Here is a 144179-nt window from a genome sequence, read left to right on the forward strand (position 1 = left end):
ATAAAAGAGAAGAGAGGCGCCTCTAAGTGTAGCAATATGGCTACATTTAATGAAGGCACAACATTCATCAACTCACATGGTTGATGATTAAAACAGGCACATCTAAGTATGCAGGCATCCGGGGTAAAGCTGTCCACATACTCCACAGACCATCCTCCGCACCGCCACCGTCATTGACATCATCCCTTCTACGCTGTGCTCCACAAGTGCTTCAAGCCTCGCTTTCAAATAGCTCTACTGCAGGGTAGTCTTCTTGGTCACCATTGCAGACTGACAGCCGTGTGGAGGACGGTCTATGTGGACAGCTTTACCCCAGATGCCTGCATACTTCCATGTGCCCATGGGCGTCCGCTGAAATTTTTTCAGGGGGGGGGGGCACTTCGGCAGCGATACACAGTCGCATTTAACCCTTTCTTCGACCGCTAGCGGGGGTTAAACATGTTCACCCCCATGTTAAAAATGTAAAAACACCCCACTGTGCCCCCTGCATCTTTCAATATCTCTTTGTCACTACTGTGTACCCCCTCTCCACAACTGTATCACTGGACCCCTTTACATTACACAGCACCCTGCATCACTGGACCCCTTTACATTACACAGCACTCTGCACCTCTGGATCCCTTTACATTACACAGCACCCTGCACCTCTGGATCCCTTTACATTACACAGCACCCTGCATCACCGGACCCCTTTACATTACACAGCACCCTGCAACTCTGGATCCCTTTACATTACACAGCACCCTGCACCTCTGGACCCTTTACATTACACAGCACCCTGCATCACCGGACCCCTTTACATTATACAGCACCCTGCACCTCTGGATCCCTTTATATTACACAGCACCCTGCACCTCTGGACCCTTTACATTACACAGCACCCTGCACCTCTGGACCCCTTTACATTACACTGCACCCCTTTACATTACACAGCACCCTGCACCTCTGGACCCTTTACATTACACAGCACTCTGCATCACTGGACTCTTTACATTACACAGCACCCTGCACCTCTGGACCCCTTTACATTACACAGCACCCTGTACTTCTGGACCCTTTACATTACGCAGCACCCTGCATCACTGGACCCCTTTACATTATACAGCACTCTGTACCTCTGTACCCTTTACATTACACAGCACCCTGCACCTCTGGACCCCTTTACATTACACTGCACCTCTTTACATTACAAAGCACCCTGCACCTCTGGACCCTTTACATTACACAGCACCCTGCACCTCTGGACCCCTTTACATTACACAGCACCCTGCATCACTGGACCCCTTTACATTACACAGCACCCTGCACCTCTGGACCCTTTACATTACACAGCACCCTGCACCTCTGGACCCCTTTACATTACACAGCACCATGCATCACTGGACCCTTTATATTACACAGCACCCTGCACCACTGGACCCCTTTACATTACACAGCACCTTGCACTGTGCAAAACATAAATACCATGAATAAATGAGTTACCATGACCAGTGCAGGACATTTACCCCCTCCCCCCTCCATGCTGCATATTAAAAAGAATCACAGAAAGCCAGCACTGTTAATCTTCAGACTGCATGCATGCAGTCTGAAGATTATTAACTGTGAATGTGATGACTGTCTGTGATTTTTTTAATATGCAGCATGGGGGAGGGGGTAAATGTTCTGCACTGGTCATGGTAACTCATGTATTAATGTCTTGCTCAGTGCAGAACATTAATACATGAGTTACTAAGACCAGTGCAACTGTGCAGGACATTTACTCCCCTCCCCCCGCCGCCATGCTGAGTATTAAAAAATTCACTGACAGTCATCACTGGTACTCCTAGCCCGCCACCTTTGTTGCTGCCGGTGATCTGCCATATGAAAAGGGTGGCTGCAAGGGCCCCCTGCAGCACAGGGCCCAGTTGCGGCCGCGACTGCTGCGCCCCCAATGGTTACAACCCTGAACAACATACAAAGCCATTCACAATTCTGGACCAAGGTACATCACCAAACTTTTCTCCAAATATCAACCAAACCATCCTCTCTGCTCCTCTCAAGACCTCCTGCTCTCTAGCTCACTTGTCTCTTCCTCCCATGCTCATGTCCAGGACTTTTTCAAAGCCTCTGGATCTCTCTATCTCAGTCTGCCTGGCTATCTCCTACTCTGGCTGCTTTTAGGTGATCCCTGAAAACTCTCCAACGAGATCCCCCCCCCAGTTATAACCTGTTGTACCACTTGCCCCATCCTGTTAGATTTAAACTCTTACGAGCAGGACCTCTATTAAACCTCTTGTATTTTATTGTATTGTAACTGTACTGTTTCCCTTGTCATTGTAAAGCAGTAAAGCGCTGTGCAAACTGTTGGCACTATATACATCCTGTATAATAATAATAATATTGAGAAGTTTTGCACTTAATGTTTTCCATGGCAAATAGCTCAGGTCTGGTTTGTTTGTCCCAGCACCAAACTTATATTCATAGCAGGTTTTGCACTTAATGTTTCCATAGTGGAAAATAGTTTTTACAGAGATGGCTTGCCTTTTCCAGCACCAAACCATCCTCTTTCCACAGCACGGGTGCAGATTCAGATGACTCTTCAAGGTCCTTTCTAGCCAGCTTGGCGGGGTTACTCACTGACCAACTTGGCACAGAATCAGATGATTCAGCTTGGCAGCTTGATGTGTATTCAGATGAGTCCCCAGGGGCTTTTCCAATACCCTGTTGGCCAGCTTGGTGCAGATTCAGATAAATCCCAAGGAATTTCCAAATGCCCACCCTGGCCAGCTTGGCGGGGTCACTCACCAGCCAGCTTGGCAGTGAATCAGATAAATCTAAGGGCTTTTTCAATGCCCTCCCCAGCCAGCTTACATTGTCATATAGTGGTGTTACGATGTCATGCAGTGATTTTTACAATGTCACATTTTGCAAATGTGTGCAACGAAACCTCTGTTTTTAACGCACACTGTTAGACAGGTGAATTTGGTTGGTTGCTGATTGGTCGGTAAGTTTGAGCCTGGATATTCCATGTTTTTACAATGTCACATAGTTCTGTTTACAATATCATATAGTAATGCTTACAATGTTATATAGCTGTGTTTACAATGTCATCAGCGCTGGTGCAAGGATTTTTGACACCCTAGGTGAAACCTCATTTTGCTGCTGCCCCACCCCTGGCTCCACCCCATTTGCCCTGCCCATGTATACTCTACCTATTTAATTAAGCGCCCATCAAATGCAGCCCACCAGCGCCCATTAAAAGCAGCCTCACCAGCACCCATCAATGAATGTTTGCTTGCTTCCATGCTTGGCGCTCACAGTTCACCTAGCTGTGTTAGAATAATTAAGAATAAAATAAAGAAAATTAATATTCACTGTTCTAACAACCGAACTGCCTCTATGCCAATCAGGTGCTCGGGTCTGTTATCCGTCACCTGATTGGCTGAAATGACAGGTGATGTGATTGTATGCCTACCAGGCGTCCAATCACCTATAGTAGAGGAGGGGAGGAGAGGAGGGGAGAAGACCCATGCCGTGGAGTACACCTGCTCCCTCACCAAGACAGTGCCGGGCAGATGGTGAGCGGGCGGGGGGATCACAGTGGTGGCATTCAATGGGCACAGTGGCAGCATTTGATGTTCACAGTGGCTGTATTTGAAGGGCACAGTGGGAGCATTTGATGTGCACATTGGCAGCATTTAATGGGTACAGTGGCAGCATTCGATGGGCACAGTGGGAGCATTTGACGTTCACAGTGGCTGTATTTGAAGGGCACAGTGGGAGCATTTGATGGGCACAGTGGCAGCATTTAATGGGTACAGTGGCAGCATTCGATGGGCACAGTGGGAGCATATGTTGGACATAGTGGCTGCAATTGATGGGCACAGTGAGGCTGCAATTGATGTTTTTTTTTTCAGAATTCTTCAGTTTGCTTGCACTCCCCCTAAAAAAATTGGGCACCAGCTGCCACTGTCATATAGTGATATTACAATGACATAGGCCTAGTACACACGAGAGGATTTATCCGCGCATACGGTCCACCGGACCATTTCCGCGGATAAATCCTCTCGAGGATATCCGCGGATTTGGATCCGATGGAGTGTACTCACCATCGGATCGAAATCCCATCGCGATGACGTGTCGCGCCGTCGCCGCGATGATGACGCGGCGACGTGCGCGACGCTGTCATATAAGGAATTCCACGCATGCGTCGAATCATTACGACGCATGCGGGGGATCCATTCGGACGGATTGATCCGGTGAGTCTGTACAGACGAGCGGATCAATCCGTTGGGATGGATTCAAGCGGATAGATTTTAAAGCATGTCTTCAAATTTTTATCCGCTTGAAATCCATCCCAGGGGATAAAAATCCGCGGAAACAGATCCGCTGGATTGTACACACCAGGGGATCTATCCGCTGGAGCCGGTCCGCAGATCAATTCCAGCGGATGGATCCTCTCGTGTGTACGGGGCCAATACTGTATAGGGATGTTTACAATGTCATATGGTTATGTTTACAATGTCATATAGGGACGTTTACAATGTCATATATGGATGTTTACAATATCATATGGTTATGTTTACAATGTCATATAGGGTTGTTTACAATATCATATGGTAATGTTTACAATGTCATATAGGGATGTTTACAATGTCATATGGTTATGTTTACAATGCTATATAGGGATGTTTGCAATGATATTAGCACTAGTGATGTTTCCATTGTTGTGTAGTTGGGATGTTTCCAATGTGATATGTGTAGTAGAGTATAATTGGCCATTGGGTGTTTATAATGAAGAGGATACGATTGAAGGAGATGACTCCACCCTTCTGAGATTAGTGATAGATGAGGGTGTCAGTGGACGATCGGTGTGTCCCCGGATCTCTTTGTTCCATTGTGTGTAGCCCCCTCTCTCGGTCTCTGGTGGGAGGGAGCCCGGAGATCACATCCATAGTATTAGCGCTGACAGGAGGATGCAGCCTGTACACAGCAGCCATCCCTGAGCGAGGCGTCCATAGAGGAGAGGAGAGGAGCGGAGAGAGGGGAGAGCCGGAGGAGGTAGCGGGTTGGGAGATGATGATGGCGGAGGTGAAGTGCGCCTCGGGGGCCACCAATGGACTGGTGGTGAACGCTGAGTTGGAGGTGAAGAAGCTGCAGGAACTGGTGAGGAAGCTGGAGAAACAGAACGAGCAGCTCCGGAACAGAGCCAGCGCCGTCAGTAATTGCACCGCCAGCCCGCACCTGCTGCAGCCTCCTCCCGCAATGCATCAGCCCTGCCTGCTCACCCGACCCTCCGCACTCTGCCTGCCCAGCCCTATACCCACTCTACTCTGCGGGAGCCTCTACCCATCAGACCCGTCCCTGGGATACTACAACAGCAGGCTGGCCTGCCAGTCCCCTGGGAACACCATCCTAGATGAAGTGGACATCCTGGACCTGGAGGACAGCTATGAAGACGAGGATAGCTGGTAATCATGGAGAGGAGAGGGGGGACCATCTAATCATGGATGGATGGGTGAGGGGTGCTGCCATTGTCTACCAGCACTGCTCCCCTTGGACATGCTGGGAGGGAACAGGTTGGCTGGACTCAGGAGATGCATGTCTTGAATGCTGATCACTGGGTTTCCAACATCAGGAGAGGGGGCCTTCCACAATAACAGGGGATGCTTCTCATTTACTGGGAGGTGATGGTTCTGTTGGACTGGGAGGACCGGGATGAGGATGACGGACTGGGAGGACCGGGATGAGGGTGACGGACTGGGAGGACCGGGATGAGGGTGACGGACTGGGAGGACCGGGATGAGGGTGACGGACTGGGAGGACCGGGATGAGGGTGACGGACTGGGAGGACCGGGATGAGGGTGACGGACTGGGAGGACCGGGATGAGGGTGACGGACTGGGAGGACCGGGATGAGGATGACGGACTGGGAGGACCGGGATGAGGATGACGGACTGGGAGGACCGGGATGAGGATGACGGACTGGGAGGACCGGGATGAGGGTGACGGACTGGGAGGACCGGGATGAGGGTGACGGACTGGGAGGACCGGGATGAGGGTGACGGACTGGGAGGACCGGGATGAGGGTGACGGACTGGGAGGACCGGGATGAGGGTGACGGACTGGGAGGACCGGGATGAGGATGACGGACTGGGAGGACCGGGATGAGGATGACGGACTGGGAGGACCGGGATGAGGATGACGGACTGGGCTGAGGGTGACGGACCGGGATGAGAATGACGGTTCTGACTTACTGGGAGTATCTGGATGAGGATGACGGTTCTGACGTACTGGGAGGACCGGGATGATGATGACTGACTGGGAGGACCAAGATGAGGGTGACGGACTGGGATGAGAATGACGGTTCTGACTTACTGGGATGAGGATGACGGTTCTGACGTACTAGGATGACGGTTCTGACGTACTGGGAGGAGGATGACGGTTCTGACATACTGGGAGGAGGATGACGGTTCTGACATACTGGGAGGACCGGGATGAGCATGACGTACTGGAAGGACTAGGATGAGGATGACGGTTCTGACATACTGGGAGGACTGGTATAGATTGGTTGACTTTCCCATGTACTGGGAAGTGTTAATTCTGATTTGACATCAAAATGTCAATCAACACATCACAGTCCAGACTGGGAAGTTTTGATTGACAATCCAATGTACCAGTAAGACTGGGATGTTTTGATTGACATTTTGATGTACTGGTAGGACTGGTATGTGATGGTTCTAATGTGCTAGTTGGACTGGGATTTTTTTGATTGACATTCTGATGCTACTGGTAGCACATGGATGCAGTGATTGGCCATTCTGATGCTACTGGTAGCACATGGATGCAGTGATTGGCCATTATGATGCACTGGTAGGACTGAGCTGTCATTACCAATATGAAAGGCCTTGATTAGCCCAAGAGGATTTAGTCTGTCATTGCTCAGATATTGGCAGCAGACGTGCAATCTGTTCCAGGCAATAGGATTTGGAATATCCTTGAGCGTTGGCTGGATTTATTTGCTTTTCCTTTAATCCTCACGTATTTAAGGCTGTGAACCTGTCATGAGGGTGTCGCGTCTTTGTCGCCTTATGTACAGGTTTATTTATTTTTAATTTTTTTGAATGGCCCAGCGTCATCAGTTTGTGTGGCATGTTGCGTCGGATTGGCGGGTAGAGACTGTGGGTGTTTTGTTTTGTATCACGCCACCTCTATGGTCCAATGCAGTGTACCCTCCTGTATGGTACTATGGGATACACTGCTTTCTATTCTACAACATAGTCTGTGCTCCGTGCCATGCAGTATTCTTTTCAGCCGCTTTTCCTCATATCCATGTGTGGAGAGCAGGAATGTTTTTCCAGATTTCTGATGAAATGGGTGTGCTTTTATAAAAAAATAACCCACAAATAGAGAAAAAATACAGGGGGTTACTATAAAATGCTGCTTGTCTTGACTGTAGTGCAGATTTGCTTCATTCTCTGATCTGCATGTCAGCAGTTCTGGATGTGTATATATAGTCCAATTCTGTGTCATTGAGGTTAGAGGGTCAGCCTGGTAGCCAGGCAACTAGCATTGTTTTAGGAGGTCACCTATGCCAACCCCTTATTTCTTTGTGCACAGGCTGTTTAAACTGTGCAATGGGCATTCTGATGACTAGAGCTGGAACAGTGGCATAGACTAAGGACAACATAGGCTTTATTTGGGGATTTAGTGAAGCTGGATTCACCCCTCCTTGTTTTTAGGTGCATGCATATTCCATCGGGGTAAATAGAAATGCATAAAACCACACGTTGTAACACGTTGTGCTCTTAGCATTGCTCTTCAATATGCATAAAAATGCACATCAACGTGGGTTCCAGTATGCTTTTACTTGCATTGACATGCTTTTTCCTTGGCTTTCAGTGGAAATGCATGTGTGTTAAAACGCGTAGGTGTTTTCCAATTTCTGGAAAATCGGTACTGGTAATATAAACATTACTGACTCTTCTTCTTCTTCTCTTTTTTTTTTTTTTTTTTTTTTTTTTTTTTTTTTGTGATAATTAAGCTTAAAGGAAACCTGTACTGAAAATCATATATTGGCTGCTATTGCAAAACTCTCCATTTGATTACCTGGTTGTCATGCTGCTCTAATTGCATAAAGCAGAATTCTAGCCAAAATTTAAAATCTTAAAACAAATTGCTCTTTAAGCCCTGGTTCACATTGCAGCGATTTTGGCATGCGATTTTACACATGCCAAATAAGAGTCTATTGCCGGAAATGGCACCGTCTGAATCAGTGCATTTGCCGGTGCCACACCGATTCCCAAAAGTCGTTTCTGCACTACTTTTGGCGACTTCAGGTGCGATTTCAATAGACGTGTGCAGAAACCCGCACAGATGTCTCTGAAATCGCCCCCAAAGTCGAGACTTACATGCAGGGATTAAATTGTGCGAGTTCAGTTGAACTTGCACGATTTCATTCCCACTGTCAGTGTGAACCTAGGCTAAAAGATTAGGAAAAATATTTATCTTCAATGTAGAGATTTTCCTTCACAGTACATGTTTGTCCTCAGTCTGATGGCTAGCAATATTAAACCCACTTCTTCCTGAACCTAGGTTGTCTTGGATTTGCTCCCAGCCTGTGACTGGATAGTGAAGGGAGAAGCAGCATAGTGATGAGCTAATCTGTCTGTCACTCTGCTTTCTCCTCCTATCAGAATGCTCCTTGTCAACACATGAACTGATTTTTTTTTTCTCCTTGTACTGCTTCTTTCTCTCAGTCCAGCCCTGTTGTACAGGGACTGCAAGAGATTGAAAACGGGTCATATTCAGGTACTTTGCTTTAAAGAGGAAGTAAACTACTCTATTTTATTTATTTTTAAAACACCCTGCATAGCATACTAGCTCATTATGAAGTACTTACCTGAGATTGAAGCCCCCACAGCGGTGCTTGGTCACCTCCTCCATCTGCGCCATCTCTCCACAAGTGACTTCTGCATATCACCGCACTGGCACTGTGACTAGCCGGAGCCGCGTTGACGTCACTAACAGGATGATCACCGTTGGTAATGGCACGCTCAGTGCGCCTGCACGCTGTTGTCTACGGCGCATGCACCGTAGACATCGGCGCCTTCTTTTGCAAATATCTCCTAAAACGTGGAGGCAGGGGTGCATTTAGGTTTTGTGCCGCCCTAGGCCTGGTAAAACTCGCGCACCCCTACATTATATGATGCACCCCTTCCTTTTTAAGACCTGCCCTGTCATTTTCATGGGAGGACAGGATGGGATGAGGACAGGATGGGATGAGGACAGGATGGGATGAGGACAGGATGGGATGAGGACAGGATGGGATGAGGACAGGATGGGATGAGGACAGGATGGGATGAGGACAGGATGGGATGAGGACAGGATGGGATGAGGACAGGGTGGGATGAGGACAGGGGGGACAGGGTGGGATGAGGACAGGGGGGACAGGGTGGGATGAGGACAGGGGGGACAGGGTGGGATGAGGACAGGGGGGACAGGGTGGGATGAGGACAGGGGGGACAGGGTGGGATGAGGACAGGGGGGACAGGGTGGGATGAGGACAGGGGGGACAGGGTGGGATGAGGACAGGGGGGACAGGGTGGGATGAGGACAGGGGGGACAGGGTGGGATGAGGACAGGGGGGACAGGGTGGGATGGGGACAGGGTGGGATGAGGACAGGGGGGACAGGGTGGGATGAGGACAGGGGGGACAGGGTGGGATGAGCACAGGGGGACAGGATGGGATTTTCCCGCCCCCCGCAAAGTGCCGCCCTAGGCCTGGGCCTTGTCGGCCTAGGCCATAATGCATCACTGCGTGGAGGTTTAGGAGATATTTACCTACAGGTAAGCCTTAATCTAGGCGTGCCTGTAGGTAAAAGTGGTCTGTAAGGGTTTACAACCACTTTAATACATCAGCAAATGTTGTATTTAAATTCATGATTAGATCTACAGTACATTATTTTTGTCTTTTTACCTGCAAGTGTTCAGCTTTAGGCCAGGTTCACACCTATGCGAATTGAGTGCGGCTTAAACCACATCCAATTCGCAGAACATTTTAAAATACATTGTTTTCAATGAGGCTGGTTCACATGTGTGATGCATTCGCACTGCGCAATGCCGCCAAACCGTGTGAGTCTTTTAGGCATTGCGGTGCGGCTCAGGTGCGAATTCAAGCCCATTATCTTCTATGGGTACGCAGCTGATTCGCACATGTGTTCAGTTCTCTTCAGGAATTTCTCTCATTCAGCTCAATACACTTCTCCCCCACTCTCCTCTCACCCGTAACTTCTCCCAGGTCTCCAAATTCGCATCTAAAATGTTGCTAATCTGCTGAACACTTCTCTTATCTCTCTGCAGAGATAAGAGAGCTGAAATTCGCACCGCACTAGTGTGATTTTGGCCTAAAAGCGGAGCTCCAGTCATATTTATGGAAATTAATCAGCAGCTACAAAAACTGTATCTTCTGACTTTTAATAGATATACACTCACCTGTCCCAGTATCCAGCGCTGTGCCGGCATCCTAAAGAGGAAGTAAACCCTGATGGATTTTACTTTACATCTATGTTTCCCTGCAAAGTAGGGTTGTCCCGATGCCACTTTTTTAGGACCGAGTACAAGTACCGATACTTTTTTTCATGTACTCGCCGATACCGAATACCGATACTTTTTTTTTTTTTTTTTTTTTTTTTAAATGCCATGTGGCAGTTTGACTGATGGGGACAGATAAATGGCAGGATCTGGGTCTAGCACATAAGTGGCCACAGACTCGTTCTTCCACAATGTTTAGTGTTGTGGAAAGGAAACAAGGGCCTACATCAGGGCTCATAATTTCAAGTCCTGAGCTACTAGCTCAGAGGCTATGGTAATAACCTCCAGCATTGATGCCAGTGGATGCATTAAAAAACCCCAGCACTGGTGCCAGACACAATAATAACGCCCAACGCAGGTATCGGAGGACACATAAATAACCCCTGGCATTGATGTCAGTGGACATCATATTCTCCCCCAACACTGGTATCAGACGACACATTAATAACTCAGAGCATTGAAGTCAGTGGACGCATTAATAAGGGCTAGCACAGGTGTCAGTATTAATATCCCCCTCTCCTACATTGGTGGTTAGTGGCATTAAAATATAACCCCCTTCCATGATCCCCAATGTGTGGGGAGGGTATTAACTTTCACTGACATTACCACATGCAGAAGGGGGTGGTGAGTTAAAGTTTCACTGCCATGGGGACCAATACAACGTGGGTGGAGGATGAGGAGGTTAAAGCGGAGGTTCACCCAAAAAATACATTTTTAACATTGCATTCAGCCGAGTTGTCATAATGACAATCGGCTGTGTTTTTTTTTATTTTATTTTTTTATCCCATACATACCATATTTTCACCGCCGCTTCCGGGTATGTCTTCTGCGGGACTGGGCATTCCTAATTGATTGACAGGCTTCCGACTGTCGCATACTGCGCGTCACGAGTTGCTGAAAGAAGCCGAACGTCAGTGCGCAGGCGCCGTATAGAGCCGCACCGACGTTCGGCTTCTTTCGGCAACTCGTAACGCGCTGTATGCGACGGTCGGAAGCCTGTGAATCAGATAGGAACGCCCAGTCCCGCAGAAGACATACCCAGAAGCGGCGGTGAAAATACGGTATGTATGGGGATAAAATTAAAAAAAAAACAGCCGATTGTCATTATGACAACTCGACTGAATGTAATGTTAAAAAAAAATATATATATATATATATATATATATAATATTTTTTTTTTTTTGGGTGAACCCCCGCTTTAACATTCACTGCCATAAAGACCAATGCATGTGGGGGGGTTAACTTTCACTACCACTGACCCAACCCCGCCCCCCCCCCAACATCCCCCACCTGCATTGATGGACATTCTAATGCTAACCCCATCCTCAATTTCAGCCTGTTCCAGTCACATTGCCCTCACGCTATGGTGCTGGACAGGGAGCCAGAGCAATGAAACAAGTAGTTAGCTGAGCTTACCTCAGCACACACTGGCCCAGATTCAGGTAGATCCGAGCAATATTTGCGTGGGCAAAGAGCAAATATTTTTCTCTGCGCACACGCAAATATTGCGTTTTGCCCGCGATTCACGGAGCAGTTGCTCCGTAAATTGCGCGGGCAATATGCTAAACGGCCGGGCGTAAGGCTGCCTAATGTAAATGATCCCGCCGGGGGCGGGAATCATTTAAATTAGGCGCGCTCCCGCGCCGAGCGAACAGCGCATGCTCCGTCGGGGAAACTTTCCCGACGTGCATTGCGGCAAATGACGTCGCCAGGACGTCATTTGCTTCTAAGTGAACGTGAATGGCGTCCAGCGCCATTCACGGTTCACTTACGTAAACGACGTGAAATTTAAATATCACGAGCGGGAAGCGCAGCTATACTTTAGCATTGGTTGCCCCTGCTATTAGCAGGAGCAGCCTTATGCTAAAGTCGCCGTACGGAAACTCCGTACCTTGCGTGCGCAGGGCCCGCGCGACTTTTGTGAATCGGTGGTAGTATGCAATTTGCATACTATACGCCGATCACAATGACCGCGCCCCCTAGCGGACAACGCAAGAATGCAGCCTGGGATGTGAAGGCATAAGGAGGCTTATGTCTGTCACATCCTAGGCTGCAGTCGGTGTAACGAGGTTCCTGAATCAGGAGCACTCGTTACACCGGAGCAAGTAAGCCCTTGCGCCGCGCAACCTATGGTTGCGCGGGCGCAAGTGCTTCTTGAATCTGGCCCATTCTGTCCTGAGTGCGGGTGGGCGGTTCAGGCAGATGGACGGGCGGGTCAGCAGGCAGACTATTCAGGCAGGTGGGCGGGATCTCAGAAGATTACATACCTTCCCCATCCCACAGAACAAGCAGCCAGAGCCTGAAACTGACAGTCTCGAAGCTGGAGGGAGGGGGAGCAAAATCCTCCCTCCACCAGCCATCGGAGCCTGCACTGTGTGGTGCTTGTGCTCGGAACTATAGCAGTGATGGCGGCATTACTCCAGCTGGGCGTTTCAAGGCTGGGCTACATGACAGGTGTGGAACGAATTGATGCTCCTCAACACTGCTCCGATCCGCCTACTGACGCTGCCCGCTCCGCCCACTCAAGCCACACACCAATCCAATCCACCTACTGACTCTGCCCGATCCGGCCCGAAGAGGAAGTATCGGGTCAGACATCAGGTGCATTTGTGCGAGTACAAGTACTCGCACAAATGCTTAGTATCGGTCCCAATACCAGTATCGGTATCGGGACAACCCTACTGCAAAGGTAAAGCATAATGGGCTACTATGCATCACATCGTAACCCATTATGTGTCGCTTACCTGAAACCAAAGCCTGTGATGTCCCCGCTGGCTGGAAGCATCCATTTTCAGCCCTCTTCCTTCCGGGGCCGCAAACTCCCGGCTCTGTGACTGGCCGGAGTCATGTGACATCGCGCTGGGGAGACACCAGTCACGGCATGGCCCCATCTAGTAACTGCACAGCGTGCCCTTTCCGAAGTGCGCATGTGTTGAATACCTCAGTGCATGCGCAGAAGACATCGCTGTACGGCAATTGTAAATATCTCCTAAACTGTGTAGGTTTAGGAGATATTTGCAGCACCTACAGGTGAAGCCTCGTACACACACTCAGCAAGAAAACTGCTGGCAGAGCTTTCTTGCCGAGTAAACCGAGCGTGTGTACGAGGCTTTCAGATTTCTCGTCAAGAAAACTGCCTAAAATCTCGATGAGAAAAATAGAGAACATGTTCTCTATTTTCTCGTTGTGATTCTCGGCAGTGTTTTCCTGCCGAGAAACTCGAGAGTGTGTATACTTGCCTGTCGCAGTGGAAACCCGTGCATGCTCGAAATGACTTTGACGCATGCACGGTAGCTTCCTAGTTCCCTGTAGTTCCCATTAGGCCATGATGTAGCAAGAATGAATGTGCACCGCAAACCAGGAAGTCAGTGAGAATAACGATTCAGGAGTGACTGAGGTGAATAAAACGGCTCGATTTCAACAGGTATCAAACTAGTTATAATGCAAAACATTACTTTTGACTTTATTAGCTACTGTCAGACTTTTATTTAAGAGGAAAATATTTTTGTCTTTACAACCCCTTAAGTACCCCATCCCCTTCGCAGACAGTGTCACATCTGATCTACTGTTGCTACACTGGGCATCTAGGACACCTCGGAAATGATTCCTATATGGGTGGAGGTTGGATACCAAATGCCCACGATGTAGGGATCTAAAGGGAGATCTAATTCATATGATGTGGAGATATCTGTAAAATAAATACAGTAGCTGGAACGACTCTTGATTTTAGACCCAAAAATGCGTATATTGGGCTATATGGATGAGGATAATAACGTGGGGTAGAATAAAGGCAATAATTGGGTGCCTTTTTCGGGCACAGAAACTGTTAATGAGGTGGTTGGTGGTAAACCCACCAACCTGTGCAGAATGATGCCGCGTATACACGATCATTTTTCGGCATGGGAAAAAAAAGACGTTTTAAAAAAAAAAATGTAATTTAAAATGATCGTGTGTGGGCTTCACATCATTTTTTGGGTTCGAGTGACAACATTTTTTTTCAAACATGCTGCATTTTTTTTAACAACGTTTTAAACTATGTCGTTTTTTGGGTTGTAAAAAACGGTTGTGTGTGGGCTAAAACGATGTTAAAAACCCACGCATGCTCAGAAGCAAGTTATGAGACGGGAGCGCTCGTTCTGGTAAAACAACCATTCATAATGGAGTAAGCACATTCATCACGCTGTAACAGACAGAAAAGCGTGAATCGTCTTTTACTAACAGGAAATCGGCTAAAGCAGCCCAAAGGGTGGCGTCATCCGCATGGAACTTCCCCTTTATAGTGCTGTCGTATGTGTTATGTCACTGTGCTTTGCTAGAGCATTTTTTAAATGGTGTGTGTAGGCAAGGCCGTTTTAATGATGAAGTTGGAAAAAAATACTTTTTTTTTTTTTTTTTTTTTTTTTTTTTCCTTCCTTCCCGAAAAACGTTGTTTTTTTTTTTATGCCGAAAAATGACCGTGTACGTGGCATAAGACAATGAGGTTAATACAATAGGGCAGTGTTTCTCAACTCCAGTGCTCAAGGTGCCCCAACAGGTTTTCAGGATTTCCCTCAGATGAAACAGTTGTGGTAATTACTAAGGCAGTGAATCTGATTTAAATCACCTGTGCAAAATAAAAAGCCTGAAAACGTGACCTGTTGGGGCGCTTGAGGACTGGAGTTGAGAAACCCTGCAATAAGGAAAGATTTATGTGTGGGTTTTTTTAATTCAGAAGTTTTTTTTTTTTTTTATCTTGATGCATTAAGATAAAACACCTTCTGTGTGCAGCAGCCTCCCTTGATTCTTACCTGAGGTCCATTTAGATCCAGCGATGTTACACGAGAGACTCGGCGAGAGAGACTCGGCGAGAGAGAGAGAGAAATCCAGGAGCACAGAGGAGGATTGGAGCTGCTCTGTGCAAATCCACTTCACAATGCAGGTAAGTATAACATGTTTGTTATTTTTAACGGGAAAAAAAAAATATGCATCCAATTTGCATAGGTGTGAACCCAGCCTAAAGCAGAAATAAAGGCAAAAGGGCAGGTTTTATTGCAACGTCATGGAGAGTTTATTGACTGTAGAAAAAAACATCTCCTGCCAAAAACAGCTGCTGTAAAAACGTCCAGTGTGCATGAGGCCTTAATGTTAAAATTGGAGTTTTGGTTTTTGGTCCATATACTTTAAAAACTGCTGCTTTCTCCATCCTTGGTGCTTTCTCCATAAGGATGAACAGTACCATCTATAAATGCACCCACTGCATGCCATGGAAGGAGAGGTCTGAATGGGCCTTTATTCCTGTTATGTAATCTCGTCCGTCATCACCCAGACATTCCTGCAAACTGTTAAATTGCTCATGGTCATATTCAATGGCATTGTAACATCTATTGTTGTGTTTCTTCTGTGATTCCTACCGGGCTAAAGGGAGTCTGAGAAGAACTTGCTACTTTTTAATTAAATACATTTATGTGTGTTAGAAAAAGATTGTAGCATGGTATGTGTAAATATTTGGGAAGTTTGTTTCCTTTCCTCTTCTATAGTCTTTTAGAAACTGTAGTTTATTTTACAAATTCATTTTGTTGACCTGAGCAGCCTACTTTTTTCATTGAGGTGTTTTTTTTTTTTTTTTTGCAATGCTGCACATTCATGCTATTGATGCTTTTCCTGAGAAAGCCTTTTCTCTAAGTGGGTCAAGAAGTGGGAACAACATTCATTGTGAACAAGGCCTGCAGATTAGCTTCACTTTCAGGGCATGTGACCAACTGCACTTGTAGAAAACAAGAAAACCTTTTTGTTTTTAAACTCCATACTATATAGACCGTGCTTGCTTCCACTATATTTATTTATTTATTTATTTATTTATTTATTTAGTTTGAACCCAGGCAGTGAATAGTTGTTTTAAAAAAAAAAAAAAAAAATGACCCTACAGTATAAAAAGTGCTGTGTAAATTAATGGTGCTATATAAGTATGTGAAATTAAATACATTTAAAAGGTGTTTTATTTATTACTACAGGCAACGTTGAACTGGATGAACTAGTATCCTTTTCAACCCGATGAACTATGTAACTTACTATCCAATGTACGCAGTACATCACATTTGCCCTCAAGAAGGTTACATTCTGAGGTCCCCATCTTGCATGCATACACACGTTCTAGGGCCAATTTGGATAGGGGTCTAATAACCTACCGGCATGTCTTTGGAATGTGGTAGAAGATGCATGCAGGTAGAATCCTTACTGGGATGAAAAGCTAAAGAGCTAACCACTAAGGCCCCTTTCACACGGACGGATAGAATGGGGCTTTTAGCTGCGGATTTTTCTAGTTTTCTACCGCAGTTAAAAGCACACAATGCTTTCCTATGGCTCCATTCACACACAGCGTTTAGCTGCAATTTCCTTACATGCAGTTTGGTGCAAATAGAATTTAATGCATCCAGGAGCGATTTAGCGCAGCTATATGCACATATCCGCAGATAATCGCAGTCTTTTGTGTCAACTGCAGATAGCAGCGTAAGAAAAAAAAAAAAAACAGGAAGCACATCATAATCAAAAAAATAAAGTGTTGCTATGGGAATGACTACCGCAGCTAAACGTGGCCGCACGTAAATGTAGGTAATCGCAATGTACAAATGCAGCTAATCGCAGTGCCTGGAGCCTTGAATTTCACAGAACATTTACATGCTTTTAACTGCGGCAAAACAGCCGTCCGTATGGAAGGTGCAGACTTACTGCTCCATGATCCAACACCAACTTTCTTCTGGATTAAATGATGTTCAGCTTGTCATTCAACCCACTTTCTGTAAGCCCTGGGTGCACCGCAGGGCCAAATGTAGCCTCATGTTGGTTTGCAGTAAAAAATGGGAGGTCAGCAGGGCAATGTACAGGGGGTCAGCAGGACCGAGGATAACTTTTTCAGTTTGTACAGCAGTGTACAGAGGCTATTAGTTTGTAGGCTGAAGGACTGGGCAGCAGGGCAGTGTACAGGGTGTTTGTAGGGCAAGGTGGGCAGCAGGGTAGGGGTCAGTTGAGCCAAGAAACAGGGGCCACTGCTAGCAGGGCAGAGGTCACTGCTGGCAGAGCAGAAGGCAGGGGTCACTTCTAGGAGAGCTTCTCCCATCCCTGCACTTCACACAGTCTGGGCAAAGGCAGTAGACCTCCACTACACATTGCTTACACACAACCACTATATGCACAATGTGTAGCTGCTATGTTGCAGTTCTTACCTGTAAAATTCTCTGGAATTGGAACGTCTGTGCAGCTGCAGTAACCAGCTATACACTGCATGGATCATGGCTGTGTTAAGGAATGTGATGCCAGCTATGTGTAGTGTGCTGAGGAGCTCTGCTGCCTATGTGCAGGGATGGGAGAAGGAGCTCAGCGGCCGGGCACAGCATCCAGGGTGAAAGGGGGGGTTGGCTTCTACAAATAGAGCTCTCATAATTCATTGACATGTCCTCCAGTTTTCAAACTGAGAGCCTGTACAGAGGTATTGGCTAAAAGCTGGTGGTGTGGAAGTAAAAAAAAAAGTGTTTGGGTAACCGACGCTTTAATTTCTGTTTTATTCTAATCCACAGTTTAGCAACAATTTGGGAAAGAGTGGAACAGCACTAAGAGCCAATCAAATGTCCTGGCAAGTAACATTCTGTCAGGAGGAGAGAGCCATGACCTCATCAATCTATTGTTGCTTCCTCAATGTCTCATCCAGTGGTTAGCAACTTGAAAAATATAGCCCATTTCAAGTGTAGCCCCCAACAATTGGAGAAGTCTGCACAAATGAATAGGCTGCAATGGACCACCACGTTTGAGAATCTCAGTCCTGCTTCATATTTTGCAGCATACCACAATGTACACGGAGGAGATGGTGCGCGTTTAAGAAAAAAAGGGGAAAAAAATCCCCATTACACAGTGGTGTCGGAGGACACAATCCAAACTTCCAGCATTGATGTAAATGCCTAACGCATTAAGTATTGTTGGCAGTCCTAACCCCCAGCATTGGGGTCAGTGGATACAAAAATAACTAGTACCCTCTCACTTGGGGTCAGTAACAGTGATATTTGAATTCCCCCTTGTTGGTTGGGTGGCAGTGTCTTTAATCCCGCTTGACAGGTGCAGTTCTTTATTTTTTGTATGCCAGCTAAGTGCTCTCCAGATGTTGGGTTTACAGATAATGTATTGCGCAGCAGATAATATTGCCTTTTTTTTTTTTTTTTTTTTTTAATTCCTTCTTCTAGTTGGGCCTCCTTGGGTGAAAAGTCGCTTGCAACAACAAAGGTGATAAGGGTGCAGCCAACTACTTCAAGTGAATCTGCCACAAAATTAAAATATGGGGGGGGGGGGGGTTATTTACAAAAAGCAAATCCACTTTGCACTACAAGTGAAAACTACACTGGAAGTGCAGTCGCTGTAAATCTGAGGGGTAGATCTGAAATGAGGGGAAGCTCTGCTGATTTTATCATCCAATCATTTGCAAGCTAAAATGCGGTTTATTTTCCTTTGAAAAAAAAATTTCCATTGAAATTTCCAGTGCACTTTGCACTTGTAGTGCAAAGTGGATTTGCCTTTCGTAAATAACCCTCATGGTGTCTAGTGTTCTCTGTAACAGACACCGCACAGGCATTGGGGTCAAACGTGCTGGTACAATTCAACTGCCCCCAGGTATCTGTGCATGGCTGCAAATCCCTGAACATGAATAGTTGCATTAATGTATGGAAAAAGGGAGGCATGGGTTTTCTATACGATTGTTGTCTCCCCCACCCCCCTTTCTCAGATGGGTCTCAGCTGGTGGTATCTGTTGATGTTTGGAGTACTCCTAGGAGTATTGACTCCATAATATCTGCTTTTGTAATGTTTGTCAACACCCAAGTGAGCTAAAAAAAATGAAGCCTGTCCTACAGATAATGGGACACCTTGTAAGGAGTTGGGGCATCACTTAAAGTGGAACTAAACCCACCGATTCAAGGCGTACCAAGAATGATTAATCATACATGCTAGTGCTTTAAATCAAGCTGTTAAATCATCAAATGGCTGGTGTCTTAACCGATCACATGTGCAGCACCATGGCAACTGCAGATCAAACAGAGGCTAAAATGGCAGCTTCCTTGGCCGTAAAGGATAGGAGGGTTTAGTTCAGGGGTTGACAAATTTGCTTGGAATCTAGGAGCCAGCTAAAAAAGTTAGGAGCCAGAAAACGCGCCTTGTCCCGACGAGCTTGCGCGCAGGAGCGAACACACACATACGTGAGCAGCGCCCGCATATGTAAACGGTGTTTAAACCACACATGTGAGGTATCGCCGCAATTGGTAGAGCGAGAGCAATAATTCTATCCCTAGACCTCCTCTGTAACTCAAAACATGCAACCTGTAGATTTTTTTTTTAAACGTTGCCTATGAAGATTTTAAAGGGTAAAAGTTTGTCTGCATTCCACGAGCGGACGCAATTTTAAAGCGTGACATGTTGGGTATGAATTTACTCGGCGTAACATTATCTTTCATAATATAAAAAAAAAAATGGGGATAACTTTACGGTTTTATTTTTTAATTCAAAAAAGTGCGCTTGTAAGACCGCTGCGCAAATACGGCGTGACAGAAAGTATTGCAACAATCTCCATTTTATTCTCTAAGGTGTTAGGATAACAAATATATATAATGTTTGGGGGTTCTAATTAGAGGGAAGAAGATGGCAGTGAAAATAGTGAAAAATTACATTAGAATTGCTGTTTAACTTGTAATACCAACGGCCACCACCAGATGGCGCCAGCTTACACATCCGGTGGTGATAACTTGTAATACCAACGGCTCACCACCAGATGGAGCCAGCTCACAAGCCCCCCCTTCCAAGCCAGGACCCTATTTTTAGTCGCCATGGCGACCTGGCGCCCGGGATTTGTCGAGCCCTGGTTTAGTTCCACATTAAAGCTGAATTCTGGGATAAGCAAATATTATTTAAATACAAGAGGCATGTATGTTTGTACTTGACTGTGCTGTGCATATTTCATTCAGATCTGAATCCAGCATGAAACCTTTTTTTTTTCCTTTGTGCAAAAGCTTTCTATAATTTAAGTCCTATCACTGATGCTCTCTCCCCTTGTGCATGATGACTGGTCTTGTCTCCTCCTAACCTCCTGCCCACAACCTTTAGTAGGTGGACCTGCTGGGTCCCTCCCACAGTTCTGCACCTTGCACAGGCTGGTGCAGCACAATGATGACGTCACTACTACTTTTACAAGGTAACCACCTGGATTTGCAGAGACATTTGGTGAACATAAAGTACATTTTATTTCTTTTGTGGCTTTCAAGGAATATTATTAGATGAACATTTTTGTGCCTGGAGTTCAGTTTACACCCTGGTTTAGGGAGTTAAAGCTGCAAACTCAGACTTTCCCCCAAACTGGTCATAGATATTAGTACATTGATGGATGTGTTACGTTTTTATGTTAAGTGAGACAGAACTTCTAAACCCTTTTAGCAGGGGGGCACAATGTACAAAACCTTGGGTATTCAGTAATGAGGCAACGGAAAGGATGATGGCCTTCAAATCTGGACTTTAAAGAATACTATAGCTTTTGTCAGCTTTTTTTTTTTCAATGTGATTTTATTTATTTTTTTACACTTTCTCATAGTGTCCAGTCTTAAAAATTCTGCTTCCTTTTCTTTCTAGGGGCCACATGAGAAGTGAGTTCTACTTAAAGGGGTTGTAAAGGTTCGTCTTTTATTTTCTAAATTGGTTTCTTTTAAGCTAGTGCAATGTTGGTTTACTTACATTTTCCTTCGATTTTCCTTCTAAATGCTTTTTTTTTCTTTGTCTGAATTTCTCACTTCCTGTTTCTCCTCAGTAAGCTTTCCACCATCATCCGAGCAGTGGAAAGTCAGTCAGAACAGCTTACTGAGGAGGAACAGGAAGTGAGAAATTCAGACAAAGAAAACAAAAAAAAACATTTTAGAAGAGAAATCGAAGGAAAAGGTAAGTGAACCAACAATGCACTAGCTTAAAGTAACCTATTTAGAAAATTTAAAAAACAAACCTTTACAACCCCTTTAATGAAGTATAAAGCATGTCCAACATTTGACCCTAAGAAAAAAATAAAAAATAAATATATATGTATGTATATCAACCCAGGCATGTATGCCTTTTTAAAGGTTCTAGGCTTTTAATCTGACTTGATATTTTTTATTTTCTCTAGGCTTTATGTGTCTCCTCCTAAGAAGCAGAGGTCATTTGAGTCCAGCCTTAGCCCAATGGAGTGGTGTAGGCAGGTTCTGGACAATCCATCTCCTGAAATAGAAGCTGCAAAACGTTCTCTCTGCTTCCGACTTGAACAAGGTAAACTATATAACGTTGACGTGTGTTATGTTTACTCCGCCTTTGTAGATATATATATATATATATATATATATATATATATATATATATATATATATAATATATATATATAATTTTTTTTTTTTTTCTGATCGCCCTGCTTGTCTAACATAATGTGTATATATTGTGTGTACAAGCACCTATGAAGCATAGCAGGTAGGGGTAAAGTGTGCATCAGGTTTTAATGTATAAAATGATAGAACAAAAAGGTAATCAACTGTGGATAAACAAATCAGAATTGTCATTTAGTCTCTGAATAAATACTTCATGGGGCGTTTATGGGAATGCTGGGCTGGATGTTCTGGTTCCTTCTAGCTAAACATTGTTGCCATTGTTTATCTGATTTCTGGGTAGATGTGGTCAGGGCACTCCTTGTCTGGTTAAAGCCAAAAAGCACAGAAGAGGACCGCACTGAATATGCATGTTGTTATGGAAGGTTTAAAGGGAACCTGTCATGTCTGTCTGATTTTATTGCTGGCTGTGTCACCCTTAGGATGTTTTCCTTTTCTGCTGTGTACTTTCTCTTGCATAGGAAGTGAGGGGAAATCATCCTAATGAGAACAAGTTAACAGAAGTTCTAAATCTTTCCAAGTCTGGTAAAAATGGTTTTATTGCTGCATGCATTTCTATTGGAGAGATTTATTTCCTGCCTAAGTGACTAATCACTTGGACAGTGATCAAAGGAAGCCCTCCCTTTATGTGGACATAGCAATAAAAATTAAGAGCCGCTCTACGCCTTCCTAGTCTGCCAAAAAATAGTTTTTTGCTGAAGTTTCAGTTCAAATATTTCTTTCTGGCCCATGTTTAAGAGGTGTTTTGTTGGTTTTGTAGCTTAGGTTGCAAGCCTATAACCAAAGGGGGAAAAAAAAAATAATCTGGTTGTTTAGGTAAATGAGGAAGTATGTTTTGTAGCATCATTGTTTGACAAACGATGTTCTATTAGTGCCGGTGTTCTGGCGATGAGTGTTCCCCCCCCCCCCCCCCCCTGGCGGATTATGCCCCCGTACTGCGCAGGCGCGGCGCTTGCCTCCGAAAATAGCCGAACATTCAGCACCTGCGTGGACCTGGCTGTATGTGGCCACTCGCTCGGCCTCCTGGCTCTTTTTTTTTTAACATCCTCCATGTCCACGAGGATGGTAAGGAATGAGCCTGGATGTCAGAAGTGTGCGCAGGCGCTGTCTAGGGCTACATGTTCGGCAATTTTCAGAGGCAAGCGCCGCGCCTGCGCAGCACGGGGGTAATCCGCCAGGGGACCTTTTTCGGCAAGACACCGGTTCACACAGGGGCAATTCGACTTACAGCGCGACTTTGCAAAGTGATTTGGAGGTGACTTTGAGCAACTTGCAACTATTAAACTATTTTCTTTTCCTGTAAAGTTGCTTTAGTTAAGATGAAGATCCGACTTTGAAGGCAACTTTCTATTGAAATCGATGGGTACAAGTTGCCTAGAAGTCGCCTTGAAGTAGTACAGGAACCTTTTCTGAAGTTGGAGTGACTTCAGTAGTGTACATTAACACGGCTCTCATTCACTATAATGGAATTTCTAATGTCAATCGACTTGAGGTCTGACAAGCCGGATCCCAAGTCGCTGTTGTGTGAACCAGCACTTAGGAATGCAATTTGTGTATAAAACTGATGTCAGAACATTGGTGATGGTAAAAGTATAACAGGGAATTGGCCTTTTGGTGCACAGTAGCAAGAGATTTTTTTTCCTGCTCTATTTAGCTACTTGCTTGTCCCCTCTTCAACTTGAACTTTAATGACTGGCTCAAACCATATGTCCAAATCCAAAGTTTTCATTTGTACATGTAGCACCCTTGTCCTAAACAGGGCTGCTAATACATTTAGCTGTGGTAGCTAGCCTGGCTAATTTGTAGTCTTTTTGATTCATGGGTTTCCATTGGCTGTGGTTTCTCCCTTTTTGTCAATAGGGGGCACTGTTACCTTTTTTGGCATTAGTAAGATGGGCTACAGTGAAATCAGATTATGAATATACACATTTTTCTTAGCCAATCAGTAGGAGTTATTCTGGTCCCTGAGAATGTTGGGAGATGGTATTTATTTGGAGGAAGTCGGATGATCTGGGTCTTTTCCACCCAGACTGCGGTCTGGGTGGGTGTGTGAGGAACAGTTGCTGCTGGGTAGGGCTGAAGCCTGAGGCCTAGCCACGTACTCAAGGTTTTGCAAGGGAGAGCGTGCTTACTACCTGGAAGCATAAGGGAAACGATGGAAACCTGAGATGAAGTACCAGAGGTTACTCTTGCATGGACCGCGGGAACCGTGGAAAGCCTGGGAAAGCGTCAAGATTGAATCATCCATAGCATTTCTTCACCTTCTTGTGAGTTCCCTTGTAGCATAAGATGTCTCCTATAGCAATTGAAAAGTACAGATTGCTGGTTCCAGCTTGAAGGCTCTCATGTACTGCTGTAGTCTACCTCCCTTTTTTTTTTTTTTTCTACATTTTTGTCTAAGGAGTTTGCCGGAATGACAGTCTGCTGTTGTATTTCACTAAGGATGTCCTGTGCCCTACCCCTCTCTCCCACATTTTTCCTGTTGTGAGAAATAAACTTCTTTGTTCAAGCATAAAAGTGACTGGTGCCCATATTTCTACCTTGTACACCTCCAACCATGCCTAGTAACCTGCACGCTGAGGAGGAATGTCGGCCCTTCCTGTCTCTGGGGGTCACCACCAGGCCTCTGGAGGTTAAAAGGGGGGGGGGGCGCTACATATATAGATTGTGCTTTAAACATAGAAACAGTATAAAACATCATTTGGCAGTGGGTGGGAATTTTTCCAAAATTTCATTTTTGTCGGATAGGATTTTGGTATTTAAAGCGGATTTCCATCCAGAAATGAACTTCTGCTGACTGTGCCAACATTGCGGGCTCCCTGGACAGTTAAGTGTCTATAAAATGGTGTAGCTGCTGACTTTGAAAAAAAAAAATCCTATGTGGAACTTTGCTTTAAGATCTTGTTTGGCTTGGTAAACCAACTGTTTATTAGTAGCTATCTGCAACCTCCTGCTCCATTGTGTAGCCTATGAATGTCATACCTGACAATAGTAAACTACTAAGGGACATTAAAGATGTCATGGAAAGATTGCTCTCCTACATGCACCTCACACTTCCATAACTGGAAATCCTTTGTAAGTAACAGTATGAGGTTGCATGGGTAGGAGCATAAAATGCCTTTTCACGGCACGCCGTATCTAAGGAGAACTAATTAGTAAGACAGAAATTGGAGTGCTGAGTTGTTAATCTGGGATTATGTCATTGATGTGACTCCATAAAAGTGTAATGTGGCTGCTAGTTGAATAACAAAAAACCCTTCTATAGATTCTAATGCCGCATACACACCATCACTTTATGTGATGAAAAAAAACGTAATTTTTCTGTGAAGTAAAAAACGAAGTTGCCTACACACCATCGTTTTTCTCACAATGTTCTAGCAAAGCGAGGTTACGTTCACCACGTTTTTCCATTGAAGCTCGCTTCATAACTAGCTTCTGGGCATGCACGGGTGTAAAAACGTCGTTTTAAAAGACGTTTTTTGCTACACACGGTCAATTTCTGTGAAGTAAAAAACGACGTTTTGAAAAACGCCACACAAAATTGAAGCATGCTTCAATTTTTTTTTTTGTCATTTTTCAGAAGACATAAAACGACGTTTTCCCCCACACATGGTCATTTAAAGTGACGTTTTTAAAAATGTTTTTTTTCATCACATAAAGTGATGGTGTGTACGCGGCATAAGGGTAGAGCAGCTTATACAGTGCCTTGAAAAAGTATTCACACCCCTTTTAAAATGTTCCACATTTTGTCATGTTACAACCAAAAACATAGATGTATTTTATTGCGATTTACACACACACAGAGCTCCCGGGGCCAGATCCACAAAAACCTGACGTAACTTAAAAAATCCAATTTAAGTTACACTGCCTTAAAGTTTCTACCTAAGTGCCTGATCCACAAAGCACTTATCTAGAAATTTCAGGCTGTGTAACTAAAATTCCGCCGGCGCAAGGCGTTCCTATTCAAATGGGGCGAGTCCCATTTAAATGAGGTGCGCTCCCGCGCCGGCCGTACTGCGCATGCGCGTCGGCCGTACTGCGCATGCGCGAAGTTACGTTACGCCGAGTTTTGAGGATCGCGACGGCTTAAAGTTGCGTCGGGGAAAAAAAAAATGACAGCGGCATGCATTCCTGAGGGAGAACTCCATGCCAATTTTCAAAGAAAAAACCGGCATGGGTTCCCCCCCCAGGAGCATACCAGGTCCTTAGGTCTGGCATGGGTTGTAAGGAGACCCCCCCACGCCGAAAAATTGACGTAGGGGGTCCCCCTACAATCCATACCAGACCCGTATCCAAAGCACGGTACCCGGCCGGCCAGGAAGGGAGTGGGGACGAGCGAGCGCCCCCCCCCCTCCTGAGCCGTGCCAGGCCGCGTGCCCTCAACATGGGGGGGTTGGGTGCTCTGGGGCAGGGGGGCGCACTGCGGGCCCCCCCACCCCAGAGCACCCTGTCCCCATGTTGATGAGGACAGGACCTCTTCCCGACAACCCTTGCCATTGGTTGTCGGGGTCTGCGGGCGGAGGCTTATCGGAATCTGGGAGTCCCCTTTAATAAGGGGGCCCCCAGATACCGGCCCCCCACCCTAAGTGAATGGATATGGGGTACATCGTACCCCTACCCATTCACCTGGAGGCAAAAAGTTAAAGTTAATAAACACACAACACAAGGCTTTTTAAAATATTTTATTATTCTGCTCCGGACGCCCCCCCTGTCTTCGTTATTAGCTCAATTACCAGGGGGGGCGTCTTCTTCCGCTCTCCGGGGGTCTTCTTCCGCTCTCCGGGGGTCTTCTCCGCTCTCCGGGGGTCTTCTCCGCTCTCCGGGGGTCTTCTCCGGACTCCGGGGGGGCTTCTCCGGACTCCGGGGGGCTTCTTCCATCTTCTCCCCTCTTCCGCTCTTGACTCGGCGAACCCCGGTTCTTCTGCAGCTCTCCGGTGCCTTCTTCTTCAGCGCTGGCTGCCTGCTATGTTTGTGTGTTAGCTCGATTTCAAACAGGCAGCCGGCGCGGTCTTCTGTGGCGTCAGGGTCTTCTGTTCTTCCGATGTTGCCTCGTCGCCTGTTGTCGCTGTAATGATGGAAGCGCGCCTTGCAGCCCATTTATATAGGCATCGCCGTCCCATCATGCTCCGGTAGGTACCCACGTGGGTAGGCACCCACCACGTGGGTACCTGCCGGAGCATGATGGGACGGTGATGCCTATATAAATGTGATGCAAGGCGCGCTTCCATCATTACAGCGACAACAGGCGACGAGGCAACATCGGAAGAACAGAAGACCAGAAGAGAAGATGACGCCACAGAAGACCGCGCCGGCTGCCTGTTTGAAATTGAGCTAACACACAAACATAGCAGGCAGCCAGCGCTGAAGAAGAAGGCACCGGAGAGCTGCAGAAGAACCGGGGTTCGCCGAGTCAAGAGCGGAAGAGGGGAGAAGATGGAAGAAGCCCCCCGGAGTCCGGAGAAGCCCCCCCCCGGAGAGCGGAAGAAGAAACCCCCCCCCCAGAGAGCGGAAGAAGACCCCCGGAGAGCGGAAGAAGACCCCCGGAGAGCGGAAGAAGAAGCCCCCCCTGGTAATTGAGCTAATAACGAAGACAGGGGGGGCGTCCGGAGCAGAATAATAAAATATTTTAAAAAGCCTTGTGTTGTGTGTTTATTAACTTTAACTTTTTGCCTCCAGGTGAATGGGTAGGGGTACGATGTACCCCATATCCATTCACTTAGGGTGGGGGGCCGGTATCTGGGGGCCCCCTTATTAAAGGGGACTCCCAGATTCCGATAAGCCTCCGCCCGCAGACCCCGACAACCAATGGCAAGGGTTGTCGGGAAGAGGTCCTGTCCTCATCAACATGGGGACAGGGTGCTCTGGGGTGGGGGGGCCCGCAGTGCGCCCCCCTGCCCCAGAGCACCCAACCCCCCCATGTTGAGGGCACGCGGCCTGGCACGGCTCAGGAGGGGGGGGGGGGGCGCTCGCTCGTCCCCACTCCCTTCCTGGCCGGCCGGGTACCGTGCTTTGGATACGGGTCTGGTATGGATTGTAGGGGGACCCCCTACGTCAATTTTTCGGCGTAGGGGGGGTCCCCTTACAACCCATACCAGACCTAAGGGCCTGGTATGCTCCTGGGGGGGAACCCATGCCGGTTTTGTTTTTTACAAATTGACGTGGAGTTCTCCCTCGGGAAAGCATACCAAATGCCGTCGCTGCAATGGGCCTTTACAAGGTGTGACTAACTTTACACTTTGTAAAACGAGCCCTAATTTTACACTTGCAAAATAACACTTACGGCGCAAAAAGGAAGCTAGAAAGCTTTGTGGATCGCCTTAAGTGCTAATTTGCATACTAGCAACGGCATTTCGACTCGAAATGCCCCCAGCGGCGGATGCGGTACTGCATCCTAAAATTAGACAGTGTAAATCAATTACACATGCCGGATCTTCTGTGTAACTTTGGAAAAAGCCTTTTGAGGATCGTTTCCAAAGTTACACACAGACTGAACAGCACTTAAGTCGGAGTATCTCTTTTGAGGATCTGGCCCCCGGTTCTTGCTCTGTAACGAGTGATCGCGGGTGTCCGGCGGTGATCGTGCCTGCCGGGCACGCACGTCGGCACCAGGGGCTGAAATCGCGTTATTACGTGATTTCCAGCAGCCGAGCCGACCTGCCGCCGTAAAACTGCGGTGGCTGGTCGGCTAGTGGTTAAAGTCCGGTTCCAACTTGAACGGGGGGATTGACACCAACAGCTCATTAAAATAAAAAGTCGCTCGGCACCTAAATTCACTCCCATCGCTACTTCCTGCACTCGCACTGTACTCTTGATTGAATGATGCCCATCATCATTCTGTCCAGTTGGGGTTCGCTCAGGACATCAAGGCTCTGTCCCCTTCCTGGACTTGCCAGAGAGCTACAAATACTGCAGCTGCTGACTTTTAAAAAAATGGACACTTGCCTGTCCAGTGCGCCCGCAATGTCAGCAGCCGAGGCAGAGCAATCACTTGTCTCTCGGCTGCCCCCGCCACCATCCTCTGTGAGGGAATCAGGAAGTGAAGCGTTGCAGCTTCACTGCCCGGTTCCCTACTGCGCATGCGCGATTAGCGTGGCCGTCCTTACTGGTCCCTGCTCTCTATTGGGACCAGTGTGTTTCCCAGGAGACAGCTGGGGGGGGGGGGGAGTGGTGTGACTCCCACGGGAGTTTATGCCCGGAGTGGGTGCAAGTACCTGTTTCAGACAGGTATCTGCTTCCCCCCCCCCCCCTGAAAGGCGCCAAATGTGACACCGGAGGGAGGGTTCCAAAAAGCAGAAATTACTTTTTTGGGTGGAACTCCGCTTTTAAAGAATTGTTAAAGGGCTCATTGTCAAAGATCTCGGCGGTAGTGAAAAAAAACCTTACAGCTAATCCTACAATATTTGATAGTCCTGGGGTTCACTGTGTCTTTTAGTGACCTAGGGATCAGCAGGAGAAACCGCAATGCACAGCTAGGGACTAAAGCTGGCCGTAGGTGGATTGAAATTTGTCCAGTTTAGCAGGGACTGGATGAATTTTGAACCATCTATGGCCGTTCCCACTAGACAGAAGCTGATCTAACAATAGACTACTGTCTAACAGGAATTTTGGAAAATTATCATTCGTTCAGCTGTTTTAATGCTGATGAGTGTGTTTTGGCACCCGCTGTCAGAGTGCAGTAGCACAGTGGGGAGCAGTCCTCCATCCACCTCACTTGTGTGGATGGAGTAATTTATTATTATTTTTTTTTTTCTTTATCAGCCTGCTGATTAATAAAAAGACCTATCTTTGGGCAGCCTAAGAAATGGATACTGGAGCTGTTGGATTCCACAGGATTTTTACCTGGAGGTTTGTCTTTCCTACTGAAGGGATTGTTGGCACTGATGGCAATGGAGTTGCTGCTTGCGCTGACTCATATCTGTAAGAAGAATTCTGTATGTCCTTACGGGGAAGTGCTTGTGAACTGCATATTGAAGAACATAGAAACATTATATGTAAATATGGACACGTCAGCAAGAAAATTTTAAAGCGGAACTTCAGTAATTTTTTCAACTTTCTATCTATTAAATCTTCTGCCCTTGTTTAACTTTAGATAGTATATAAAAAAAAATTCTGCCAGTACATGCCTTATACAGCCCACTTCTTGTTTCTTGTCTGGTCATTAGCCTAGACGTATGACATCATGCACAGCTCTTTCTTACTCTTGTGAGAGTTTGAATGGAAGGGAGGGGGGATGAGTCATAAGAGGGCCAACGAGAGCTGTAGGTGTGCCTCTGTGTAAATCCAGGAAGTGAAAAGGCAGCAGCTTCAGCTGCCCACAGTTAAAATGGTTGCAGTCAGTGGAGAGAGATTTCTGCAGTTTATTTGGCAAGTACAGAATCATAGTGTATATATAAAATAATATTCAAAGTGGTTGGTAAACTTCAGGTGTGTGTGTGTGCGTCCTTCTTCTTTTTTTTTTTTTTTTTTTTTTAATTAGTCATGTAAAATTGCATTTTGGTAAGGGAATCTCTACTGGAGTCTTTCGTCCTATATTTGTCACCAGCTGGCATTTAGATTTGTCCTTCTGCCATGGATTCCATTTCAATGCCAGTTGGGGGTCTAATAGCAGAGCGCTAGGCTGGTCATGGAGATAGTCATGGGCTAGTACAGAGGTATTGAATAAGGAGACCAAACAACAATTTGATACAACATTTTTATTTAACTTTGGTAAAATTGGCCACGGTGTCATCCATAAAATGTGGGGGCGGGGTTACAAAAATTTTCTCAATAAATAAATTAAATTACAAAAGGCCAAATTGGCTAAACTTAAAACTTTAAAATCAAATTAATTTCTGTCCATCCAGCAAAAGCTGGACGACTACTCCCCCCATACAGATGACCCCATGACTTATTATGACAAACTGACAGGTAAGGGTGGGCGGGCGGGCGATGCTGCTTGTCAGGAGATGTGACTGAGCAAATCGCCTCAGCCTCTCCCTTATATAGGCTCGTCCAGTGCGGGTTTTACCTCACGCGAACGGACCTATCAGAGAAGGGGGCTGCCGCAGCTGACCAATCAGAGGCTGTTACTACCCCAGAGCGCGGCAGCCCACTTCTCCCTCTGCTCTATCCCATGCAGGCTCAGCATACTGCCGTAGCCTCACATGGGCTAGTACAGAGGTATTGAATAAGGAGACCAAACAACAATTTGATACAACATTTTTATTTAACTTTGGTAAAATTGGCCACGGTGTCATCCATAAAATGTGGGGGCGGGGTTACAAAAATTTTCTCAATAAATAAATTAAATTACAAAAGGCCAAATTGGCTAAACTTAAAACTTTAAAATCAAATTAATTTCTGTCCATCCAGCAAAAGCTGGACGACTACTCCCCACCGGCCGGGGCCAACCGCGAAGCTGTTGGCCGAGGCCCCCCCACCACCGTGGCTGATTCGATCATGGACTGGATACCCATATTAAAAATGTCCAGGCCAATGCCTGACAGATGAATTTGGTCAACCCGAAACAACCCAGGCAAAAAACCCTCTAACTCGGAATGACGAAAGGAAGAGCCACCAATTGAAGGCATAAAACTATGAATCGTCCTATTTAGCCGTCTGCGGATTCTATCCACGTAGAAAAGGGTGCCGTGCGGCGACCATAACAGCCTGGGAACCATCTCAGAATATACTAACACTGAACCTGGGAACATTTGAGTTATGGAATAGAGATCCCTTTTCATTTCACATAACAAGTCCCATGTGTTGAATTTACCCAAGTCATTAGCCCCCACGTGGATAACTATCACTTGGGGTTGAGGCCAGACAGAAGACAAATAAGCTAGGTGGTCTTTTAAATTGCGCCACCGCATACCTCTAACACCTGACCATAAAATTAAAAATAAATCAGGATCAAGCCCCAGGTTAGCAGAGTATGATCTGGATCCGGAGTGCTTGTAAGCCCAGAACACGTAGGAGTGACCTATGACCCAAGCGATATTCCTGGATAAATCTGAAAGAGAATCATAAAGTTAGAAGACTGGGACGAACATATAACTTATATCTATTGCTGCCCCACCTGCCCACTTTTTTAACCTTACTCTCTGAAAAACCTATAGAATCAGCTGTGGTGGCAGCGCCAATTCGGAAAGAATGGGAAGAAAATTGGTACCCAGATAAATTCAAGCGCTTCAAACAGGAGGCCAAAACAGCTGAGAACTGGTACCTAGTTAGAGAGGACAAGTCTTCATGAATAAAAAAGGAATCGTTACTCAATGGTCTGACCAAAAGATAATTACGAACATGAAACACGGGACAGATAGCCTCATTAGGAGAACTGGATAAAGAAAACCACTGGCCAACCTGAGAGGACTTTGATCTGGACAAAAACAGACGGACAGAACCGACGTCAAACTGAACATGAGAAAAACGGAGAAATGAAAAAGCGTTTCTATTTGCTGCAGTAAACTCACCTAACCGAAGGGCTCCAAAGAATGCTATAGAGAAAGCAGCCTTAAAAAGCAAAGATTCGAAATTGGATGAGCAGACATCTTGAAGGATCTGAAGAAGATCGATCAAAATGGGGATAGATATGGGACGCCTATTATCTAAAGAGGGCCTAGACTTTTTGAGGCCCTTCAAAACCTGAGTGACCTGAAAGAAAGAGGTAAGAGCAGGAAGGCCTGCAAACTTAAGGAAAAAAGAAACTCCAGCCAATATTTTACCTATGGAAGCCGGGGACAGATTAGACTGAATGAGAAAGGACAAAAAAGACAAAGCCACGTAAGAAGACACATCTAGTGGATCCAAACCCAATGGTTGACAGAGCACCATTTGTGCCATGAAAGCCTATAATCCCTCCAGGTGTTTTCCGCTACTGAAGCCTTGAGATTCCGGAATATTATTCCCAAATTAAGCCCCAGAGGAAGTCTGGGCAAGGGGTGCCATGTTGATCCGCTGATGGCGCCAACTCTCGGAATCTCTTGAACTGTGAACGAGATAAAGAATCTGCTATGTTATTTTCTTTACCTGCAATATGCTCAGCTCTCAACCATATATTACAGTTCATACAATGAAGTACAAGGAAACGCAATAACCTCAGAACGGGATCAGACTTAGAGGACAGAGTATTGATGGCAAAAAAGACACCTTTATTATCCGTATGAACTAAGATTCTACGATTCCTAAAGATGTCTTCCCACACAACCACCGACACAATCACTGGAAAGAGCTCCAACAGAACTAGATTTTGAAGTATCTCCTTCTGGAGCCAATCAGGGTGCCAGGACTGGGCGCACCAGCGCCCATCCAAGAAAGCCCCGAACCCAGCAGAGCCAGCTGCATCGGTGAAGAATTCCAACTGAGAACTATTAATAAAGTCCATTTGCCAGGCCGAGGAACCATTAAACTCATTTAAAAAAGCATCCCAAATTCTTAGATCATCCTTGATGCTTTTTGAAATTCGGAAATGAGCGTAAGGGTTCACCATACCTTTTATGGCTAACGAGAACCTGCGCGAAAATACCCTCGCCATAGGGATGACTCTGGCTGCAAAAGCAAAAAGACCCAGCAAAGATTGTGCCTCCTTTAAGCACACCTTCTTACTGACAAGAAAGGTTGCAATCATAGACTTCATTTTATGTATCTTCTGTTGTGGCAATCTGAATTCCATTCGTTCGGAGTCAACCGTGATCCCCAAAAATTCAATAACTGTCGTGGGAAAAACTGTTTTCTCCTGGGCCAGAGGCACGCCAAAGTCATGACAAACGTCAAAGAAAACCTGTAAAGCTTCCATACACACTGATGACCCCCGGGGACCTAAAAACAAGAAGTCATCTAGATAATGTAGGATAAGGCCATGAGGGATAACGACTGACACGACCCAATGTAAGAAGGAGGAAAAAGCCTCGAAATAAAAGCATGACATAGAAAACCCCATTGGCATGCATTTATCAAAATAATATTTATTCAAAAATTGAAAACCCAAAGAATTGAAGCCTTGTGGATGCACGGGAAGAAGGCGGAAAGCCGACTTAATATCAGCCTTTGCTAGCACAGCCCCTTGCCCTGCTTGCCTCAAAAGACACAAAGCCTCATCAAATGAGGCGTAGCAGACTGGAGCCTCCACAGAGGCAACTTCGTCATTGAGTGACGAATGCGGTGGGTAAGATAGGTGGTGGATCAGTCTGAACGCACCCAGCTCTTTCTTGGGTACGATGCCCAAAGGGGACAACCGGAAATTAGAGAATGGCGGGTCATTAAAGGGGCCAGCCACCCTACCCTCAGACAATTCTTTGCAAATTTTCTCAAGCACTAAGTTAGAGTGCATGGATACCGATAGTAAATTTTTAACTGGTGTACACCCTGAACCAGTAAAGGATGGCACTAAGAAACCATTGGCAAAACCTTCAGTTAGCAGAGCCGCCATCCTGTGGTCTGGATAGCGCTCGAGCCATGGGCGCATTCTTGCCAGGCTCACCGGAGTCGGGGCCTTTCCCATGTGTGTCCTTGGGTCCTGAATGAGAGGAACTAGCGGCAGCTTTACGAAAACATCTGCTCGCCGCGTGAGTACCGCCACAATAAGAACACTCATGTTTGTATCTACAATTCAATAAGAATTTACATTGACCCTCATTGAATGCAAAGCATACACCCTTCCTGACTGGACTCTGACCATTTGAAGCGGGGCGAGGGGTGAACTGGGGCCTAGGTGGCAGCATAAGGTTTAACCATAAACCAACGTCCTTAGCCCCCCAATGCAGCGATGGGTGCACAGCTAGTTTTTGACGGAAATTCTCGTCATATGAGAACCATGCGGAGCCGCCAAAGTGGCGAAAGGCCTCCGCAATAATATCCAGGTGTTGGAATAAACCTGAGCACTTCCCCGGGAAGCGTTCTCCCATAACTGCTGAATAGATACAGAACGCTTGCAGCCAGTTTTGAAATGTCTTAGGAACCGCTCTCCTCCTATCTTCCTCTGTTCTTTCGCTGGACTGCCTGTCAGATTTAGCCAAAAACTCCTTAGAAGCAGGGAGAAGTGATAATATATCGAGATATTCACCCCTCCAAATTCTTTCTTTGACTGACTTAGACAGATGAAAACCCAGCGGGGATAAACTGCAAGGGAGGGGTTCCTTAAAGGAAGACTCGCTGACCATAGCAGCCGAGGATCTGAGGGGTAAAGTATTATTAACAGCAGGACACCTCACACTCGATCTGACAGTAACATCCTTATTTAGCAGAGAGGGATGACCAGCCTCATGCCACACCACACCAACCTCCTCCATATCAATAGCATTATCGCTATTTCCAGCACCAGTCTCCTGTGCACTCTGACTTACTGTGCATGCCTGAGTACTCAGACTCTCACCTGGTTGCACATACATATTTACATTTTGTGAGGTAAAATCCGCATCATGTATACCTTTGAACTGCTGCACAATGACAGACAAAGATTCAATTAGACTAGAAAATGCAGATAACTGGTTAACATTACTGAAAACAACTTCAGGTAAAACATGCTCACCCAAGTCCCCAGGAGGGGGGGAAGAGGCAGCGCTGCTCCCTTGCTGGCAAGAAGCACCTCTTGTTGCAGCTCCCTCAGCTTGAGGAGCTAAATTATTGGTCTTACATTTCTTTTTCCTTCCAGGCTGTTTCCTGGGGGCGCCCACGCTCATCTCTGGTACTGCAGCTGGGCTGACAGATAAAACAGAGCCACTCTCCTCAGACAGGCAACGCTTCAGCCACTCTTCACCTCCCCTGCTCTCCGCCTTCTCTAGGAGTCTACATAAGAGCTCCTCACGGCTGTCCTGCACAGCGCGCTTCATCCTGAGAGAGAGGGAGAGGCGGGCGATGCTGCTTGTCAGGAGATGTGACTGAGCAAATCGCCTCAGCCTCTCCCTTATATAGGCTCGTCCAGTGCGGGTTTTACCTCACGCGAACGGACCTATCAGAGAAGGGGGCTGCCGCAGCTGACCAATCAGAGGCTGTTACTACCCCAGAGCGCGGCAGCCCACTTCTCCCTCTGCTCTATCCCATGCAGGCTCAGCATACTGCCGTAGCCTCACATTCTCTTCCGAATTTCTATGCCCTGTGACTGGCTCCTGAATGAATTATACTACAGGCATCAACTCTCGCTAAGGGGGGGGGGGAGCATAAAAAATGACACATTACCTAAATTCTTCAGATCCCACCAGTCACTACAGGATTAAAAATAACCGTAGCATTGCTGAAGTTGTTGCCAGAATGTGTGTATGTTATTATTTAGCTTTTAGCCAGTGATGTCTTAATATAAGGAAAGGAGACAAAGATGTGCTGGTAAGAGGATGAAGTATGTTCTTGGCATGCTTTACTGGTTTGTGTGAGAAAAATCGCTTTGCTCTTAGGATTCACCTGAATAGTCCAGCGCTTCCCTAATGACTGTCATCTTGTTTCTGTCTCAGCTGAGGCTCTGCTCAGTTTATAACCATATTCTGGAGCCATGCTTCACTGCACACCAGAAGATGAGATCTAGAGAACACATGCAGGGCATTACTTTAAAGGAACAGGAAACCCAAACTTCAAGATGCTTGAATGGAAGTAATTGCTTATAATTTTTATATAGTGTGGGGGGGGGGGGGGGCAACTATTTGATCCCCTGCAGAACTTTGCCCACTTACCACGAAATGAAGATTTTTTTTTTTATAGGTATTTTAAATAAAGACAGAATATCGCCCAAAAATCCTGAAAAAACCCCCACAAATGTTATAAATTGAGTTGCAGTTCAGTGAGTAAAATAAGTGATTGATCACCAAGCAAAACAGGACTTGGTGGAGAAACCCTTGTCAGCAAGCACAGAGGACATTTCTTGTAGTTGGTTTGCACACACCTCAGGAGGGACCTTGGTCCAATTTTTATTTTATTTTAATTTTTTTATAGATCTTCTTTAAACCCTTAAGGTTTCTTGGCTGTCGCATGGCAACTTGAAGTTTTCGGCTCCCTCCATAGATTTTTCTATAGGATTAAGGTCTGGAGACAGGCTAGGTCACTTCATGGCCTTTTAATGTACTACTTTATTGAGCCACTCCTTTGCCTGGGCAGTATGTTTTGGGTCATTGTCATGCTGGAAGACCCATCCACGACCCATCTTTAGCCTAGGTTCACACTAAATGCAGTGCGAATTTGCTGTGGTTTTGGCACCTCATCTAAATCGTAACGATCCATGCAAACCAATTGCGGAGTGCATGTTAATGACATGCCGCAATGGATTTGCAAAACGCTGTACGATTTGCAGAATCTGATCACATGGGTGTCATTGTCATGCTGGAAGATCCATCCACTCCGTGTTTGACTGTAAGGATTGTGTTCTTATGGTCATAGTCAGAATTTTTCTTCCTCCAAACACAGCAAGTCGAGTCTCGTCTGACCACATTCAGATGTTCGTTGGCAAATAATTTTCGCGTGAATGTGTCTGAAAAAGCAAAAATACAGTTATTTGTAAATGTAGAGCAGAAGTTGAGAGATGTTTGACATTATTGTTAAAACTGAACTCCAGGCAAGGTATACAGTGCTCAAATTCTTATTAATATACAGTATTTAGCGCCAACAGTTAGTGCATCACTTTACAATATAAAGGCAGACATTACAGTTGAAATACAAGAAGGGTTAGGAGGACCCTGCTCATAAGAGCTTACAGTCCAATTAGGATTGGGCAAGTGGTACAAAAGGTAATAACTGTGAGGGATGAGCTGATGGAAGAATTCAAAATGCAGTTAGGTGGAGCCAGGATAGGTTTCCCTAAATCATTTTTTTTTTTCAGGGATCCCATAAAGGTGCACAGAGTAGGACGTAGCCAGGCAGCTTGAGGTAGAGAGTTCTAGAGGATGGGAGAAGTCCAGGAGGTGAGTATCAGAGGAGAAGACTAGGGTGCTAGTGTGCAGGAGGTCTTGAAACTGACGAGGATCAGAGGAACGAAAGGGGGTGTTGGCGAGGAGTGTAAAGATGGAAGAATACAAGGTAAAGGGTGTTACCATCAGAGTGAGTTGAGGGGTGTGTGTGTGTGTGTGTGTGTGTGTGTGTGTGTGTGTGTGTGTGCGTCCATTGTCTGGGGTCAAAAGATAAATCAAAGTTGCAATGTAGCCAGGCTGTTAAAGCGGTTGTAAACCTGCATAAACTTTTTTTTTTTTTTTTTTTTTTTTTTAAACCTGCAAGGCAAAAGGCATAGTCGGCTAGTATGCACCGCATACTAGCCGATTATGAAATACTTACCTCGGAACAAGGTGACCACCACTTACCTGGTCCACGCCGAGCAGGATGTCGTCTTGCTCCGGCGTGTCTTCGGGGTATCGCCGCTCCAGCGCTGTGATTGGCTGGAGCAGCGATGACGTCACTCCCGCGCGTGGGAGATTTAAAATCGGCAGGGTCCGGCGATTGCCGGTCCTTTCGCCGTGGATTCCCCCCTGCGCATGCGCCGCCCGCATTGCGAGGGGAATATCTCCTAAACCGTGCAGGTTTAGGAGATATTCTCCTTACCTACAGGTAAGCCTTGTTATAGGCTTACCTGTAGGTAAAAGTCAAAATAGTGGGTTTACAACCACTTTAAGATTGATGGGAGTGTTAAAGTCCCCCAAAAATGATGGGTCTTTCAGAGAAGAAAAACCCAAGTACCCCAAGTCTTCAAGGAAGCGTGATGCTGGGTCAGGAGGCGGATAAATCGCTGCACTCCTCAGAGAAATTGGAGGCACCAGATGAAAAACATTTTATGTAATCTGCAGGCCTAAAACATTTTTTTTAGGCATGTGTGCAAAAACTAATTTGCAAATATGGCTCTGGCAGCAAAAGGGGGTTAACGGTGGTTTTGTTAATGGAACTTTTATGTTTTTTTTTTTTTTTTTTTTTTTTTTTTTGCAGAACTGCTTTATATTGAGTATAAACAAAATACAAATGACAGATTTGATGAGGTTTATTATCTTCCTTGTTATCACTTTAAAACCAGTTTGGGATCTGTTGCAAAGACTTGCTTTCATGTTTTAATCGCTTTGTTATACAAGTCATGAAGACTGCTTAGTTTTGGTTGTGCCATGTGGGATTTATGTGGGTAAGATGGTGGTTTTTACACTGGCATACTTTCAAATCTGAACAATAAAGCTATCGGAAAGCATGCTGTTTTGTCTCAGGGAAATCATTTGAGATGATGTACTTCATCTAAAAATGCACTCATCTCTTTCATCTTCAGTATCTGTAATCCCTACAGGATGAAGCATAAAAAAAACTTCTGTGATGACTTGTGGTGATAAAGTGTTAATCTAGTTATCTCTGTGGCTTTGATGAAACACCTGCTGTACTTGCATATTGCTTTCTCCTTCCATTATTTTAAATGCATGCTAACCATCGCAAATTAATTGTGACCATTAATTACAAAGTGCTTTAACAATTTCCATTGTACACTACCAAGGCTGTCTTTGATCAAGCAAGAATGTTTAATACAAGTATTTAAGCTGGCCCAAAGTGGATGACATTTACATGCCTGGAGCACCATGTAGTCTAAACCAGGTGTCCTTCAAATTTCTAAACAAAGGGCCAGTTTACTGTCCTTCAGACTTCAGGGGGGCTAGCGGGAATGGAAAGTTTCCTGGCATCAGTGGCAGTAAACGCCACATTTTGGTATTGGTGGGAGGAATAGTGTGCCATCATTGGTGTCAGTGGGAGAAATGAAGCCCCATTGTTAGTTGGCAAAATGGTGTCCTGTGTCAGTGGGAGGAATATTTCCCCAAGGACCTCAATTGGCCCCGGGCCGCAGTTTGGAGACCACTGGTCTAAACATTGTCTTTAAAATTATACATTATTTTTTTTTGTTTTATCTTTTGCTGCATCTCGGTGCTGCTACTGTCCGAGCCAGCTCTTATCTATGTCAATGCATTTAAGTGATGGCTGCATAGAATTTATCAGGGAGGGTTTCTTTACAGTTGGCAGCATTGGACCATTCAGAATTAGAAGTAAGGGCTTTCTGAATTTATTGCAAGCGCATGGTATTCTTGTGGTGTAAGGAATATTGTGTGCCATCTGTTTAGAAGCGCACACGTTGTTCAAGTGTCTGGTCAGAGATTAAAGTATAACTAAAGGTAAAAGCTTTTCTTTAGTTTTGAAAAGGGTGCAGAGGAATTAAAATGCTTGTCAGTTCTTATTGCTGTCTGTACCCCTGTTCAGGAGAATCACTCTGTCTCCGGTTTACCATCATTGAAAGTAAAAGAAAATCCCAAATTTTGGGTTGTCCCCAGAAAAGTAATGGAGGGGAAATCTTCCAATGATGACACTAGTGTCTGATGACCTGGGGGTCTCCAAGGAATTCCCTTTTTTTTAAGGACTTCCTCTCACTTCCTGTATGGGACAGGAAGTGAAGGGAAATCTAAATGGGACACAGATGATAAAATCTGACAGGGGTTATAACCCTCCCTCACTCTATCCAAAATTAAATACTTTTAATATATTTTCAGTGATCCATTGTGGGTGTGGATAGCATATACAATGGGTAAAATAATTATTTGATCCTCGGCATATTTTGTAAGTTTGCCCACTTAAAAAGTATTAGACCCTTAATGTCTTTGTATCATAGATCTATTTTAAATGATGGAGGCAGAAAATCACCCAAAAATCCATAAAAAAAACATATGATACAAATGTTATAAATGGAGTTGCAGTTCAGTGAGTAAAATCCAGTATTTTGATCCCCTACCAACCAACAATTCTGGCTCCCACAGACTGGCTAAAGCATGGGTCTTCAAACTATGGCCCTCCAGTTGTTCAGGAACTACAATTCCCATCATGCCTAGTCATGTCTGTGAATGTCAGTTTTGCAATGCCTCATGGGATGTGTAGTTTGAGGATCCCTGGGCTAAAGTATGTGCTCATTTGGTACACAGGTTAGTCCTGTCAATCTTAAGAAGGTGCATCTAACAACTCATTCTGTGGACAGGAGTCTTTTATACACATCTTCCATTCAAACCTCATCATCATCCCTGCAATACCAAAGGATGTCAGTGGCAAGATTGAAGACCTGCACAAGGTTGGAATGAGCTACAAGACCATTAGCAAGAAGCTTGGTGAGGAGACCACTATTGGTGCGATTATTCGCAAATGGAAGAAATCCAAAATAACTATCAATAAGAATCCTTCTGGAACTCCATGCAAGATTTCGCCTCATGGGGTAAGGATGATCATGAGAAAAGTGAGGGATAAACTCAGGATCTTGTGAATGATCTCGAGGCAGTTGGGCCCACAGTCACCAAACAATTGGAAATCCCATACGCCGCAATGGATTGAAATCCTGCAGTGCCTGCAAGGTCCCCCTTAAGAGGGCACTTGTACAGGCCCATCTGAAGTTTGCCAAGGAACATCTAAATGATTCCAAAAAGGATTGGGAGAAAGTGCTGTGGTCAGATAAGACCAGAATTGAGCTCTATGGCATTAACTCAACTCCATGTTTTAAGGAAGAAAAATGCTGACTATGACCCTAAGAACACCATCCCTACAGTCAAGTCCATAGGGGGAAACGTGCTTTGGGGCTATTTATCTGCCAAAGGTACAGGCTGACTTTGCCGTAATGAGGGGCCAGTGAACGGGGCCATGTATTGTAGCATCTCATCCAAGATTTTTTTTTTCCCCTCAGCCAGAACACTGAAGATGGGTAGTGGATGGGTCTTCCAGCATGGCAATGGACCACAACATACTGCTAAGGCAACACAGGAGTGTATCAAGAAGAAGCACATTAAGGTCATGGAGTGGCCTAGCCAGTCCTCAGACCCTAATCCTATAGAAAATGTATGGATGGGAGATCTGTAAAGAAGAGTGTACCAAAATCCGTCCGGAGATGTGTTCAAACCTGGTACAAGAAACGTCTTACTTCTGTGCTTTCCAACAAGGGTTTATCCACCAAGTACTTGGTATGGGGATCAAATACTTATTTTACTCGCTGAACTGCAACTTCATTTATAACATTTTGTATCTTCTTTCTTTCTTCTTTTTTTTTTTTTTTTTTTTATGGATTTTTGGTTGATATTCTGTCTCTATCATTTAAAATACACCTATGATAAAAAGGATAGACCGTTCATTGCTTTGCAAGTGGGCAAAACTACAAAATCTGCAGGGAATCACATTTTATTTTTCTCCACTGTAATTGAATGCATATCATTTTGATCCTAAATAAGGCCTGTACTGAAAAAAAAAAAATAGTTTGCATTTGCTGACTTGGTTCCAAAAATGCTACCAGTAAAAGCTGCTTGCTTGTTTAGGACAGTGACTCCAGTGAGTATTGTAGCCATTTGATTAGATGTCAGACAGCAAACTGGCAGTTCTGTGAAAGGGGGGTCAGTAGAAGCGGCAGGAATATTTCTCTCAATAGAGGCAGTAGGCCAATTGGAGACGTGAAATGCAAATTAAAACCCATTTTGTTGTAACAATGGTGTAGCAAAATCTGAATTTTACTTGGTCTCTGTATTAAAAGGATGGGGATATTCTAGTAGTATTGTTCAATGTGCAGTAACTTTCCATAACTGAAATCCTGTAGCCACACAACCTTTTGGTGTCTAAAAGCTACTTTAAACTGGTCTTCCTGGGTTATAATATAGGTATATTAAGCTTCTATGCGATGGCTGTATTTCTAATGAGTTTGAAAAGAAACTGAGATACAGGGGAAGAACCACCTTTTTTGCCTCCCAGGCCTTTATTGAATAGTGCATCTAATCATTGTATAGCATTTTTATACATTTCTCACAAAATTGAACCTCCCTGTTTTAAACTTGTGATATTGAGGCTCTATTCAAGACTTTTGAACGGGTTTGAAATGGTGTCAATTTAATACAGGCAGCAGTAAAAAACAAATTTTCTAGTATAACCGAGAGATTTCAATGTACAGTATGGCTTTTTGTAAACTCCCTGAGAACCAAAACTAGCTTGTAACAGAATACGCCACCTGATTTGCCATTGTCTCTCTGCAACATCTTTTCAGAGCTCTTGTTTAGGCCTCCAGCACTCTGTGGTGCCACATCTTTCCTGAGATTTGATTACATGTCCCGCAAGTTCTGTGAGATAGTTTCCATTTACACTTTAATTGAGGCCCGGACATTTTAGGCTGAGCTGCTTGGGTGGGGGGGCGCAGCGGTGATTCGTGGCTGCGGTTAATGATGGGATGTGGGGTTCCAGCACCTTGCACCTCTGGACCCCTTTACACAGCCCCCCCACATGTGGGCCGCCGTAGCCCACCGGGCATATGCCCTATGGCCAGTCCGGGCCTGCTTAAAGTAGGTGAGAATACACAGCTTAGTCGGCAAAAGACCTAATAAGATTTATTGTGAAATTCTACCTTGAATCAGAACTATTTTCTGCAGCACACAAAGCCAAAGTTCAACAAAATCGGAACAAGGGACCTAACTTGCAGACAATAGGATGTGCCCTTGTGCTGATGCCTCTTCTGTTAAAATCTTCCTTGCATGACCCCCCCCCCAACCCAACACCGTTGACGGAATCTTATGGTGCTGTGGAGGTTAAAAGAACATGGGGGATGTCACAGGCTCTTATCAAGTGTGCCTGCTAATTTCCACCCATTCATAGAAGATGTAGTACAATTTCTATGAATGGAGGATGGGCAGACAAGCAATAGGTCAGCCTCTTCCATTCATATAGCATGCTTCACTCATAGAAACTGTAGTTTGGCTTGGATGGTAACGCGTAAGAGGGGCTGTAGCTATTTGTATTGTCAGTGCTGATTCACAAGCCTGTAGCTTTTCAATCGGCACCAAATTACACCTAGCCCTGACCACTGCATTCTGGATTGATGACACTACCTCGGTTGCTGAAACCCTCCCTGTGAGCTGCTGTGTCTTGGAGGAGCGTGTGACACACAAATTTTTAAGGAAGATTAGCTCAGTCAAGAGGAGGAGGGGGGGGGGAGGTCTCGTCATGCTACAGGCAGTCTCCCTAAGTTACAAACATCTGACTTGCATATGACTCGTGCTTTAAAAATGGAGGGAGACAGGAAGTGAAAGGAAATCTACTCCTAGAAAGGGAGACTCGTTCCTCCTGTGATTCCACAGCAAATCAAAAAAATGTACCTGTTCCAACTTGCATACAAATTCAACGTTAAAGTAATGGTACACTATTTTTTTTAATATAAATCTTCTCTCTGCAAATGTCATAATGTGCTAGTATGAAACTATACATCACATACCTGGTCTTCTTTCTAGGTTGGTAGGCAGCCACCATTTGCTTGGCTGCGATGACATCACTCCTGTGCATTCACACAGGAGTCATTAGAGCAGCCTGGGTCTGCTTATTCTAAGGTATGCCACTAGGGCCCATTTAATTGCTAAAGCCAGCTAATACTTTCCTGGTTCACTTGCTGGTGGAGCCTGGCCTATAATGGCCTCATTGTAAAATCTCTAGGATGAGGTTTTTTCCTTTTTCATTCTTATGCACATGATCATTTGGCCTAAATGCTGGTGTACTGAGCTCCTCATGCAACAATTGCCTTCAGTGTTAACATTTTGTACTTCCTTGGATAAGTACATCAAGGTTGATTTATATATGTCCAGGATTTCCATGTTTCTGCCTCCTCAGCACTATCTGTGATTTTTGAAATGGGTGATCGGCGTTACCAATTTATCACCCACCCCCTTTTTGGCATTTCCACAGCCCCTTGGGGTTTTAACACTGTGCTTGATTTAAAAAAAAAAAAAAAAAAAAATTTGCTTGGAGGATTCATGTTCTGGGGTACCTAGACGATATCTTGTTAAATGACCAGTTCTCCCTTTTCCTGTTATCCAATATCCAGAAGACTGTGCAGACTCTGCAGAGCTTTGGTTAGATCTTCAATTTAAGGTAGTCATCACTGGACCCATCTTGCAGAATGTAGTACCTAGGCTTGATGTTGGGCACGGTCCTGTCCAGGATCTTCTAAGATGGGACAAGCTATACTCCCTCCGCTCTCATGCAAATGCCCTCAGGATCCAGAGGAGCTTCTTCTTTTGTGCCTGCATGAGGGTCTTGGGTGTCAGTTTCCTGCTTCAAGACTTTGCCATACACCCATTCTTGCTCCATACCATGTAGGACAAACTAAATTAGACAGATGGATTGCCCATCTGTTTGACAACCCAGGTCAGATTTTCTTTTAAAAAGGGTTTTATTATTATTATTAAATCAAACCGATATGCTCAACAATTAGATGGTTACATTGCATGTTCAACAACAACAGATCAGAATTTTTTTTTTTTTTTTTTTTTTAAAAAGGATGCGAAAGGTCTGCAAATTTCAAGGACGGCATCGCGTAGCAGCAAAGAGCCAAATGTCACTATCCAAAGTTCCTTGGGAATTGGGAGTATGCTGCATAGTGCATAAGAACGAAAATGTCCAAACGACGCCAAATTCCGCTAAACGCAAAACCCTGCAGTCAATATATCTGCATATAGAGAAAAATGCAATACAAAAATATAGAAATGTTATCACCGTAAACATCCCAACCAGGACAACACTTGGCGGACAATTTATTTAGGAAGTAAATATGGAAAATGAAACTAAAGGTGGAAAGAGATGAGGAAAAGGAAAATAAGCCAGAAATAAGAAATTAGGCAGGTTAGTGGCGTGCAGGCAGTTTTTTTTTTTTTGTGTGTGTGTGTGTGTGTATATATGTATGTATGTGATATATATATATACACACACACACACCTGTGCTCAAAAGTTTGCATACTCTGGTAGAAATTGTAAAAAATGTTGGCATTAAAGGGGTTGTAAATGTAAAAAAATCCTTTTGATTTTGCTTTTAAATGTCCCTATTTCTTCTGAGAAATCCTCACTTCCACAGTAATGCAAGGCTTTCTCCCTGGTGTGGAGAAAGCCTCTTGAGGGGGGGAGGGGGCGAGCAGGAGTGTCAGGACGCCCACTAACACACGGCTCCTTTCTCTATCTGCAAAGTAGAGAGTGTCCTGACTTGCCTGCTCGCTCCCTCAAGAGGCTTTCTCCACACCAGGGAGAAAGCCTTGCATTACGGTGTGTAGTTACAGACAGAAGAACAGGAAGTGAGGATTTCTCAGAAGAAATAAGGACATTTAAAAGCAAAATCGAAGCATGAGATTAAGTGAAGGAGGACTGCACTGAGGTAAAGGAAGCTATTTAGGGGGGAAAAAATGTACCTTTACAACCCCTTTAATTTCACTTGGTGCATCCATGTGAGAGCTAACAAACACATTGACTATTTATACTAATTGTGATTTTAAAAAGCCACAAATGTGGGAAATTAACCTTTTATTTGCAATTTCTGAGTTACTGGCTGTTGCACATATTTGGGAAAGAACTTGGGACAAATTGTTGGCTTCTGTGGTAGTAGTGCTACATTTGTTTCTAGAAGTACAGTACCAAACACAGGTCCTTCTCCCTCTGTTCTTATGATCTCTATTGCTTGTTTCAGAACTGAGCCTAGCTGAAAGTGGGGTTCTATACAGGGATGTCTCTTTTTTTATATGCTAGTGTCCAGGTAGCTGCATACTGTATAATCCATGGTAAAGACTGAAGTTTCTTTGCCTCGTCTTTTTTAAAGAGAGGAGGGGGGGGGGGACTTTTTTTTTTTTTCATTATAAAGCCGTGTGCATCACATAGTAACTGGATTTGATATTTTAGACACGCATACTGGAGCATTTAGTTGTACTCCTAAATGAGGCCCATGTTATGTGTACCAATATTGATAATTGAAATTGTTATTGTTCATTAGTGTAAATTTAATATATATTATACCTTGTGGCTATAGAAACAGAAGTTCATTCACATAAAGCCAGGAGTTCCTAACTTGAGGTATACATACTATTTATGAGGTCCAAATGATGAAGGTATTGGACTGGATCTCTGAATAGTTAGTGTTGCTAAAAGCAGACTATATCTGGTCTCCCACAGTACACAGAACATGGAAATGCAATTATTTTAGTAAATATAAACTGCCAAATAGCTTTTTACTCCTCAGCCGTGTAAAGCAGTCTTGTTGTGTTTATCGGTTAATGTAGGAGGAGTATTTTTAATATTTCAATGAGCTGTCTGATGAGGCTGCAGGGCTCCTAACCCTCTGTCTGGACAGTGCTGATTGGCAGTGTGCTAATCAAATGCACTCTCCCAAGAAAACAACCTCTCTAGCAATTCTGAGCATGTGCAGCTTGACTCCAAAGGCTCCGTCTTATCCAGACTTGTCCAGGGGGGCAGTGCAGGGAGGGGAGGATCTGTGTAGATCAAGTAGCCTTTTAACACAATGCAGATGAATAACCCCTCCGGTTCCACAGTGAGTATAACGAGCATGCTTTACTGAACATAGACTGATTTTACTGTTGTGGGTTTAGTAACTCTTTAAAAAATTCAGATTATGAGTGACAATGTTTGTTACTGTACCTTCTAAGTTCTGATTAGACAAAACGGTAAAAATCAAAGTGACGTTTTTATTTTTATTTTTTTCAGTTCAAAGCTATCCATATGTAAAGTAAAACCAAACTATCGACCTCCTTCCTTTTTAAGGCATATGGGTATCTAGTAGGCCTGCTGATAACTATTGCTATGACACTTTTTGCTAAAAATGTAGTAGGTACTTTGGATTGGGCCTTCAAAGCATCACCGATCGGATATATTTTTTTATTTTTTGTAGTGACACCTAACAGATGTTAATGAGCGTAAATACAGTCCTGTCAGGACACGGATGGATGTAGTCCTCTGACATTGACTTTGAGCCTGAGTATTGAAGTTCCACCCAAAACTGATATTTTTTATGGATGTTGGGTTGAATCCCGCACCAAATGCTGAGACACCAATGGTGCAATTCCCCTTCATCATTTGGCTTTATTGTGACTGGGGTTTATGATTGAAAGCAAGATTTGCCAGAATATACGCAAAACTGAAATATTGGTTTTTGGGTGAAGTTGACCTTCAATTACTGTTGGCCTGAACCGTGCTTGTTATGGTTTCAAAATAAATACTAATCAGTCATTTCTGTTCCTTTTTATGTTTAGCTGGTCGCTGGAGGAGTCTCTTTTCCACTCCTGTTTCCATGTCTTTTCCATATAGTCCAGTTGCGAGACTCACTCCATATTTCAACGGTGTTAATTCTCCCAGCATCCTTAAAACCCCAACTAAAGCAATACTAACACCAGAAAAGACAGGTAAACCTACAACCTATTCTATTTTGCACTGAAAATGTTGTGGGTTTTTTCTCCCTTTTCACAGTGTAATTTGCTTCCTCTATATCAGTGGTTCTCAACCTTCTAGTGCCGTGACCTCTTGATAAAATTTCCCAAGTTGTGGGGACCCCTAACAGTAAAATTATTTTCATAGCGTGGGTTGAAAGCACCCAAGGCAAGACAAGTAATTCTCGCCCCTAACCGACGGACATTTAGCTCTCCCTGAGTGCCTTCCACTCGTACAGTATTAAAACCCCTTATAGTACATTTTTGGGTGTACTACTCTTTCTTTTTGCTCTCCTTTCTTTCCCTTTCATCTCTCTCTATCCTAATTCCTTGTTTTTTTCCCCCATCCCTCCCCCTAACTGTCTTTCTTGCTCTCTTTATTTCCTTTCTCTCCCTTTTTCTTTGTTCCTCCCCCTCTTATCATCTCCCTTCCCGAGAGAACAGTGTGGGCTTTAGGAACAGTCCAGGATTTGGTGACCCCTGGCAAATCATCATTTGACCCCCGAGGGGGTCCCGACCCCCAGGTTGAGAACCACTGCTCTATATACTGTGTTTTTTATTTTGCTATTGATGTTTTTTTGTTGCTGTACTTCTTTTTTGCTGTTATTTTAAAGGCTGGAATGGATGTTTGGCAATGTTTTAAGATGTGTTGGTTTCCTTTTTATAAGTATACACCACAGCTGATTTATTTACAATTTTTCCTTATACCAAATGAAATATGTGACGTTAATTAGTGTTAATCCAGTTTTAATTCTGTGCACAATGCTGTAAAACATCAAACGTTTAGATGTGGGTGCTTGTGGAATGCATACTTTCACAAATAGATCTTACCATGTGCTAGTTACAAATTATGTTCACATTTGTTTCCCATATGAATTGAAATTAATTGCATTCAGTATTGCGCCCCCCCCCCCCCCTCATTTAGGACTTCCTGTAGATTATACAGCCAATTTAGCTGCTTTTGAAGCAGCATGTACTGTCCACATCCCTCGTCTTTAAAGGAGAAGTATAACCTAAAGCTATTTTGGCTATACTTATCCTATGTATCACAGTAGTGCAGTTAGTTCTGCACTCCTGTGATCTATTTTCAGCTGACAGCAGGCTGAAGCTCTAAAGATTTCGACCATATAATCGGGATCGATGAGTATCTCCCTTTTAAAAACGGACTAAGGGCTCATGCACACTTGAGCTACTTTTACGTGTGTGTGTGTTTGTTTTTTTTTTGTTTTTTTTTTATGCTTTTTAAACGCTCCTACATGTACATGCACACTAAGGGCCAGATTCTGAAAGGACTTACGACGGCGCAGTGCCATGTAAGTCCTAATCCGGCCCGGCGTATCTATGCACCTGATTCTTGGAATCAGTTACGCATAGATATCCATTAGATCCGACAGGCGTAAGTCTCTAACGCCGTCGGATCTTAACTGCATTTTTTTGTTGACCGCTAGGTGGCGCTTCCGTCGAATTCCGTGTCGAGTATGCAAATTGGCTAGATACGCGAATTCCCGAATGTACGCGCTGCCGACGCAGTAAAGTTACGACGTTTACGTTAGGCTTTTCCCGGCGTATAGTTGCCCCTGCTATATGAGGCATAAGTGCGGCGTACCAATGTTAAGTATAGCCGTCGTTCTCGTGTCGAAATTTTAAAAAGTTACGTCTTTTGCGTAAGTCGTCAGTGAATGGGGCTGGACATCATTTACGTTCACGTCTAAACCAATGACGTCCTTGCGGCGTACTTTGGAGCAATGCACACTGGGATATTCCACGGACGGCGCATGCGCCGTTCTGCAAAAACGTCAATCACGACGGGTCACAGTAGTTTTACATAAAACACGCCCCCCTGATCCAAATTTGAATTAGGCGGGCTTACGCCGGCCGATTTACGCTACGCCGCCGCAACTTACGGAGCAAGTGCTTTGAGAATACAGCACTTGCCCGTCTAAGTTGCGGAGGCGTAACGTAAATCAGATACGTTACGCCCGGCCAAAGATACGCCGCTGAATGAGAATCTGGCCCTAGGAATTTACAGAAGTTTGGAGTCTGCCCCAAAGTCATGTTCAGGAGAGGAACTTTTTGAGCATAAACACACATTGATGCTGGCCAGAATAAATTAACAATCCAATCGTGCCAGGCTTTTACTAAATTTTTCTGCTGCTAAACTACTTTAATAGAAAAGGCAAGACTAGTGTGTATGTGGCCTAAATCTGTCTTCAGTCGATTGCAATAATGGGGAAATGGCATCAAAATATTTCTGAACATGACTTTCATTCAGTCTGTTCTTTACTGACCAGAAATTAATTTGACTTGGTCAAACCTACCTTACACTAGACTGCTGCTTTTCAGTATGGATGATAAAACTGCTGCAGGAAAATGTGCTTGTATTTAAGAAAAGAGTTTTAGGACCTGGCCCGAAGGGACCTAATCGCAACTAGGGCCATTAGAATTTTTTTTTCTTTTTTTTTTTTCTAATGCTCTAGCTTGTGGTGGTAACGCATATTTATTGCATATCATTTAATGATGATCTTGGTTTTTCAGGTTACAATTTGAAGATCTCCCCTTTGAGCCCACAGTCTTCAATAGACAGTGAACTTAGCACTTCTGAAGTGGAAGATGACTCAATTGCTATGGGATACAAATTGCAAGACCTCACTGACGTTCAGATCATGGCACGATTACAAGAAGAAAGTAAGCTCATTTGAATTGTTAGATGGTGTTATAGTAGATACGAAGTGTTTTTAAAGCCAAACTCAAGTAGAACCAAAACGACTCCCTTGCAGCAGGGCTGTTTCTGTACTGCAAGAATTAACTACCTGTATATTTTAGCTGCCTGATCCCTGCTTACCTGGCTGACGGCTTTCCCCCATGCTCCATTGGTGGACTGTCCCCGGTGTCCTATTAATCCTGTGCAGGTCTATGGATCCTGCCTGTCTTGATGACATCAGAAGACCATACATGGTGTCCCTGGGTACAGTTTAGTTGCCCAGGTTTTAAACAAACATACTGAATATGGTGCTGTCATATTTGTGTAGCACTATACAGCAATCCTTAACAAAACCTAACACAGCAAGAAGCAAAAGGCATACAAGTACAGCCTTCTAGCCAACAGGAAGTGATACTAAATGGGGGATGAAAAAAAAAATTGGAGTGGAGTTAAAAGTAAGAAGTGATCCTACTAGTAAAAACAGACGTCAAGGTATGCACAGTGGATAAATCTGTAAAGTGGTAGGGCTAGTTAAAGAATAGGTAATGTGACGGGTGTTGCTAAAGAGGGTGTATTCATGGTTTTATGAGTTTTTTTTTTGTTTGTTTGTATTCCTGTTAGGGCTTTACAGACATTATCGAAATGGCCGGAATTTCAATTGCTCGTGAGGGACAGCTTTTAGGTGATCTACAAGCACCAGCTAATAAAATTGTATTCAAAGCCAAAATCTTGTATTCGGGTATGGAAGGGGAAGAACCTTTGGAGTTACAAGGGAAATCCTGCAGTTGGGACATCTGTATCATGGACAACTGATCAAGTGGACATTTTGGAGAGGTTTCTCCTAATGTGACAGGGAAGAAAAAAAAACCTGATGTAAAAGTATATGTAAAGCCTCATTTTGTAAAACAAAACTGACCATTCGCTCTCCCCTCACTCAGATGGGAGAGGATAGAGGGTCAATCTGCTCCTTCTCTTTCCACCCCTCTCCTCTTGTGTGCACTGCAGGAAGTGTGAAGCTAAGCAGCTGAACTTGATCATTCAGCTTCTGGGTTTCACACTTCCCACGGTATACATACAGGGGGAGAGGGGTGGGAGGAGGAGCTGCCGATTGACTCTCCTGTCTGTGCGAGGGAGGAGAGAGGGAACTGTCTGTGCAGGTTCTAGGCTGTATGAGAGATGCTCTCAGCTCAGAGTCCTGCTGAGAAGGCACTTATGAGCACTGATAGATGACAATGATGGGCATCATTGAGCACTGATAGGTGGCACTGATAATCGGGGAACTGATCATCAGTACCCTGACAGTCTTGGCAGTTAACGGCTCTCCTTTCCTCACACAAACGCTGTGTGGGAGAAAAGGACTGCTGATATCCATCAAGTTTTATGTGATCCCCTGATTACATGGTAAAGGGCCTCCTGAGATTGACCCTTTACCATGATCTGCTGTGTCCAAAGCAGTCAGAGTGAGCTGGATGCGTGCTCTAGGGGGCATGCAGGAGGCAGGGTTCTGGGAGGATGTCCATGGACAGCCTGTGACTAGGAGGGGAGGGGGGTTCAGGGGGGGCCCTTCATGTTTTCTTGCACTGGGGCTCTGAAGGTTTTAGTTGCGCCTCTGCTGTACAGGGAAGGGTGGTGTCAGAACATGTCTGATCATTGGAGGAATCGGACCTGCCAAGCTACAAAATTGGCTGTGCTGTGATGCCTTGTGTGGTAATTTTTGATGGGAAAATAGAGGGCCTAGCAGGAACATCAGGTATTTCACACAAAGGAAACAATACAAAGAAAATCACTTTTTTTTACAAGTACACGTTATAGCAAGTACATATCAGAATATGAAATGTTGGGTTTACATACTCTTTAACTTCCCCTGTTTTGCACACACAGCAGCAGAAACATAACATTATTTTTAAAGATTTAGATAGTTGGATCCACTGTCATTTTGACTTTAGGTGCTCTTTAGTGAGCTGGTAAGTGGACATGGTAGATTCTCATCATAACAAGTGTTTTTAAGCCCTGGTTCACACTAAAGAGATTTCTAATGAGTGGGAACAAACTGCATGACAAGTGAAATAACATCAGTTTCTATGGATCCCATTCACATACATGCAGTGTGACTGCGATTCGACTTGGCCAATGTTGTGTGAGCTTGGTGCAATTTTGTGGTCTATAGATGTCAGGGGACTTGCATTAAAATTGCATCTGCATTCTTTTTTTTGATCCGTTTGTTAGGAACTGGCACCCGCTGGTGTCCTAACAACCAGTGAGTCATCCCTGCTGTCGGCGCCAGGGATGAATCCTCGGTTATTCGGGAGAAGACACCAGCCAGCTTTCTAACAATGATGTGTCATCCCTGCTGTCAGGTTGATGAGCACAAGTGCCTCTTCCCCCCCCCCCCCCCCCCACAACCCTTGCACAGTGGTTGTGGAGTGCAGGGGGTAGCTTATCAGAATCTGGAAGCTCCCTTTAACCACTTCCCATCTGGGCTAATTCTAACATTTCGCCCCTACATTACTTGGAACCCCCAAACATTGTATATATTTTACCAGAGACCCAATAGAATAAAATGGTGGGTGATGCAATTGTCATAAGGTATTTCTGCAGGGGTTTTTCAAGTGCATGTTTTTCTGGGGGGAACATATCTATTTTTATGAATAAAAAAACCCACTAAAGTTGGTGTGTGTTAGTATGTATGTATATTATACATTATATTATATACAAATATATATATATATATATATAATGAGAGATAATATTATAAAAAAAAATTTTTTCAAATATAATGTGAAAGATGATGTTACGCAGAGTAAATAAATACCCAACATGTCATGCTGCTTTCAGTAGTAATTGAGTTGCTAATTAGACACTTAATTCACTTATGTATGAAAGAATCGCTGGCTGAAAAAATTTGATACAGGGGTGATGCCTGTAGGTGCAGGAATCATCCCGGTATAACCACTGAAACCTAAGGACATCCTACAGACGACGTGGTTAAGAAGGAGGCCCCACTGTATCTTCCCCCCCCCCCCCAATGTGAGTACCCCTACTCATTCACCATTTTTTTTTTTTTTAAATGTCCCCCAATGTAAATGCATTGTCAATCACGACCTGGGGGGGAGCCGAATACGGACACTTGAATAACAGCTCCGCTTCCCCCTCCCACCGCTAAGTAAACAAAGTCACCCGATGACCCCACCCTCATGACTTCACTCAGATTCTGCCCAATGACATCACAAAGACATGGCCACCCGGTGATGGCACGACCCCCTGTGATGACACATGCCACCCCCTGAGACCCTGCGTGACATCAGTTGTGGACATGTGGCCTGGTATACTTCAGGGTTCGCGTGGGCTTTCTTTTGTCCCCTTTTCTGGCCTGCCAGGCTGCATGCTTGGATAAGGGTCTGGTATAAACTTTAGGGACCCCACCCTTTTTTTGTATTTTAATTTTTTTTTGGTATGGGGTTCTTTTTTTAAATCGGTCCCCCCTCCCCGGCAGAAGGGATGACTCATCATTGTTTGAAACCCAGGCCCCTGCCACCACACTACTTCAAGCATCAGACAGACCTAGTGAGACATCTCTGGGTCTCCAGAGGTGATTGAACAACTTTTTTAATAGTATGTTGATCCTTTGGTTGAATATGAGAAGGTATTATATGGATCCAGTACTTCAGCTACTCTAAGGCAAGTCAAATGTTTGTTTTTTGTTTTTCAGTAAATTTAGAATTTTTTTGGACAAATTTTATTTGCGTCAGTCCCCGTTGGGAGTTTTTCATTTTCTTGCTTATGTGACACTAGTGTGAGAAATTGATCAGAAACAAATGGTTTTATTTTGCAGGCCTTAGGCAAGATTTTGCATCTACCTCTGCTTGCAGTTCAGTATCACGGCATCGCTCTAGCCTTTCGCTATACTCTGGAAAGAGGGCACCATGTGCCAACAGTGACCAGGAATCTGATCGTTACAGTGTTGAAGATGATGATGAAGACTTTGACCTCTTACCACCACCTCAGCCTCGACTTAGTCGCTGCTCCCCACTTCAGAGAGGAATTCCTCATTCGCAGACTTTCTCTAGTATTCGGGAGTGCAGGAGGAGTCCAAGTTCCCAGTATCTTAATTCAAATGGATATCAGCAATATAATTTTTCATCTCCACCTCAGACATCTGAACAAATGCAAAACAGAACGAATGCAGGTAAAGTGATTTCTTTGTAGTAAAAAATATATTTGCGCTTATCCTAAATTAAGTGATGTGTATATACTGAGGGTGCTGCTACTGATGGCAGTAATGGCCAGAAATGCTATAGATAATAATAATGTTGGAAGGTACAAAAGCACTACCCAAACAAAAAAGTATCAAAAAGTGAATACATAAAATTGTATATGATAAAAAAAACATAATATAGATGTCAATAAAAAATAATTGCAAAAGAAAAAGTGTTATTCCAAAAAAGTTACTCCAGTGTTCAGGATCAAACAGGTTAAATTAATGTTCACTCAATGTGTTCTGCTTCAAATGAAATCAAAGCCGCTTACCAGATCTTTTGGACCTCAGATTATAGAGATCTATTACACCCATACAAGGGAATACAGCATAGAAAAACCCTCCTGGTTGTCCTCTGCACACTACACCTTCTCAATGGGATATGGCTGTTTGGATGAAGGATATTTCTTGGATACGAATCATCTGTCTCCAGATCATCTTGGGAAAGAGGGGAATAATGGAAGGAAAATACTTCATGGTGTAGTACTTCTTCATATAAGGATTTATTAAAAAAGATGTAGCACTCACATTCAAGAAAGTGGTAAAACTCGCATAGGTAACACAGCTGTGGCTCTTGCCAACAAGCTGATGGTGGTGGCGTCGATGGAATGCTGCTTCACCCAACGCGTTTTCCCCATAAGAGTCATCAGCTGGGACCGGACCCAGCTGATGCCTCTTATGAGCAAACAGCCATATCCCATTGAGGAGGTGTAGTATGCAGAGGACTACCAGGAGGGTGTTTTCTATGCTGGATTCCCTTGTATGAGTGTAATTGATCTTTTTAATTTTGAGATCTAACAGATCTGGTTGATTTCATTTGAAGTAGAACACACTGAGTGAACATTGATTTTCACCTGTTTGCTCCTGAACACTGTTTGGACTCCCTTTTTTTTTTTTTTTTTTTTTTTTTTTTTTAGAATAACAACTTTTCTTTTGCAATTTATTTTTTTATTGACATCTTTTATTATTTTTTTTTTTTTTTTTTTATCCATATACAATTTTATGTATTCACTTTTTGATACTTGTTTGTTTTGGGTAGCAAGCAACCATCGGATTGTGAAGTGAAAGGGGAAAATGATTAGAAAAAAGGAAAAAGTTTAAATAAATGTTGGGTAGATGAAGAGATAATAATAGTAATAAGATAATAATTAAAATTTAATTTAAAACTAAAAAAATAATAAAAAATAAATAAGGAAATAGTGAAATGGAAAATAATAAATATAAGTGAAAAATAAATAAAATTAAATAAAAATAAATGAAAATAAAAATAAATAAATAAATATGAAAATAAAAATAAATGTAAATATATATAAATAAAAATTAGTGAATGAATGAGTGATAGTATGTAATAGATGTGAACATGTGCTATAATTGTTGGATAAGATTCGTGTTCAATGTGAAATATATTGTGTTAGTGAAGAGGGAGATGTTGGGATGAGTGCCAATAAAGTGGATAATATTGTAGAAAAAAGACAAGGTGAAAGATAATAAAAATACCTTGTTAAATGTTTGAATATAGGTATAAAGGCGATCTCCAGAGAGAGCATAAAAAATAAACGTATCTGGAGAATTTTTTTTAGTATAAGTTATATTTAGTAAGCATAGGAAGGATAGCTATTGTGCAGGTTTTTAAAGATGCAGCCTTACCCTATGTATGGTGTGTCCAGCATAGTATGGAGATGGAATCACAATCAGGTGTCAAGTATACACCCAGTCTATTTAAATGTGTGCATGCCAGGTGCCAATAGTTTAGCAATCGCTAAAAGGCAGATGGAGTGCTTAGCTTGGGACATCCCCTCCCACACCAGAAAGTCCGCCCCCCCCCCCTCCACCCCCCAGCTGGAGCAAGGAGCCAGGGTCACATGACCCTCCCAGCTGTGGGTTCCTCGGCGACAGCGAGGAAAACCACCCCAGCCCTCTGCTGCGGTCGCGAGCACCGTCGTGACATCACGCGCATCGCGCACGTGCGTGGGACGCCCACGGCGCCTGGGAACGTCGTTGACGCCGTCAGTGGGGAGGAAACACCTCCACAGTGGCGAGATTATCGCCATCTTGTGGAGAGTAAAGAGCACAGAGCCCTGCGTCTCCCCCTCCCCACTGAGAGGCCATAAAGGGGGCACAGAAAAGAGGTACCCAGCGGGGAAGCGCCACCCAGCGTAGCTGTAACGAGGTCCTACAGGAAAGAAAAATTAACAAGGTAAAAATTAGTACATACAAATGATGGGGAAATAATGCTAGAGATGGACATATATATGCCCATTGAAGCAAAAAATATACATAATTATTTATAACCAAATAAACGATTATCAATAATAGGTACCAATAGGTATATATAGAAGCCATATTAAATATATGGTTATAAAAATTTCATGAACATTTGGCAGTGCAGCTGTGGGTAGATAAGCAATATGCTTTATTATTTTGTTATGGGCATTTGTATTTAAAGAGAAATACAGGGATATAAAGATATTCCGAGTGACCAGTCAGAGCTCAAAGGCGAGAGGGAGAAATATATATATATATATATATATATATATATAATGTTAATATGCACAAAAAGTTTTTAGGTGTATAAATATTTGCCATCTATTGGTTCTAATAGTGGTAACATGGACAGTGCAAGTGTGGGAACTCAGCAAAGAAAGAAATGCATAGAGTTTATTGAGTTTTCCCTGAGGTGAAACCTTTCAAAAAAGGGGCAAATGAGAGTGTATCGTTCAGGCCTGGTGGTGGCTGGGTAGCCCCAAGCCTGAAGATCCATTTTTGTTCTCGCTGTAATAAGACTTTATTCCAGTCGCCTCCCTGATCGGGAACAAGGACACGGTCGAGAGCGGCGAATGTGACATGTGGTGCATAATAGTTATGAAAGAGGGCAACATGCCTACCTATAGGAAGGTAGATGTTCCCTAAATTCCCTTAACCAGCCAATACCTTTTGGATCCACTGGTATAACATGTCTTATATGGTGACTGTCCTTGGAATTTATTTTTATTTTTTTTCTCCTACAAAACATTTTGGTCCAATATATTGGTGACAGTTTCCTTAAGTGGGTACACCCTGTGGTAGATCCTGCTTTACTAAGACCCCGTTGACTCCTGTGGAAGATAATTCTATATTCAAAGATCTAATGCAGGCATGTCCAAAGTCCGGCCCGGGGGCCAATTGCGGCCCACCTGGTGATTTAATATGGCCCCCCTGGGGATTTGGATATATAGTGCCATTGCAGCCTCACATGTGCCCTGGGGGTCACAAAAGATATATACCTTATTTATCGGAGCTGCCTTGGAGGGGACATGAAGAGAATCTCCTGTTTACTCGGCGCCGTCTGTAATAGGAAGTCCCGTTTCCTGGGATGCCATTGGATGACTGTTCTGTTTATCCTAGGAGGCTGGGCTTTTTTATTAAAGAGAGGCCACCGAGTGAACAAATTCTGACGGCACTTGTCCCTCCCCCTCCCTGTCCCCTCCGAGGCTGCAGATGGGCATCGATCAGGCTGCACTGATGGCACATGTGAGGCTGCATTCAGGGCACATGTGAGGCTGCATTCAGGGCACATGTGAGGCTGCATTCAGGGCACATGTGAGGCTGCATTCAGGGCACATGTGAGGCTGCATTCAGGGCACATGTGAGGCTGCATTCAGGGCACATGTGAGGCTGCATTCAGGGCACATGTGAGGCTGCATTCAGGGCAATGGTGAGGCTACATTCATGGCAATGGTAAGCCTGTGCGTGTTATACGGTATATCCAAATAACACGCTCAAGCTCATCCCCAAGCTAGTCCTGAGCAGCGCTCGGGGATTCGTTGGGGCCACACGAGAGATATACCGTGTTTAGTGTCCGACCTATCACGGAGGCCCTCTCGTCCTCGGACGAGAGGGCCTCCGTGAAAGACACGCACACAGTCCCGCAGATTATACCCGGAAGCCGCGGTGAACATATATATATGAAACGGTATGTACGGCAAGGATTTAAAAAAAAAAAACAGTCGATTGTCATTCTAACAACTCGCCTGAATGTAATGTTTAAAATTTTTTTTTTTTGGGTGAACCCCCGCTTTAAATTGGAACTTTAGTCAGAAAATTGAGTCCTGCTAGATCACTTCTGGCAGGTCTCTTTTGCATGTAAAGCTATGTTAAAAATGTAAAGATAAGTGCCTATACGGTTTAACCACTTCAATACCAGACACTTGCTCACCCCCTTCCTGCCCAAGCCAATTTTTAGCGATGTTGCTGTTTAAATGACAATTGTGCGGTCATGCTACGCTGTACCCAAACTATTTTTTTTGTCAATGGTGCTTTCTTTTGGTGGTATTTGATCACCTCCTGGGGTTTTTATTTTTTTGTTAAAGACCGAAAATGTTACATTTTTTTTTTTTTGTTTCTGTTCTACCATTTTTATAAATAAGTACATTTTCTCCACTGATGGGCACTGATAAGGCGGTACTGATGGGCATTCATAGGGGAATTGGCTCTCCTCTACTCACGTCTGACGTTGCGAACAAGCAACACACTGTTTAAAGCTTATGAAACGCTAACTTGAAAAAACAAAAGTGCTAATCTAAAGGCTTGTTTGCAAGTTATTGCCATAAAAAGTGTATTGGGACCTGGGTCCTGCCCCAGGGGACATGTATCAATTAAAAAAAAAAAAGTAAAAAAAAAACTGCAGTTTTTTTCAGGAGCAGTGATTTTAATAATGCTTACAGTAAACCAATAAAAATGAAATATTCCTTTAAATATCGTGCCTGGGGGGTGTCCTTAGTATGCCTGTAAAGTAGCCCATCTTTCCCGCATTTAGAACAGTACCGCAGCAAAATGACATCTCCCAAAGGGGAAAAAAAGTAATTTAAAAAACTTACGGCTCTAATGAATTGTTGGATCCCGGCAATATAGATAAAAATCATTGGAAAAAAACGGTATGGGTCCCCCCCAGTCTATTACCAGGCCCTTCATGTCTGGTATGGATTTTAAGGGGTACCCTGTGCCAAAATAAAAAAATGGCATAGGGGTCAATCCCCCCCCCCCTAAAATCCATACCAGACCCTTGTCTGAGCATGCAACATGGCAGGCCGCAGGAAAAGGGGGGGGAGGTGTAAGCGCCCCCCCCCTAAACTGTACCAGGCAACATGCTCATGGGGAGGATGACTTGGGGTCCTCACCTTTTTTCTTGGGTCGTCGGACACTGATCGAAGATGAATGGACATTGCGGGAAAGATGGTGTGTTTTTATAAAGGATTGTCTGTCATTTTGACATTTTGACACTTTTTTGGGGTAAATTGTGTAGGGGTACAATGTACCCGATACCCATTCCCATGGGGGGGGGCAGGATCTGCGGGTCCCCTTGTTTAAAGGGGGCTTCCAAATTCCAATAAGCCCCCCCGCCCACAGACCCCCCCACAACCACCAGGCAAGGGTTGAGGATGAGGCCCTTGACCCCATCTACATAAAACAAGGTGAAACAAGTGGGAAGGACAGAGGGATTTTAGCGGTGCTTACAAATAATAATGAGAACCATACATTTAGAAAAAAATATTTTAATTTTATTGAGAATGATGTTAAAAACGTAGCAGCAAAAATGTATTCATTGATATAGCGCAGGTTATCAGAAAGATGGTCACAAAACAGGTATTTTGGCTACAGCAAAGGTTTCAAATTCGTATATTATCCCGACATGTTTTCGCCTGGTAGCTTCATGAGGGGGATATAAGAATCAAGGAGTTATTGAAACTATACAGAAATATAAAAAGAACAGAATAAGTAACAAAATAACCAAAGCTAAACATAATATAACATTGTATCAAAAGTATGCAACATTGTTACCATATTCGCCACAAGGAGGGGGGAGCTTATCGCGCCAGTCTTCCCAGAGGTGACCACTGCCAATACTGGGGGTGAACCAAATCCCGAGAAAAGGGGGTCCTGCGCGGGCACAGAGGACACACAGTGACCTGGCTATAAAGTGATCAAAGAAGAAAAAGGGGAATCCTGGTAATGTTTTTATATTATTTATGTTATAATTACAAATTGGATAATTGGAACAGATTCGGCACCAAAAAAATTCAAAAGGCGGTGCTCAAATCTTAAAGGAACAAGAAAGGGGGAAAAAGATGGTGTACTTGCTTAAAATTGATAAATTTTGAGCGTGGGGTGGAGGGCGCCTGAGGTAGAGGATAGGCGATATAGAGTAGGAATGCCACCCTTAAAATAAAATTAAGCAAGGAATGTAAATAAGAGGTTGGCATAAAAATAACAAAATTGGAGAAGAAAAAAATAAAAAAGATATAAAGGAATCAACTTCTAAATAAGATATCCATCCAGTACTGGATTAATGGGTATAATTAAACAGGGGTATTTAAATATGTAGGGTACAAAAAAAGAAGGGATAATGTTGAAGATTATAATGGATATCTAAAAATAGCCAGCTAGAATATGCAGCCTGAATACAATGGCCATGGGACAATGTCTCAATATAATCAGCAAATTTTAGAAATATAATATAAATAATAGGATCCTACAGACCAAGGGTAAGCAGTAAGGAAAAGCAATACTTAACTAATGTAGATTAACAGGGCGTGTGTATAATAAACTGAATACAGAGACAGTAGTGTGGAGTAACGGTGTATTATATTGTAGTATTAGAGAAGGGAGGATGATGAACATGGAAGGGGAGAGGGAAACTGGCAGTGATATCCTTACCGTAAACACAGCGAGATAGTGGAAAGGTCGCCCTCCGTCTCTGGCACTGGCATGGCCCGAGAAGCCAGCTTTATAGGTGTCCTCCATCTGGTCAGCATCTGACGTCACCGACTGGATGCGGACGTGAGGGCGCCAGAGCACATGCACGGGAATCCTGCCTGGTCCTCCATACTACATTAACCAGAATGCCAGAAACACTGGGAACGGAGAACCAATCGGACACCATAGCCAGCGGCAGACACCTCCCACCGAAGCCCAAGACATATGTATTTTTTTTTTTGGTGCAGGGTTCCCCTTAAAATCCATTTTGGGGGAGACCCCACGCATTTTTAATTTTGATGCAGGGTTCCCCTTAATATTCATACCAGACCCAAAGGGCATGGTTTTTTTTTTTTCTTCCCAATTTTTATCTATAGTACTGGGATCCGACAATTCATTACAGCCGCAAGCAGATTTAAATTGGATATAAATATTGTGCACCCCAGGCACGATATTTAAAGGAATATTTAATTTTAATTGTTTCACTTTAAACATTATTAAAATCGCTGCTCCTGAAAAATGTCGTGTTTTTTTTTTTTTTGTTTTTTTTTTCACCTTTGCATTGATACATGTCCCCTAGGGCAGGACCCAAACACTTTATTTTTTTTTTATATTGCAATAACTTGCATATAAGCCTTTAATATTGGCACTTTTGGTTTTTCATGTTAGTGGCCCATAGACTTTAATGGTGTTCCGTGGCTTTCGAATTTGCCGCGAACACCGCATAATGTTCGCTGTTCGAACAGGCAAACGCCCGATGTTCGAGTCGAACTTGCGTTTTACGTGAACATCGGGCTCATGCCTAGTGATCAGCTGTGATTGCTCTATTTTTAGGCACTGCCGAGTTTGTAGAGGCCGATCTGCTGACATCCTAAAGATTTACTACTGCTCAGGGGCTCTGAGCTTATGCAAAATGGCAACCTCCAGCATGGGGGGGAAAAATGGAAACCATGCTGGAGGCAATTTACAGCACACACTAATGTTGGTAGCATAATTATTAATGTACAGTATGTTCCTTGCTAAAGAACATTATTTTTATTTAAGTTGTTATGGGTAAAGTTCCACTTTAACCTTTTTAAGGTTTTTTAAGTGGTAAAAAAAATTACCGGAAGATGGAGTTTAATATAATGTATTGTTAAAGTTCGTTGTGGTTAAACCCCTTTTTTTTTTTTTTTTTCCATATTCATGTGTTTTTTTTTTTTCCTCTTAAAAACAGGGCACTTTTACCCGCTGTTGCACTTTGAAGGACAATTGCGCGGTCATGCAACACTATACCCAAACTAATTTTATGTTTATCTTTTTCTTACACAAATGGAGCTTTATTTGATTAGTTTTTACCCACCACTTTTTTTGCTAAATTCGCTATAAAATTTTACAAATAATCTTTCGTCAAAAATCGAAGCCAAACGGTATTCGGCTACATTTCTTTGGAAACAATAACCCAAATCTGTGTTTTATTATTTAGTTAGTTGGATTCCACAAAGTATGACATCCACTTGGAATAATGAATGTTCTGCACGGCGGTCATTTAACTATAGGACGGGCGGAAAATGGTTAAAGTGTGTGTGTGTGTGTGTGTGTGTGTGTGTGTGTGTGTGTGTGTGTGTGTGTGTGTGTTTTTTTGTGTTGTGTTTTTTTTGTGTGTGTATCCTTTGACTAGAATGCCATCTTTTCTTCTGTCTACCTAGATAAACTACGAAGAAGCATGCCTAATTTGGCTCGAATGCCAAGCACAACAACAAGCACTGTGGTTTCCCCTGTTACTGTACGAAACAGCCAAAGTTTTGATTCTAACCTCCATGGTGCAGCAAATGGGATGTCTAGGCTGCAGTCAAGTAGTAAGTACAGTGATCATTTGTACATGTACCAAAGGCTTTAACCATTTTGGCACTAAAGCAATTTTTCTATATTATATATTTATAGAGCAAGTTGTTGTGGTTGTTCCTGCTCATAAAGCGCTGCAAAGAAGCTGCTGGCAGGACTTTTTTTTGACGCCCTGCCAGCGTCGGGCTTTCACAATGGGATTGCAGCTGAGGCTTTTTACAAATGCTATTTTTAGCGCTAAGGCGCTTGAAAAACTCCTCCAGTGTGAAAGGGGTCTAAAGTGATATCATCTACATGCCATAATATATTGATACTATATATCCATGTGTGATGTTGGTATATGGCACTTTAGATTCATGTATGATGGCACTTTGTTTTGCAATGAGCTTGTAGGCTACAGTTCAATTTTTCACTTTTTTTTTTTTTTTTTTTTTTTTTTATCAGTTTATACAGAGTAATATATGCATGAGGGGGTGGTGTGTGTGTGTGTGTGTGTGTGTGTGTGTGTGTATATATACATACATACATACACACACACACACACACACACACACACACACACACACACTATAGATTGTGGTATTTACAGTATCACACAAAAGCGAGTACACCCCTCACGTTTTTGTAAATTATTTTATTATATATTTATTATATCTTTTGTGACAACACTGAAGAAATTTAAAATTTGCTACAATGTAAAGTGATGAGTGTACAGCTTGTATAAGTGTAAATTTGCCATCCCCTTAAAATAACTTGACACACAGCCATCAATGTCTAAAAGTGGAAATGTCCAAATTGGGCCTAATTAGCCATTTTCCCTCCCTGGTGTTACAAGGTCTCGGGTGTGAATGGAGAGCAGGTTTGTTAAATTTGGTGTTCTCGTTCTCCCTCTCTCATACTGGTCACTGGAAGTTCATCATGGCTAAAAAAACTCTGAGGATCTGAAAAAAAGCTCTACATAAAGATGGCCTAGTCTATTAGGAGATTGCCAAGACCCTAAAACTGAGCTGCAGCATGGTGGCCAAGACCATACAGCGGTTTAACAGGACAGGTTCCACTCAGAACAGGCCTCCCTTTGGTCAACCAAAGGGGTTGAGTGCACGTGCTAAGCATCCTATCCATAGGTTGTCTTTGAGAAATGAATGTATGAGTGCTGCCAGCATTGCTGCAGAGGTTGAAGGGGTGGGGGGTCAGCATGTCAGTGCTCAGACCATACGCCGCACACTGCATCAAATTGGTCTGCATGGTTGTCGTTCCAGCTAAAGATGATGCACAAGAGAGCCTGCAAACCGTTCGCTGAAGACAAGCAGATTAAGGACATGGATTACTGGAACCTGTCCTGTGGTCTGATGAGAACATGATGAAGGTATTTGGTTCAGATGGTGTCAATCAGGTCAGGAGCACAAAGACAAGTGTGTCTTGCCTACAGTCAAGCATGGTGGTGGGAGTGTCATGGCCTGGGGCTGCATCAGTGCTGCCAGCATTGGGAAGCTAAAGTTCATTGAGGGGACCATGAATGCCAACATGTACTGTCACATACTGAAGCAGGAGACTGGGCTGCAGGGCAGTATTCCAACATAACGACCCCAACACACACCTCCAGGACGACCACTGCCTTGCTAAAGATGCTGAGGGTAAAGGTGGACTGACCATGCATGTCTCCCATCCTAAAGACCTAAACCCTTCTGAGCATCTGTGGGACATCCTCAAATGGAAGGTGGAGGAGCGCAAGGTCTGTAACATCCACCAGCTCCATGATGTTGTCATGGAGGAGTGGAATAGGATTACTCCAGTGGCAACCTGTGAATCTCTAGTGAACTACATGCCCAAAAGGAAAATGGTGCTGGAAAATAACGGTGGCCACACAAAATATTGACACTTTGGGCTCAATTTTGACATTTTCACTTAGGGGTGTACTCGCTTTTGTTGCCAGCGGATTAGACATTAATGGCTGTGTGTTGTGTTCTTTTGAGGGGATAGCAAACGTACACTGTTATACAAGCTGTACACTCACTACTTTACATTGTAGCAAAGTGTAATTTCTTCAATGTTGTCACATGAAAAGATATAATAAAATATTTACAAAAATGTGAGGGGTGTACTCACTTTTGTGAGATACTGTATATGATGGCACTTTTATATTTCATAATGAGTTTTTTTTTTTTTTTTTTTTTTTTTTTTTTAGGCTATATTTTAAATTTTTACTTATTTCTTTTTTTATTTTGTCACCGTAGGCGCTGCACCAACTTGATACTTGAGACTATCTCCTCCCTCCAGGGGAGCAATCCTTGTGCAGGAAGCTACATTTTTATACACAGGGCTCAAAATTTCAAGTCCTGAGCTACTAGCCAGGCCTTGCCACCAGTTGCCCCGCCCAACCCCTACCATGTCCCGCCCCCTAATCCTGCCCCTAGACACGCCCTCATAAATCTCATGAAATGACACTTAAATGTTTTATGCAGAATTAAGTTATAAAAATAAATATTAACAACTTTATCCGTGCCCAAAAATGCAGCCTGCTCATGTCTACCAATGCAGCATGTGTCCCCAGTGCAGCAAAATGTCCCCACAATTGCAGCCAGGAGTTCCCCCACATTACTGCCTACCTGTGCTGAGTAGGAGAGGAGATGGAGCCGACGCTGCGGTGTTGTGCAAACCGCGGGGAACATTACAGCTTTTAATTCAATAGCTGTGTTCTCCGCCGCGCGCGTCATATACAGCCCCTCCCCCTTGTCCGGGAAACTTTGATAGACAGATCACCCATCCAATCCTGGGATAGGTTATCTGTCTATGAAAAAGTGCCCGGAAAAGGGGGAAGGCGCTGTATATGACGCGCACGGTGGGCAGCACAGCTGTTGAATTGACAGCTGCAGCGGCGACGCGACTCTCCTCTCCTTGCTCGCCCCTTCTGCTCCCAGGCAGCCCACACTCGCCAGCCCTCAAAATTTTCTCGCAAAGTGCGAGCAGGCGAGTGTAAATTTGAGGGCTGTTATACTCCATATTTTTTTGGTGTACAGTAGAACAGTGTCAATTGATTTTTGTTTTTTGTGTAAAGTCTCCAGAGCTGTGGTAGCTTCTATAAGGCATTTGGGAGATGACGAAGTGCTTTTGGAGGTGAACTGTTAGTGGAAGGGCCACATAATATCAGACGGGTACAAACGTAATTGCAGTATGTTCATGTGCACATCTTTAATTTCATACAGTTCAGCTTACAAATATGTTCTGATATGCATTTGTGTTTGTCAGTGATACAAAATCAAAAATAGCGAACATGGGGGGAAAAAAAATGTTCTCTTTCTTGCATTAGCAGTAAATATTCAAAAATACATTTGTTTGGGTTATGTTGGTGATATTTTAAATGTTTTATTTTTTTTGTCAAGTAGCCTTTCTAAAGGTTAGCTTCATACAGAATCCGAACCCCTCCTATGTTCTTGATTCTGAGACTGAAAGTTACAACTTTAGTCTTACTAGGTGTGGGTTTCCTGTATACTTCTGTGTGCAAATTTATAGTACCTGAAAATACTACAGAGCAAGATTTTCAAGAGGCATATTTAAACGGTCAGACATGTGTAAATGACTTGGTATAAACACATCCCCCATGGGCCCACTGACTCCTGCTTCTTGGATTTTGTTAGATGCCTTTAAAAAAAAATGGTTGGCATAAATTTCAGTTCGGATGCACTCTTGACTGCTGCGCTGCCAAATGGCATAATCAATCTCCATACCTTGATCTTTGTGAGAGAAGTTGAAGCATTTCTGACCGATCCATTGGTTAGTGTTTCACCTTAAATAGAGCTTGGCGATGTAAGGAATAGGTCATCAAAGTCATACCCCTGGTTCTTCTAGATTCTCTGTTAACAGCCCCCGGGAATCTAAGCTTGAAGTTCGAACAGGAACTACAACTATTGATCTCCATAGCTGTCTGTGCTCAAACAGCTTGGGGATTCACATAAAGAACAATACAACTTTGCTCTAGACTTATGCTCTTGTAAGTTTTTTTTTTTTTTTAATCTTTAGTGTGCTTTAAGGAAATGCGTGTTCCATTACCATTTTGTTATAAAAACTTGCATAGTTTACAAAAGTAAACTTGTATTGGAAATTGCAATCTACATTAAACTAGGAGAACTTCTAACTAAACAGATTAGAACCAAGAGAGAGAGAGATGGCTTATAGTTTGAGTTTTAGTTTCTTGGGTTTGACTTCCACATGTGCTGTGAAGGAAGTCAGGGCTGTGCAACTCCTGTCCTTTTTTAAAGAAGCCATTTCCTTACAAAAAAAATATTTGTATTTATTCCAGCAGGGGAATAAGTTGTCCCTGTTAAGGCAGATTTCTGAGTGATATTCTGGTCTTTGGCAGCAGGGTCTGCTCTGGTGGCCAGCACTGCCATTCACACAGTCTGCGAGGCCGCTTGTAAAAAAATACCCAGCCCTAAGCTGAGTGTGTTTGTATTTTTTTTTGTTTTGTTCTTGTTTGTATATATGAATGAACGATCAGCATTTCCAGGTTATGTCATACATGGCATTGGCCTGACAACTGATCAATCATAAAGTTTATCACACAGTGCCGCAGCGTGGCTGTGTAAAAGTAGCCAGACAGATTACACAGAGCCAAAAACGCTAAGTGGACCGTCGCTATTCTGAATGAACAATCTGTATTGCTTGTTCATTCGTGATGGTAAGAGCTGCAGATTTTTTATTTATTCTTTGTCTCTGCAGTTGCTTGTATGCACATACAGGGCACTGGCTGGACCTACACAGAGCCACAGCTCCCAGTCAACCTTTACTATTCTGAATAAGCAAGCGTTTCTGATTGATCAGTCATAAGTTTAGAGAAGTGGCAGGTGCTCTCCTGGCTGTATGTTCCCAACAGGATCACCCATAATTTGGGCTTTGGAATGGGGTGGAGCTGCAGCCAGCATAAGTGTTTTTAGGGGACGTAAAGACCCCAATCGGAATGGATTCAAGTGCTATATGCACTTGGTCCTCTTGTGAAATTAGAAATTACTTTTTTCAATCTGCAACACTGTAATTTTCTGTAAAATTTAATGCAATGTGGCAACCTGGAGGCCTTCTGTACACACAGTGGTGGCCAATGCTTAATATATTGGTGGAGGGGGCCATAAACTAACACCCCCCGGGAGACGGACGGGACGACTGGGATCAGGGCATTACTTTGGGGTGGGGGGGGGAGCTGGCCTGTTAATTCTTCTCCCGAGCAAACGGGTAGTGTGTCCTCAGACAGGATTGGCCAGGGAGTCCTCAGACTCTCTGGCCAATCGGGTCACAGGAGCTGCTTCCTGATTGGCCGAGATGAGAATCGGGAAGACAATAGCGACTATTGACCCCTTTTTTTTTTTTTAAGACAATTAGTGCCTCAGGCTCTAATCACGTGCTAAAAAAAAAAACTCCCTTTGAAATCCATGCGTCCGGCGCCCTGCATGTAGATTGGGGGCTGGGCACGTGGATTAGGGGGGAAAGTGCCTCTGCACCCCATATGGAAATGTCATTACTTGCGTGATTGGATACATATTCTGAATGGGAGCGACTTTCATCAAAGACACAAAATGTTTTAAACCGCTTTTTCTTCAGAACAGAAACGGGTAGCAAACTGCAACAAAGTTTGGGTAATCAATGTACATTGCAAGGATTTTAACAAAGAGGTTGTTTTGCTAAGAGGAAAAAAAGTGGAGTTCTCTTTTAAAGGCCAAAAACAGACCTGTTTTATGTAGCAGGCACACTTGGCTATGAATTTTTCAAGGTTTACCAAGCAGACAGTCTTTAAGTGATCTTACTTACAAACTTGCATTCACCTTCAGCCTAAAAGTCCATTTTACTTTTTTTTTTTTTTTTTCTTTTTTTACTTTATGTAGTCAAGCAGCATGACTATGGGAGTTTTTTTACTGTGTTTAACTGAACTAAGCTGCCTTGTGTCGACAGCATACTGGAGACTGGGAGCACTGACCTTGCTTAGACTTCAGGGTCTTCAGTGATCCAAGATGCCCCCTTCTTAGTACTCAAGTCAACAACACTCATGCTCCATGAACAGCGTTATTGCTTGAACTACTTTGGAGGGGGTGTACTGAATCATTGGAGACCTGGTCCTCTGTACTCTTGCTGTGTGAGCGCAGTGGTCTAGCTCTTTAAAAAAAAAAAAAAAAAACACAACAAACCCATATTGTATTTTGCCATTGGTCCACACAACATAAAAAAAATCAGCACTGGCAGGTGATAATGAATCTATCCTGACAACTTTCTCTAGAAAAATGCACTTTGGAATCTTCAGTAGATAAGGCTGTATTCACACCTGAGCGTATCAACTTTCAGGCAGTTTTTACTTGAGTTTTTGAGTGTTTTTTAGAAGTGTATTAAAAGCATTTCAGAATCGTATTCTAAGCAGTTTACAGCTTCAGGCATTTTTGTTTAGTCAATAGAAAGCACTAGGGGAGGAGTGGGGAGGGAATTGGGGGTAGAGAGCTAATGTTTGAGCAGAAAAAGTGCAACAAAATGATTGTAATACGCTCAAGTCACGCGTTTTCAGTAGTTTCTATGGAAGTCTATGGGGCCAAAAATGCTTGTAACCTGCCAAAAACCAGGTGTTTTGCTTCAAGCAACAGAACACTTCCATGTGAACAGGGGTCATTGAAATTAATGGGATTTGGCCTGTTGAGCGTTTGAGCTTCAAGCAGAAAATCGCTCAGGTGTGAACAGGACCTAAGGGTAAGAACTATGGAACCATTTCGATTATCTCTGTCTCTGCCTCTCTACAGTAACCTTGTGTTTTTTTCAAGTCCTGAGTATAGATTAATGAAATATTTAGCATAAAAGCCTCCTTTTTTAAATTGTTTAAAATGTACGATTTTGTTTTTAATGTTCACATGCAGTGTTTGCGAATACAATTTTTTTTTTTTTTTTTTTTTTTTTTTTTTATGTAGTCATTTAACCTATTCTCTTTTTACAGTACCGTCCCCTGGTCAACTGCAGCAGAGGGTCCACAGTGTGGGTAACTTCCCAGTATCAGTGAGGCCACCTCTGAAAGCCACAGCCTATGTCAGCCCGACTATACAAGGCAGCAGCAGTATTCCACAGTCAACTAGTTTACAGTCTTTATCAAGTTCTGGGATCCCTATGCCAAACAAATCTGCAAGTTCATTGCCTGTCAGAAGTGCACTGCCTAGACCATCACTGTCGAGCACAGGGGGAAGCGGTATACCCCGCAGCAAGATTGCTACTCCACCACGCAGGTAATTAAGCAAACTAAACCTGTTAAATAAAAAAATAAAAATAAACTTGGAGTTGATGTTAAAGTATGCATATTTTTGCATAGTAACACAGAGAAGGGCATATCACAAATGGATCTACTCAAGGGGGGTAGTCACTCGTAGTGTAAGGTGTAGTTACCGTAGCCAAAGCATATAGATATCTCAACCTAATCTGATATAGAGCACCAGGTTACAATGGTAGCACATAGATCATACTCGAGTGTTTGTATAAAAAGTTATCATTGTTAATAAGGCAAGATATGACATTTCTAAAGCCAATGAATAGTCACACCGCTTCACAGTGATTGGCTAGCAACAGTACTCTGTTACATGTGAAGTAGCTCATCAAACAAAACAAAAACACAAGACATTACACACAGCATATACAAAAACGTCTGGACGCCATGTTACAATGCACAGGTAGGTTGTCTGATGGAAATTTAGTCTTAATTGATAGTAATAAACATTATAGGGCAAACCTAGCTGTGTGTGACCCCCAGGGACAAAGGGGAGGGTTAGGATGGAGGATGGGGATGGGAAGGGAGGGGAAAGAAGGGGAGCCAGCTGGTATGGGTAAAAGTCACGAGAGCTTGTATAGCTCAATACATTTCATGTGAAGAGAGGAGTTAGTCCCGGCTTGAATTTTTTAGCAATATGACTTGGGTAACTTGCTGTACTTAATTTAGAGTAATTATCTGGATGTATCGGCGTCATGCACATAATTGAATCAATATTCTCATATCTCGGTACCTGGGGGGGGGGGGGGCTCCTTGGCTCCAGTGTGCCTTGATCCGTGTCAGCCCAAATTTTGTGGGGCTTGCATAGGTAGCAGCAACATGTTTCGCTAAAGAAGATAATGGAGCTTCATCTGGACGATGATGGGACGGAAGTCATCACTCCCTTTTTTTATATCGGTCATTTCATTGTGAAAGTGCCGCCCATCAAAGAGAGAGCTTTTTAAAGGGACATTCAACGTGTTTTGTTTTTTGTATTGATGCTCTCCTTCTAGCCAATAGGGATGGAATGAAAAATGGCAGATCAACTCTTAATTGGTTAGCTGCATCTTTATGCACCATCTACAAATGGAAAGGAAAGAAACAAAAAGCCAACCAACTAAAAAAAAATATATATGAAATAGGGGGGGGGGTACAATAGGGGAATTATCAGGATTATTCATATTATATTGTTCTCCTATTCACACTTTAACCATTTGCCGACCAGCGTACGACTATATACGTCGGCACAATGGCTCGGCTGGGCATATGGGCGTATAGGTACGTCCCCTTTAAGAAGCGTCATTGTGGGCGCACGCCCGCCGCAAGCTCCATGAGTGTGACTGCGGGTCCCGAGGACTCTATGTCTGCGAGTCCCGCGATCATCTCACAGAGGAAGAACGGGGAAATGCTGATGTAAATAAGCATTTCCCCCTTCTGCCTAGTGACAAGGACACAGATCACAGCTCCTTGTAATCTGGAGCAGTGATCAGTGTCGCACATAGCCCATCCCCCTACAGTTATTACACATCCCTAGGGCACACTTAACCCCTTCAGCACCCCGTACTGGTTAACCCCTTCACTGCCAATGTCATTTACACTAATTTAATGTATTTTTATAGCACCGATCGCTGTATAAATGACACTGGTCCCAAAATGGTGTCAAGTGTCCGATGTGTCCACCATAATGTCAGTCAAGATTTAAAAATCGCTGCTTGCCGCCATTATTGGTAAAAAAAAATATATATATATATATATATATATATATATATATATATATATATATATATATATATATATATATATATATATATAATAATTTTTTTTTTTTTAATAAAAATTACCTAAAACTTTCCCTCTATTTTGTAGACGCTATAACTTTTTGCGCAAACCAATCAATAAACGCTTATTGCAAACTTTGTATTCTTCTACATATTTTTGGTAAAAAAAAAAAATCGGCCTAAACTGAGGAAACCTTTTTTATTAGATATTTTTGGGGATATTTATTATAGCAAAAAGTAAAAAATATTGCTTTTTTTTTTTTCCTCAAAATTGTCGCACTTTTTTATTTTTTTTATTTTAACCATATAGAAAAGAAAACGCTAATATATAGCTACTTGCAGGTAATGCAATGAGTTAAATTGTGCAGTGGCTGAAATGTAGTGCAGTCCTAATTATTGTTTTCTATTCCATTCAGTTTTATTCAGCCTCCGAAGACTCTGTCATCACTGAGCACACTGCGGGATGGAAACTGGAGAGATGGATGCTATTGATCTGTTCGAATGGATGAGCTTACATTTAAAAGCAATTTTAATTAACGTGTTATTTTTCCCCAGCGGGCTGGGTAAAAATAGTGTAAGAGGACACATCTCCTGAAGATTTTAACATTTGTAATATATGTGTTATGTGAGAGAACCGTCAAAGACAATGTAGCTCTTAAATGTTTGACATGAAATGCTTAATGGATTTTCACAACAACTATTATTTAATAACACACAGACATATGCAAAAGCAAATACTTGTAAAAATCTGTCACAAAACCTGTTTTATTTATTATTCACTTTCTGTTCTCCTGTATAAGCACTTAACTTTTTTTTAATGTATGATAAACCATTACAATACTGGACAATATGTAAACGTTCTGTGTATAGAATAATTAACCACACTTGGAGGTGCTGCTTAACTTCTGTGCCACAGAAAATAGTTTTAAGTGCATTCTTTTTTTTTTTTTTTTTTTTTCAAAAATAATTTGGTATACTTTATTTTGGGAATCACTGGAAACGTACTTAAAATGTATTTCTTGTTGCAAAGCACAAGGATGCAAGGAAGAGAATCACTGTCCGTCTATACAACCACGTTAAGGTAGAAGTAAAGGCATTTTTTTTTTTCATTTTGGAAAGGGTAGAGGAGAGTTATAGCCCCTGTCAGTGTTTTGTTTTTTTGTTTTGTTTGCTGTGTCCCATTGGAGATTTCCCTTCACTTCCTGCCCCATAGCAAAACAGGAGAGTAAATCCTTACAAAGTGAGGGGACTTCTGGTTGTTACCAGGTTCTCTCATTGGAAGTTTTCCAATGTTTCTGTTCTGACAACCCGAAATGTGTGATTTATTTTATAATTTTTTTGTTTCCCTTACTTTGCACTCTTGATAATAATGGTAAATCGCAATTAAAACTGACAGGTGTTCTAACCCCTCTCCAATCTATCTAAAAAAAAAAAAAGAGGTTTTGCCTTTAGTTATACTTTAATTTTGTCTTTGTTCTTTTTTTTATGTTTCATGTTAATTTATTGTTTAATTATATTGAATGTTTTCTTCTGCATAATTATGGATTGTCTGCATCTCTACTGCAGTGTGGGCTGGGTTTTTTCTTACTGTCAAAATACTGAAGATCAAAGCTCTCATTGGACATAACTTTTGATAGGCATTTTACAGAATTAAATTGCACTAATGCTTTAATAAGACAGTATATGATTTCATAATGATGACATCTGTATACTGCTGTTTTTGGAATGTTTCAGTAATAAAGAATATTTTTGAGCAATGTGTGATGTTTATTTCACAAGCCTTATAACAGGCAGATATGTACATGATCATTAAAGCACCTCAAACATGGATCAAAATTTGGTTGGTTCAGCAGGGACCGGTCAAGATTTGATCCATGTTTGGGCATGTTGATTGCATCCAAGTCGCTCCATCGATCAACTTTGGTACAACCAGCCTGTGTGGTTTTTCTACTTCTGATTTACAGCAAGCAGCTATAGCCGCTAGCAATAATTATTCTGTTCCGCCAGCCGGGAAGATTGGGCCCCCCCCCCCCCCCCACACGGCAGAACACAATAGCGGGAGGCATTCCCCCATCAACACTGACAGTGCTTAGGGGATTCAAGCAATTCATAATCTATGGGCTGTTTTAAGTGCTATTTTTATTCCCTCAATCAGCACAGAAATGTAAAGGATCAAAAAACCCATAACGAAAAAACTTTAAAGCTGAAGGATTATTGCATATCACCTCAAAATGATATTTGCACTTCCCGTTTGTAAATATTTTTATTCCCTAGATTATAAACAAAACAAAAAAAAACTAGATAAAAGTTGATAAAGGCTTGATGCTCAAATTGCTTCATAACAACTTCAGCTACGGAAGGTTTTATGAAGCAATTTGAGCATCGAGCCTTAGGGCCCTTTCACACGGGCGGACAAACGGTGCCTTTTTTACAAGTCCGTTTACGATCCGCCTCCGCAAAGATCCGCTTTTTCGGATGGAAGAAAACCCTATTTTTCTTCCGCCTGGCGGAACGGATCGGATGAATACGGACACACACGGTCCATATTCATCCGATTCCCCATAGGGGAGTGCGGAGGAGAGACAGGGCGGTCTCTGCACAGTGTGCGGGGCCCGCCCCCTGTCCGCCGACAGATCAGCGGGGATTTACGGATGATCCCCGCTGAGCAGACGGACACACACAGGGCGGATCAATACGGATCCGCTCCGTGTGAAAGAGCCCTTTAACAACTTTTATCTAGTTTTTTTGTCATGTTACTACCAAAAATGTAAATGTATTGTATTGGGATTTTATGCGGTAGACCAACACAACACAAAGTGACACATGATTGTGAAGTGGAAGGAAAATTTTTATAAATGGACTTCATTATTATTTTTTTTTTTTTTTATAAATATGTGAAAAGTGTGGTGTGCATTTGTATTCAGCCCCCCTGAGTCAATACTTTGTAGAACCACCTTTCACTGAAATTACAGCTGCTAGTCGTCTTGGGCATGTCTCTACCAGCTTTGCGCATTTAGAGTGTCATTTTTGCCCATTCTTTGCGTAATGGCTCAAACGCTGTCAGATTATATGGAGAGCCTCTGTAAACAGCAATTTTCAAGTCTTGCCACTGATTCTCAATTGGATTTAGGTCTGGACTTTGACTGGGCCAATATAACACATGAATATGCTTTGATCTAAATCATTCCATTGTAGCTCTGGCTGTATGTTTAGGGTCGTTGTCCTGCTGGAAGGTGAACCTCATTCCCAGTCAAGTCTTTTGCAGACTCTAACAGGTTATCTTCTAAGATTGCCCTGTATTTGGCTCCATCCATCTTCCCATCAACTCTGACCAGCTTCCCTGTCCCTGCTGAAGAAAAGCATCCCCACAACATGATGCTGCCACCACCATGTTTCTCAGTGGGGAAAGTGTGTTCAGGTTGATGTGCAGTGTTAGTTTTCCACCACACATAGCATTTTGCTTTTAGGCCACACAGTTCAAATTAAGTCTCATTTGACCAGAACACCTTCTTCCATATGTTTGCTGTAACCCACATGGCTTCTCGCAAACTGCAAATGGACTTCTTTATGGCTTTCTTTCAACAGTGTCTTTCTTTTTGCCACTCTCCCATGAAGGTCAGATTTGTGGAGTGCACCACTAATATTTTGTCCTGTGGACAGAGTCTCCCACCTGAGCTGTGGATCTCTGCAGCTCCTCCAGAGTTACCATGGGCCTCTTGGCTTCTTCTCTGCATGCTCTCCTTGTCGGCCTGTCAGGTTAGGCAGGTGGCCATGTCTTGGTAGGTTTGCAGTTTTGCCATACTCTTTCCATTTTCAGATGGATTGAACAGTGCTCCGTGAGATGTTTAAAGCTTGGGATATTTTTTTTATTAGCTAACCCTGCTTTAAACTTCTCTACAACTTTATCTCTGACCTGTCTCCTGTGTTCCTTGGCCTTCATGATGCTGTTTGTTCACTAAGGTTCTCCAACAAATCTCGGAGGGCTTCACAAAATGGCTGCATTCATACTGAAAATAAATTACACACAGGTGGACTCTATTTACTTATTAGGTGACTTCTGAAGGCAATTGGTTCCACTACATTTTAGTTAGGGGTATCAGAGTAAAGGGGGCTGAATACAAATGCACGCCACACTTTTCACATATTTATTTGTAAAAAAATGTTAAACCATTTATCATTTCCCTTCCACTTCACAATTATGTGCCACTTTGTTGGTCTGTCACATAAAATCCCAATAAAATATGATTTCGGTTTTTGGTTGTAACATGACAAAATATGGAAAATTTCAAGGGGTAGTAATTATTTTTCAAGGCACTGTATATATCTTTTTTATTTTATTTTAGCAGTGGCTCGCCATATTATTGCATTCAAAACTAGAAAGGAAATGTTTCAAGTAAGCTTACTGCTTGGACCTTGAAGGGGTTACACCCTGAAACTATGGTTAATTTTTCATTTTGTTGAAAATGGCACAGTCAATTTTAAATGATATTTTTACCTCCAAATGATAGCACAGATTTAGGTGCTATCGATAGCACGCTTAGGAAATGTACACACCTTATGGAGAAAAAAGTTAGTCTGTGGTGGGATTTAACCACCCATGGGCAATACATTAAAGAACAACTAGTCCCTAGGTGACCTAGATAGGATGTTCCCATCAACGATGGTCTTTTAGATAAAGACTCAGTTGATGAGTGGTTTGAGTTTTTCAATGGAAAAGGTTTGGCAGTGTTGCAGTTTCTGATTAAGCGGAAACCATGGAAAATTAATAAAATCAACAAATGGCTGCATGTAAAGAAAACCTTGAACCACGTAGAGATAAAACGCAATTTACAACATGTGAATAAATTGAATATGGTCTTATAACAAAAATACTCAAAAGTTAAGCAGAGGAAAAAGAAAAAATATATATCTAAGGGATACTAATGACTATAAACAGGGTCAAGTGTTCAAGTGGCAATTACAACTACGCATAGGTAATCTTTCATCTGCTAACACTACACCTGATAGGGAGGTGTGAATAGCTTCCCCTCATAGGGATCAGGGCTATAGAACAGCTGCCCCTCCCCTAGACAATAACCTAAGGGAAACCAACAAGCACCCAGGACCCTAAACCCTTGGTGGCATAATAGGGGCAATCGGAAACCTCCCCAGGGGGGCTAAGAGCTTTTCCTGGAGATGGGCTTTAGAGCGGGGTTCCAACCACAAATAGCATTTTTTAAATGTATGTCCTTTCATAATTCGTTTTTATAATATAAATCCGGTCAATTACTATTTTACAATCCGCCGCCACTCTGCATAATTATTCAAAAAAGTTTGTAAAACTATGTATACACCGTTGTCATTTTGCTTGTGGGCATAGTGAAGCCCACAAGCACTTCCTGGAAATCTTGGATGGGGAGTTACAATGGGGTAGCGCACGGCATCCTGGGAAATGATGACACACATTTCCCAGGAGCATTAGCGTGCTGAGGGAGATGAATTCCGAATCCTAGGTGATTCCGAAGGCAGATTTTGTGGGACCGCATAGCAACAGGCATTTCCAGGTGAGTAAAAACATTTTTTTTTTCTTTTTTAGGTCTAATGAGCACAATAATGAAAAAAAAAATTGGGATGTAAACTCCACTTTAACTCTTCATTACATGGTCAAACTGTAATTATTGGAAACATATGGCCATGTTTCAAACTCTATCTTTCCTTCGTTTCCTATGTAGTTTGTTAGGTCCAAGCTGAGCCAAATTAACTATTTCAAGTAAGGAAAGATGGAATTAGGGTCTAGCCATGTTAGTGCTACTGCATAGTCATGCATTTTTCCGTGAGCTTTTGTATCGGTTTTGTGCTCTTCGCATGTGTTTTTTTTTTTTTTTTTTTAACTTGTTCAAGAAAGACTGCTGGTTACACAAAAACAATTCTGGCCAACAATGCACTTCTATAGAAACACACTATGCTGCACCAAAAGAAGCACCTGTACCTTTTCAAAGTCACACTGCACCATGTTGCATTAATGTGAACAGGCACCATAGAGCGTTATGTGATTTCCATTGTCGTGCATTGCAGAGCGACGGCAAATGCAATGAGGTACCCAATCTGTTTGAAATAATTACTCACCTATAGGCAAAGATCTCAAAATTGATAGATTTTTTAGCATGAGGCCCAAAGAACTGCATTGCTTGTTGAAGGCAACATCACCAATAAGGACCTAAAAAAATGTATGGACACCAAATAGTTATTTTTACTACAGCTCCAAACAAAACTGTTTAACTGTGGAAGGTTTAGATTTTCTTTCAGGTCTTTTTTTTGCTGTTTCCATTGGAGGAATTTCAGCTTATATCTGGTTCTGATACATCAAATAGACAGGAAATGAGGAGAACACTTTAAAAAAATGTTACATAGTAGGTAGGGTTGAATAAAGACAACACTTCATCCAGTTCAACCTCAATGTCCATTTGTGGCCCGCGATTGCAGCAAGGAGAAGCATAACGGGGAAGTACCTATGGAAACAAGGCATTTCCCTGTTCTGCCTAGTGACATGACAGAGATCTTCTGTTCCCTGTCATCAGGAATAGTGATCTCTGTCATGTCCTAGTGAGCCCACCCCCTACAGTTACAACACACTGAGGGAACACACATTTAACCCCTTGATCGCCCCCTAGTGTTAACTCCCTCCCTGCAAGTGACATTTACACAGTAATCAGTGGCTATTTTTAGCTCTGATCGCTGTATATATGTCAGTGGTCCCAAAATAGTGTCAAAAATGTCTGCCGCAATATTGCAGTCCTGATAAGAATCGCAGATCACCGCCATTACTAGTAGAAAAAAAATTATAAGAAGAATGCTATAAATCTATCCCCTATTTTGTAGACGCTAAAACTTTTGTGCAAACCGATTAGTATAAGCTTTATTTTTACCAAAAATATGTAGAAGAATTTATATTGGTCTAAAGGAAGGAATTCGTTTTTTATATCAACATTTCTGAGTATAGCCTCAGTTAAAACTGATCAAACTTAAAGTAAACAAGTGCCATCATCCATGATAAATGATAAAGAGTTGAACCGGATGAACAAATGGTGAGGGCTGCTAGTGCCTTCTGACCCATAAATGGTCACCAGGCATAGGAATGTTGATTTGAACTTTTCTAGGCACTGATAACACAACAAGAAAAAAAAAAAAACATATTTATTAAACATAAATACTATACAAGGTTAAAAACATTTGAGCCAAACCCCACAATAGAAAACAGCATTTTTGATAACGGAGGACTCACGTGTCTGTTGTAGTGGAGAAGGCCAAAACCTCAACCGGTTTTGCAGTTAGTACTGCTTCTTCAGGAGGGTCTGTATAATATACAATACAGTGTACATAAACTAGCAAGAATATAAACATTATAAATATAGAATTACAAAATTTTAACATCATGAATGTAGTCAATTGTCAAAACATACATGTCTATCTGCTCACCAAGTAAGGCTCATGGACCGGGCGACGCCTCAAATAAATAACCCCCCACAGCGAACGAGGGGGAATTTTGTGATACTCTCTGATAAAATAAATACATTTGGTTAAGCTAAGAGCATGAATATTTAGGGCCACCATGTGAAAGTGTAAAATGGATAGGGAAAAGAAGGGGAAGGTGGGGATAGGGGTGAAGGGGGTTGGGGGAATGGAAGAGAGGAGGGGGGGAAGGAAAGGGGGTAAGGGGAAGTGGGACAAGATGGGAGGGGGGAGGAGAGAAGGAGGGAAAGGGTGGGGAGATATTTATTATAGCAAATATATATATATTTATTTTTTCAAAATTGTCGGTCTTATTTTGTTTATAGTGCAAAAAAAAACACAGATGTGATCAAATACCACCAAATGAAAGCTCTATTTATAGGAAAAAAAGGATGTTTTGTTTGGGTACAGCGTTGCATGACCATGCAATTGTCAGTTAAAGTGACGCAGTGCCAAATTGCAAAAAATGGCCTGGTCATTAAGGGGGCAAATTCTTCCAGGGTTGAAGTGGTTAAGGTTAAACCACTTTTCCTCCAGTCTCATTGTGTGGCCCCATGTCTTCTTACACACCCTGAGATTGAATGGCTTTTTTCCTATGCTGGGGTCACCATTGACGTTTTTGTAAGTCGCTATTATGTCCTCTCTCAAGTGTTTTTCTCCAACGAGAATACATTTTGTGCTTGTAGTCACTCCTTATATTTGAGGTCCTCCAATCCCCTTATTTATTTAGTTTCCCTTCTTTGGGCTCTCTTAAGCTCCAGTACTTCCCTTCTGAAAACTGGTGACCAGAACTGGATAGAATACTCCACATGTGGCTGAACCAGAGTTTTATAAATTGGCAGGATTATAGTTTTAAACCCCGATGCACCGCGTCATTGGTTTGATTGACAGCAGCGGTAGCATAGAATGTATTAAGGTGAAAAAACATGAACGTTTACAACCCCTTTAAGTGACATCTGGAGCTTGGCTCTATCCAAGCCTCGTTGTGGTTTAGTACCTATCATTGTTGGTGGTCACATTTAGGCTTGGCTCTATCTGGGCCTCACTGTGGTTTAGCACCTATCATCATTGGTGGTCACATTGAGGCTTGGAACACACACTGGATACCATGTTGAATTTGGCCACATGTCTTTATGTTGTATACAGGTTTGTTTAATTATTATTAGACATGTGCACAGAATTTTTTTTCGTTTTTTTTTGTTCTCTTTCGTATCGTTCCGTAGGTTCGTTTCCGTTCGTTTTTCGTAAGACGCCCGTTTTCCTGTTCGTTCCCGTTCGTTTTTCGTACGACGAGATTTTTTCGTATTCTGATCGTTTCGTATTTTCGTTACCGTTTTATTTTCGTACATGCGGGATGGTTCGTTATTCTGTTTAATTCATGTTCGTTACTTGTTAGACAATGATTTTCGTGAATTTTCGTCGTTTTGTACTTTCGTAAATATATCGCGGGATTCGCGGCACTTTCAACACGCGACTGATCCATATTAACTATTGTTAAGCCCCATACACTTGGTCAGACTTTTTTAACAACAAACATAAAAACGATCGTTTTACCGAACGTTCGTTCGTTTTTAAACTCCATCAGAAAACCATTTTTGGGTTCCAGGTTCAAAAGTCTGGCCAACTGATCTCCCTTCAGACGAAAATCCACAGAAAAGTTTATTTGGCTTTTCTGTACTACTGTACTCAGCACAAAAGAGAAGCTGCTTCACTAACTAACTACACTCACTGTCCATTCAAAAAAAAGAAGATTACATCTATAACAAAAGATTTGCATTCTGTATTTTGAAACCAAATTACGAACAGAAAAAAGGAATACAGAATACAGAATACAAATCTTTTGTTATAGATGTCATATGAACATACGAACAGAAAAAGCATTCAAACAAAATACAGAATGAAAATCTTTTGTTAGATGTCATATGAACATACGACTGAAAATCAAAATACGAACAGGACAAGGATTCAAACAAAATATAATTTTCGTTCTTTTGCTGTTTTCGTTTTGTCGTATTTTCGTCGAAATGTTCGTTCGTATTTGCGGTTGTTCGTTATGCAGCTCATTCGTGATCCCGTTGTTTTCGTATTTTGGTGCTTTAATTTTTTCGTATGTACACATTATTCTGCGGGTACGAAAATGAACATTTTCGTACGAAAATAAAATTCGTACGAACGGGAATGCACATATCTAATTATTATTGATGATTACTGAGTGTATACTATTGCGCAGTGCATGGATGTGGACTCATACCCCAGTTGAAGTCTTTGTAGACAAAACGCATCAATTTTTTTTTTTTTTTTTAAAGGGTTTGATGAGTCCTTTCCATGCCATTAGGCCTTTTTGAATTTTATGCTTTTGTGATTACAAAGGAGATGTTTTACTTTATGCAATACATGTTGGGATCTATGTTAAGCCTTTTTATTCCAAATTAACCCAAACCATACAGTTTTTCATGTGGAGGCTTTCTGTTGTTTTCTATGGATGCTGTTAACCATAAACCAACCAAACGGTTCTGTGGTGGAAGGAGGTTTTTTACCATCTAGGTTATTGCCATCCTGATCCATATTCTCACATGCCGGGTCGAGGTTGCCTAAGGTGGCTCAGCTGAAGAGGAGGAACTGCACCACTCGCTATCCAGAGCTTTGATATCACATGCCTGATTGATGTTACCTTCTGGTAAGTGTATTTCATTTTCACCTGGGTGGTGGATTCCTTCCCATCAATATATACTAATGGCTTAAAGGGTCACTAAAGGAATTTTTTTTTTTGCTGAAATTACTGTTTACAGGGTATAGAGACATAATAGTTAACTGATTCCTTTTAAAAATGATTAAAAATAGATAAAAAACAATCATTAAATGTACCTGTAGTTTAGTTTAGTTGTTGCTGTTGTTTCCTGGTTCTCTGATGTACAGAAACAAAGAGCCAATAGAGGGCAGTGATGCTTTGTAAAACGAAACTGGATTGGTGCTGACACACAGTAATCACACCTCCTTGATTAGTCACCACAGTGAGAAATCTCCCAGTACTGTGGTGATCAGGAAACAGACAACCAGGAAGTGTCCAGAACAGAGAGGAATTACAGCAACATCAAAGCAAAAACGAACAATGAGGACATGAAATCAGGACTGCAGTAAGGTAAAGGAACTATTTAGCTAAAAAAAAAATTCCTTTAGTGACCCTTTAATGTTTTAATCACCAATGGGACTATACTACCAATGTTGATTTAAAATGTGCACAGTGCAATCTATTTAGAGACACTATCAGTCAGATGATGGTGTTAGAGTTTTTTGTATATGCTAATCTCAATTTATTTTGTATATCACAGTATGTTGATATGTCAAGACTCAACATTTAATTCTTAGCGCTGCACTGTTTTCACTTTATTCATTCACACAATTTTCTTTAAGATTGTAGTGCTGGCTGCTTTTCTTTATGTGTCTAGCGCAGTATTTTTATATTAATTCCCTTATTCATTTAGTTGCCCTTCTTTGGATTCTCACCATCTTCAGTAAATCCCTTCTGAGGGCTGGTAACCAGAACTGGACGGAATACTCCAGATGTGGCTGAACCAGAGTTTTATAAAGTGTCAGGATTATAGTTTTATCTCTGGAGTAGATCCCCTTTTTAATGCATGCTAATATTCTGCTGGTAGCTGAAGCTTGACATTGCATGCTATTGCACAGTCTATCTTCCACTAGGACCCCCAGATCTTTCTCCATTGGTTCTCCCCCAGTGAGTATTTTGCGTTTATGTTCTTAGCCCCCAAGTGCATTATTTTACATTTCTCCACATTATACCTCACTTGCTCTGTAGTTGCCCATTCCATTGTTTTTTTCAGGTCTTTCTGTAAAATTTCTATATTCTGCTGTGAAGTTATCGCCCTGCTTACTTTTGTATCATCTACAAAAACTGACATTGAACTTTGTATCCCATCCTCTATATCATTTATAAATAAATTAAACAGAATTGGTCCCAAGACAGAACCTTGTGTACCCCACTTACCACTCCAGACCAGTCTGAGTATGCATTATTTATCACTACCATTTGGACGCACCCTTGTAACCAGTTTTCTGTCCAAGAACAAACCTTATGGTCCATGCCTGCAGACCTCAGCTTGTAGATTAAGAGTTAATGAGGAACTGTATTGAATGCTTTTTCAAAATCCAGATACACCACATCCACAGCCCCCCCCCCTATCTAGATGGCAGCTCACTTCCTCATAGAATGTTAACAGAGTCTGGGAGTTTTGGATATAGTCCCCTATCCCCTCCAATAATTTACCTACTATTGATGTTAGGCTGACGGCCTGTGGTTCCCCCCGAATAGGTCTCTGCCCTTTTTGAATATTGGTTCCACATTGTCTTTTCTCCAATCAACTGGTACAATTCCTGGTAAAGTCAGTATGCTGTCTTTAAAGATTAGGAACAATGGTCTAGCTATAACCCAACTGAGTTCTTTGAGGACTCTCGGGTGTAAGCCATCTGGTCATGGTGATTTTTTTTTTGTTAAGCTTATCTAATCTTTCCTTGACTACGGCCTCTGTTAGCTGCAAGGGTATATCATATGATGTGCTACTAACAATACTGTTGTGGTCAATGCACCCCTCCTTTTCCTGTGTAAAAACTGATGAGAAGAAAGCATTTAGTACAGTTGCCTTCTCTGTGTCATCTGTAATTATCCTCCCATCATCGTCTTTAATGTGGGCAATGTGCTCTAATATCTAAAGAATTCCTTGGGATTTTTTTTACACTCCTCTGCATTGTCTCTCTCATAGTCTTTTTTTAACTGCCCTGATTGCGTTCTTACTCTTCTTATTGCATTCCTTGTAGTGTTGGAATGCTGACAATGCCCCTTCCACTATTTTTAAAGGCCATTTTTTTCTCTCTAATAATAATTTTTACATTATGGTTAAGCCACCCAGAAAATGTTAGACAACATTAAAAAAAACAACAGATTTACCCCTTTTGCACTCTGTTTAAAGTTATAATAATGATGTGGTCAAAGTGGGGGTTTATAGCCCATCTGTGTTTAGTTTTTTTTTTTTTCAAGTGGTAAAGCATTAAAACCTTTGTCAGATTTTATTTGTGGGGACATAGGGCGATCTGTAATAAAATCTTCTCCACTATTACGTGACAGTTCTAACCATTCAGCTCTCAAGTAAAAGCTAATCTTTAAAATAAAAGGCAAATATAAAATAAAATGGCATTTAGAAATGCATGTAAAGCTGGCCATATATTATACAATTTTATCGTTCAATTCCCTTTAGATTTATCTTCAACTATGTAGTACAAAAGGCCTGTCTGATTGCATACACAATTGAAAGTGTTTAGGTGTGACCTTATATTATATGGTTTTGGTAAATCTAAAGGAATGTTGTAGAAGAAAATTGTACAATGTATGGCTAGCCTTAATGTGAAAACGTTATAAATAAAAGCTCATCAGTGATCTCAATGTTCAGTATGTAAAACACTGTGTAAATTGTCAGCACTAAGAAATAAATATGTTGACCATACAATCTCAAGAAATACATTTAGGGAAATTCATAAAGACTGTCTATGAAATTCTTGTTAAAATCCATCAAGGCGACACATGACAAATGTCGGTGTAGGCAGCAGATTTGTGTACCTGCTGTAAGAGAGATGTGTGGAGGAGCACCAAGACCAGAGTGTCCTTCCAGAGTTCCCTCCTGTCGCTGTAGCTATGACACAGACACTGCAGCGCTGAGTGGGCTGAGTCTGATAGTTCTTCATCTCCTAGTTCTCCATCAGATCCGCCTCCTTGATTGAGAGTAAGAAGTGGGTGGATCCATTGCAAATAGACAGCCTGCTATTGGCTATATAATCTACCCACTGCCTGCCATCAATCAGAAGGAGAGAGTAGATCTGATGGGGGGCTAGTGTTTTAGCTTCCCTATCAGTCTCTACCCGCTGTCAGCATTGCTGGTTGCTACAAGGCTGTCAGCAGTGTAGCACTAGCCAACAGTATCCTTAACGACCAGTGGCAGGTGGGGAGGGGAGGGGTAGCGGTAGCAAATATACTGCCTGCTACACAGTGTACAGAGGCAAGCACTAACCTTAAGGGCCAGTTCACTCCAGACTCAGTTCTGTTCAGTTTCGTGTGCATTCTTTCTGCACAAAATGCATGCACAGTGTTTTCCATGTATTCCAATGGCTCTAGATGGCTCTAGTTCACACCATGCAGTCAGTTTCCGGTCAGTTTCTGCACCGGAAACTGACTGCATGGTGTGAACTAGAGCCAACTAGAGCAATTTGAATACATGGAACACACTGTGCATGCATTTTTACTGCAGAAAAAATGCACACAAAACTGTACGGAACTGCGTCTGGTGTGAACTGGCCCTTAAGCAAATTTAGGGGGATTACAAACTACCTGGAGTATACAGTTGGATTAGATGGATTCTCTTATACTGACAGACACCTGTAATGTTTAAATATTAACCACTTAAGGACCGGACCATTATGCTGCCTAAAGACCCAAGGTGTTTTTACAGTTCGGGACTGCGTCGCTTTAACAGACAATTGCGCGTTCGTGCGACGTGGCTCCCAAACAAAATTGGCGTCCTTTTTTCCCCACAAACAGAGCTTTCTTTTGGTGGTATTTGATCACCTCTGCGGTTTTTATTTTTTGCGCTATAAACAAAAATAGAGCGACAATTTTTAAAAAAATTCAATATTTTTTACTTTTTGCTATAATAAATATCCCCCAAAAACATATATAATTTTATTTTTTTTCCTCAGTTTAGGCCGAGGTAAAAAAAATCGCAATAAGCGTTTATCGATTGGTTTGCGCACAATTTATAGCGTTTACAAAATAGGGGATAGTTTTATTGCATTTTTATTAATTTTTTTTTTTTTACTACTAATGGCGGCGATCAGCGATTTTTTTCGTGACTGCGACATTATGGCGGACACTTCGGACAATTTTGACACATTTTTGGGACCATTGTCATTTTCACAGCAAAAAATGCATTTAAATTGCATTCTTTATTGTGAAAATTACAGTTGCAGTTTGGGAGTTAACCACAGGTGGCGCTGTAGGATTTAGTGTACACTTAGTGTGTGTTTACAACTGTAGGGGGGTGTGGCTGTAGGAATGACTTCATCGATCGAGTCTCCCCTATAAAGGGGATCACTCGATCGATGCAGCGCCATAGTGAAGCACGGGTAAGCCGTGTTTACATACGGCTCTCCCCGTTCTTCAGCTCCGGGGAGCGATCGCGGCGGAGCGGCTATAAACAAATAGCCGCGCCGTCGTCCCGGATCGCTCCCCGAGGGAACCCGACCGCCGCGTGTAGCGGGGGGGGGGTCCCAATCGGACCCCCGACCCACGTCTAGGCAGGCACGTACAGGTACGTTGATGTGTCTGTCCGTGCCATTCTGCCGACGTATATCTACATGCGGCGGTCGGGAAGTGGTTAACATACACTGTATTGTGATGCCTGCCCTACATGCACATGAACATTAATGTCATCTCAGTCTTAGTCCGTAGGGTTCAATATTGAGTTGGCTCATCCATTGCAGCTAATTGCAGCTAATGGAGCTTCTACTCATCCGGGAAGGCTGTCCACAAGGTTTAGGAGTGTATCTATGGGAATGTTTAACCATTCTTCCTGAAGCATAATTGTGAGGTCAGGCGCTGATGTTGGACGAGAAGGTCTGGCTCACAGTCTCCGCTCTAATTTTTCCAAAAGTGTTCTATCGGGTTGAGGTCAGGACTCTGTGCAGCCCATTCAAGTTCATCCACCCCGAATACGCTCATCCATGTCCTAATGGACCTTGCTTTGTGCACTAATGCACAGTCATGTTGGAACAGGAAGGGGCCATCCCCAAACTGTTCCCACAAAGGTGGAAGCATGAAATTGTCCAAAATGCTGGTGCCTTAAGAGTTCCCTTCACTGGAACTAAGGGGCCAAGCCCAACCCCAGAAAAACAACCCCACACCATAATCCCCCCTCCACAAAATAATTTGGACCAGTGCACAAAGCAAGGTCCATAAAGACATGGATGAGTGTGTTTGGGGTGGAGGAACTTGACTGGCCTGCACAAAGTCCTGACCTCAACCCGATAGAACAGGAATTAGGAATTAGAGTCGAGACTGCGAGCCAGATCTTCTCGTCCAGTGCCTGACCTCATAAATTCACTTCTGGAAGAATGGTCAAACATTCTCATACACACACTTCTAAACCTTGTGGACAGCCTTCCCAGTAGAGTTAAAGCTGTTATGGCTGCAAAGGGTGGGCCAACTCAATATTGAACCCTATGGCGTAAGACTGGAACTCCATTAAAGTTCATGTGTGTGTAAAGGCAGGGTTTATACACAACTGAAATTGAGGCAATCTTAGGTCTTAAAGCAAGAGAATGTGTTAAAAAAAAAGTTACTTTTATTATAATATGGCTTAGCCTATCCTTCTCAAAGTGACTTTTGACAATATAGTGTACCTAAGAGAAGGTCTATCTGTAGTGTAGTGTACATATAGGGTAGAGTATTGTACATATAAGGACGCGATATAAGGAAGCGCTAATTGGAAAAAAATGTGTGTAACTGGACAAACTATAAGTAATACGATACACAAAAAACCCCATAAAACATTTTTCTTAAGTTGTGTCCATGTAGCCAAAGATCTCCCGGAATGAAGTATTTTTTAATGGTATTGTTTTCACTTTATTTCATGTGATTAGTCCGGTGTCAGTGAGCCTGTGGCTTAGCCCTAAGCATCATGAGCCTCTAGTGCTCATTAGACTTAGAAAGCCCAAGGCTATATCATGGACTTGCAGCCAAAGTAACACTTTCACAGAGAATACTCCACGCTACACATAGAAAAGCTTGAGAAAAGAAACTGACTGAAAACCGCAGAAAATAAGTACAAGACTGGCCTGCACTACAGAATTGCCTTGTTTTGTTCCTGAGACAATATTCTTAGCCGCAAAAGGGTTTTTAATGTCTTTCAGTGTTTTGATGTTTATATTGTGTTTGAATGCTCCAAATAAAATCAACTTTCAGAATTTCAGAAAGTCAAGACACCTTGGAGACACTTCACTTTATCTTGGCAGAAGTGATGTTTAAACCATAACTTTCAGAAAGCCTAGAATTGAAACAGACGATTCTCAATGCCGTGTACGATGGACAGATCTATAATATAGAGCATGGAAAATGTGTGTATACTGTGAGAACTCTGGGAACAAAGGTGCCAGAAACCTAAATACAAGACAAGTTTAACTTGTTCATGGTTTTTTTTTTTTTTATTGTATTCTGTAGATTCATATTTCTTTTGCAGTAATATTATTGGTTTATTTGAAGATGAATTCCAGGCACGCAATATTTTTACATAGTTACTAGACATGTGCACACTGAAATATTTCGTTTCGGAATTTCGTTTTCGTCCGAAAAATACAATTATTTACTTTCTTCCGAAATCCTTTATTTATTTTGTTTTGTTACAAAATGCATTTGTCCGAAAATCCGAATGAATTAAGGTTGAATCTGTCATTGAAGGCTTATTGGTGTCTGTCGAATGTTCCAAGAAGGTTAGACGAAGCAGCTAAACTGTAAGATGCCGCAATAATACTTTTACGGTCGAATGCTCCGCCCACAAGCTATAGTAGAATTCTGATGTTGTATGACTAGTAATGATTATATTTGTTAATTATTATTAGTAGTCAGCCAATATTAGAATTCTTCTATAGACTATGGGTGGAGCACTTGACCATAAATGTCCGCTCGTGGTGATCGTATGTTTTTAGCTGCTTCGTCGAATCTTCATGTCTCTATAATGTTGAATCTTTTCTCTCTATGTAGAATAATCTTGGACTTATAGCGTTAGGTTAGGTACATTCGACCACAGATTGCTATTGTCACCGTCATGTCGAATCTTCTATCTATATCGAAGTGTTGTCACAACGAAAAAACAAAAATAAAGCATATTTTATGTTGGATCTTTCGGATTTCGGACTCTGCACATTCGTTATTGTTTGTTAAAATGAACGCGAAAATTCCAGAAATTTGGACGAAAATGCATTTGGACGAAAATGAATGCACATGTCTAATAGTTACATTAGTCCTAACTATGAATTTACCATATCTGGTCAGTGCCGATCCTGACCTCCCTGGGGCCCTAAGCAAAATGACATGTCACATTAAAGTTGAGAAGCGGGGGGGGGCACTGCCGACAGTGACATGTCACATTAAAGATTACAGTTGAGAAGCGGGGGAGGGGGTGTTCTGCTGTCGGAAATGGCATCTTACATTAAATTGAGAAGTGGGTGGTGCTGACTTCTTACCTCTTCTCCCATGCAGCCAGAGAGCTGAGAAGCGGGGTGAGGGACCGAAAATGACTTCTCACCAGGCGGGGCCTCTAGTAATTTGGGGGGCCCTCCGCAGCTTTGTGGGGCCCTAAGCGGCTTGCATAGTGAGCCTATAGGGCGGATCGGTCCTGTATCTGGTTAATGTTGCTGGAAGCTGGAAATGACTGAAGTAGACACCATTGCTCCAGTGATCTCCACTTGCCTCCAGGTCCTGTACTTAGCAGCTGGCTTGCTGCATTCTAAATGCGTGAGATCAGCAGCTCAGCACACCTACCAGTCAGAGAATGCTTTGCACTACCTGAATGAATACAACGCGTTCTCCAATTGAATAAGGTGGAGATTATGATGTCACCTCCCAACCTTTCTACATTATCCAATCAGAGAACACTTTGCATTCATTCATAAAATGCAAAGCATCTTCTGAATGTCACCTGTGCCTATAGGTCCACCTCCTGTGTTCACAATTCATTATGCCGCGTACGCATGATCGGAAATTCCAACAAGAAAACCGTGGATTTTTTTCAGACAGAATTGTGCCTCAAACGGTCACACAAATGTTGTCTGAAATTCCGACCGTCAAGAATGCCGTGACGTACAATACTACAACGAGCCGAGAAAAATTAAGTTCAATGATTCCGAGCGTGCATCAAATTGATTCAGAGCATGCATGTTTTTTTGTGCGTCGGAATTACATACAGACGATCAGAATTTCCTGACAAGAACTTTCCCCATCTGAAAATTTGAGAAGCTCTCAAATTTTTGCTGTCGGAAATTCTGACAGAAAAAGTCCGATGAGGTCTACACACGGTCGGAATTTCTAACCAAAAGCTCACATCGAACTTTTCTTGTCGGAAATTCCGACCGTGTGTAGGCCCCATCGGACTTTTTCTGTCGGAATTTCCGACAGCAAAAATTTGAGAGCCTTTTCTGTCGGAATGTGCATTAGGCTGGCTGCTCAGTAGAAGTGTCTTCTTCAGTGATTTCCAACTTCCATGGGCATCAGACAGGCTGGACCACTCTGACTGTGTAAAATGTAAAAAATAACCATGCCTTGAATTTTTCTTTTAAACCAAAGTTTTGCTTTTCTCTACAGCTGTAGTTTCATGAATTACCTGTAATGAATGATGTCCCACAACTTTCAGTCTCCTGGATTCTGTTGAAATCTCCACTGCAGGGATGCGCTGTCCTCTTCCTGCTGCTACACTTCCAGTGCTCTGGGTGCTAAAGTGGTTGCATACCTCCCAACCCGCCCGGATTCTGTGGAAACTTCACGCACAGACTGCATCCTCCCGCAGTCCCGCGAAGGGGTTAACTTTGATTGTCCCCCCCCCACCCGCTCAACAACTTCGATGATCGACCCCCCCCCCCCTTTAACAAAAATGTCCCGCAGTGGAGTTTTAAAATGTTGGGAGGTAAAATGGTTGTAAAGGCAGAAGATTTTTTTTTTTCCATACTGCAGTCTATGCATGCATAGATTTACAGATGGTCTCTACTGGGTACTGAAGGCTGGGCAGAGCCCTTAAACACATATGTGGATGTATTGATCAGAGACCTAGGCGAGAAAGGCATAAAGCTGCCCTACACGCCTGCCTTTACACACACATGAACCTTAATGACATCCCAGTCTTAGTCTGTAGGGTCCAATATTGAGTTGGCTCACCCTTTGCAGCTAAAACAGCTTCAACTCTTCTGGGAAGGCTGTCCACAAGGTTTAGGAGTGCGTCTATGGAAATGTTTGACCATTCTTATAGAAGCGCATTTGTAAGGTCAGGCACTGATGTTGGATGAGAAGGCCTGGCTCGCATTCTCTGCTCTAATTCATCCCAAAGGTGTTCTGTCGGGTTAAGGTCAGGACTCTGTGCAGACCAGTCAAGTCCCTCCACCCCAAACTCGCTCATCCATGTCTTTATGAACCTTGCTTTGTGCGCTGGTCCAAATCATTTGGTGGAGGGGGGATTATGGTATGGGGTTGTTTTTCTGAGGTTGGGTTTGGCCCCTTTGTTCCAGTGAAAAGAACTCTTAAGGCATGAGCATACCAAGAAATTTTGGCCAATTTCATGCTCTCATCTTAGTAGGAAAATTTCCCCCTTAAGAAGATACGAAACCCCCTGTATCGAGACGCGTAGGGGAGGGAACAGGATGGCAGGAGAGTCTGTGTGAGGGTATGGAGGACTTTACCATATCCCGATCTCTGTATATCATTACAGGCCTGTTTTAGAGTGGTGCACTTCCGCACCCACGCTGTGTGAGTACCACGGCAGGGGTTTCTTTATTTAATAAACCTTTAAAAACATCACTTGCACCTGAGTTTTTTTTTCTATCTTCTATGATCTGGAACATATACTAAGGAGACATGGATCCCAAGATTGCCCAATAGAACCCAGGTGTGGGTTGTAAGCGTGCACAGACCAAGCTTAGCTGCAAGGTCACATGCTCTGAGGTGAGCGTCCGTTACCTTGGGGGAGCACCTGTGTGACAGCACTCTGATACAGCTTTTTGGATCACTCACTGGCCTGTGTGGTTTTATGAACTGTAATACTTATCATTCCAGGAATGCTGCTATTTGAATATCACATGCACTGAAGCACTTTGGAGTATTCATTATATGCACTGGAGCACTTAAAGAATATTTATACAAGGACTTGTGTGTCAATATATATTCATTCTTTAGGATTTATTGTTTATCACCATTTTGTGATATTTATGCATGTTTTTGCACTGTTGCAGGATTATGCGATTTACACTGTACATTTAGGCCCAGATCCACAAAGGAGATACGACGGTGTATCTGCAGATACGCCGTTGTATCTCTGAGTTGTGCCGTCGTATCTATGCGCCTGATTCTTAGAATCAGTTACGCATAGATTTCTATTAGATCCGACCGGCGTAAGTCTCTTAACTGCATATTTATGCTGGCCGCTAGGGGCGTGTAGGCTGATTTACGCCTAGAAATATGTAAATCAGCTAGATACGCAAATTCACGAACGTACGCCCGGCCGACGCAGTAAAGATACGCCGTTTACGTTAGGCTTTTCCCGGCGTAAAGTTACCCCTGCTATATGGTGGCGTACATGCGACGTACCAATGTTAAGTTTGGACATCGTTCCCGCGTCGAATTTTGAATATTTTACGTCGTTTGCGTAAGTCGTCCGTGAATGGGGCTGGACGTAATTTCCCTTCACATCAAAACCAATACGTCCTTGCGGTGTATTTGGAGCAATGCACACTGGGATATGTCCACGGACGGCAATCACGTCGGGTCATGGTTATTTTACATAACACACGCCCCCCTGTTCCACATTTGAATTAGGCGGGCTTACGCCGGCCTATTTACGCTACGCCGCCGCAACTTACGGAGCAAGTGCTTTGAGAATACAGCACTTGCCCGTCTAAGTTGCGGAGGCGTAACGTAAATCGGATACGTTACTCCCGCGCAAGGATACACCGATGTACGAGAATCTGGTCCTTAATTTTCTGGTATTTTTATCATTTTGTATCACTCACTGGACACTCACCAGTTTTTCGTAGTGGTGTGTGCACTACTAAGTTTCTCAGCGCTGCTTTTTGTTTATTCATTTAATTTGGCACAAATTTATGAGAGGTGTTTCACGCTAGCAGCTTTATTTATATTGATTACATTTAAGCCTATAGGAGTGGCGGCTCGCAGGACTATTGCTATTTCAACTTAGTGGGAACACTTTGGGGATGGCCCCTTTCTGTTTCACCATGACTGCGCACCAGAATTTGACATGTTATTCTGTGAAATAAATATATAGGGATTTTCCTGCAGAGCTGATTCAGTACCAATACTGTACACTAGAGGGTAGCAACAGATTGTTTAATTTCTTACTATTTCATTTACAGTATGTAAAAAAAAAAGACAATTTCCAGATACAGGATTTGCATCTGTAAAAACATCTGTAAAAACAGTTGGTTATAATTAACATGGCTTGCTCTCATAGTTTGATGGAATTGTTTTATTAGGTGGAACAACAGTTTGTATATTATAATAAAATAAAAAATACATTTGCTTCTCTTTTAGAAAAGCTTAGCTCTTCTGCTTTACTCTTTAGAAAGACAAAAACGACTTGTTAAGATAAGTTTCAGGTTTTAATGTTAGTGCTTTTTACAGCCAGGCAGTGTACAGGGATCATGGGGAGAAAACTGTAGACATTCAGAACAAAGTAAAGTTAAATAACTGAGCAAAGTCACCTCTAAAGATACAACCCCAAGATTTAAATGAGAATACATATGCCTCTTATATTCAGAAAATGTTTGCTTGGCCTGGAGTTCAGTTTTAAGAGCTGAATTCAAGGCAGATATAAAAAAGAAATAATTGATTGCAGTTCTGCATTATTATAAATAATTACATACAATTTAAAAGTTTTAGACCCCTTTCACACTGGGTCCACGTTAGCACTAAATCACAGTTTGTTTTAGTGGTGCTTTAGTGCTGTTTAGGCGCCGCTTTTAACCCCAAAGAAGGGGTTACAAGCACCCCGTGTTGCGGCATTTCCTAAACTTTTTTAGGAGCTTTGGAAGCACTGCCCATTCATTCCAATGGACAGGGCGTTTTCGGGGGCTAAATACAGCGCTCCCAAACCGCCCCAAAGATGCTGTCAATGTGAAAAGTCACACTAGAATGAATGTGAGGTGGTTTGCAGGTGCTTAGCAAAGGCTATTTCCAATGCTAAATCACCTGAATACCGCTCCAGTGTGAAAGGGGTCTAAATCCAACCACAAAAATCCTCAATGAATAGCGCTGAGGCATACACAGTATCTCACAAAAATGGGTACACCCCTCACATTTTTGTAAATATTTTATTATACATTTTCATGTAACAACACTGAAGAAATTACACTTTGCTACAGCGTCCTTTATTAAAAAAACCTGTGGCTTCAGAGTGGGGCGGGGTCGACTGTTTACGCCACTGGGTGGCCCCGCCCTGAGCTATATAACAGCTGTCATGGCCGGAGAAGCGTCACTCGGTGGCCGCCTCCCCTGGAGGCAGACATTTTGCGTCTTTTTTAATTTTTTTGCGGTTTTCAGCGACGTGGATTTACATCGCCGGACATTTTCATTTTACATTTTTTTTTAAAAAGGACTTGTCCCAAGCCGTCTCTTGTCTTTTTTAAAATGTTTAACACTTTTTTTTGTGAATTGGTAGGGGTACCAATTCACATGGGGGGCTGGGATCTACGGGTCCCCTTGTTTCTGATAAGCCCCCCGCCCGCAGGCCCCCCACAACTACCGGGCAAGGGTTGTGGGGATGAGGCCCTTGTCCCCATCAACATGGGGGCAAAGTGCTTTGGGGTGGCGCAGAGCCCCCCTGCTCCAAAGCACCCATCCCCCATAAATTGATGGTGCTATATAAGTTCCTGAAATAATAAATAATAATAATAAACACAGGAAAAATGCGCCACTTTATAGGCATACTATCGAACCCCCCAGGTACAAAATTAAAAGGGATATTTCACTTTTATTGTTTCACGTTAAGCATTATTAAAATCACTGCTTCCGAAAAAACTTCAGTTTTTTTTTTGCATTGATACATGTCCCCTGGGGCAGCACCCAGGTCCCCAAACACTTTTTATGACAATACCCTGCATATAAGCCTTTAAAATTAGCACTTTTGTTTTTTTATGTTAATCTCCCATAGACTTTTAAAAGGTGTTCTGCGACTTTTGAATTTGCCATGAACACCGTATAATGTTCTCTATTCTGTGAACACCCGATGTTTTGAGTTCAACTAGAAAATCAGGCTCATCCCTAGTGTACTCAATTTTTTTAAATACTATATGTACTCATAAAGATGATGACTGTTATGTGTAGTCCCTCAAGGATGGAAGACCAAAAAGGAGATAATCTAAACATGTAAAAATTGTTTATTGGCCAGGCAATAGTCATAAAAAATAAAATTCTTCTTAAAAACAGACTGGTCTATGTTGATGTCAGTAACAGAATTGCCCTAGCCCCAAAATGGTTTTACAAAAAGACTGGATCCACATACCATATAACAAACAGGGCTGGAGAGGAGAATGGGAGATAATCCGCCAAGGCAGAGTCACTTAGTGCCCTTGATGGTGAAGTAACCAAATGCTGTTAGGGTAGTGCTATGGAATGCCTGTTATGCACCAATACTAGATACTAGAGTGCAGAGATACCAATATCTGCAGCTGGATATGCTGTCAGCGCAACCGGAATGACGTGAACTGTGCAGCAGGGCCATGGGCCCACTCATCAATGGACTCATGGAGGCAGCAGACACAGGCTGGGTGTATGTGGTCCGGGATTCTTGATGGCTTGCCGGATGTGACATCAGGGCTACGATGGTCGCTGAATCCACTGTAGTATATTGAACCGAGCAGGTCCAAGAAAAGCACCGCTCTGAGCTGCGATATCCGAATGGCAAGGTGCAGGTGAAAACAACACACCCAACTCCAGGTGCTCAAAGGCTTAGAATGTCCTTCCCACATCCAAAACAAATAGTAATATAGTCCAATGGAAGAGCTGGCACAACTGGATAATTCATCTGTATGCTTTATTGTAAAACCAAATTCTAGAAGACAAGTAGACGTGTTTCGGCAACAGCCTTGATCACAACTATTAAATCAAGGAATGGCAACTGTTCCTTGGAGCAATCTCTCACAAGGCTGTTGTCATGATGATGTGTTTTGGGCGTGGTCCCTCTTCAGGTCACGTGACATTGAACGCAGTTCTCCTGAATGAAGGCAGGTTCTCCTTCCTCTCCCCAGTTATGTGGTATACAGTAGAGCTGTCAATTTATACATAACTTTTTTACACACACACACACACATATATATATATATATATATATTTTACATTTGCATCAATCCCTACCCTCAAGTAACCTTGCAATCTAAGGTCCCTAACTCACGCTCATACATGCATACTAGGGCCAATTTAGATGAGAGCCAATTAACTTACCAGTATGTCTTTGGAATGGGGGAGGAAACCAGAGAACCTGGAGGAAACCCACGCAGGTACAGGGAAAACATGCAGATTGTAGGCAGGTAGTGTCATAGTTGAATATCAGGCTTTTGTACTTCCCAGTAAAGTAAATCTCAGAGTTTTTTTTCTAAATTTCAGCTCCCCTATGTACCAATATAGCATTAATGTACTTATGTTGCAAAAATTAAACATCTTTTCATTAATTTTACACAGGCTTACCTCACGCTCTTCAAAGCTGTTTAAAAACACAGCTCGATTACTTCTTTCTTACTTCCTAGACAGACTTTCGGTCATGACACAAGAAGGAGTTGATGATCTCATTAGCACACACCCTGCATCATCTACCCTCAGCTGGTCAACTCCTTCCTGTATCATGACCTATAGTATGTCCATAAAGTAAGGCAGAAGTAATGGAGCAGTGTTTTTGAAGATAGTGAGGTAAGCCAGTGTAGAATAAATTGAAAGCTGTTTTATTTTTGCAAAATAAGTACATTAATGCTATATTTGTACATAGAGGAGCTGAAATTTAGAAGACTAAAAAAGGTGAACATAGGCTTTAATCTAGAAAACACTAAGGGCTTAAAACTGCTTTAATTTGCGAGCCTGCAAGTAGAAGCAGCTTCAGCAAAATGCAAGCCCCTATCACCACCCCCTAAATAATAATATGGAAGAACCCTTCAATAACCAATAGTGTGGTTACATAGAGTCATTAGTGACACCGTTGCAGAATAAATAGAAGCTTAGTGGGCAAACAGTATAAGACATCTAACCAGCTGGCACCTGAAACTTTTCCAGCCATCTGCCTTCAGAAAATATGGGTGCAGCACTGCAGCCACAGTTTAATTTCCTTAAAAATCTATTTTGACTTTAGAAATGCTTTTAAGGAATTTTTATGCAAACAAATTAAAAATAATTGAATGCAGATTTGGGAAAAATGAAATGTAGGACAAATACTTGTCTTTTAAATGTTGATTGAAATTTATAGGCAGGCTCTTCAGAAATGTTTATGAAACATTTTCCTGCTTTGGACATTACGTATGCACTTGGCTCTGGCAATTATATGTTTGCGCTGTTTGTTTTATTAGTGAGTATATTTCAGAATCCAGACCATTGAGATAGAAATGTGGTCAACATTAATTCAGATAAATTCAGCTCATTTTTATTAGCACAAGTGTTTTGACTTTTCAGAATTTGATGACGCTAACTGAATTTTTCATAAGCCTCCACTTGCTAGTCCTACACAAAACAGATTGCAGTAGGATGATATAAGGGAAAATTTATTATCAATACTTACCGTAATTTTCCTTTCCTGATGGACTCCATGGCAGCCTACGTGTGGGTTAATCGCGCCTCCTCTCCAATGCTATAGGACCCCATACCCATAAAAGTCAGCTCACCTATCAGTACTGTGTTCCGTAACTAGCCGACTCTTGGACCCCTTATTAACCTTTAGGGTGGGAACTCCGTCTGCCATGGAGTCCATCAGGAAAGGAAAATTACGGTAAGTATTGATAATAAATTTTCCCTTTTCCTGACTGACTCCATGGCAGCCTACGTGTGGGAAATAACTAGCCAAACCACACGGGTGGGTATGATGAACAGAAAAAAATTCAATTTGACCCGTCAACCAACAGGATTTACAAATACAAAATCACAGAAGATAGCGAAGCAGGCTCACTACAAAAGTGACATAAGGTCTTAATGGAGGCCATAGGGCCGTTTCACAGATAACATCTGGAGCAATGTGCTGGACTGCTGCCCATTAAACCACCATACTCCTGGTGGAAAGTGCCTTCACTGGCTCCGGAGGAGCCAAGCCCTTGACTCTACAAGCTTGTTGGATGGACTGAACGATTCAGGCCGCAATCATTCTTGACAGAGGCTCAGCCTCCCTAAATACCTAATTCATGCCCATTTCCTTAGAGCTTATGAGAATGAAAAAACAGACTTAAAGCGCACCCAAACCGGACAGGGGTGCAGAACTGACCCTCGAGGAAAAAAGAATCCAGCCTGAGAGGATGAGGCACCTGATCCCAAAAGCTGAGCTAGCTCAGGAGGGAAAATAAAATCAAAGCTTGTGCGGCCAATAAGGAGCTACTACCATCACTTAGATCGCTTCCGCATGAGGTCTTTTTAGAAACGTGAGGATGAATGCGAGTGGTCAGAAGGCGTATGCCCTCTTGGAACCCAATCGATTTGTCAGGACATCCATACCGGAGGCCTTAACTGTACGGCCCTGAGTGAAATCCCTCTTAAGCTTGAAGTTGCCAGTGAAGAGAATAGATCCACTTCGGAATTGACTTCCCAGGAACAGGATCCACTTGAATGTCTGCACATGAATAGACCACTTGTTGGTGTTTAACCGAATACGCGTCAGGAAGTCCGCTTGGACAATCTGGGCTCCGGGGATGCAAGCCGCTGAAATGCTGGACAGGTTCTTCTGGTCCCAAGACAGAATAGGCTTGACCTCCCCCCGAGTGCTCCCTCAAACTCTTCATATAGGAGATCGCCGTGGTGTCGACCATTCTTAATGAAACCGACTCCCCCTTATGGAGACGGGAGAAGGACTGAAGGGCACCCTATGCTGCCTGAGGCTCCAGAACGATCTAGCCCGGGATGAGAAGAAGCATAGCCAATTTGTCTTGGAGCAGGATCCATTCTGCAGAGGGCTCTCAAACCGGAACTGCTGGCATCAGTCGTGACCATGACCCATGAGATGGGGCAATTACGCCGGTTTAGAACTGAAGCCACCAGAAGAGGTTGCCCCTCATCCTCGATACGTGAAATAGGTTGACTGTTGCCCCTTGGTTTCCGTTGCTGTCGACAACCTAGCTGGAAAGAAGGGCCATAGGGATCGTGGAGCCCATTGGGCCGATAATCTTTGATACCATGAGGTCTTCAGCCATGAAGAGAAATTTAATTCTCCTCTGGAAAAAACGAGATCTTCCCCACTGGGAGTGGGATGGTGCCTTCCACTATAGAAAAAACAAAGCTGGGCTCCAAAGTACAGCGGGCGCTGGACTAGTTCTAGGTGGCTCTTTCACTGATCTAGGAGCCATCCACAGCTGGCCAAGGTGGAGACTACCTTCTCCCTGTGAACCAGCAGCTACCCTTTGTCTTGGGACAGCAACAGGAGGTTGAAGTAGTGAAAGGACGTACGTTCTCATGAGAGCCACTATGGCCAGATGAATTCTAGAGAAGACTTGGGTGGGGTTGACAGCCCAAAAGGAAGGAAGATGAAATGTAGATGTTATCGTCCAACTTGCAACCGGAGGTATTTGAGAAACTCCTTCGCCACCAGAACATGGAGGTAAGTATTTTAAGTCGATTAAGAATAGCCAGAAGTTCCAGCCAGGCCATTAAGGGTGAGCTTCTCCCGAGCGTTCAGAACCTTCCATACTAGAAACTCTTCCGATCAAACAGACGCCTAACCTTGGGGAAGACGTAAGTATAAGGCCCACTAGCCGTGACCGAGGCTTGAGTATGGAGACATATGTTCTCTGTCCAGGTTTCCAAAGCCTTAGCCATAGCTGTTAGCGCCAGGTCAGGTCAACAGCCATCCCATAGATTTTCTTGGGTCTTGGCTTATTCTTCTCTCCAGCCCGTCCTGAAGGACGCAGGATCTTCTAAAAGAATGGTAACCCATTTAGCCAACCGTATTAATGCCGCAACTATGGGGGGAGTGTTCCCAGAGACTTCACTTCTGTCATGAAGGGGTATAGTCTGGAAATGTTTTTTTTTTTTTGATGAAGCAGTTTTCATGTCCACCATAGTCCACTCCAATGATATCCTTTAACTCCGTAAGAATCTTAAAGAACCTCTTCGCTTAGCCGGGGGTGGAAGGGTCCACCCACCTAAGGGTCTCCTTAACCATCCTGACTAGTGGGGGAGCCAAAGAGCCATCAAGGCCGCTGACACTTTACATCACTTTCCAGCTCGCTGACCGAAGAATCCGGAGAAGCAGCGTAGGGCTGTAAGGATCCAAATCCTTTGGGCCGCATCAGCCAAGGAGCCATGTAGAATGGTGGACTGGCTCCGTGTGTGGGATGTATCCCATTTCTTTAGGGATTGATCTACCACATATTTCACCAGAGACTTTTCATACTTCATAGTTTCCAGTCTCTATTTCCCTCAACCGCCTGGGCATCACATTGGTCACATAAGGACTTGCCCTCCGGGACTCGTGTCCCATATCCCCAGCAGGCTCTGCGTTCAGAGCGGCTGTCACGGCAGTGGGTAAGGTGAATGGAGGAGGAATGGAGCGTCTCCTTTATTTGGAGGAGGAATGGAGCGTCTCCTCTATTTGGAGGAGGAATGCAACGTCTCCTCTAGTTGGAGGAGGAATGCAACGTCTCCTCTAGTTGGAGGAGGAATGCAACGTCTCCTCTAGTTGGAGGAGGAATGCAACGTCTCCTCTAGTTGGAGGAGGAATGCAACGTCTCCTTCCAGTTGCAGGAGGAATGCCACATCTCCTTCCAGTTGCAGGAGGAATGCCACGTCTCCTTCCAGTTGCAGGAGGAATGCTACGTCTCCTTTCAGTTGCAGGAGGAATGCTGCGTCTCCTTCCAGTTGCAGGAGGAATGCTGCGTCTCCTAGATGTAGGAGGAATGCTACCTCTCCTAGATGCAGGAGGAATGCGACCTCTCCTAGTTGCAGGAGGAATGCGACTTCTCCTCTCGTCAGAGGAGGAATGCGACTTCTCCTCTCGTCGGAGGAATGCGACTTCTCCTCTCGTCGGAGGAGGAATGCGACTTCTCCTCTCGTCGGAGGAGGAATGCAACGTCTCCTCACAAATTGCTGGTCCGATCTTTTGAAAGAGCTGCAAAAGAAAGATTGGGGGGTGGGGACACCAAACGCAATCTCAAACCCTTGAGAATGCAACCTCAGCCCCCTCCCCTTGCCTGCACCTACCCAGTGCGCAAGGGCCGGCTGCAAAAAGGCAGTGACCTGTCCATAACCTCTGGACAGGACGTCAGCAAAAAATACATACAGTCTGCGGATGACCCATAAATGCTACCCAGACCAGGGAAGCCAACCAGAAGAAAAAACATCTATTTATTATTATTTTTTGTTTTTATATTATCAAAAATATACATTTTTTTTTTTTTTTTTTTACATATAGTGCATCCTGGTGCAGACTCAGCTTGGGGGAAGCCACCGATCACTGTCTGAGGAAAATTCCCGCACTGACAGGAGGCAGACCTTTGAATCCCCGGCCTGGTGACGTCACCGCCCCCTCCACCTCGCGCCTGCGCCGTGAAGACAGCCTAACGGCACCTGCGCGGTCGCCGTACCACCTGCCACTGCATGAACACGAGAGCCAGGCCTCACTATCACAGAGGCCCCGCACATGCGCAGAGCGGTGGCAGCGTCCGTGACCCGGAAGTACCGTGGCACCCTGGAACGCAAATGCATTCCATGCGCCGTGAGGGGACACAGAGGTACCGGAGAGTACCAGAAAATAAAGGGAAACAAACAAACAAATAGACACAGAGGCGACTGCCATGGAGGAAGTGAAAAAGGTTCAGACCTTGCCAGTCGTTGATGCGTCCACCTTCAGGCATACCGTGGCAACCTCCATTCCATCACTGGGGTATATATTTTTGGAAGTGCAGTTGTTCACCTTTTTCCTTTCAAGCTTTGTTTCCATGCATTGCCTGAACCCAGGCTTCTGAAAGGACACTGATTGCTTAGTGCACTCAGCTGGAGCGGCAGATCCCTTCTTCTCTATGGAGTGTATACTGCCAAAGAAATGCACAGGCCAACTCGTAGCTCAGCCCTGAGCTGTACCGTATGGATGATATGCCAAAAATTCAGGAAATATTCCAAACGGACGCCAGCAGGAACAAACGTGATGTAGGTCCATGAGGAGGACAAAAAAGGAACACAGTACTGATAGGTGAGCTGACTTTTATGGGTATGGGGTCCTATAGCATTGGAGAGGAGGCGGGATTAACCCACACGTAGGCTGCCATGGAGTCAGTCAGGAAAATTGTATTCCAGCATTAGATGTAGATAAATCATGTTTTTTTTTTTAAATTTTTGCATATTAAAGTAGAACTATAGGCAAAACTTTTTTTTTTTCACTTTGGATATAGTAAGAGAAGGTTATAATCCCTGTCAGATTTTTTTCCTCCATCTGTGTCCCATTGCGGAGCTTTCCCTTCACTTTCTCTACTATAGCCAAACAGTAAGTGAGAGGAAATCCCTGCAAATGAAGGGAACTCCTTTGGGACCCCAAGGTCACCAGAACTGGTGTCCCCATTGGCAGATTTCCCCTCTATTACTTTTCTGAGGATAACCCAAAGTTTGGGATTTTCTTTTACTTTCACTTTAACCACTTCAACCACGGAAGATTTGGCTGCTCAATGACCAGGCCATTTTTTGCGATACGGCACTGCGTCGCTTTAACTGACAATTGTGCGAGACTGAACCCAAAGAAAATTGACGTCCTTTTTTCTCCACAAATAAATCTTTCTTTTGGTGGTATTTGATCACATCTGCAGTTTTTATTTTTTGCGCTATAAACAAAAAAAGAGCGTCAATTTTGAAAAAAACACAATATTTTGTACTTTTTGGTCAATTTAGGCTGATATGTTATCTTCTATATATTTCTGGTAATAAAAATCGCAATAAGCATATATTGATTGGTTTGCGCAAAAGTTATAGTATCTACAAAATAGGGGATAGATTTATGGCATTTTTATTATCATTATTTTTTTACTAGCAATGGCGGTGATCTCAAAAATTTAAAGCTGCTTTGCGTTGCACTATGACAACTTGAATTAGTGACCAATCATCAATAATATAATTAAACGTGAAAAAGAGATTGTAAAAACAATCTACAACAATCAGCTATGAACTGATAAATAGCTGTGTTACTAAAATATGTGGCACCAGGATGATCCAATGATGTGACTATTAGGCAAAATCACTCATACTGTGTATACATAATCATTAAATAAATAATAAATGGTGATCCAATAAACTTAAATAAATAAAGTCCATTTAAAGTAGAGTATCTGTGACTTCAAGACGAATTAACACCCAAGAAGAAAGTGCCAAGAGATATAGATGTACTTCCTCCACCTCTTATTGTAAATCTCCTTACCGACTTCCATGGATCTCTTATCACAGAGATCACATTCGCTTGAGGCTGTTAACCCTGCCCAGGGTCTCTCACAGGTTACTGTTCTATTCCTTCCGCGTGGGGACTTCTTGCTAGATCTCCCAAATGCAGGTTACCCATGTGAAAATAAAAACTGCCATGGTGTAGTACTTCCAAAAATGTAATGATAAAATCAAAGGCATACACTCACATTTGGTAGAATAAAAATAAGCGCTGCTGTTGTAAAAATTCTCAAGCCGGCCGACTCTCACTATCCGCCAGTTCTTTCCGGGTAGTAGCGTAATCTCGTTGGTGATGTCAGCATGCCGCTCCTCCCTACGCCTTTTTGTCAAATAGCTGACTTCTTCCAGGGGCACAATGGCGGTGATCTATATTTATCGGGACTGCGACACTATGGCGGACAGATTGGACACTTAACACATTTTGGGACCATTGACAATTATACAGCGATCAGTGCTATAAAAATTTACTGATTACTGTGTAAATGTCACTGGCAGGGAAGGTGTTAACACTAGGGGGCAATCAAGGGGTTAACTGTGTTCCCTAGTGTGTGTTCTAACTGTAGGGGGATGGGAGTGACTGTAAGAAATTACAGATCATGATTCCTAGCTAGTAGAAATTCACGATCTGCATCTCCTCTCCTCTCAGAACAGGGACGTGCGTGTTTACACACACACATTCCTGTTATGGCTCTCGTGCGCCGCTTAAAGGAGCCGACGTACAGCTACGATGGCTCGTGGGATCGTGCCGACCTGCTGCCGTATGACGGCGGCTGGTCTGCAGGCAGATAAATTATAATGGTAGAGAAGGTGAATCTCTTTAACAGGGACACCTAAAACAATAAAAACTGACAAGCATTCTAATCCCTCTTACCTTATAAGGGTGATTTATTGAATTTTTTGTGTATGAGGTTCTGAATAAGCGCTAGTCACAGTGCAAAACATGTAAACTTTTACTGTACTCCACACTGTCTGTGATGTATTTTACAGTTTGTTATGGGCATGTCTTTCTTCTCCTGCCTACAATGAACCTTATGGATGTAGTAGATTTTGGAACCTAGGTCAAGGTTCCTCCATGGTTCACCTAGCATCCTAAATCTAGATGCAACTCCTGCATGCTGTTGTGTGCAGGATTCTTTAATACCATTTAAAAAAGGTGTCAGATTCTCCTTATCCTACTACTAAGTTCAAATGAACAGTGCAAACAATGAATAAGAATTATTTAGTTCTACCCATTCTTTTATACATGCTGCTCTGTATAACAGTCTAATCCAGTGTTTTTCTTGGTGTCTATTAAAGGTTCTTGCGGTACAACCAAGGAAACCTAGACCTCTGTAGTGTATCAATGCTTTACTAAACAGAAAAGCTGCACATTCAATTGTAGGATACACAATAAAACACAATTCATAGCTTACAAAATATGCCTACAACATGCACAAGCAAATGATCCTTTCTAGCAAAATAAGCATTTACAATATGTATGCAATACATAAACGAAACAGTTGCTCAACTTAGGGATGGATCAATCTTCAAACGTCTCCAACGTTCTTCAGCTTCTGGCAGCCAAGTCTTGCTTTTTGTCCTCCCAAAACACAAATCCTTTGTCCGACCACATGCTTCTTTCAAAACCTAATCTCCTCCCCATACCTTCTGTTGCATCATGTCCTGCAAACAATTTTCTCTAAGGCCAGTTCAACTGGTACACTTGCATATCAATAGGGAGGGCCTTAGCTTGTAACATATGGTCTAAAAATCGAACTCCATTTTATTGCGATAAAGTCACTACAAATAGCCATGGAAACACACCCAGGTTCCACTAGAGATGGGCAAACAGGGCTGTACAATGATCATCTGAAGCCCTGTACACATGCTCGGTTTTCTCGGCGGTAAAAAGTCAGCCAAGAAAACCGATGGGAAAGCCGAGAACCCTGCAGGAAAACTGCCATGGAGCTTTGGCCGAGAATCCTGGCCGTGTGTATGCTCCATCGGCACTGCCTTGCAGTCTTTCCTATAAGTAAGTAGTAGATCTGTTGTGTGTACAAGGCTTGAAAGGTAGCATTGTGCTTTCATTTTGTCTGTTACATCCAAGCAGAATTATAAGTCTGTCACGGTCTGAAGTCAGACTCAGAGGCCAGTAGCTATAGCAGCAGAGTGGATATTCACACAGGTCACCCTGGCTGATGACACAGGTTCACCTGAGGTGCTGGGTCTAAGCACTAACCGGTATTCACCAGTGCTCCTGATGGTGGAGATGGGCTTTGCTGCGTGTTAGTGCCAGGTTGCGGTCCTCAGGATAGCCCCACCAGGAGGGGAGCAAGCCGGGGTCCGGGAGCAGATATAACAGGTAGGGATCAAGCAGAAGCGTAGTCGGGGAACAAGCCAAGAGTCGGTAACAGATAGTTGCAGGTTGGGATTCAGCAGAAGCGTAGTCGGGGGACGAGCCAAAAGTCGGTAGCGAATAGTAGCAAAGATCGGTAGGCAGCAAGAGAGACAGGAGCAAGATTTTGGCTGGTGAAGGCACAATATTCTGGCAACCAGGAAGTGCAGGGACATGGCTTTTATAGGAAGTTCATAGGAGGAGCAAAGGGTTCAAGGTTCAAGGCAAACAAGATTCAAGACAAGATCATTCAAGGAACTATCTGAAGAACTGTCCAAGGAGCGGTCCAGCATTCCAGGTGGCTCAGCAAGCAGAGTCACTACCAGACACACCAGAGGTCCCAGGTTCAAGCCCAGGTCCTAACAAAGTCCCTTTGGTTGGACATTTAATGGACAAATATTGATCTCTTTGTCAGAGAGTGATACCAACTCTTATGAATATGTCCTCCTTCTCTATGGGCAAGCATAAATGGCTTGATACTCCAGGTAATTAAATTGACTTGTATAGGGGATTTAATTATGCCTAACTGTATAAATAATCCTAGGGCTTTTCTTGTATATATTTCCTATAGATGTAAAAAGGATCTAATGCTGAATGGGCTTGTGGAATTTTAGTTGCACCACCCATGGGTCTAGTCCACGTAATTTTTTAAATACTGATTGCAAAGACTAGTATCGCTTCAAATGTGAATCTGATGAGTGTTTACGACATTGCATGACCATTTCACTATATGCCTCCCACTGTTTTTTTTTTTATTAATGTTATAATTAAAGGATAAGTTTACTTTTGGGAACATGTTACATGTTCCACCCATTTTTACTGTGAAACATGTAAGGCCTCGTACAGCAAATAAATGGACGAGAACTGGACAGCCGCACTCCAAAATCACTTAAAAAAGTTGTCTTTTTATTTTTCAACTGCACAAACAGTCACTGCAAACCAACAAGATACAGTATGGCCGACGCGTTTCGCACTTACAGTCAGTGCTTAGTCATGGCTAAGCACTGACTGTAAGTGCGAAACGCGTCGGCCATACTGTATCTTGTTGGTTTGCAGTGACTGTTTGTGCAGTTGAAAAATAAAAAGACAACTTTTTTAAGTGATTTTGGAGTGCGGCTGTCCAGTTCTCGTCCATTTATTTGCTATCATTAGCATTGCCAGCACCTTGGTGGTTCAACAACCCTTGATTGCTCACGGGGCTCACCTGGAGCGGTGAGATATCTGTCTGTTTGTTTAAGGCCTCGTACAGACGACATGTCTGCTGAAACTGGTCCGCTGACCAGTTTCAGCAGACATGTTCGGTCGTGTGTATGGCCGACCGGACAGGTTTCCAGCGGACATTTGTCCACCCGACAGTTTCCGAGCGGACACATGTTTCTTAGCATGTCCGCTGGAATCCTGTCCGTCGGACATGTTCGGTCGTCTGTACGACTCACCGTACATGTCCGAGCGGCCGCCATCCCTCGCATGCGTCGAATCACTTTGACGCATGCGTGGAAGCATTGACCTTCCAGTGTCGCGCACGTCGCCGCGTCATCGTCGCGGCGACGGCGCGGACACGTCACCGCGCTGTCTGTCCGCGCGGATTTCTGTCTGATGGTGTGTACAACCATCAGACAGAAATCTCCGAGGGGACCGTTTTCAGCGGACTGTCCCCTCGTCTGTACGAGGCCTAACACGTTTCCACTACTGCAGCCTTTCTCTGACTCGTTACCTTTAGTGACAGCAAGACAGAATTATTTCTCTCCAAACTCGCTATTACAATTTTCTAAAAAATGCGGTCTTGCGAAGCTCCAGCCACCCTGCCGCGTCATTCATGCACAGAGTTCTGTGAATGAATGTACTACAAATACCGATAGCCTTTGTGATTGTCGGCTTGTAGTTCTCAGCTACCAATGGCGCTGTTGAGCACTCTAGGTAGTTCATTGTTTCTTACTGTCAGTGTGTAACTGTCTGCTCATATGAGGTACAAGCAGACAGTTTACACAGACAGTCTGAAGTAGTCCTGTGTTGTGCCTGCAATTTGCTGATCATGGGTGAAATGCTTTGCAGGCTTCTAATTAAAAAATAAATGCACATTTTTTAATGCAGCTATCACATCTAAGAATTGGTAAGGTGTAATATAACAAATGTTTGCTTTTGGGTTAAATACAACTTTTTTCATTGATCTGTGTTCATGTTTAAATTATACAGAATATATCAATGTGTGAAATGTTAACTGTAATAGTACTTTAGCTTAATAGGTATGTTGAATGAGAAACAACCAATTAAATATCATAAATAAACAAATGCTAATTGAATCTTTATGTCCAGGAAAAATGACATAAGATAGATTTATACATACAGTGCAATCTATGTCACATTTTAAAGCTGAAGTCCATTGAACTTTTGCATGTAGTTCTGACACCCTCTAATATGTAAACAATGTTCAATCATTTTGACATAATACATTCCTGTTTTTTTTTTAAGTCTTTACCATTACTGTGAAGCTCATTAGGATTTTATATTATTGCTTGTCCTTATCTTTATGATGAATACGTGTATGGTCACGAATATATATAAGATATATATGCATAAAAGGATTCTATTGCACTATATGAAGTTAAAAACCTGTTTTTCTATTCAGGTTATTGTTTTGTTTTTAATATCACATTAATGTTTCATGAAAGAGCAGTATCCGTCCCAAAAGATCATACAAGCAAAATAAATATGCTTATGCAGGACTGCAGCCTGCTGGGGCAAGACATATATGTCATTATTATTAAAAAAATTCTTTATGTATATGTGTGTACACTAAAGAGCTTGAAGCAGGCCCGGATTGGCCATAGGGCAAACTGGGCATTTGTTCTGGCTTGCGGGGCCAAGGCAGGCTGCTCTTCTCCCCTGCATCTATGGAGTGAGCCATTGTTGTAACACAGATTGGACAACAAACATGTCTGCCTTTGTTCATATCCTTTACATGGGCATTGGCAGATTAATAGCTTACAGAAGAAAGATAACATTGTTTTATGCTTTCGGTTAGTCTTAAAAAAGTCACAGGAATACTGAACTTTGGGCACGATCAATGGGTATTTTCTATTCGTGCTGAAGATGTTCTGAGGCCTAAAACATTAAAACAAACACAGTGATAGTACAGTACTAGTAAGCTGCAGCATATTATTTTTTATTCTTGGGTTTATTTTTTTATACAGTGTATGAATTATTTGCAAACTGAAAAACTTTGATTTTTAAATTAATTCAGAAATTGTAAGCCCATTTTTCTAAAAGTATTTGTAAATTCTTTTTTTTTGGGCCAGATTCACGTAGATCTGCGGCGGCGTAACGTATCTCATTTAAGTTACGCCACTGCAAGTTTTACGGGCAAGTGCTTGATTCACAAAGCACTTGCCTGTAAAGTTGCGGCGGCGTAGTGTAAATCCCCTGGCGCAAGCCCGCGTAATTCAAATCAGCCGGGTAGGGGGCGTAGAGCATTTAAATTAGGCGCGTTCCCGCGCCGAACCTAATGCACATGCGCCGTCCCTAAAATTTCCCGACGAGCATTGCGCTAAATGACGTCACAAGGACGTCATTGGTTTCGGCCTGAACGTAATTGACATCCTGCCCTATTGACGGACGAGTTACGCAAACGACATTAAATTTCAAAATTTCGACGCGGGAGTGATGGTCATACTTAACATAGGATACGCCACATAGGGGGCATGTTTATCTTTACGCCGCGTATCGCTTACGGAAACGGCGTATATTTACTGCGACGGGCAAGCGTACGTTTGTGAATCAGCGTAACTACTCATTAGCATTTTCTACGCCGACCTCAATGGACGCGCCACCTAGCGGCCAACTTAAAAATTGCACCCTAAGATACGACGGGTGCAAGGCATGTTTAAGTGTATCTTAGTTTGAGAATACATTTAGACATACGACGGGCTTAGATTCGGAGTTACGTCGGTGTATCTAATGATACACCGGCGTAACTCTTTGTGAATCTGGCCCGTTATTCTTACCTGCTTTGTTGCAGTGGATTTGCACAGCCCAAATTCCTCGTCTTCTTGGGCCCCTCTTCTGTGCTCTTGACCTCTTCCTCCTGTCCAGTACCCCAAAGCAAACATCTTGCTATTGGGGCACCTGAGCATTCAGACACAGAGCGTGACACAGTCCCGCCCCCTCTCTCCCCTGATTGGCTAGCTGACTTTAATTGACAGCAGCGGGAGCAAAATTCAAACATGGCTTCTATGCATAAGGGGCATTGTGTCGGTACATAGAACTCCCCAAAAAAAGTAAGATAGTACTCCCAATCAACCCTTAAAGACGAACTCCAAATTTCTTGTGACTTTAACCACTTCAGCCCCAGAAGATTTGGCTGCTCAATGACCAGGCCATTTTTTTTCGCGCCAAATTAGAGTGGCGCATCACGTCCCATAATTCACTGTGGCATTGCAGTGCATTGCTGGCTGATGATTGGCCAAGCATGCACTATGACCTGCATGCTTTGGCCAATCACAGCGCGTAAAAAAAACGGAGCGCCATAATTGGCCAAAGCCAGGGTGACTTCGGCCAGTTATGTCTCAGGGGGTTTAGTACACGCCCCACACTATATAAGGCCGCCTGCGTGGCGGCCTTGTGTAGTGTTTTGCGGTGGTGGTTAAAGACAGAGAGAGAGAGAGAGAGAGAGACAGTGTCATTTATTTTGAGTTAGAAAGAGCAGACAGGCGAGTCATTTAGCTTCAGTTACAGTGTGTAGAGGATATATATGCATCCCAGGTATATATATTTATACACTGTATTCAGTTTAGCTAGATCCATTCCTGTTATTCTCTTCATAATATACTGCCAGGCAGGCAGGTGATGTGGTAGCTGCAGTATTTTCACTTAGTGTACTTTGCACAGTGTGCACCTAAAGCTACCTGAATACAATTGCTGGTGTTCTTATATAAATACAGGCAGGGACCTGCAGTATTTTGATTTAGTGTCCTTTGCACAGGACCAGACATTACATTAAAGCCACAAGCAGTTTTAAATGACTTTTTTTCCTATAGAAATCTCATTTTGTGCAGGGACAGTTCTAAACACGGGAAACATGTGCCACTTCACAGGCATACTATAGACACCCGGCAGTTACGATATTTAAAGGAATATTTCACTTTTTTTCACTTTAAGCATCATTAAAATCACTGCTCCCGAAAAACGTCCGTTTTTAAAACTTTTTTTGCATTGCATTTCCTGGGGCAGGACCCGGGTCCCCAGACCCTTTTTAGGACAATAACTTGCATATTAGCCTTTAAAATTAGCACTTTTGATTTCGAACGTTCGAGTCCCATAGACTTTAATGGGGTTCTAACTTTCGGGTCCGTTCGCAGGTTCTGATGCGAATCGAACAGGGGGGGGGGGGGGGGCGTTGTTCGACTCATCCCTATTGGTAAATGATGTGCTCCAAATGAATTACGTGCGATCATGCTCCAAACTCAATGTGTGCCACACTCCCTCCTGTGTCCCCACTCACCTACTTATGAATTGTTTTCACTTTATTTATTGATACATCATTTCCACTACTATAATTTATTAATTTAATTTTTTTTGTCAAGTGTATAGCACTTTGTGTACAGCAGCTGCAACTTTACTCATATTTGTATTCATATTTTTTATGTCTAGAGTATATATAATCACTATGTGTACCGGTTACATGCATTACACCCTTTGAGTAACTTTAGATCAGGCAAGGACAACGTTTTAAAAACTTTACTGGAAATTTGCAGCATACATAACAAAGTGTAGTCTTTTCCTAACATCCCTTATCCCTAACTCAACCTTGGAAGCTGCCCCGGCATACCTGCACAGGATAGAGTCCATTATGTCAGAGCTCCAAATCAAGTGTTTTCAGGTGATTTGCAGATCTCAGTGGTCACATACTCTGCAGAAGGGTCTGTGCGGACCCTGATATAAGGGGAGGCTCTGTGTGGACTCTGATTTAAGGGGAGGCTCTGTGCGGACTCTGATGTAAGGGGGGCCTCTGTGCGGACTCTAATGTAAGGGGAGGCTCTGTGCGGACTCTGATGTAAGGGGAGGCTCTGTGCGGACTCTGATGTAAGGGGGGCCTCTGTGCGGACTCTGATGTAAGGGGGGGCCTCTGTGCGGACTCTGATGTAAGGGGGGCCTCTGTGCGGACTCTGATGTAAGGGGAGGCTCTGTGCGGACTCTGATGTAAGGGGGACCTCTGTGCGGACTCTGATGTAAGGGGAGGCTCTGTGCAGACTCTGATGTAAGGGGAGGCTATGTGCGGACTCTTGTGATCATGAAAAATCTTAGGCCCGTACACACGGTCGGACAAAACTGATGAGAATGGTCCGACGAACCGTTTTCATCGGTTCACCGCTGAAGTGGCCTGATGGTCTGATGTGTGTACACACCATCAGTTCAAAATCCGATCGGGTCAGAACGCGGTGACGTAAAACACATGACGTGCTGAAAAAAACGAAGTTCAATGCTTCCAAGCATGCGTCGACTTGATTATGAGCATGCGCGGGTTTTGAACCGATGCTTTTCTGTACTAACCATCGGTTGGGTCTGATGGGGCAGCGGTCCATCGGTTCCGTTTTGAAGCATGTTTTAAAATTTTGGACCGAAGGAAAACAGACCGATAGCCTATACACACGGTCGGTTTGGTCCGATGAAAATGAACTTCGGTTCATTCTCATCGGACCAAACCGTCCGTGTGTACGGGACCTTAAACTGTTTTCCTCGATCACTTTTCCACACTCTATGGGCCACTTGACTGGACTTGCCCCCCCAGGCCTAAGGCTGCCAGCCCTCCCCTGACTATGTATGTTTATTGTGGAATTTTATCCTGTCTGGATTTTTTCTATAAATTTGACACTCCTTTACTGCAGTGATTATCACTCACAATGCTACTTAATTATAGCATTTGCTGAAAATTTGTCTTTTGATATTTTTTGCTTTCCTGGAACATAGTTTAGAGAAAAGTCTGGGTACGTTTTGTTAGTTGGCATCAATTTCACAGGAAAAGTGCTGCACGCAATATTATTACTTCATTAATGGTTAGTTAGCCCCTGCATCTCAGAATAACATCTGCAATGGGTGGAACATGGGCCATGATGAAGAAGATCATAAACCCTGAAAACCTTTGAAGAGTCTCAGTCATTCCAAATGAAGCATGACATACTACTATACAAGAAACTGCTCTGGAAAAATGAGAAACATTCAGACTTTCTATAATTCTCAGATTTAACTGTCAGCAATCAGGAGAATACAAAATGTTAGCTGGAGCAGAAAATCATTAGGGAGTCCAGGCAATTATAACTGAAATGGAGCATGTTGTGTAAAATATGCATGCAGGATTTGCAAAGGGAAATGCTTTCATTTCGAGGCTAAAACTTGGCAACGGAAGTGTGCATTCAGACATGCAGCAGAGGAATACTAAGGAGCTCTAAACATCTGCCTACAGGACTTGCCTTAGGTCCGCATGTGCTTAATTGGAACTGCATGTTCCCTGAGTAAAGAGACTTTCAATTTTTAGGGGGACATGTAACAACATTTATCCAACCTGATCACAAAGGGGATATTTATAAAATACTTCTATTTGATTTCTGTCAGTAAAAAGTGCAGTATATTGTCACAAGTCTAATACATTTAAAGGCAAATTATTTTCAGTTTTGAAAATGGTTGAGAAGGGTTAGACACTCTAAAGCACAGGTGTCAAACACAAGGGCCGCGGGCCGAATCCAGCCCTTCAGGCCATTTCATGTGGCCCTCGCACCTCTCCTACACCTCCTCCAGACCCTGTACTTTCTGCTTTCAAGCAACACATTCACCTTCTTCCCAGCAACAGCATAAGCAAAGGGGGTGCACTGTGATGTAAGGGAGGGTGAGGGACTCAACTTCTGATAGTGGGGTGGCTCTTGACATCTAATGTAAGGAGAGGGGATGCTCTGGACATCTAATCTTCCAGATACAACTGGCCCTTTTGAGGGAAATTATAATGCTGATGCGGCCCACAATGAAATTGAGTTTGACACCCCTGCTCTAAAGTTTTTATTACTGTCTTTGTCCTGCTACACAGATTCACCAAACAGAAAATAAGGGGAAAGTGTACATTTTGTCAAAGATGTGAATTTCCCTCTGTAGCCTATCGTAGGTACGTTACTTAGAAGGAATCACTCTAACACAGTGCGGAATGCACCAATATCCTTTATTTTTTTTTTATTTATTTTTTTTGTTTGTTTTTTTAAAGTGTATTTTGTGCGTGTACTCAAGAGAGGAGCTGGACTGCAGGAGTCTCCATGCCCCGGGTGGCAATGGCGGGTGTGTGAGGGGGTCCTCCCACACAGCCCGCCCTACCTGCTCCGCTTTGAAGCCCAACGGGGCAGAGGGACTCCCTATAAGGGAGTGAGAGGATCTAGCCTGCTCAACCAGCCCCGTTAGTCCTTCGCCTCTCTTTTTTTAGAGACCGCGTGGTCAAAGTGCGTGCATGTTAACCCAATTTCGAGTGTGTGTAAGTGTGGTGGTTTTGTGGGAGGGGGGTGGGCATACTAAGCGCAGGCTTACCTTGCATAGCACACCCACCGGGAGCCGGGCTGAGACCACCAAACTCAATTCACATGTAGCCGAGACCGGGATCCGAACCCCTAGCTGCAGAGGTGAATGGCTTGTCAGCGCAGTGCCAATCGCGTTGAGCCACCACAGCTCCCCTCACCAATATCCTTTATATAAGACTTCAGCAAATTTGTTGAAGAAGCAAATAAACAGATATATACAGTATGTGTGTGTGTGTGTATATATATATATATATATATATATATATATATATATATACACAGTACAGACCAAAAGTTTGGACACACCTTCTCATTCAAAGAGTTTTCTTTATTTTCATGACTATGAAAATTGTAGATTCACACTGAAGGCATCAAAACTATGAATTAACACATGTGGAATTATACATAAAAAAAAAGTGTGAAACAACTGAAAATATATTTCATATTCTAGGTTCTTCAAAGTAGCCACCTTTTGCAGCAGACACATCTCTAGAACTGTTAAGAGGAGACTGTGTGAATCAGGCATTCATGGTAGAATATCTGCTAGGAAACCACTGCTAAAGAAAGGCAACAAGCAGAAGAGACTTGTTTGGGCTAAAGAACACAAGGCGTGGACATTAGACCAGTGGAAATCTGTGCTTTGGTCTGATGAGTCCAAACTTGAGATTTTTGGTTCCAGCCCCCGTGTCTTTGTGCGACGCAGAAAAGGTGAACAGATGGACTCTACATGCCTGGTTCCCACCGTGAAGCATGGAGGAGGAGGTGTGATGGTGTGGGCAGGGCCGGTGCAAGGATTTCTGCCTACACAAGCGAAGCTCCATTTTGGCGCCCCCCAACGGCCACCCACCTCCCTTGCAAAAATGTTTCTTTCAATAATTTTTTTATATAAAAAAACACACTAATTTGTGCTTTTGTTAAGTGCATTTTTATTAACGATTTAACAAAATAAGTTATACCGCTATAAAACAATTTTTTTTACCAATAAGTGCAGGAAATAGTGCAAACAGACTTGTAGAAGTGCAGGAAATAGTACTGCACACAAACAGTACAACACTAAAATGGCCTATTCAAGGCAAAATATTACCATTAAATTAACATTACCAATGAGCAAAAATGCAGGAAATAGTGCAAACAGACTTGTAGAAGTGCAGGAAATAGTACTGCACACAAACAGTACAACACTAAAACGGCCTATACAGGGTACTGTATCATTGTACAGTACACACAGTGTACTAAAAAGTGTAAAATAGAGCTGCCCTCACCTGGAGCAGCTATCTCTGGCACAGGTAAATAGTAGTCGATTTTAAGTGCGGTCTGACAACCGCATGCGGGGAAAAAATTGAGCCAACTAGAGTCAGCGTTCGGCTCATAGGTTTATATTATAAATGGGACCGCATGCGGTAGGGAATGCGGGAGTGCACGGTTAGGGCTCCCCCCAACGTATGCGATCCCATATTGCCGAAATTGTAGTGTGAACCCAGCCTAAGCCTTTTTGTACGCCCGAAGAGCACTTTACATATGGGGCATTTCTATACTCATAAGAAATTGCTTAACAAAATATATATATTTTTTTTCTTCTTTTACCTCTTGTGAAAATAAAAATTATGGGGCAACACCAGAATGTATGTGTAAAAATTTTAATTTTTCTTACACTAACATGCTGGTGTAGACCCCAACTTTACCTTTTCATAAGGGGTAAAAGGAGAAAATGCCCCCAAAGTTTTTAACACTTTCTCCTGTGTACGGAGATACCCCATATGTGGCCCTAAACTGTTACCTTGAAATACGACAGGGCTGACCCCAGATAACACAGTGATAACTCTCTGAGTACAGATAATGAAGTAGATGTGACCTGCAGTCCTATGTAACACCACAGATAACACCGTAATAACTCTCCGAGTACAGATAATGTAGTAGATGTGACCTGCAGACAGTCCTATGTAACACCACAGATAACACAGGTAGCATCTACTACATTATCTGTACTCTGAGGGTTATCACTGTTATCTGTGGTGTTACATAGGACTGCAGGTCACATCTACTACATTATATTTATTTGCGTGTGGGAGTTCTGGTGGCCGGTGGTGGAGTGTGGAAGTCGACTTATCCATCCCCCCCCCGCTTCTATTATCCATCCCCCCTGCTTCCATTATCCATCCCCCTGCTTCCATTATCCATCCCCCTGCTTCTATTATCGATCCCCCCTGCTTCCATTATCCAACCCCCTCTGCTTCCATTATCCATCCCCCTGCTTCCATTATCCATCCCCCTGCTTCTATTATCCATCCCCCTGCTTCCATTATCCATCCCCCCTGCTTCCATTATCCATCCCCCTGCTTCTATTATCCATCCCCCCTGCTTCCATTATCCAACCCCCTCTGCTTCCATTATCCATCCCCCTGCTTCCATTATCCATCCCCCTGCTTCTATTATCCATCCCCCCTGCTTCCATTATCCATCCCCCCTGCTTCCATTATCCATCCCCCCTGCTTCCATTATCCATCCCCCCTGCATCCATTATCCATCCCCCCTGCATCCATTATCCACCCCCCCTGCTTCCATTATCCACCTCCTTTTCCATTACCCCCCTGCTTCCATTATCCATTCCCCCCCTGCTCCTTCTTCCATTATCCCCCACTGCTTCCATTAACCCCCCACTCCTTCTTCCATTATGCCCTCCTGCTTTCATTATCAACCCAGTCTCCATTAACCCCCCTTGCTCCTTCTTCCATCATCCATCACCCCTGGGCCCTGCTCTGCTTCCACCATTCCTCCCCCCCCACTCCTTCTTCCATTATGCCCTCCTGCTTTATTAATTATCCACCCGACCCCGTCTCCATTAACCCCCCTTGCTCCTTCTTCCATGATCCATCATCTATCCCCCCTGGGCCCTGCTCTGCTTCCGCCATTCCTCCCCCCCCACTCCTTCTTCCAGTTCCATTATGCCCTCCTGCTTTATTAATTATCCACCCGACCCAGTCTCCATTAACCCCCCTTGCTCCTCCTTCCATCATCCATCCCCCCTGGGCCCTGCTCTGCTTCCGCCATTCCTCCCCCCCCCACTCCTTCTTCCAGTTCCATTATGCCCTCCTGCTTTATTAATTATCCACCCGACCCCATCTCCATTAACCCCCCTTTCTCCTTCTTCCATCATCCATCCCCCCTGGGCCCTGCTCTGCTTCCGCCATTCCCCCCCCCACTCCTTCTTCCAGTTCCATTATGCCCTCCTGCTTTATTAATTATCCACCCGACCCAGTCTCCATTAACCCCTCTTTCTCCTTCTTCCATCATCCATCCCCCCTGGGCCCTGCTCTGCTTCCACCATTCCTCCCCCCCCACTGTGGGGGGGAGGAATGGCGGAAGCAGAGCAGGGCCCAGGGAGGATGGATGATGGATCATGGAAGAAGGAGCAAGGGGGGTTAATGGAGACTGGGTCGGGTGGATAATTAATAAAGCAGGAGGGCATAATGGAACTGGAAGAAGGAGTGGGGGCCCCACTCCTTCTTCCAGTTCCATTAAGCCCTCCTGCTTTATTAATTATCCACCCGACCCCGTCTCCATTAACCCCCCTTGCTCCTTCTTCGTTCTTCCATCATCCATCATCCATGATCTATCCATTCTTCTTCCCCACGCCACGACCCCACCCTCACCTCCTGTGCGCTTTTCTGCAATCTCAATCTTCCGGCGGCGCGGGACTGGGCACTGTGTCACCCAGCAGCGGAGGTCCGCCCCTTCAGTGACGTCAGACGTCCTCCTGCGCGGAGGAGGACGTCGTCACTGAAGTGCCGTGCAGTTACAGGCCCGGCGTCATCCATCACCAGGCAGTAACTGGATTGGCTGCGCCCGGCCCGGGCCACATTCAGTCAGCTACTGACAGGCGCTGCGGCGCATTAGCACACCAGAGCGGGACACCGGGTGCCGGAGGGCGGCGGCAACTCCGGTCCCCGGACAAAGTATAAAAAAAATTTTCTTTAAAAAAAAAGGTAATTTTTTCGCCCCATCCCAGGCTGCGGACCTGCCCGCCCCAAGCGTCCGTTTGGTCCGCCTGGTGGTTGCGCCGGCCCTGGGTGTGGGGGTGCTTTGCTGGTGACACTGTTGGGGATTTATTCAAAATTGAAGGCATACTGAACCAGCATGGCTACCACAGCATCCTGCAGCGGCATGCTATTCCATCCATCAGGACAATGACCCCAAACACACCTCCAGGCTGTGTAAGGGCTATTTGACCAAGAAGGAGAGTGATGGGGTGCTGCGCCAGGTGACTACCTCTTGAAGCTAACAATGGAATGCCAAGAGTGTGCAAAGCAGTAATCAAAGCAAAAGGTGGCTACTTTGAAGAACCTAGAATATGAAATATATTTTCAGTTGTTTCACACTTTTTTGTTATGTATAATTCCACATGTGTTAATTCATAGTTTTGATGCCTTCAGTGTGAATCTACAATTTTCATAGTCATGAAAATAAAGAAAACTCTTTGAATGAGAAGGTGTGTCCAAACTTTTGGTCTGTACTGTATATGTAGCGGGTTATCACCCTTTTTAATGTGATATAAAAGACTACCATTGCTGATCGTGAAGGATCTCAGCTCCCTCTTGTGGCCGAGATGGGTTAGAGCCACCTGTTTACATTTTGTTCTCGTACCGCAGAGAATGTTGTGGAATTGAGTTCAGGAGGAAAAGAGACTCCATTTGCCCTGGCCTGTAATAAACTACATTACCCAGAGAGCAGCTGTACAACCCCAAGATGCTCTGCCTTCCGCGCCGCCTGCTGGGGGAAGTAATTTAAGGGAGAGGACGTGTTTGGCACGTTCGCTCTGGACCGCCTCTTCAACCCAGGAGGACACTCTCAGAAGTGCCTCCACGGGGAGTAGGCCGCAGCTGAGGCCTACATACGCACGGGCGGAGCGCCTTTGAGAAGAAGAGACGGAGCATCTGTCGGAGTGATCGGACGGGCTTCCAGTATCCCTGCGACCTGTCTGAGAACCGGAGGCTGCCGGTTAACAGGACTGTGACTGGAGATCGGGGACGGAGTGCCACAGAAGGACAAGGCCTGAACCGGTTGGGTGAGACGGGCACTTGCCCGAGAGTACTGACTGTCTTGCGGGAGGGCGGATTGCTGATATCCATCTTTGCGGTTTGACTGTTCAGGAAACTTTCACCAGTTTACTATTTCCCTTTTGGATTATAAATTGCTATTTGCGCGCCAACGCATGCCAACCCACAAGTACACAAACTATTAGTATAAAATTGTATTGAAGTCTGGCCTGGGATGCCAGGCCATACTGATTAGCTATAGCTATAGTACTCACGGGCTATCTATTTAGTGTTGCATATTGTTGATATTCATCTTATTGCTCATTGATCGAGTAATTGGTTCTATTACATTGTATAGTATTGTAGAGAGACAGAGAGCTGGGTGAGGCTTGGCAAGGGGGCGTTTCAATGTGTATGTTTTGTTGAAGGGGTCCCCCTTGCTGTGTGCTTACACAGGTCTGTATGACATTGTAGTCTAGCTCACACCTATGCCTTATTATTGTTACTGATCCTGCAGGGCTCTGCAGATAGTTTATCACTGTTTTACTCATGTTCTTTTGTTTCCATCTCAAGTAAAGTATTACTTTGGTTATTGAAGTCTGTGTGCAGCCTATCTTTCATACTGCAGGATCCCTTCCATTTAAGGTTACCTTTAATTTGCATAATCTGTTGTAGTGTAACAGGATATTGTGCTGGGGTCCACAACTCCCATATTACAAGTTGTGCAAGGGGGGTTTTGAGCCACTTTAAGGGGTTGATCACAGAGCGTAGACCCAAAACAAACCAGCAGATCCTCCGGGGGTAGTGCTACATATATATAGACGATGCAGAGTAATACAATCTCAGTATTTAACCAAATGTGTTATCGGAGAACAGCTTTGGTTAGAAGGGGTAGTGTTCCTTCTTGGAATGTGTATAGGACAATTCTACAGCATGCACTGCCTCCACACCTCTGTACCGAACACCATAGTTTAAAAAATGGAAAAGGAGATTTCCTGAGCTATCCCTTCTCACTGGAACCTCTCCCTATGCTAAGTATGGTCCCTCACAAGTGGGTTCCTGTCCCTGACTGTATTTTTAAGGGCGTAGCAGCCCAATTTTATTTAAATGAAACAAACTTCACAGAAAAATCTTCCCTCGCAGGGTGTTCCACTGTCATTGTATAAAATAAATTTAAGCCTCTTGCCTCACTCACTGTTACTTAGTCAAAACTCCATCCTGGAGCTTACTTGCTCAGCTTCATGCTGCTTGGTCGTGGGTCATGTCTGCCTCCTGCAGACATATGAATGAATGAGTGACTTGTATAGCGCTACACATGCGAAATGAATCGCTTCTAGGCACTTTTTGCAGCCAGTGTCTTTCTGGCTGGTGCGGTCATTTGCCCCCGTAGGATCTCGACACACTTGGGACACACAGTCATACACACATATATACATATATACTGGGCCAATTTGGACAGAATCCAATTAACCCACCGGCATGTCTTTGGAGTTCAGACTGCCACCTGAAGCCTTATGCCGTGTACACATGACCGTTTTTCGGGTTGTAAAAAATAAAAATGTTAATGGTCTAGAAAACAGCCTTGCCTACACACGATCGTGAAAAAAAAATGCTCTAGCAAAGCGCGGTGACGTACAACACATACAACGGCACTATAAAGGGGAAGTTCAATGTGGATGGTGCCACCCTTGGGGCTGCTTTTGCTAATTTCTGGTTAGTAAAAGTTTGGTGAGAGACAATTCACGCTTTTCAGTCTGTTACAGTGTGATGAATGTGCTATCTCCATTACGAACGCTAGTTTTACCAGAACGAGCGCTCCCGTCTCATAACTTGCTTCTGAGCATGGACGTTTTTTTTTCACGTCGTTAAAGCCCACACACAACCATTTTTAACGACATTGAAAACGACAGCGTTAAAAACGTTGTGAAAAATTAGAGCATGTTCGAAATTTTTAATGCCCATTTTTTACATTGTGAAAAATGCTCTGGAGCCCACACACAATCGTTTTTAATGACATAAAAAAAAAAAATGGTGCAATCGGCGCAAAAATTTCTAGATCAAAAATTAATAATCAATAAATAAATAATTCAGAATGAATAAATTCATATAGGTGAAAAAATAATGAAATAATAATATATCTAATAAAATTACTATATTGTGGTTATTTGTGAAAGAAACCCCTGGTTAAAATTCACCGGAATGCCAGCTGAACACTAAACGGATATTCACAAAATTCAAGGGAGATATAGTATAAAGAAAACAGTGCAGCGCAAACCAATAATGTTATAATGAGAAATAATAATAAAACAGTAAAGTCCAAAAAACAATTGAAATCCAGCGATCCAATTATCAGGAATCTTCACCAAAGTGACAGTGAGCACACCCGAACTTAATATGTGATCCCTCCACCGATAAAAGATGGGTACTCTCACCTCAGCAATAGACCACTGTTTCACCAGATGGTCAAACAAGCAAAATGTAATCAGCACAGGAGCCCAGGGAGTAAAGAATGGTAATTTCAGTTCCTCATGTAACAGCCGAGATCAAGGACCGGAGCATGCAGAGAAAAAATCACAATCTAAGATCTGATGTCACAGAGTCGGTCCAGGCTGGGGAAACATTGCACCCATATGGTTGGGATCTGCTCACATGCCTGGATTGACACCCAGCTCAGCCTCTCAGCGAGGATCCAAGCTGTTCTGTGCAAAATTACTACACAGAGGAGGTAAGTATAATATGTTTATTGTTTAGAAAAAAAAACAAGACTTCAATATCACTTTAAGGGTACCTGTGTGTAGTAAAGGATATACAACAGAACAGTTGTATTTTATTAAAATGAGTATTGTGACAACAGGCAGGTTAAATTCCCTGGTTGCGTCCAAGATGTAGTATATACTGTATATCTCCTAGGTTCAGGCTTTATGCCAGTTTTTACCTCTAGGGGGAGTGCTGGGAGTCCTGCTGGGAGGACTTGATGAGCCCAGCTGAATTAGGTGGGCTCATTAGGTCCTCTACAAAAACTCCCAGCATGCTAAGAGAGATGCTCCAACCTAGAACCAAATCTGTGTGGATAGTCTGGGGAGTGTATACTGAGGCTTGTACTGTCTGCTACATACTCGCTTGTGGCACAGTCATTAAAGCATATTACCTTTAAGCCCCTCCCACTGTTGATGCAATCCGACCACAGCCACAGTTTTGACGTGGTGCCGCTATATTGCCACATACCATTTTTCTTTGGGGTTGCAAAATAAATGTCCAGCCCCAGGTGCCAGATGTGCTATTTACGCCACTGTCTATATGATAGACAAATGTCTTATACCTCAATATGTCATTTCAAAGTTGCTATGATTGTTTTCATGAATATCTGGTTAATAAAATATTATTAATATGCTTGTTTTACCATGCATGTACTCATTTTGTTATGTCATGTTGTTTAATGTATTGAATAATAGTGTTGAGCAGAATACGCCATATTCGATTTCGCGATATATCACGAATATATAGCCGAATATTCGAGAAATATTCGCTAAATTCGAATATTCATGATATTTTATCGAAATGAAATTTTTGCGAAATTTCGCTATTGCGAATGCGAAAATAATTGCGAAATTTCGACAACAGCGGAAGGAGCACTCTGATTGGCTCAGAACATTCGTGATATTTTGCACTCTGATTGGCTCAGAATATTCGTGATATTGTATCGAAATTTCGCAAAATGCGAATGCGATATTGATGGCGAAATTTCGACAACAGCGGAAGGAGCACTCTGATTGGCTCAGAATATTCGTGATATTTTGCACTCTGATTGGCTCAGAACATTCGTGATATTGTATCGAAATTTCGCAAAATGCGAATGCGATATTGATGGCGGAATTTCGACAACAGCGCTAGGAGCACTCTGATTGGCTCAGAATATTCGTGATATTGTATCGAAATTTCGCAAAATGCGAATGCGATATTGATTGAGGAATTTCGACAACTGCTGGCTCTGATGCAAAAGAAGGGCGGAGAAAATAATCGCGCAATATTCCTATTGCCGAATAATCGCAATGCGAATTTTCGGCAATATAAAATGATGGCTTCAGCTACTCGGCCCAAGCTCTCTAATCATACCAGCAATGCTTTTAGACGTCAATGGAGATCTCTAGGATGTGATCTGTTCTAAAAATAAAATTGAATCGAATATTCGGAATAGCGAATATTGACCGCGAAATTTGAAATATATCGCGAATACTCGAATATGCCATATTCGAGCCGAATATTCGCAATACGAATATTCGTGAGCAACACTATTGAATAAAACATGTCTTCTTACATTGACTTATCTTTTAGCCATGCTAAACCTACCTCATTTAAAGTCCCAAACCCTCTCTTTTTTTTGCATATAGATATAGGGATGGACATGTGTGATCTTACAGACCTCATTTAAAGTCCCAAACCACTGTTTTTGTTTCAGGTAACATAAATAGCTTCCTTCAGCATGGCTCACTGCCAAGCTCTTGGTCCCTCCCACACTGGAGTAGGGTTCCTCTTTGGCTTGGGACGCCAGGCAGGACGTCGGGATCCAGCAAAAAGTGTCTCAGCTTTTCTGAGAGCTCATGCTAACTCACAGCTTGAGCCTCTTTCTCCATTCTACTTCCTTGACACAGGTGCTGATTTCCCTCGACTGCTTTTCAAGCCTCCCTTGCCTGAGTTTTAACCCTTTTGGGACCAGGGTCCTGGTAGTCAGGGTTTGGAGGTTGAAAGGTGAAATACAAAGCTGCATTTCTGAACCATGAAGATGATATACAAAACAAATGCTTTGGCAATTACATCAATAAAATTCTACTGTATATAAACTTTGAAAAACAGAAAGCACTCACGTCCTGGAAAAATGGCAATATATGAGCCATTGTCAGCTGAAAATGGGTCAAAGGAGAGCAAAACAATCTGCACTGATGTGATCAACAGGAAAAGTACAACCAAACAGGCTTTGACTGTACTTCTCCATTAATAAATCTATCACACGTGTCTCTCTGCTCCTGTTTGGCATTACTTGCAACAATTGATAAACGTTCCCATTTATTTTATGAACTCACTCTCCAGGGCCCAGGCAGGCTCTTACTCAGTCCAGGCTTTAAATCCAGGCTCTTTCTCCCTGAAGCTGAAAGGTCCTTCAGGCACCCTCTTTCCTAGTCCAGAGGGCCTCCACGATCACCCTCTCAGAGTTCAGGGCCTTCAGACACCTGCTGCCCTAGTCCAGGAGCTCCAGACACCCCCTCTCTTAATCTGGGACCTCCAGGCACCACCTCACCTAGTCCAGTACCTCCCCAACCAGGGACCTTTGTCACACCAACCACTATTTCCTAGTCAATGGCCTCCTCTGCACTCTCCCAGTACTAAGCCTCCTTTACAGCCCACCCCAACTTAAGAGCCTCCTCTGCACCCTGCTCTACATATCCAGGTCCTTTATCAACCCCCCTTTTTAAGTTCAGGGCACCTCTACAACCCCCAGTCCAGGGCCTCCGGTGTACTCCCCTCCTAGTCCAGGGCCTCCTCTGCATTCCCCAGTTAAGGACCTCCTGTGAACTCCCCTCTTAGTCCTGGGCCTCCTCTGCACACCCCACCCCAGCACCTCCCTCTGCACCCTCCAGTCTAGGGCCTCCTCTGCACCCCCCCAGTCCAGGGCCTCCTCTTTACCCCCCCAGCCTGGGACCTCCTCTGCATCCCCCAAGTCCAGGGTCTCCTCTGAGCCCCCCGGGTTAGGTCCTCCGCTGCACCCCCCAGTCGGGGTCCTTCTATGCATCCCCCAAGTCCAGGGTCTCCTCTATGCCCCCCAGGTCAGGGCCTCCTCTGCACCCCCCAGCCCAGGGCCTCCTCCACACTTCCCAGCCCAAAGCCTCCTCCGCATCCCCAATCAGCCCAGTGCCTCCACTGCACCCTCCAGTCCAGGGTCTCCTCTAACCCCCTCCTCCCAGTCTGGGGCCTCCTATGCACCCTCCCTCAGCCCAGGGGCTTCACTGCACCTCCCAATTTAGGGCCTCCTCTGCACCCCCCAGGCCAGGGCCTCCTTCACCCCCCAAGGCCAGGGCCTCCTTCACCCCCCCCCAGCCCAGGGCCTTCTTCACATCCCTCTCTCAGTCCAGGGCCTCCTCTGCCCCCCCCAGTCCAGGGCCTTCTTTGAACCCTCCCCTTCTATGGGATGCCTAACGCAGAAAAAGACATAGGCTGTTTGGGCCATGGGCAGGACTAGGAGGGAGACCTGCCTGTCCATTACACTTGATTGGGTGGCAGCGACACCCTTAGAGCAGCGGTTCCCAGTGTGGGTGGGGGCGGCACCCCTGGCAGCACCCCCCTCGTCCGACATTCAGCCCGTGTGTATGCCAGCCGGTCTGACAAGCCGGCCATTTTCTGTCGGACGTGCATGCTGGAAAACCAGCAGCCAATCATCTCCTGATCAGCGCTCGCAGCCAATGGCTGCCAGCGCTTATCTGAGTTTTCTGACGGGGAACACAACAGGTCAGTCAGATCAAAACAGCTCAGTGGGGGAGATTGCAGTACTAACATCAGATCGTCAGTGCAATGGCCCGACCAGGCTTTAACCCAGGGATGCCCAACCTTTTGAAGAGCGAGGGTCACTTAAGCGACTTGGTAACCAGTCATGGGCCACAATGAGCGGAGCGGGTGGATGGCATGTCCGTGTCCGCTCTGCATATGCAGAGCGGACAAGGACGCAGCCCAACGATACTTTTTAGCGGATCGTATTGGAGGTAGAACACAAGTCTGTTTATGTCTGCCACTATGTAGTGGTGAATGGAGGTTCCTATTGGTCGCTGTCAGGGACTCAGAAACCGGTTAGCACTTCCGCGCATGCGCGCGTTCCAGCGTAGTTCTATGCTACGGCGCGTGCGCAGGCGTGCGCACCCGCACACACGTCCACCAATCAGGGTGCAACCCGGCCTATTTAAACCAGCACCGCACTCATGGTGGTTGCTGGTTTGTTGTCAGCTTTACCTTCCTGAAAGAACCTTTGAAGGAACCTGAACCTTGACCTGTTTGACCCGGATTTGGACTTTTGACTACTCTTTGCCTTCTCCTGCACTTTGACCCCCTTGCTTGTTTATTGGACCTGCTGCCGTCTCCATTCCTTTTTGATTACTGGCTTACTGATTTGGACTTTCTGCCTTCCGGAACCCCTGACCATTTTGGCTTGTTTCCTGGACTTCCTGTTTTGACCCAAACGGGCTCCCAGCTCCGTGGACTCTGTCTTGCACCGGCATCTCCGCTTCATCTGCCACAGCTACCCTGGTGTCTACGAATCATAGATTCAGAGACTTCCATCAAACCATCTTCTGCTGCTGGTAGCCGGTGCCTCTTTGTGCCCCTCCTCGCTGTCTCCATCTCCAGGGGGTGAGGTGCACAGAGTCGCAAAGGTAGCCGCCCTCGGCATCTCGGTCTCGGTGAGTACTTACTTTAACGTTTCTGACAGTACAAACCAGCCAGATGTCCGAGACCAACAGGGCGCGCTCGCCCTTCGAGACCCTATGCCAACAGGTCTCAGCTCTTACGGAAGCAGTACAAAAGTTGCAGGACGGATATTTACAAGTTGATGGTCGCCTTCAACAACTTACCGGTCATCCTGGTCCCTCAGCTTCGGCCACAGCTTCTGCCTCTGGGGCCGCAGCTCCACAGGCTGCCGCAAGCTCACCTGTTGTAGAGACTCATCCTGAACCTAGAGTCCCGACTCCAGAGCAATTTTCAGGTGATCGCAGAAAGTACCGTTCCTTTAAAAATGTCTGTTCCCTGTATGTCGCACTGCAGCCTAGAACTTTCTTTTCTGAAGCAGTAAAAGTGGGCTTTGTTATATCCGAGGAACCACAGGCATGGGCGCATGGCCTCATGGAACAGAGAAGTCCAGTGCTGGATACTCTTGACACTTTTTTTGAACAAATGGCCAGACTCTATGATGACCCGCAACGCACCGCTACGGCTGAGATTGTTCTGCACAACCTTTCCCAGGGTAAGAGACCAGTAGAGGACTACACGGCGGAATTCCGGAAGTGGTCCGCCAATACCGGCTGGAATGAAGCAGCACTAAAGTACCAGTTCCGGCAAGGACTTTCAGAAGCTCTCAAAGATGAGTTAGCCAGAACTGAAACTCCCGCTACACTGGAAAACTTGATCCAAGCTGCTACCCAACTGGATCGACGTCTTCGGGAACGGCGCTCTGAGCGCTTCCAAACATCCTGTCCAACCTGGACTCCTTCGAGATCAGTTTCAATACCTCCTCCTCCTCCAGCTTCCTCTTCCAACCCGGGCTCAGACCCAGAACCCATGCAACTTGGACTGGTCCGTCCTCCTCTCACCTCCGAAGAAAGGCAGCGCAGATGTCTAGCCAACCTGTGCCTGTATTGTGGAGCCTCCGGTCACTTCCTTAGCACCTGTCCGGTGAGACCCAGTAAGTGTGCACCCAAGTTTGCTCCTAACTACCGTGTGGTCAGTGCCCCTCAGTCTTATCTTACTCTCTTTGTCTCTCTACAGCTACCAGAAGGGGTAAACCGACTGCCCGTGATCATTGATTCTGGCGCTTGTAGCAACTTCGTGGACTCTCACCTTGCCCTGAAGCTACGTTTTCCCCTTCAGCTAAAGAAACATTATTTATATAAGTACGCCTGGCTGATGGCTCGTTCCCCCGCTCTGGACTAGTTACCCAACAGACTGACCCCATTTTTTCCATTACCGATTCCGGACACCAAGAACTTCTTTAGCTGGACTTGATTCCATCTCCTGTATTTCCTATTATTCTTGGCCTCCCCTGGCTACAAAGTCATCAACCTCATATCAATTGGGGAAGCAAGGAAGTCAACTTTGTATCATCCTACTGTTCCCGCAACTGCTTCACATCGGTTACCACCACCTGTTCCACCGTCATCGCCTCATCAGAAAACCTCCAACATGTCCCTCCGGCATACCTAGAATTTATAGATGTATTCGACAAGAAACAGGCTGACCGCCTACCTCCCCATAGGCCTTATGATTGCCCTATTGATTTGTTACCCGGTGCAGCAATTCCTTTTGGCCGTATTTTTCCTCTATCAGAGACTGAATTAAAGGCTCTCAAAACCTACATTGACGAGAATCTTGAAAAACTGTTTATTCGCCCCTCTTCTTCCCCTGCGGGGGCAGGAATCTTCTTCGTAGAGAAAAAAGACGGCTCCCTCCGACCTTGCATAGACTACAGAGAGTTGAATAAAATCACTGTTAAGAACAGATACCCGCTACCCCTCATTCCTGAGCTCTTTCAACGGTTCCGTTCTGCTAAAATCTTCTCCAAGTTGGATCTCTGGGGTGCCTACAATCTCATCCGAATTAGACCTGGGGATGAGTGGAAGACCGCTTTTAGATCCAGATTTGGCCACTTTGAGTACCATTATGCCATTCGGTCGCTGCAATGCCCCAGCTACCTTGCAACACCTTGTCAACGACATTTTTCGGAAACATTTGGATGACTTTTTAGTAGTATATTTGGATGATATCCTTATTTTTTCAGCCTCCATTGACCTCCATCGGGAACATGTCAAGACAGTCCTCACCACCCTTAGACGTCATAAGTTATACCTGAAGGCCGAGAAATGTGAGTTTGAAAAAAGTACAGTACAGTTCCTCGGTTTCATCGTCTCTACTTCTGGGGTTGCCATGGACCCACAAAAGGTTCAAGCCATTCAAGACTGGCCAGTTCCCAAAGACAAAAAGGGGGTGCAACGCTTTATTGGTTTTGCCAACTTTTATAGACGTTTCATCATAGGATTCTCCTCCCATGTGGCACCCATTACTAAACTCACCCATCAAGGTAACCGTTTTGTCTGGTCACAGGAAGCCCAGGAAGCTTTCTTCAAGCTCAAGTCAACATTTACCTCTGCACCTGTTTAATATCACCCTGATCCGGCACTACCCTTCATACTCGAGGTTGACGCCTCCGAATCAGCTGTCGGGGCCATTCTATCTCAGAGGCAAGGACCTAAGGCCCTTCTGCCAGGGCCGGTACAAGGCAGGGGCAGAAGGGGCACGTGCCCTTGGCGGTACTATTTGCTATAGGAGGGGGGGGGCGCAGCCTGAAGGTGAAGTTCTGCCATGGCCGCCAGTGTGTGTCATAGCCAGCGTCGCGGCACTGTACAAATTGTGTGTGCAGAGTGCGCTCGTGCATCCGTCACCTTACTTCCCTGACAGTTTCACTGTTTACTCCCCCTACGGAGGAGTCTCGTAGTATCTGCCAGCGGCGTGATGTCACTCACTGCCGGAGGCGAGGTGGGAGGACTCAGAGGAGCGCAGGGAGCTGTGACCTGTGACCTAGAGGCTCTAGCTGGAAGCTCGAAGATGTGGAAACTGGGAGACTCGGGACTCGAGGCAGAGCACACTGCAGAAAGGTGAGCTGAGCTGTTCTGGGGGAAGGCTGGGGAGATAAGCTGCAAAGTTTCTGCTAGAAGGGTTTGTCTTGCAGTTAAGGGTTCTATTCCTAGGTGACAAGGAGAACTGAAAAAGACAGGGAGGGGGGGGAGATTAGAGCTAGCAGCAACCCCCCAGAGCTGGCCGACATTTCCCAAACTGACATGCAACCCTCTCTATGTAAACAACCCCCAATTGCTCTGTCCAGTTAATGTGAACTAATTTATGACTATCCTATTTAACCCTGTGTTATCCAAAAATCAGTACAACCCAAAACTCACCACCTATCTAAACCCTCTATAAATGAAATAATAGTCCATAGCCACTTTCCGCTGTCTGTATGCATGTATAAATGCAAACACTTCTGTACAGAGAAGGTGCGCCCTTTACCGTAAAAGGCGCACATTCTCAGTACAGAAATGTTTGCATTTACGCTTCCAGCATGATTACCAGCGAGAGCCAGAACAGTCCAAATGCATTCCCTACCTTCCCATCATCCCTACCTATTCACCCCTCAGACACAAACCACCTGTAAACTGCCTCTTCTGCGGTCCCAGTGTGAAAGCCTGAGTGCTTTCACACTGGTGCAGTGCGTTTGAAGGACAGGAAAAAAGTCCTGCAAGCAGCATCTTTGGGGTGGTTTAGGAGCGGTGAATACACCGTTCCCAAAACGCCTCTACCATTGTAATTAATAGCCAGCACTACCTGCAAAGAGGTTTTCCGAATGCTAGTGGGGGTTAAAAGCACCCTGGTAGTGGTCAAAAAGCACAACTAAAACTAGCGACGCTTTATCACTAAAGCAGCCAGCACCTCAGTATGAAAGAAAAAAGCTGGGACAGCCGCACTCCAAAAAAACTCCTCCTTTAATAAAAAATCACAAAATACATGCCACAGCAAAAAACAGCACAACAAAAGAAAAGCTTTTCTTTTGTTGTGCTGTTTTTTGCTGTGGCATGTATTTTGTGATTTTTTATTAAAGGAGGAGTTTTTTTGAAGTGCGGCTGTCCCAGCTTTTTTCCTTCATCCTAACCTGCATTTTGATTGCACTGCCTGCACCCTTGGCTCGGACCACAGGAATCAGATTACCTGGTTCTCTTTGAGCGGTTACCCACTCTCTCACCTCAGTATGAAAGAAGCCTTAAAGAAATATCTCCCCAACTAAAAGATATCCCCCCCCACAACTGCCTTTATACCATCTGCACCTCCTGCATGCAGTCATCCCCTCCGCACTCCTTCTCCTGTATATACTTCCAATGTCATATCCCCTCCTCACATATTCTTGTTTTGAAACAACATTATTTCTTTCTTAAAAAAAGGGGGGGGGGGCGCAGTTTGCCATCTTCGCCCTGGGCACCAAATGGCCTTGTCCCAGCACTGCCTTCTGCATCCTGTGGCCTTTGCTTCTCGAAAACTAAACCCACCAGAGAGAAACTACGATGTCGGTGACAGAGAGTTGTTAGTGATTAAGTTCGCCCTCGAAGAGTGGAGATACTTGCTGGAAGGGGCAGTTCACTCTATTATGATCTTCACAGATCACAAAAATCTAGAGTATCTGCGATCAGCTAAACGTCTGCGGCTCAGACAGGCCCATTGGGCTCTTTTCTTCACCCGATTTAACTTTCTCATATCTTACAGGCCTGGGTCCAAGAATGTGAAAGCAGATGCTCTCTCCAGAATGTTTTTGACATCGGAGCCTGGCACCATTCTGTCTTCGCACAATTTTCTGTTTCTTCCACAAGCGGATCTCTTAACCTCTCTGAAAACCGCATCCAGGTATTACCCCAACCAGGGGACACCCCCCCTTGAAAGACGGGACGAACTGCTCTGGTCTCAAAACAAAATTTTTGTTCCTTTGGAAACCCGGCATCTAGTTCTCAGTACATTCCATAATCACAAACTGGCGGGTCACTTCGGAGCTCGAAAGACCGCAGAACTGGTTTCCCGCACATTCTGGTGGCCAAGATGGAGACAGGATTGTAAAGCCTATGTATCTGCTTGTACTCGTTGTCAACGTAACAAAGGACCAATTATGAAGAGTTGGGGGTTACTCAAGCCTTTGCCCATTCCCGAACGGCCGTGGTCTGAAATCTCTATGGATTTTATTGTGGATCTTCCCCCGTCCGGGGGTTTTACCTCAATTTTTGTTGTCATTGACCGCCTTTCAAAAATGGCACACTTCTTACCCATGGTGGGCACTACATCAGCTGCAGAAACAGCCAAAATTTTTTTTAAGGAAGTGGTTCGGCTTCACGGAACTCCCAAAAGTATTGTCTCTGACAGAGGCGTACAATTTACGTCCACATTTTGGAGAGAACTCTATAAGACCCTTGATATCAAAGTTTGCCTCTCATCAGCTTATCACCCACAGAGCAATGGTCAAACAGAAAGAACGAACCAGACCCTGGAGCAATATCTCCGCTGTTTCTGTTCAGCTTTTCAGGACGACTGGTCCTCATTACTTCCATCCGCAGAGTTTGCGTACAACAATTCCATCCATTCCACAACCAATCAGACTCCTTTTTGGTCCAACTTCGGGTTTCATCCTTCATTCTTACTAAATTCATTTCCAGAAACTTCAGTTCCAGCTGTTCAAGAGCTCATAGCCTCTATTCAACAAAATTTCAAGAAACTACAGGAAACAATGCATCAGGCTCAGGAGGACTACAAAAAAAATTTTGATAGGGGAAAGAAGGACAGTCCGAATTTTGAAATTGGGGAGAGAGTCTGGTTGTCAGCGGCAAACCTCAGGTTACACATGCCTTCTCGGAAGTTAGGTCCGAGATTTGTCGGTCCTTTTAAAATCAAACGGAAAATTAATGATGTCGCTTTCGAGTTGGCCTTACCTAATTCTTACAAAATCCATCCTGTTTTCCATGTTTCCTTGTTAAAGCCTGTCCTTCCTGAGTCCTTCCCCAACAGAGAAGAATCTCCACCCACACCTGTCGAGATTGAGGGTGAGTTAGAGTTCGAGGTTGAGGCCATTCTAGGTTGCAGAAAGAGAGGAAGACAGCTTCAATACTTGGTGAAATGGAAGGGTTATCCTCCGGAGGATAACTCATGGGAACCATCAAAAAACTTACACGCCCCGCGGCTAATCCGAACCTTTCATCAAAACCATCCAGAATTGATGTCCAGTTTGGGCGTCCAGAGTCCGCCCCTTGGGGGGGGGCACGGTGCCTCTTTGTGCCCCTCCTCGCTGTCTCCATCTCCAGGGGGTGAGGTGCACAGAGTCGCAAAGGTAGCCGCCCTTGGCATCTCGGTCTCGGTGAGTACTTACTTTAACGTTTCTGACAGTCGCACTGTTGGAATGACCATGTGAAAGGGGCCTAGGCTGCTTTCACACTGATGCGCTGCAGTTTACCCGCACAGCCGCTGCAACGCAGTGTACCTATAGCTTTCTTGCACTTTGCAATAGACTTCTATTATATTTTGCAGGTGTGGTGCACTTTCAGAAAGTTCACCAAAAACGTAGGTAATAACAGAAGTCTATGGCTCGGTGCAGGTAACCCATAGGTAAACTGCTCTGCACCTGTGGATCAGTTTGAAAGCAGCCCAGTAACCACTGCAGAAAAGATATGCCCATATATACACTGTGAGTAATAAACTGATCTTTACTAACAGTATTCTATTCCATCCCAGAGCAGGAGGTCTCGGGCCACATCAGAGGGTTCCGCGGGCCACATGTGGCCCCCGGGCCATTGGTTGGGCACCCCTGCTTTAACCTGTCAAGCGTCATAAAGTTATGGCTGATCAGTGTATATTCCCTTCTAGATTGTAAGCTCTAATGAGCAGGGCCCTCTGATCCCTCCTGTATTGATTTGTATTGTGACTTTACTGTCTTCCCTGATGTAAAGCGCTGCGCAAACTGTTGGCGCTATATAAATCCTGTATTATAATAATAATAATAATAATAATGATATTGTCATTATAGTTGTCACAGTGATTTTGGTCACTAGGTGGCACTAATATAGAACTCAAAATATTAGCAATATGCTTTTATGGCAATTTTCAAGGAAAATAGTGCAGCTATTTCTTTTGCCATGAATGTGTGGAAAGGTAATTGCCAAAATAATTTCAAACCCTTGCTGTGCATAGAAAGCATCATAATTACTTTCCAGCTTGTGGAGTGTAATTGTTAGTAGTGGAGGTGTTAATGATTCCGCCTTAGATTTTGTTCACATGCATTGTTGATTAAAGATGCAAGAGACATTTGGTGACAATGCATCTCAGATGGTTTCAACTGAAAATACCTGTGGGGCAACATTTATTAAATTTTCCATAACACTAACTGAAAATGAAATTTTAAAATGAGCTCCAAAATGTTTGGCACAAGTTTAAAAAAAGAAGTCTGCAAAAAATAGGAAATGAGCCTGGAGTCAGCGATGTGAAAATATCTAAAAATTCATCTAAAATACATGCCAATAAGGTCAGTATTGGATTAAAGATATATACAAACCACTTTTTGTTGTATACGGCTCACTGTATTGTCTTTGAAGTTTTAATGTACTGCATGCTCTAACAAGCACCATGGTAAATATTCAAAGTACATTGTGAGATGACCTTTTAACTATTTTTCATTTCAATCACAGTAGGGGGCATTTATATTGTGCAAAGAACGAACACCAGTCAAATATACAGTATAATAAAACATTATTTATGGTTTCCTTTAACAAGTCACAATGAAATAAGCTGGTGCCATTATCTAAAATGTGTCTTATTACTAAAGCTAACTTCCTGGCAAAAAGCTAAATACACACCGTCGTATCTCTGAGTTGCGGCGTCGTATCTATGCGCCTGATTCATAGAATCAGTTACGCATAGATTTCCCATAAGATCTGACTGGCGTAAGTGTCTTACACCGTCGTATCTTAGGCTGCATATTTACGCTGGCCGCTAGATGGCACTTCCGTCGATTTACGCGATAATTATGCTAATTAGGTAGATACGCCGATTCACAAATGTACGTACGCCCGGCGCTATTTTTTTACGTCGTTTACGTTAGGCTTTTTCGGCGTAAGGTTGCTCCTGCTATTATGAGGCGTACGCAATGTTAAGTATGGACGTCGTTCCCGCGTCGAATTTTGAATTTTTTACGTCGTTTGCGTAAGTCGTTCGTGAATAGGGCTGTACGTAAGTTACGTTCACGTCTAAAGCAATGACGATTTGTGGCGGAATTTCGAGCATGTGCACTGGGATTCTTTCACGAACGGTGCATGCACCGTTCGTAAAAAAATGTAAAATACACAGGGTCACCATTAATTTAAATAAAACACGCCCACATCATCCCCATTTGAATTAGGCGGGCTTACGCCGGCCCACATACGTTACGCCGCCGTAACTTAGGGCACAAGTTCTTTATGAATATGGAACTTGCGCCCTAATTTACGGCGGCGTAACGTATCGGAGATACGTTACGCCTGCACTAAATTACGCAGGGCTTTCTGAATCTAGCCCACAGTTTAGGGCGGGTCTTTCACCTACTAATACTGTTTGGTGTATTGATGGTTCCTTTGTAAAAAGGGATCACCTAAATTTTTCATTGTCATTTGTGTAAGGAATTGTATTTGAAGTAGGGCTGTTACTGATCAAAATGTTTCTGTTCGATTAATCGTTTTTTTTTTAATCCATTAATCGACTAATTTCGATTAATTATAACGCACATACAGATCCAACTACTTTTAGCTGATCTCCTTGCAGGCTGATTCCCAGTGCAGCTACCAACAACTGGAAAATGGAGAGCAGGATACAAAAAACACACAAAGGCAGCGTTCGATGGGAATAGCATTAAAACTTTTATAATCTTCAAGTAGGTAACAAAAGCTACATAAACTGTAAAAATGGTGCGAGTAATACCAAACGGTACCAAAAGCAGTCATAAATACATGTAGCTAAGTATGATACTGGTATAAAAATGTGTACAACGATACCACTGCTGAATCCAGATGAGGAGAGGTTAACATCAGTCCGTCGGCATGTAGATGTCCCATGAAGGGAACTATCACAACTCCCAGTGGATGGCTGTAGAATCCCAGGTTGATAGAGGGAAGTGATAGAGGGAAGTGTAACAGCCCTTGCGTGTGGCAGATAGTAAGGTCCCGCCGGCATACAGATATGAAGGCACAGCAAAGGAGCCCTTCAGATGGACATGGTAAGCCCCGCCGGTATCCGTGACGTTACTGGATCTCCGACGGAACTCCCTGAAGGCCCAGAAGCCAGCGGAGAGGTGAGTACCAATCAAAAGAATTTTAATCGATCAAAAAGATTTTGATCGATCAAAAAAATTAAAGATTAATCGATTAATTAAAAGTTAATTTGCACAGCCCTAATTTGAAGATATACTTACCCTTGTTGATTACAGATACAGTGACTTAAAGTTTGAGCACTTCATGGTTCAGTTTAAAAAGCCCAACTGCCAGCTAGGGTTGCCACCTGTCCGGGATTCATCCGGACATTCCGGGTTTTGAATCTTGTGTCCAGGTTTCAGGTGGACTAAAACCCGGACACATTATTCAGACTGGGATGTGGCCAAGTGACCAAGATAGTCACATATCTGTTGTCATCCGGGAGCTGTGGGAAGCTGTCTTGGGGCAGGTTCGGTATCACTAGAGGGCAGGGCAATGATGTCAGCAAGAGCTATTTGGCTACACCTACTGTTCGCTGCGGCACGCTATGTGCACCACATTACTACTCCCCTTGGGGCACCCAAAGGTGTCCCAGGCCACTAAAGTGTTCGGGTTTATCTTGAAGAAATGGTGTTAACCCTATTGCCAGCAGACTTTGTAGTAGATTATTACCCTGGTCAGTGGTTAGGTAGAGAATTTAGTGCATAGTTGGGCCCAGTACTCTTTTATTCCAGATCAGGGTTGTATTGACTGTTGTCTATTTTTGCTTACAGTGTCATTCTCCACTCGCCCAGGTGCCTCTCCCAGGTGACTCTCCCAAGGCCTCTCACAGGTGATAAAGAGAATGAATGCCGGACCTCTTCACATCATTGGGGTAGATTCAGTTAGATTTGCGCAGTTTTTACGGAGGCGCAGCGCACCGTTTTGCCGCTGTGCCTCCGCAAATTACCTGCGCTACCCTTGATTCACGGAGCAGTAGCTCCGTAAATTGCGTGGGCGCTCCGGCAAAATGCCCGGTGTAGGCGCGCGCAATTTAAATGATCCCGTAGGGGGCGTGGATCATTTAAATTAGGCGCGTTCCCGCGCCGAGCGTAGTGTGCATGCTCCGTCGGGAAACTTTCCCGACGTGCATTGCGGTAAATGACGTCGCAAGGACGTCATTTGCTTCAAAGTGAACGTGAATGGCGTCCAGCGCCATTCACGATTCACTTACGCAAACGAGGTAAATTTCAAATTTCGCGATGCGGGAACAACGGGTATACGTAGCATTGGCTGCCCCTGCTAATAGCAGGGGCAGCCTTATGCAAAAACCGACGTACGCAAACGAGGTAAACTGCGTACGCAGGGCTCGTGTAGGGTTGTGAATCGGCGTTAGTATGCAATTTGCATACTATACGCTGACCACAACGGGAACGCCACCTAGCGGCCTGCGTAAGAATGCAGCCTAAGATATGACGGCATAAGGAGCCTTATGCCAGTCATTTCTTAGGCTGCAGTCGGCGTAACGAGGTTCCTGAATCAGGAGCATTCGTAACGCCGGCGCAGGTAAGCAATTGCGCTGCGTAACTATGGTTACGCAGACGCAATTGCTCTTTGAATCTACCCCACTGTGTTATTAAATTTGCCACTGTTATTGAACTGCTGCACTTACTATTGTCAAATCTTTTTACTCGACATTTGTCCTCAGAGCTTAGTGCTCTAACATTGGGGTGTCACTGTATTGTCGGGTCCAAATTAAAGGTAGCTTACCACTTTGAATGGTAGGAGAACCCATCATATGCCAGCAGCTCATCCTTTCTAGTTACAGCCACCAATGTTGGGATTTGGGTGGACTGATCTACTGCCCTTAACTTAACCTAAGTTAACTTAGTTCTGCTAGGAAGAGCAGTGAAGTCCATGCAATGTGGAACAAGACAGAGATCAGCTCTTACTGTGTTTTTTCCCTAGGTAAGAACCCACTGAACACCAAGTATGCAGGGCTCTGATCTAGTACATTATTTGCCAATTCTCACCAAGACTAAAATAAGACATTTTTATTTTCCCTCTGACATCAATATAAGGAGCATTATTTTTCTACTGGTGCCAGTGTGAGGAACATTATTTTTCCACTTACACTAATGTAAGGGGTTGTTTTTTTCCCCCCAATGAAACCAACATCACATCAGTGATCCTCAAACTACTCAAATCCTCAAACTGTTGTAGAACTACACATCCCACTGAGGCCTCGTACACACGACCGAACATGTCCGCTGAAACTGGTCCGCGAACCAGTTTCCGCGGACATGTCCGACCGTGTGTACGGCCTAGCGGACCGGTTTCCTGGCCTAGCGGACAGGTTTCCAGTGGACAAAAGTTTCTTATCATGCTAAGAAACTTGTCCGCTGGAAACCTGTCCGTCGGAAATGTCCGATGGTTAGTACGACTCATCGGACATGTCCGCTGGTTATGATGTATAGTCAGCGGCCCGAAATCCCGCGCATGCGTCGAATTGATTCGACGCATGCGTGGAAGCATTGAACTTCCGTGTCAGAGAATGTCGGTGTCTTCTACGTCACTGCGTTCTCTGTCCACGGGGATTTTGGTCTGATGGTGTGTACACACATCAGACCAAAAGCTCCCAGCAGACATGTCCGATGAAAACGGTCCGCGGACCGTTTTCATCGGACATGTCTGCTTGTGTGTACAAGGCCTTACATTCACAGACATGACTAGGCATGATGGTAATTGTAGTTCCTGAACAACTGGAGGGCCATAGTTTGAAGACCCATGACATGCATACCCATGACATACACTGATGTAAGGGGCATAATTTTTCCATTTACACACATGTAAGGGACTGTGTTTTTTCATTTTATTCCAATTTAAAGTGTTACTAAACCCAGGACCCTACATTCACTATATCTGGTCCCCCACTGCTTAATATCTTTTCTCATCACCAGTAAATAGCTGTCATGTGACTTCTATCAGGGTCTGGCTGAGCACTGGTTAACACTTGTAGGATAAGGTTTTCATTCTCTTCTTATGCCCCGTACACACGATTCCGACAGCAAAAGTCTGATGTGAGCTTTTGAACGGAAATTCCGACCGTGTATATGCTCCATCAGACTTTTGCTGATGGAACTTCAGCCAGCAAAAGATTGAGAGCTGGTTCCGTCTGTAGCAATTCCAACACGCAAAATTCCGACGCATGCTCGGAAGCAATTCAACGCATGCTCGGAAGCACTGAACTTAATTTTCTTGACTCGTTGTAGTGTTGAACGTCACCACATTCTTGACGGTCGAGAACTTTTGTGTGACCGTGTGTATGCAAGCCAAGCTTGAGCGAAATTCCGTCGGAAAAATCATCCAAGGTTTTTCTGACAGAAATTCCGATTGTGTGTAAGGGGTATTACTGTTCTGTGTGGCTGCATGCCCCCTGACCCTCTGTTTGGACAGTGTTGATTGGCCCTGTACTGATCATATGTACCCTCCCAAATAAAAGAAAAAACTCTCTAGCAATACACACCAAACTTAGCATGTGCAGAGTGCCCCAAGGCTCTGTACTATCAAGAGATGGATTGGGGACTGTGGAAGAAGGGGAGGATCAGAGAAGACATGATCAAATTGCCTTTTTACACGGTGTGAATGATTAATCCCTTAAGTTCCACAATGCGCATAACCATACTGTTATGGGTTTAGTAACACTTTAAGGTACAATATTTTCACCACTGAAACCAGTATAAAGGGCGTTATTTTTTAACAATTTTATTTTTGCAGATATAACCATATAGAAATTGTACAAAATACAGATTATTACACGCATACAACAAAATGTAGCACATCCTAAGTATAGCTAATACCAATAATATATGCTTTTGCACGGTGAGATATGAAACTATCACAAATTTTGTCTTAAAATGTCAAAAAGAGAAAAAATCGTTTGATTTGAACATTTAGTCGGGTAAATAACAAAGAAAGAATTAACAGAAAAGGGAATTTAAGCTGGAAGTTACTTTATATTTTCACTTATACCAATGTAAGGCACATTTTTTCCAGTTACACCAGTGTAAGGAGCACACATTTTCACTGAAAACAATGTAAGGGGGGATTATTGCACTACTGGTATCAATGTAGCAGCATTGTCCCCCTGGTTTTCCTAGTGATCTATACTTCCACTTCATCCCCGGAAGGATTTACCTACTTTCTGACCAGGCTATTTTTTGCGATACGGCACTGCGTCGCTTTAACTGAAAATTGCATGGCCATGCGACGTTGTACACAAACAAAATGTATGTCCTTTTTTCCCCCACAAATAGAGCTTTCTTTCTTTCTTTCTTTCTTTCTTTCTTTCTATATAATCACCTCTGCAGTTTTTTCTTTTTTGCACTATAAACAAAAAAGACCAAAATTTGGAAAAAAAATCTTTTTGCTATAATAACTATCCCAATTAAAAAAAATACAAGTTTCTTCATCAGTTTAGGCCAATATGTATTCTACATATTTTTGGTTTGAGCAAAAGTTATCGTGTCTGCAAAATAGGGGATATATTTATAGCATTTTTATTATTACTATTATTTTTACTAGTAAGGGCGGTGATCAGCGATTTTTAGCGGGACTGCGACATTGCGGCAGAGAGATCGGACACTTTTGACACTTTTTTGGGACCATTGACACTTAGGCTGGGTTCACACTATCGCCACATACGTTGCACAGCAGGGGTCCGCTGCATGCTGGTTCACCGTTTCAGGTCCGGCTCCCAAACAAAATTGACGGCCTTTTTTTCCCACAAATAGAGCTTTCTTTTGGTGGTATTTGATCACCTCTGCGGTTTTTATTTTTTGCGCTATAAACAAAAATATAGCGACAATTTTGAAAAAAAAAAAATTTTTTACTTGTTGCTATAATAAATAGCTACATTTTTTTTTAAATTTTTTTTTCCCTCAGTCTAGGCCGATGCGCATTCTACATATTTTTAGTAGAAAAATAAATAAATCGCAATAAGCGACTGGTTTGCACAAAAGTTATAGCGCCTACAAAATAAGGGACATAATTGTTATTTTTTATTATTTTTTTTTTTACTTGTAATGGCGGCGATCTGCTATTTTTATTGCGACTGCGACATTATGGAGGACACATCGGACACTTTTGACACATTTTTGGCACTATTCACATTTATACTGCAATCAGTGCTATAAATATGCACTAATTACTGTATAAATGTGACTGGCAGGGAAGGGGTTAACACTAGGGGGTGAGGAAGGGGTTAAATGTGTACTCTATATAGTGTTCTAACTGTGGGGGAAGGGGGGTGACTGGGGGAGGTGACCGATCTGTGTCCCTATGTACAAGAGACACAGATCGGTCTCCTCTCTCCCTGACAGGACGCTGTCATTGTGAGAGCCGGCAATGAGAAATGATCTCATATGTTTACATATGAGATCATCTCTCATTGGCCGCACAGATCGCCTACCAAACGGCCACTCCGATTGGCTGTTGATAGCGATCTGTGATTGGCTGTGTCCAAGGGACACGGCCAGCACAGAAGTTCCCCGCTGCGTGCTCGGGAGCGCGTGCGGGGAACGAGGAAAGGGGCGGCCGTAAAAAGACGGCGTCCCAGAGAAGTAGAACCACCCTGCGGCCGTATATAGTCGTACGGCTGTCGGGAAGTGGTTAAACTTGCACGTGTACCGGAAATGCACCAGGAAATAGGAAGAACCAAGGAAAAAATCTGATGATTACGCTCGTTACCGTCACAAATGCTCCATGTAGCCAATGCAAAGGTAAGAGAGGACACGAACCATAGTGTAATACAGTATGACAAATTTAATAAAAAAGAGAATATTGCACCTAAATAAGTAGTTTAAAAAACAGCATAAAACAATTGCCGGCTGGCACATACAGAGCCCTTTCTCCTCTGCTCAAGCGTGGTGATGTCAGCACGTCGCTGCCATACGCGTTTCGTCACAGCAGACTTTGTCAATGGGGATAGGGCAACGTTCTGACACACCACTTAAATAGACCAAACCTCATTGTGAAGTGCGGGGATCGGGTCACAAAAACACCATATTGATTATGGGCATAAATGCCAGTAACAACTTAAACGAGCTAGTTACAGCTAATATCAATACCTTATCATATAAAGAGTTATACTAAAAAATACTACAAAAACGAACAACCTACGACCTAATAAAAATGTTACTAACTAATAACTAACACAAGTAATGCGGACACGTTAAGTGTTATCGCCAAACATTACAAGTACCATAAGTATTGCATCTCAATCACCACTTATTTTGAATAAATATATAAAGAAGCATTTATACCTGTGATAACGGTGCAAAAAGGTAACATATGCAATAATTAATACTGCACATAATAATTAATACTGTATACAGTAATCAGTACTGCATACATAACAGTGTATAATCATTATACCTTCAAATTATTTATATAATTAAATATTAATAATAGTGATAAACATATGTGACTATGAATGAAAAATGTGATAAAACTAATTTTACTTAATAATCATAATAATAAATAATTCATTAATATTGAGATACAATACTATTAATGCATATTGAAAATTCAAAAATAATAAAAAAATTATTAATTAAATTAATTCCGTTTCTAGACCCATCCTGGCACTACACATCAAGTTTACACATTATGCATTACTAATAAAAGCATTAACATCGGTCTCAATGTTCAATCCAAAAGGGGCATAAGTCTTAAGTCTATTAGGTGGATTCAGAGACACCGCCGCAACTTTAAGACGGCGTAGCGTATCGTATTTACGCTGCGCTGCCTTAAGTCAGAGAGGCAAGTACTGTATTCACAAAGTTCTTGCCTCCTAACTTACGGCGGCGTATCGTAAAAAGGGCTGGCGTAAGCGCGCCTAATTCAAATTAGGATGAGGGGGCGTGTTTTATGGTAATGGGGGGTGGCCTGACGTGATTGACGTTTTTTACGAACGGCGCATGCACCGTCCGTGTACATATCCCAGTGTGCATTGCGCCAAAGTACGCCGCAAGGACGTATTGGTTTCGACGTGAACGTAAATTACGTCCAGCCCTATTCACGGACGACTTACACAAACAATGTAAAA

At 43.6% G+C, this 144179-nt stretch overlaps 1 protein-coding gene across 2 annotated transcripts; it reads left to right on the forward strand.

Moving 5' to 3' along the window:
- The first annotated feature begins 4788 nt into the window (after positions 1-4788).
- On the forward strand, positions 4789-74434 carry SLAIN1 (SLAIN motif family member 1). Of its 2 annotated transcripts, XM_040341423.1 has the most exons (8): positions 4790-5450; positions 21727-21866; positions 47959-48108; positions 50668-50817; positions 54666-55019; positions 63509-63658; positions 70603-70885; positions 73094-74434. In XM_040341423.1, exons 1-8 carry the CDS (start codon positions 4828-4830, stop codon positions 73167-73169), a joined length of 1926 nt encoding a protein of 641 aa, XP_040197357.1. In that variant the 5' UTR covers positions 4790-4827; the 3' UTR covers positions 73170-74434. The 2 variants fall into 2 exon arrangements, with proteins under 2 accessions (XP_040197358.1, XP_040197357.1); XM_040341424.1 differs by lacking the exon at positions 47959-48108 and having other exon boundaries at positions 4789-5450.
- The last annotated feature ends 69745 nt before the right edge of the window (positions 74435-144179 follow it).

The sequence above is a fragment of the Rana temporaria genome, chromosome 2 (genome assembly GCF_905171775.1).
Source record: "Rana temporaria chromosome 2, aRanTem1.1, whole genome shotgun sequence".
Lineage (NCBI taxonomy): Eukaryota > Metazoa > Chordata > Amphibia > Anura > Ranidae > Rana > Rana temporaria.

What these genes read in the sequence shown, in the direction of transcription:
- SLAIN1 (XM_040341423.1), top strand. Translation starts at nt 4,828, where the DNA reads ATGAGGGTGTCAGTGGACGATCGGTGTGTCCCCGGATCTCTTTGTTCC. An exon ending in ACTAACACCAGAAAAGACAG is followed by an intron (nt 48,109 to 50,667) that starts GTAAACCTACAA and finishes TTGGTTTTTCAG; the next exon opens with GTTACAATTTGAAGATCTCC. An exon ending in GGCACGATTACAAGAAGAAA is followed by an intron (nt 50,818 to 54,665) that starts GTAAGCTCATTT and finishes TTTATTTTGCAG; the next exon opens with GCCTTAGGCAAGATTTTGCA.